General features: G+C 27.8%; 10 protein-coding genes and 1 pseudogene across 29 annotated transcripts in view; 2 read left to right on the top strand and 9 right to left on the bottom strand.

Moving 5' to 3' along the window:
- The window catches only part of LOC114127998 (monocarboxylate transporter 3-like), a 13,133-nt gene extending 6,663 nt beyond the window's left edge, over positions 1-6,470 (bottom strand). Inside the window, exons 1-4 of one of the 2 annotated variants that reach the window (XM_050198189.1) lie at positions 5,728-6,468; positions 5,506-5,685; positions 4,616-4,882; positions 754-880 (exon numbers count right to left, since the gene is read on the bottom strand). In XM_050198189.1, the coding sequence (XP_050054146.1) occupies positions 754-880; positions 4,616-4,882; positions 5,506-5,599 (488 nt within the window). In that variant the 5' untranslated portion in view covers positions 5,600-5,685; positions 5,728-6,468. Of the gene's footprint in view, positions 1-753; positions 881-4,615; positions 4,883-5,505 lie in introns of both variants that reach the window. The other variant, XM_050198190.1, reaches the window with a different exon arrangement.
- Positions 6,471-16,608: 10,138 nt separating this feature from the next.
- Positions 16,609-44,672, bottom strand: LOC114127997 (monocarboxylate transporter 12). 2 transcript variants are annotated; one of them, XM_050201321.1, is made up of 6 exons: positions 44,200-44,672; positions 38,896-38,993; positions 34,626-34,829; positions 25,735-25,861; positions 20,949-21,128; positions 16,609-20,674 (listed from the first exon to the last, which is right to left on the bottom strand). In XM_050201321.1, exons 2-6 carry the CDS (start codon positions 38,963-38,965, stop codon positions 19,204-19,206), a joined length of 2,052 nt encoding a protein of 683 aa, XP_050057278.1. In that variant the 5' UTR covers positions 38,966-38,993; positions 44,200-44,672; the 3' UTR covers positions 16,609-19,203. The 2 variants fall into 2 exon arrangements, with proteins under 2 accessions (XP_050057278.1, XP_050057279.1); XM_050201322.1 differs by lacking the exons at positions 25,735-25,861; positions 38,896-38,993; positions 44,200-44,672 and having other exon boundaries at positions 34,626-34,800.
- Positions 44,673-63,766: 19,094 nt separating this feature from the next.
- LOC114127965 (aspartate aminotransferase, cytoplasmic) lies at positions 63,767-69,479 on the top strand. 5 transcript variants are annotated; one of them, XM_050197590.1, is made up of 10 exons: positions 63,767-63,785; positions 64,089-64,177; positions 64,245-64,536; positions 64,602-64,780; positions 66,420-66,528; positions 67,334-67,551; positions 67,723-67,873; positions 67,959-68,124; positions 68,188-68,330; positions 68,394-69,479. In XM_050197590.1, exons 3-10 carry the CDS (start codon positions 64,428-64,430, stop codon positions 68,534-68,536), a joined length of 1,218 nt encoding a protein of 405 aa, XP_050053547.1. In that variant the 5' UTR covers positions 63,767-63,785; positions 64,089-64,177; positions 64,245-64,427; the 3' UTR covers positions 68,537-69,479. The 5 variants fall into 5 exon arrangements, with proteins under 5 accessions (XP_050053547.1, XP_027848150.2, XP_050053546.1 ...); XM_027992349.2 differs by lacking the exon at positions 63,767-63,785 and having other exon boundaries at positions 64,011-64,177; positions 64,245-64,305; positions 64,407-64,536; XM_050197589.1 differs by lacking the exon at positions 63,767-63,785 and having other exon boundaries at positions 64,011-64,177.
- Positions 69,480-74,408: 4,929 nt separating this feature from the next.
- LOC114127967 (uncharacterized) lies at positions 74,409-75,434 on the bottom strand (annotated as a pseudogene).
- Positions 75,435-77,314: 1,880 nt separating this feature from the next.
- On the top strand, positions 77,315-78,765 carry LOC114127946 (protein FRA10AC1 homolog). Of its 2 annotated transcripts, XM_027992324.2 has the most exons (5): positions 77,315-77,420; positions 77,817-77,923; positions 77,990-78,152; positions 78,231-78,390; positions 78,464-78,765. In XM_027992324.2, the coding sequence occupies exons 2-5, from the start codon at positions 77,826-77,828 to the stop codon at positions 78,736-78,738; spliced, it is 696 nt and encodes a 231-aa protein (XP_027848125.1). In that variant the 5' UTR covers positions 77,315-77,420; positions 77,817-77,825; the 3' UTR covers positions 78,739-78,765. The 2 variants fall into 2 exon arrangements, with proteins under 2 accessions (XP_027848125.1, XP_027848124.1); XM_027992323.2 differs by lacking the exon at positions 77,315-77,420 and having other exon boundaries at positions 77,588-77,923.
- On the bottom strand, positions 78,733-84,796 carry LOC114127944 (CUE domain-containing protein 1). Of its 10 annotated transcripts, none has more exons than XM_050197596.1 (6): positions 84,346-84,766; positions 83,583-83,932; positions 81,997-82,246; positions 79,757-79,869; positions 79,145-79,236; positions 78,733-78,986 (listed from the first exon to the last, which is right to left on the bottom strand). In XM_050197596.1, exons 2-6 carry the CDS (start codon positions 83,870-83,872, stop codon positions 78,895-78,897), a joined length of 837 nt encoding a protein of 278 aa, XP_050053553.1. In that variant the 5' UTR covers positions 83,873-83,932; positions 84,346-84,766; the 3' UTR covers positions 78,733-78,894. The 10 variants fall into 10 exon arrangements, with proteins under 10 accessions (XP_050053553.1, XP_050053551.1, XP_050053552.1 ...); XM_050197594.1 differs by having other exon boundaries at positions 78,733-79,028; positions 84,489-84,739; XM_050197595.1 differs by having other exon boundaries at positions 78,733-79,028; positions 84,517-84,739.
- Positions 84,797-86,937: 2,141 nt separating this feature from the next.
- LOC114127933 (nucleolar protein 56) lies at positions 86,938-93,710 on the bottom strand. The gene is made up of 9 exons (XM_027992305.2): positions 93,465-93,710; positions 88,859-89,063; positions 88,617-88,784; positions 88,144-88,342; positions 87,891-88,078; positions 87,578-87,830; positions 87,364-87,512; positions 87,155-87,297; positions 86,938-87,093 (listed from the first exon to the last, which is right to left on the bottom strand). Exons 1-9 carry the CDS (start codon positions 93,465-93,467, stop codon positions 86,998-87,000), a joined length of 1,404 nt encoding a protein of 467 aa, XP_027848106.1. The 5' UTR covers positions 93,468-93,710; the 3' UTR covers positions 86,938-86,997.
- Positions 90,123-92,924, bottom strand: LOC114127932 (RNA-binding protein 39). The gene has a single exon (XM_027992304.2). It carries the CDS (start codon positions 92,911-92,913, stop codon positions 91,402-91,404), a length of 1,512 nt encoding a protein of 503 aa, XP_027848105.1. The 5' UTR covers positions 92,914-92,924; the 3' UTR covers positions 90,123-91,401.
- A 1,704-nt stretch (positions 93,711-95,414) lies between the features above and the next one.
- LOC114127975 (ADP-ribosylation factor-binding protein GGA1) lies at positions 95,415-103,010 on the bottom strand. Of its 3 annotated transcripts, XM_027992365.2 has the most exons (13): positions 102,570-103,008; positions 100,389-100,619; positions 99,807-99,967; positions 99,505-99,738; positions 99,265-99,438; positions 98,980-99,202; positions 98,628-98,771; positions 97,673-97,807; positions 97,479-97,602; positions 97,216-97,391; positions 96,855-97,021; positions 96,678-96,788; positions 95,415-96,616 (listed from the first exon to the last, which is right to left on the bottom strand). In XM_027992365.2, exons 3-13 carry the CDS (start codon positions 99,921-99,923, stop codon positions 96,524-96,526), a joined length of 1,698 nt encoding a protein of 565 aa, XP_027848166.1. In that variant the 5' UTR covers positions 99,924-99,967; positions 100,389-100,619; positions 102,570-103,008; the 3' UTR covers positions 95,415-96,523. The 3 variants fall into 3 exon arrangements, with proteins under 3 accessions (XP_027848166.1, XP_027848164.1, XP_027848165.1); XM_027992363.2 differs by lacking the exon at positions 100,389-100,619 and having other exon boundaries at positions 102,570-103,010; XM_027992364.2 differs by lacking the exon at positions 100,389-100,619 and having other exon boundaries at positions 98,649-98,771; positions 102,570-103,010.
- Positions 103,011-114,397: 11,387 nt separating this feature from the next.
- LOC114127978 (peptide transporter family 1-like) lies at positions 114,398-122,951 on the bottom strand. The gene is made up of 15 exons (XM_027992368.2): positions 122,504-122,951; positions 119,778-119,850; positions 119,146-119,287; positions 118,967-119,059; positions 118,044-118,318; positions 117,725-117,807; positions 117,464-117,631; positions 117,100-117,351; positions 116,675-116,929; positions 115,698-115,804; positions 115,492-115,617; positions 115,282-115,381; positions 115,085-115,213; positions 114,745-114,849; positions 114,398-114,647 (listed from the first exon to the last, which is right to left on the bottom strand). The coding sequence occupies exons 1-15, from the start codon at positions 122,525-122,527 to the stop codon at positions 114,477-114,479; spliced, it is 2,103 nt and encodes a 700-aa protein (XP_027848169.1). The 5' UTR covers positions 122,528-122,951; the 3' UTR covers positions 114,398-114,476.
- A 7,426-nt stretch (positions 122,952-130,377) lies between these two features.
- Positions 130,378-139,711, bottom strand: LOC114127961 (peptide transporter family 1-like). Of its 2 annotated transcripts, XM_027992343.2 has the most exons (15): positions 139,464-139,708; positions 137,399-137,471; positions 137,161-137,302; positions 136,979-137,071; positions 136,208-136,482; positions 135,878-135,960; positions 135,582-135,749; positions 134,114-134,365; positions 133,803-134,051; positions 132,633-132,739; positions 132,425-132,553; positions 132,226-132,328; positions 132,011-132,139; positions 131,583-131,687; positions 130,378-131,496 (listed from the first exon to the last, which is right to left on the bottom strand). In XM_027992343.2, the coding sequence occupies exons 1-15, from the start codon at positions 139,494-139,496 to the stop codon at positions 131,344-131,346; spliced, it is 2,094 nt and encodes a 697-aa protein (XP_027848144.2). In that variant the 5' UTR covers positions 139,497-139,708; the 3' UTR covers positions 130,378-131,343. The 2 variants fall into 2 exon arrangements, 1 of the variants encoding a protein (XP_027848144.2); XR_007603187.1 differs by lacking the exon at positions 130,378-131,496 and having other exon boundaries at positions 131,668-131,687; positions 132,011-132,151; positions 139,464-139,711.
- Between the last annotated feature and the right edge of the window lie 4,468 nt (positions 139,712-144,179).

Here is a 144,179-nt window from a genome sequence, read left to right as displayed (position 1 = left end):
AATCAATGGTAATCAATGCCGTTGGCCGTTGCTAACATATTATTATTCAGTATAGGTAATAGAATATAAGTGTATAATTATGATAAGTGTACTTAAAATAATGTGAAGCTATTCTTCACATTTTCTATTTGTATTTAAAATACTCGTAATACTATATATTATCAAATTACCGATATTATCTCCTCAATCAATGTATACTGTCGAAATCATCTATAAAATAAATATGAGATATGTTATTTTATTATCAAAATAATCATAATAATCATACATTGTGATAAGTCGGTTTCAACTTGTAAGATGTTGAAATTATATTTATTATTGGAAAATTTAAGATTTTGTACTCATAGTTACATTTCAAATCACCTGTAAGAACTATCATGTGTGCTGTTAGTACCTACTATTTGCAGTGCAGTGATGCAGTTATGAAAAATATAGTATTCTGTAAAAGTTGAGATCAAATTAAAACGGAAGAGCAATATTCAAAGAATAAAAAATTGTGAATAAAAAAAAGTGTAATTAGTACATACATTAATAAACATTTAGAATTAACTATTATAAAATCAATGAAACATATTCGATTAAAACTAAGGATTATATAATGAATCAAAAACCCAATATAGTGTGCATCGACAGTGATAGACTATAGGCAATATTCTAATATGTATAATTTTGCTACATTGCCCGTCAACGTAACATATACGTGTCTTATTTGGTAAGCTAAAATTTTTTTTAAAAATGTGTACTTTTACATACCTAATGTACAGGTGCGATATGGAGTTGGCAAATGAACTGGACAACATACCGGCGGAAGCTAATAGTCCGCCCCAGAACGTTACGGCTCGGTGCGAAATCAGTTTGCACAGTAGGCAGGACAGCGAACCTGAAATCACCAAGTGAAAATGATTGATAAACTGTGCTGTAGACAAAATTGTATAAATACACTATATTCTAGTCATATTATAATATGCTCTGCTATAATACAAGTATAACAAGACGTAAAAACGAGTAAAATTGCACCGCTGCAGAAGAACGCGATCTTGAAGTGAAAGAACATTATGTTGTACGGTACAACTTGTACCACTAAAAGTCAAAATTGCGTACAGAAATTGTTCGTTTGTAATATAACTTTAGGATGTAACGGCGGTATCTTTTATTTAGAACAATAGTACTGTTGGGGATGAAGCACGGGGTAGTTGGAATAGAAGCTCTAAATACGTTATATGTAATCATATTATATTATATTATATTCTTCCGTTAGGACGGAGAATTTATGAATGGGGAATGTAACAAGACACGTTTTCTGCGATAAAACATTTTAACAAAATTTAATTTTGTTTACTTGATACGTGTATACAGAAGAATTATTTCTATAATAATAATTATTCATTATCTTGAAATACATTAAGAGGATGTTAGCAAATATTTGCTTTAGCTATCCAACCCGTAGTCCACAAGCATAAAATGTAGTTAGTAAAATTACAAAACCGATTTTGTGTTGTTAGCTAGAATACAACAAAGTGAATTGACCTATAATCAAATCCAAAGCTTAGAAAACTATTCGTATTCGTATATTGACTTTTTAACAATATTTAATTTTTTTTATGCAAACTATGAGTCAGTAAAAATATTATTATTAAATAATGCTCATGTATGATGTATTGCAGAAAAATTTAAATACCGTAATAAACCAATGTACAAACATAGATAATGTTTTAAATATTGGCTTTTAATAGATCAGTTCATTTTATAGTATTGAAATTATTAACGTTGTCAGCTTAACGACATCAGACTGGTTAATATAAGAAACACGAAAATTTGCTATGTTGTGTGTACAGGATCAGAGAGGGAGAGAGAGGGAGAGAGAGAAAGAGAGAAAGAAATATAGAGGGAGGAGAAATAGATAACAAATAGTGAGCTAACATCCTCTTAACAATGGCTAAATAACTATATTTATATTTAATTGTTATTAAGGATTTTAACATACAATAATCGAATTTCTAAAGAGCGGTTAATTAATTAATTAATATAAGAAATAAGATTGTAGGTATTTAAAGTTTAGACGAGCAAAGCAGTGACGTAGTGTACTAGTGTGCATCAACCATTTTACGGGATAACTCTACGCTACTTCATTCCGCTAAAACAATCTTCAAATATATTATCATAAGACACATTTAATTATTTATATTCGTTCCGAATTCAATTAAATGAATTTAAATCTAGTTTTTTAATAACTTCAATTGATGTAAAAAAAATATTTAAAATCGTAATTAATACTTAAGATAAGAAATGTTTACTATTTAAAAAAAAAGTCCATCAATAAAAAACAGTTTATACGTTTTACAATTTTTATTACATATCATATTTCTTTGTGTTAACTGAATTTATATGCATTTTGAATTGTAATACACGCATTCAAAGCCAAGCCATGTAAAAAATTAAATATATATTTTGAAAAGCCACGTCGTTAAAAATATATTGATAACACTAAACAAATAAATAATTTTTATACGAGTGTGTATTTTTTAAATACTAGACAAAATAAATGTTTGTAGTAGTGAATTGATAAAATATTTTAGGACACACTGTGGTATTTAATATCATTATTATCAATTATTTAGTCTATAAAATAAATTATGATTTATGACTATCGCATTATCGGAATAAACGTTATAAAACGTTTATAATATGTTACGTGTGGCCGACGTATGATGCCGTACACCACAATAATAATATATTACACGCAGAAGCCAGACATGCAGTGATTTTTTCAGATGTCGTTTTGGTAAAAAATATACGCCATAGATTTGCGTGACCAAATTCAAGAAAAAGAATCGAAGCGGATAGTTTTATGAGCTGTGGGGGTCGAAATCACGTCCAATGACATTGCTATTATATTGTCATAAAAAATCCAAACACGTGTTGATGTGTATACGGTTCGTGTACAGTGTACACAGTAGTTTGGTGTGTACACGTAGGTCTCATATTTTAGTTGGTATAACGCGTATTCTATTATATTATAATATTGTAGGCCTCGACTTCTATATAATATTTTCCGGACGGAACTTTCGATCCGTACATCGTATACCGATAGAATCTGGTTTCCGGGTCGATTGTTTTGTCGTACCCATCGTACGATCGTGACGGTACGTGCAGTTGGGCGGGGAGTGAGGAAGAGGCGACGTTTGGATTTTTTGGCACGCGTCATAAATTACAAGTGTTCGTACACACATACACACCGAGCATAATATAGGTAAGCGTTAGTACTCGGCGGCGCTAAATCATTAGACAGTACCTATAGATATATTATCATGTGACATGAAATAGAAAAAATAATTCCGTCTGTCGATGAAAATGTACGCAACACGTGACACACAACAGCAGATATAACTATACAAGGATGATTTAGTATTTATAAGTACAAATACCGCGAAAAGTATTCCGGACTCGAGTTGATCGTTTAAAGTGCAGTGGACTCCGGTATTCGGTGCATATTTATACAGGTACAGAGTGATTCATCGTGTAAACATGTTCACCCATAATTTTTCATTTAATAATGAATTTATTAAAATTCTGATTTATTTGTCATCTTTAAATATTCACAAAAACCTAGTATTCAAATACGAGTATTATTTGAGATTCTTTGTACTTACTACTTAAGGAGTGGCCTGTAATAATTTCTCAAGTAGAATAAAAATATCTCAAAAGTTTGGAAATATAGTATAATTGACATTAAAAAAAAAAAAAATCAGAACTTGAATAAATTTATTATTTAAGGCAATTATGGGGATGAGCGTGCATGGTGAATCACTCTGTATAATATACGTACACTACGCGGTTATCCGAACTATATATATTATTATATCGGCGAGAATGACACACGTGCTACACACATATACGCAATATTTGTTTTATGCGTATAGGTTAAGAGAAACAAAAAACTATAATATTATAATATTCTTTAAGTGAATAATTCTAGTTAGTTTGAACACTAACAAAAATCACGAAGTGTGGGTAGATATATTCGTTTTCCTAAAACTGAATGTTGGCGGGCGATTGTAAATTTACCTTTTTCATATTATGTAAATATTTTATTGGTACGATTATTTTACCCGTGGAGAATATGTAAATTCTACTATGGAACCTATATGGCTTTACAAACTTTTGACCTATAAAATAAACCTAAACTCCTTCGATATTAAATATTTAGTTATTTATGATTATTATCGTTTAGACTATGATAGTAATAAATACTTTGTCAAATTGACATCCTGTTATTTCTATTGTTATACAGCGTATATAAAGCGTAGTACAAAATCTTCAAATCTTCCTAACTATATATCCTAATTATAGTTTTACAATTTAGTTTTAATCAATTAAATTTTATTGTACAATATGGTATAATATTTGTAAATATAATTTTGTACAAAAATAAGGATTTAATTTTTTTATAATACCGGTGGAGTGAACATATTTTAATTTTGCATGTTAAAAAATGTACATGTTATAGATCCCACCCTAAAATCAACTGCTTGAAAATCATGAGAAATTTATACCCAGAAAGCGGCATATATTGTTATGTCTTATTATATTAATCGTTAACGTTTTTGGCACTTACCCGCTATGAAAAACGTTAGGTGGAACGTAGCCGGTATCCATCGGCAACCGACGACGGACCGGTTTTCAAACTCGAGCTTGTGGACCTCGACGAACCCGTCCAGAACATCCGGCCCGAAGGATCTCAACATGCCGGGCAACAGGAAGTTGGCGAATGCGCAACCACCCACCACGTACCAGGCCCAGCTGTCGTCGAACGTTCGGTGTTGATGTTCGTGCTCTGGGTGTTGATGATGTTGACCGCGGATGGTTGATGATGGCGACGATCCTGTGGGGCGACGGGAAACATAATGATATATTGATATAATATTATAAAAAATATCAATGCGAGTAATGGACACCGGAAATGTTGAAAAAATATTCGATTATCGAGGAAATGAAAATCAACTGCACTGTTGCAGAATAAATATACATCAAGACTAAAGTTATATATATATGTATAATCAGTGCAGAATAAATCACTGGTTAAAACGGAGTATTGTATTGGGCCCTGTCACTGAAATAGGGAGGGGGGCTACTGACTAGGGCAAGGGCATTGATGGCTGATATTATGGGTATCAAACTATCATAAATGACATAAATTTAATATACCACGTGCGGATCACTAGAACACTGTATAATGTATTATAACTATAATTGTAAATGTATAAAATTTGTTAACTATAACTGTTTGTGCAGCTTAAAATTTATCTAGCATTTTATATATTGTTAATAATTAATTATAAATTTGATTTTTTTTTTTTAAATAAAAATAAGGCATACTGCAATATAGGTAACTTTTATTCAAATTTTTTTAACAATCTTAAAATTATCTTGTACACCGGGGCTCTCAGAGTTCCAGCAATTTGTATAATAATAGGTATTTATAACAGGTATAGTTTATATACGCACTTTTGTCCCTGAGCATGTACGACGATTCGTCCGGCTCGGATTTGGAATCTCCGGCCTCCGGTTCCCTGCAGCTCACCATCGTTTCGTTGGCCATTTCCGGTGTGTAGGTGAATATTGCAAGATTGCGACGGTTATATGGATTCTCGGACGTCGTGCCGATATATAATGTATTACATGATACTATATTATATTTTATATTATCTGTTATTATTATTATATTACTCGTAAGACGATGGTGGCGACAGCGGCGGTGGCATGACGAGCCCGCGGCGGTTATTGCTACCTGAACGACCTATCGAACGCAACTGATACGCCTGGTCCGGTGGTGCGTGTACACATGTCGATCGATGCGTTTGCGATAAACAATCGCCAGTTCGGAAGCTGATTCCGATTACGAGTATTACGATGTTTGTATCATGTATATTATTATAATATATTATATAGAATTTAACATTGCGATAAAACGTCACTCGATCGTATATGTATTGTATTGTATTACTACGCACTGTACAATATTATGTAAATAAGTCGCTATTGTATTGTTATTATTAATCATCGTGATCAAATCGTTAATAGTAAATTATACACATAATGATTAATGAATACGTAGGTGCGCGAGTATTACTATTGCAGATTGCTAGAAATCTTAAATATCAAAGGTACCTATATCTTTTATCGACGAATTTTTTTTTCTTTTTTTACTCCGTTCGAGAGACGCTTTTGCGAATCCTGCAGCAATGTAAATATCAACAGATGTTATATACTGCGTACAAGCACGATGTATCGTAATTTTAATCGTCACGTATGTGCGTATATGTGTTTTGAGACAATTCTCGGTGGTTCGATAAAAAAATATGTAATACGTATAATTATTTATTATTGCCGTGTTCGTTACGCGGCGTCCGTCTTCACCGCGATAAGTGGCACGTGTGACTGGCTTGCGATCGCGCGACGCGTCGTACACTATTCGTATAATCGTAATACGGCGGAATTCGGTTTGCGAGCCGCGCGCGTAATCTCTAATGACACCCACCTAGCTATGATTGTTCATCACTTACATAACTATTGTATACAGTGATAACGCTACAGTAAAATAATATTTTATTATTGCTGTAATGTCATTTTTCATTTTTAAAACGTATTATGTAAATGGTAAATAATAATAATTAATATTTATTGCGCTCTTCGGTCCCCTCATCGTTCATCACTTCTCCTAATCTGCGGCCATACCTATATACCTACTGCAAATTACAATCAATGTCAATCATGCGATTTATCATTATCGCACACAATATATCATATTTTGTACGGATTATATTATATTATTATTGTGTGCTCATAACTACTTATATTATCTGCTGCAAAACGACGACTGATGGAGCGGGGGTTTTCGTAAAATGTATAATAGATTTCATTGTTGTTTTTTTTTCGTGCAGACGCGACAAATAAATACGTAAAAATATAAAATTCCGGATTAAGCACCGCCCACTTCACCGTAGTTTGTTGACAAAAAAAAAAAAAAAATTCTAATGTGATTCCCAATATTAATATCGCGAGGAAATTATATTTTGATTTCGAGTCTACAGACGCGAAACTGATTCCGGGTGGTTATCATGGTCGCACGCGTTCGAGTGTTATTATGACGATACACGCTGACGGTGCGCGGTGATCCGAGCCAAGGTGGACGTGTATTGGCCCCATTCGTATTTATAGGTGTAAGAATCATAAATCCATAACACTGGCAATTAACGTATATACGTATATATTATATATAAAGCAAGGGTGACTAACAAAATTGTATCTGCGTGTTGAATAAAAAAATTGTGATTCATTCTTTTCGGCTGAAATGTTATTGAGAGATTGTATTAATGTACATAATTGAAAAAAACAACACATTTTCCCTACTTCCACCGACGCCATTAAAAATAGCCAATTTTGTATATTATTTGGTAGTCGAATAAAATATATATAAATTAAAAATCATCATACCTAGCTAGGTATCCAAAAATAATTTCTTCAGACCCAGTTTACCATATCGTTTGTACGAGTGTTACTTGAAGTGTCTGTGTGGCGTGTGTCATTAACATTTTTCCTCTGATATATTTCGTAATTATTTATTTTAGGCCTTTGATGGCTGAGCACTTTATTATTGCATCCCGGTAATTTGAATATATTGTTCGTGTATATATAAATCAGGGGTTCTTAAACAACTAATAATAAAAATAAATAATCACAATAAATAAATTGTAATTTATTCGTATATCAAACATTTAATGTTATAGGTAAATGTTATAATAATTTATAGTTGAGTAAAAAAAGTCATATTGAATTCAATAAAAATTGAATAGCCAGAACTTTAGAATTAACTGATTGTAGTTCTATAAATATAATATAATACAATATATATATAATAAATAATATAATATAATATAATATAATAATATTATATATTATAATATATATAATATATGAGTCATAAATATTTGTCACTTTTTCCATTTCGTCCCAAATTCACTAGCCATAAGTTTATGTATTTAGAATTTTCGTCACAGAGATTGCATCCCAAACGAAATTGACGCCTTCTTAACAATATTCTGGTTAAATTGTCTTAATTGCCCAGTAAATAAATGTTTCGAAGTAGACATATAAATAAAAACAATTTTAAAATTTTGGCACACATTAAAATGTTTTAAAGTAGGTATACTTAAATTCAGAAGTCCTTGTAGGTAGTTTTTTATGCAACTTTTAACAACAAAATTAAAGCCTCGTAATAATAATTAATAAGAAAATAATAATTCAACCAACTCACTAATACAGTGAGATTTGTAAATATTTTTTTGTAGAATGCAAATTGCGTGACCCCGTTTATAGATGGTCGCAAATAAACGAGAAACGATTCCAACCGAAAGTTAAACATCATTAAAACAATGTTTGCTTGTGAATTGTGATCCGTCATACTCAATCTATCAAATTTTTGCTTAACTTTATTTAAACTACGAATATTTATACAGATATATTTATATTTATCTTTATAAAAAAGTCCAAAACGATGTATAAAACTAACCAAAGAGGTGACGAAATAATGTAATCATCAAGAACATAGTAAAACACAATTTTATCGTTGTTAATACCTATAGATATTAGTTGAATATTTTAAAATCTGAATGTTATTTTGTTTTTATTTTATACTTTTTTTAAATATATTATATAAAACGTATTTTGAAAAACTTAATACTAGTTAATAGTTAAAATAATACTTTTCACGTGGTTTATATTAATACTTTTATAGTAAATACTCGAATAATTGATATCGATGGATGACCGTCCGAAAATTAATTTATTATTAAATTAAAATATATTTAATTTATAATTCAATTTTACTGATTGTAAAATGGCATAATTATTTTAACAATAAAAATTCTCATTGTTTCATTATCTCTTAATTTAGATTCTCTTGTTAATAGACATAAATATGTTGATATTTGTTTTTCGCTCAAATTAGTAAATTGTTTATGATATCTTGTTCTGAATTATTACAGTCGTTTAACTTTCATATGCCTCAATATCAATTGCGTTATTGTCTCACTTTGAAATTCCATTTGATCGTATATTGTATGGTTACAATAATTCTCTTGACAGTATAGCCAGAGAATATAATGCATTGATAAAATTTGATTTATTTAACATGAGAGATTTATATCCATCCTATATTATGTAATAAAATATGAAATCATAAAAATGTACGAACTTTTAATACGACAAAGCAACAATATACCAAATTTCGATGGGGGGAAGGGTATAAACTCTAACCCCCATGGCTACCACCTTGCATCAAAACCTTATTTTTCTGTCAATTAATGTTTATTTATATAATATACAATTTGACTGTTAAGTATAATATTAATATTATAGACAATAGTATCTAGGTTATTTTTATACTCTTTTAATATTCTTAAAACTATTTATTAACTACTGTTTGTTCAATCATTATTTGTATTATTTTAATAATAATGTTAATAGTTTTGTATTAATGTTAAGATTATATTAGCACACTGTACTTGAACCCCATGGCCGTTTATTCAAATAAACAAATAAAATCACTATGTCTCCATGGGAGGGAGAATTGTCTATCGGTTGAGAACCACTGAATTAGAACATTATATAAGTGCAAAAATATTGCTCCCAAACTTTAAGTATTTACAAAAATCACGCTTACATTTACCAAAATGTGTGGTTTTGTGTACGTTTCCTTCAAAACCTGAAAATAATTATACATTTTAAGGTTGGCAAGGTTTTAAATGAACAGTAGTCAATATTAATTTTTTTAACATATAAATGTGTATTTTATACATATATGATCACATATTTTTTAGAATTCTTCTTTCATTAGTTTTAATTCAGAGATAGAAAACCATAAAGTTACTTTATAAATAAAACATATCATGTAAATATAACAAAAAAACAAAACAAAACAAACCAATAAGATACGCTAGATTATGCAAAATATAATTTTGAATTCTGTTTTTTAAATTTTGCTCCAGGGGTTATGTCGTTACGAAACATATTTATTGGTGAGCTATTTATGCAAACAATCCATAAAAATATGCAAACTAGATTTTAATAGTACAAGTTTAGTTTCGTTTATTTTAACCGCTGACATCACTTCGGAACTTTTTCATACGTTTTCAGCAAATAAAGGTATTTTTATCGTGCAAATGAATATCGGAGGTATTAAATGATGTATACCTAACTGGGCTAACTGAATAAGTAAAACGCAAACATATAGTAATCTCATATTGAGCCAAAAGCGACTTATTAGTATACATATTAGTTATTTAAAAAATAATATTATATAAATCATGAGATATAAAACGGAATAGTAAATTATAATGTCGTTGGAATAATTATTTTTTGACCACCTACCGTCACATAATAATACCTAGAATCAATAACTTATTTTTTACTTTCTTTAGCAATGGTTTTTAATCAGTGTACCAAGAACGTCCTTGAAATCTATTTAATTTATAGTTTTATAATATAAATATGTGTTTTATACTTTGTATAAATTGGTGTATTTTGAACACATTGTAGGAGATGAAGTAAGAAGATTGAAAACCACTTAATCACTGCTATAGGCATTTTGTAAAGATATATTTTTAGTTTTTGCAGTGAAGGCGATTTCAAAATAAACATAATATACAGTTAATTAATTTGATATATCATTATCATATTATATAATTATTTTAGATTTAATCACATCTTATTTTTTTAAAAAACAAAGAAGTTTTGAAAATGTCTACTAATTCAAAATGTAATAATATATAATTTGAATTTAATATAATATCTAAAAAACACTTTTCGATACTTATTTTGATTAAAAAAACTGACTTGTGTGGAAATTTATATACTCTCGAATATTATTGATCTAAGTTTCGACGACTTCGCGTGCAGTTTAAACCAAATGTAAAAGGGTTGGTAGATAGATAGTAATAACCTATTAGTGAGTAACTGCACAGCTGTTGATTTTAACTTTTACACAACTATAATTTGAAGTAACCTCGTCTATATAGTTGATGAAGTTAATAATTATATATATTGTAAAAGTGCAAGGGTTTCGAAAGGCACACCTTATTATATTGTTGTTTGTAATGATGGTTCTGATGGTACCAATACAAAAATTTTTTTTCCAGTATTAATGGAGTGTCATTGCTAAAACATGCATTTTAAATATGCAACCTATATTCATGCGTAAGTATCTATGTAATAATAAACATATATTAGGTACCTTTTATTTTAATTTAGCGCACAAATCACAAATTTCAAACTATGTGTAAGTATTCAAAATTCATAAAAAGTGTTAATAACTATCGTCAATACATAGAAGCATTTCTAGGGTGATTCTTGACAAGTCTTGCAAGGGCCAAGGGGGAAGAGAAAAACGAAACTATTTCGTATGTACAATTCTATAGTATATATGTACCTCACTTTTTTTTATGGATAGTTAATGAGAAGTAATTTTATGTGCTGTTTACCTATTTAGTATTTATAGCTTATGTATGAAATAATTTATATTCAAAATAAATATTTTATTTTTTAATGACTATGACAACTATTAGAGTCAATACGTATTTACATATTTGCACAGGACATGTGTGGCCCGGGGAATAATATAATACACAGACTAATGACAAAGTACTTTATTGGAAATAATCGAATTCGGTTATGAATTTTATTTTACGAGTCAAATCTGAATATAAAGTCGATCAATCGTAGCCCAGCGCCACAGTAGCAGTATATTTATTTGGTATACAGTATACGGATGATAATGTACGTTAAAAAAAATGAATACCTAATAATGTTATTATCTTATTAAATAAATTTTAACTCTGTAAAAATAACAATGTGTAAGCAGTCATAAAGACATATTAGTAAATATTATGAGTGCAAATTGTTATTTTACATTGTTATATACCTACTATATAGTAATACGCGTTTACGGATACTGAGAAAATAACTTCAGCATTACGCACATATTATAGATAAAATATAATATTGAAATATGTACATGGGTTACATGAGTTTGTTTTTGAAATATTAATTATATTATGCGAATCTACGAGTGAAACGTAATTTTTATAAGAAAAATAAGTAGGTACTATAATACGAGTTTATTTTCACTAGAGATTACAGGGGCGTACAGGACATAAACTGTAATGGCCTTATACATTTGTAGCACTACGCGCATATCGTAAAATATGACGCGCACCTATTGTTACAATACGAGATGAAGAAGGTACGTCATAAAAACGAAAGGGCAAAGAAGAAAATCGATAACTCGAAAAAATATAATCACTCACATATAAAACATATTTATTTATTATTTTATAAACTCATGATACATGTAGTGCGTGTTTATAAAAAGTTCGATAATTTAATCTTTAGTCATTTGATATAGACATGGCAACATAAACCATTATTATATTTTATGTAAATTATATCACTTGTACACCGCGTTCGTATATTGTATAGATTATTATCTGCTTAATTATTATTTATTATTATAATATGTACTTATACTTAAGTAGGTAGGCATTTACTAATTCCAATGATTTAAAGATCATCATTTAGTTTTATAACAGTATTAAAAACAGAACTTACCCATATTATAATATATAGATACTTAATTGTTAACGTTTATAAAATGGACGATGTGGAGGTGTGAATAAAATAATAATTACACATTCCTATCTAGTGTTTCGTAACAAAGATTGTAACTATGATTTATACTTGGTTCTAATTATATAATATTATATAGACAATCGAGATAATTTTTGAATATATTAATAATATATTGATGAAATATAAAGTGTACGATAATGTGTTTGATAACATAAGTTTATATTTTGCTATCGCCACAAGACCATCCTTAAGAGGTAAAAAAAATCTCAAAATCTTAAATATTCAAAAATATGGTCTTTGTATATTTAAACATTTTTAAAATCAGATTTTAAATAACTTAATTTTGAAGAAAAAGGGAGGATTAGAGTCTTTAGTGAATCATTTTGTATAATGAATATATATTATTAAATTTACCAAAGAAGATGTTTAATTTGTGTGGGAAAATACGTTGATTTGTTCATAATATTAGGTATATTGGTTCATACATGTAATGCAATATGTTATGTTTAATTTATATATATACAATATACATACATTATTAAGTCATTAACATTTCTATAGGTAAATTAATGTGTATATTGTTTACGTAAATGAATCGCATTTATACTGAATATGTATCGACAATATTGTAGTAGACTTAGTAGAGTTACTAAAAATTTATCTTAAAAGGTTGTTATGACAAAATTTTTTAAAATGTGTTTTAATCTATATTATAATGTTTGGTATACAGGTTTTATGTATTTTAAATTTATTCAATAATCAACCACGACATGTTCATTGGTAGTCGAAACTCGCTCATTGACGAGTTATAATTTATAGTACCCGTAACCTTTAATAATATATAGATTGATTCACCAAGCACACTCAACCCCATTTTTTTTTAGAAATAATTTATTTAAACACTGATTTTTAGAATTTTTAAGTTTGTTCATTTAAGTATTATATTTTATCAATAATTTAGATTTTTGATTTTATTTAAAGAATGTTCTGTGGCGATATAGATTTATTTTTCTTCAGGCGTATACCAACCTTTTCTTTTTGTAAATTATTAAGCAAATTAAGTTTTTTTAAATATTGGTTTACCTACATTTTAATCCAAACAAATAGTTTTTGATTTATTAAAATGTTTATACTAAGGAAAATAGTCTTTAAGAATGGTTTAAAAAAATCTAGTATTTTTACAAACTATAAAACGTTGATGGATAAATATTTTCAAACCATTACAGCTATCGTCCTCCATTATCCATAGTAAATAAAGTTTTATAAATCATAACCTATTCATTAGAGTTCCTAACTAGGTACATCAATACTTTCAAAAAAGTAATCTTTTAAATATTTATAGAAAAAAGGGTAATTTTTATAAAAAAAAAAAAGCTGGTATAGCCATAGAAACTCTATAAATACTAAATAGTATAAAATCTAGGAAAATATTTGAAAAATAGTCATTATACAGTTATACCCATTATATAATAGGTATACTCTAAAATTCCAAAAATTAAAGTTTGAATTAACTCATGGTTAAATTATAAATGAGGGCAATTATGCTTGGTAAATCATCCTATAAATAAATATTATAATACGTCAATGAGCTGCTATAAAATGGCGAGGTTGAAAATACCAAAATTACTTTAAAATGTCAAATCTACGTATTCATTTTTTTAAAAATACCTATTACTTATTAGGATTATTTTTTTTGTAACTTTATTATTATTACTAATATTTGGCGTTATTAAAAATTTCAAACTGACATGAAGACAACTATAATAGTTGCTCGGGGAATATACACGAGGAAATATCACGAAATAGCATATTTTTGAATTTTATGAAGGACATATTTAGTGATATTATATAATATAGGTATACCTAACGATATATATTTATATTATATATTGTTATAGTAATTAACTAACAGGCAAAAAATTCTAAAACAATATGTATAGCTTATCTACGAGTATGTTGTGATGTCCACGAACAAGTGTAGTAAAATAGTAAGGTTTCAAATATTTTGAAAATTTCATTGTGTATAGAAAAATAATAATATTATGAACACTGCGATGTTTCAAGTTTTTAAGATTATTACTTTTTGAATTAAAACAAAAATAAGTGTAACTATTATACTTGTGTAAGCAACCAATTTCGTACAAATTTAAACTACAGATGATCATAAAAAAATGTTTTCGGAATTACACTCAACTTTTTTGTTTTATTAATCATAAATACATCACTTACTAGTTTATTTCACGTATTTCACATATAGAAGGGACATTTCTGGCCATAAGATGATTATGGATTGTGTATGTATGTCCTATTCGGAGTTAGTTTATAATGGTTTCTTCTCTCCTGCTGAGGCCGGGGTTTCGCCAAAAGTAAACATTATTTTTTATAGTGTTTTATTTAGTTTTTTGTTTTTGAGTCCCAAAAACATTTATAATTTATAATTTATATATTTTTTGATTTAAATGACTTTAATAAATTATAAAGTATACTTACTACTTAGTGATACAGGCATACCATCTTTGTTCAGAATTGTCTTTCGTATAGAATTATATATCATTGAGTTCAAATTTAACACACCCATAAAAGTGATCCACTCAACACCTAATGTACAACAAAGCATTACCCATATACTTACCTTTTTATCTTAATGAATTATCTTACTTAGATGAAGATCCTACCAAGTTATTTTAAATTATGAATTACATAGTTTCGTGAGCTTGTTTTAATGCTGAGGTTTTTTTAACTTTTGAATGACTGCAAATTATATTTGAATATTAATAATTGATTTATGCAGATAATTTTTTCGTGACAAAACGTCAATCACTTAATTAATATTATGTGTATACCTATAATTTACAATATTATATTGTGTTGTTTAATATAAAATATAAAATAATTTAATCAATACATTAGTAATATTAATATAGTAGTAATACCTAATTTATAAAAATAACATAGCTATTATAGTGTCCATATAGGAATGACGCACTACTCTTGATACCTATTATTATTATAATTACTAGATGCCGTCCAATGGCGTGCTTAGGATTTTTCTACGGAAGGGAATGTTATCTTATAAGTTATATATTTTAAGTAATTAGTCACCATATGTTTCAGAAAATTTTGAGGCAGAAATAAATAATGGGTTTTTAAAAGCTGAACTGTATAATTGCAATTTAATATGATAATATCGAAAAAATTTTTTCTCTTATTCACTAGACCTATTCTAAAATGAAACTGTTCAATGTGTGTATTGATTCAGATTTCGACAACTCCACGTTTAGTTCAAACAAAAAGTGATAAGGTATAGAGATGGTAAATATTTGAGTAAGAATCGCACTGAATATTTGTTAATTTTAACTTTTAAGTCTTAACAACAATATTATTATTTGGAATAACCTCGTTGATCATATTTGTGAAATTAATTATATAGGTACTGTGAAAGTACATGGGTTGCAAAACGTGCACGACTGCTGATTGCCGTTAGGTATAATCGTATTTTTATAACTAATATTGGTATATAAATTTCATCGAAACATTTACTTTTTATGTATTTGGAACGCATCTATTTTAAACAGTTCGCACAAATATTCACACAGGTATTCTAGTTATTGGCTAGGTTTTAACATAACACACAAACGTGTTTGAAAAAAACGTATTTAAATTGTAAGCATTTATTTTGAATAATAAGGCTTATACATTTAAAGTTTAATTTCTCAAATAATACTTCTGTAAAACGTAGGATATTCTATTGAACATTGTGGAATGTTCTCAATGTCTATCACCAAAAGACTTTTACTTAGCGTTAAGTGGATTTCGCTTTATAGTTAAAAATCAAGTGGATTAAAATTATCGTATTATCAATAATCATATTATGATTAAAGACTTGAAATTAAATATTAATAGGTACGATTAAAAAGACTGGAGTACATTATAAATGTATTTATTTATTTATATAATATTTTAATTGAATAACATTGATTTATATATTTTCTATACAAGTATATAATAAATTAAAATAAATGACTATATACACTAAAATAATGATCTATGAATTATTATAAAGTTTATTATTATTAACACTATACACTAATATTATTACAATATTTTAATAGAAATATTCGAAACGAAAAGTACATTTCTCATATTTCATTGGCTGTAATAATATATATATCATCAATTTTACCATTATAGTATAATAGTGGTGTTGTAAATAAAACTCGTTTAACATTATTTAACGTTATATCATTTTAACTATGTACGGACGTACGGTATCTATCAGTTCCAAGGAATAAACTATACTTAGTAGAACATTTAAATATATAAATTCTTGATAAAAAAATCAAAAAACAACGTAACCACTAATTCAACAACAACATAATATTATGTTATATACTTATATAATAACCGACACGGAAGATTCGTAATAAACACCAGGTACGAACAGACAAAATAATTAGACATTATATTTTCTTTGTTTTAAATTCGTCATTTTGGTTCCAACAAAATATAGAATAATATTGACGTCGTGTATCTCAAACGGGTGAATGGAATGGCCGTCGAGACTCGTATAAATACGAGAATCATGAGCACGAGAATAGGAGAAGAGAGTTTATACGTGTAAAAAAATAATAAATACATCGAAATAAAGTATAAATTATATACTTAAAAACATATTATAACATATGAGCTAAAACAGATTTGATATTAACACGCGTCACTACAGATATAATAGGCTATCTGCACGAAACAACAATAATAATGAATAAAATGTGACGTCGGAAGTCGGAAGAATCTGTAAGAATCGAAACAAATATGGTTTGCCAATGGATAGCACCGTCGACATTTAATTGCGCGTATTGTATTCAGTATTTCATGATAATATATTATATTATCTACGTACAAACGAGGAACTATTTATAAGATAGCGATATGGTATGTACACGCTCGTGTCGATATAAGTATTGCGCAGGCAGTGACATCCTTTGAGGGGTTAGGTCTCATGTCTAAAACGGGTAGGTGTGTGATAATAAATTTAAAAATACAAAAAATATTTAACGATTTTGTTTCTTTGATGTCTTTAGTCTTTGTTTTACCTCTAGTATAAAAATTTTGTTCGGCACGTAATTGCACGCCTCTTGATTACCTATAGGTGAACATTATTTTCGTACGACGTACGGATACCTGCTTTGGCGTACGTGAATTTACGGAATTGACGGTCACCTAAATGATATATAGTGGAAAAAAATACAATGAAAAACGCGCATACTGATAGAATTTTCTATATCGTCAGTGATCATAATAAATATAGTGATGATTGATGGTCAACCAATCGGTTTAGAAATCGGTAATAAGAATATTTAATTATATATGATAAACAGTTGTTTACGAGTTAAGATTTATATCAATGGCGTTTTTTCAAGCCACCACCGACATAAGGTTATAACTCGCCTTGGATATGTAACTTTTGGAAAACTATATATAACTATACTATAACATCATTCTAGTAATCATCGATATCGTAAAGAAACGTACAACGAAATAATATATTACATTACACTGCACAAGTTAAAATCAGTTAATTCCCGTAATTTTTGGCAATCGGTTGATCTTCATCGCATCATATCTGTGAGCCATGGATTCTGGGGTTTACTTGAAATAATTTAACACGCTGGTCCAGGAAGAATAAGAAGAGAGTAAAATTAAAAATGCTTCTATACAACAGAATTATCTCTGTGACATATTAAATGATATTATAGTTAAACGAGGTACGAGTAATTAATAAAATATTGTAATATTATATTGCATGTACCTACAAGTAAATCAGTGGCATAATGTTCGATTCACATTTTTAGTGCTGTAAAATTTGTCTTGTTTTAATGGATTTTCAATATTGTACTTCTACCATCCATCGAGGGCCTATATATTTTTACCTCTGATCGATGAAAACGTTGTAAAAGAGTTGATCACTTTTTTTGAAAATATGTCCCACACAATACTGATGAACAAACATTCAAACGAAACCTGTAATTATGGTTATAATTGACATGCGTTAACAACTGTGACGATAACCATCTTATCATCGTAATATTGAAAATATAAAAGTATTTACATACTATTTTAATGCATACAACGACGTAGCACCTATATAATCTCGAATACTTTTGGTTTTCGTCGTACTTTTACGACATCCAAATTAAGCCACTGAGTATAATAATAACTATAAATTACACTAACCTCGTGTGTAATGTATATGCCTACGCGTCGGCTATTGCAAATATTATGTATACATAATTGTCGTATGTTATCATGCTTATATTATTAGAATATTAGAATCGTGTATTTGTATATTTGTTAACATTATATATAATATTAAGTGTGTATTATGGTTTGTCAGTGTGTGTGTGTGTGTGTGTGTGGTGTGTGTGTGTGTGTGTGGTGTGTGTGTGTACCTAAGTATATAAGTGTATATAAGTAATATTATATTATCGTAGAGAACGTGAGTGGCGACCTCGACACCGGTCAGTGGCGATGATGGTTCTTCTTGAGGAACGGAGTCACCAGCCACGTGGAGGCGCCGAACAGCAGTATGACGCCCATGCCGTGGAACACCGGCCGGTACGAGCCGATCGTCTCGAATATGTAACCGGCCACGGGCGGCCCGATGAGCTGCACGAGACCGTTGCAGAACAGCGATATGCCGTACGACGACGACAGCCGCTCCTCGCCCAGCATGTCGACCATTATGACGGCCGTGATGCCGACCACGACGCCGGAACCGAGCCCGAAAGCGGCGCACGCGCAACACATGGTCGGGTAGTCGTCGGCGAACGGCAGCGCGAACAGCGAGACGCCGGACAGGACGAGCCCGCCCAGGTAGTAGTACCGCTTGTCCAGCCGGATCCAGTCGGACAGCGTGCTGCCGCCCACCCGGCCGACCAGGTCGAGCACGGCCACCACGGACAGCAGATACTGCGAGCTGCTCTTGTCGTGGCCGATGCTGATGGCGTACGACGGCAGCAGGATGGCCGAGTTGGTGTACCCGATGGCCGTGGTGGCGTTCGACACGAGTATGACGATGAACAGCGGGTCGGAGAGCAGCTGCAACGCGCCGGCCACGGTCTTGCGGCGGCGGAACGACGTCCGTTCGCCGCCGCCGCCGTCCCGTTCCGTTCTCGCGGACGACACCGACGGCGACCGCTCGTGCCGCTTACCGCCGCCGCCGGACTTGTTGTTGTTCCGCTTGTTGTTGCTCCGCCGCCGCCGCCGCCGCCGTTGCTGTTGCTGCTTCTTTTTGGGCTGCGAGTCCTCGTACAGGCTGACCAATGTGCTGCCGTGGAACGGCGTGCTGACGTACCGCAGCGACGACAGCGACGACGAACCGTTCGCGCCGCCCCTGAACGCCGGCGCCTGCAGGTTGCAGTGTTGGTGCTGGTAGTGCAAGTTGTGGTGCTGCAGCTGCATGTGGTCGGTGGCCCCGCCGCTGGTGGTCCGCAACAGGCCGCAGCTGCTGAACGCCTGCAACGACTTGAGCGAATCGGTACCGCCGCCGCCGCAGTTGGCCGACTTGCTGTTGACCGCCGCGATGACCGCCACGCCGCCGCCGGCCAGCAGGTACCGGTCGTCCGTCGGCACTTTGACGCTGGACGCGTTCAGCTCGTTGACGATCACGTAACCGTTGAGGTTCTGCGCCAGCAACGACACCGTCTCCAGGTGCCGCCCGTCGTCGTCGTCGTCGTCGCCGCTACACCGGTGTAGTTCCGTCAAGCTTTTGCCCGCCGTCACCGAGTTCGCCGCCGCCGCGGCCACGGCCAGGGAAACCGACGACGCCGCCGCAGCCGCCGCGTCCGCTTCGCCCCCGCTGTCCAGCCCGTCGTCCCCGCACTCGCACTCGTCCACGTACCGCTTGACCATGTGTTGCTCGACCGGATGGTACAGCATCGCGCCCACCCACACGTTGAGCGTAAGGGCTCCGAGTATCAGCACCACATCCCTGCGCCACACACACACACGCACGCACACACACATACAGCACACATGTATTTACGGGGCGGTTTTTATATTTGGTAGGGGGCGGGGGAGGGATCGACGCGACCCGAAACTTCAAACGATTTATGTGAATAAAATATTTAAGAGTTTTCGGACCGTTTCGGTTGACCACCACTTGAGCGTATATGCATATTAATAATATATAATTATATTATAATATAATGTATAGTATACGGCACGTAGTGTTTTGAGGAGGGGAAGGAATTTTGTTTTTGTACTTGTAACCGTAGTTGTCGATCAGGTATCCCAGAAACGGCGGCAGGAACATGGAACCCAAGCAGCTGCCAGATATAGCCACTCCGTTGGCGAACCCGCGGTACTTGACGAAGTACGATGTCACGATGAATATGCCGGGAGGGAACGCCAGACCCGCACCGCAGCCGAACATCATTCCGTAACTGAAACACGCAATGGTCCGTTGCCGTTACCGAAATAGTTAACATTCGAGTATTTTTTAAAACCCGATAAAAAATATAGGCGTTTAATCAGTTTGCTTATGAAAATTGCAGAAATTTTAAGAAAAAATAACATTTTGGAAGAACAATACGTTTTACAAGTAGGTATTTAATTGCAGGTCGCTAGGTTGATAATTTTGTTCAGTCTTTTTGCTTTGCCATAAAAAGCAGTTTTCTGAAGAAATAAATAGATAGTAAATTGAAAAACTTGGAGAAAAGAACTGTTTGTGAGTGCTAATGAATAAAATGATTGGTTATTTGTTCTAGAACATAGCAATATAATATATCCGATTGAATGATTTAGTAAATGACGTTCTATGCCCCACAATCCAATATTTTGTCGTTTCGTTGGATTCAAAAAACCGAAAGAAATCCATCAAAAACGATTATGATTGATCGATATACGCCGAAAATCTTGTTTTCCGGTAGACTTATTTCATTTCACATCATACATATGCTAACATTGATATTTAATGTTTACAGATTAAGATACGAGTGATGAAATTTTTCTTCTAGAAAGTATCATATATAATATGATTTATTATTGGTTTGTTTTTCATCATCATACACAGCACGTATCTACTTCTTACCTACAATATATATATATGTATGGGTATAAAACATGATGAACTTAACAATTTTGAATCCAAATTCAAATTTAAATATACAATTAATCGTACAATTAGGATACAATGCATAATATGATTTAACCATGATCTGCGTCAGTGACATTAAGTAATAGGTATTAAATTATTTATTTATTTATAACCTGTTTATTTAAACGAGTTTTTTTCTACTCTATTCACATATATTTTTTGTACCATCTTGTACATTTTTCTTAAAAGAAAATTATGACGATACAATTATATGTTATTGATATAATATAATTTTTCTAATGAGACTATGAAAAAAAAAAAACAATACGATATTTACGAATTTAAGTGATTGTCATGATTGGATAAATTAAAAATGTATTGACTGATACATTTTGTTTGTATCTACCCTGCTCGATAGCATCTATGATAAGTCAACGACGTGAATAGAATTTCTTACATAAATAGTAATGTTATCTTCAATATTATCAATATTGTTGTTAGTGCTATATTTAACGAGCAAAAGTTAATCATTCGATAGAATCTCGTCAATAACAGATATTTGTTACATGAATTATTTTCTTTGTACAACCAAACCATCAACAAATTTTGAAAAATAAATGTATCATACGTCAATACTGACATAGTGACACAACATCAATCAGATTTAATTTCACAGAGAGCACGTGCAAATAAGTTTAATAATAATAATGACTTGTACACTAAATATTATTCGTGATCAGACTATAAACTTTACACAGTATCAGATACACCATGCTTACCTGGGCCCAACTGAGTCTATTGTATTACAAAATGTTTTATTATATTATAATAATATATTTATACTATTTGTATACACGTTACGTTACATAAAATAACCCATTATCAGGTGCAATACACAATAGAGGTTTCATAATTTATCTGGTAACCAATGATCAGTGCAATTGTAAAAAATCATATAGGTATGCAAAATAATAAATAAAAAATAAATAAATGGAATTGTAAAAATTGTGGTTAGAAAAAAATTTAAAAATATAAATATGATATGATAATATGTATATAATTATTAAATTGTATGGATTTATTATATATCAATGCTGTAATTAGTATGTATAGATATTTCAAAAATGAGACATTAAGAACTTTGAGATGATATAATTCAATATCTCAAGAAATATTATGATAATTAATAATTAGTAAGGATATTAATTATACTACTATAGAAATATTTCGATAAAATATATCTAAATAGTAACGGTTGAACACAATAATGAGAAAAAGAAATATTTTATGTATAATGGATTATAGTTATTGTGAAGTAAACTATTAATTCTATATATTAGAACACATTATATATAACATATTTTTTTTAAGGCCTGTAAGACCATCTTGCAATAGAACAAATCCTACCCCATTCTTCTCTATTATCCGCTATCTCCTTCCAATTCATGTCTTCATAATTCTCTCCTATAGCATTAAAAAAATCTTTCCTGATTCCATCCTTCTAGCATAGCCTTTGTCTACTCAATATATATTATATAATTATATATATATATGAAAATGAATAATAATATATACAATTAAAATCCATTAAAATAATATTGTATACTGTATAGTATACCAATTGGTAGAATCATGTTAAATTAAAAATTGAAAATCAAAGTTACGATTAAATCGGCTGATAAATTATTTAATACAAAGTAAATCGTATGTATTTAGAATCTATACTAATAAAAATATTCGAAATGACTCAAAAAGTCAGAAATATAAATAATATTTTTCATTATTAATATGATTATAAAAATATAAAATAGTACCTAATAATACTAAATAAGAATAGATATCAAAAATAGATACTAGTATATATTATTGAAAAAATAAAAATTGTTTTCATATTCATATTCAGTTAAAGACGTTTGAATAATATTTATTTTGTACCTAGGTTAAAATATCAACTATTTTACGTTTATGAATATTGATGATTTTTATTGGTAAAACACTGACTAAAAATGTATTTATACTACTGTACTATATTATAATTAATAACATCAATGTATGACGATTTATTAATGTAAAATCAAATGTATTATTCAAATTTTAATTTTGTAATCTATAAAATTTCTATATCATAAAAATAATTAAAATTGTCAATGATATTTTATTAATAATATTATATGTTTCTATGTAATTATTTATAAAATTGTATAATTATATTATGTATTTTTTAAACAACATAGGCATGTATATTTTTTCCTTTTTTATAATTTTAATCAAATTCAAACCTAGTTAACAAAGAAAAATATATAACGTAGGTACATTAAATCTGTTTGATTAATAACGTATGAGAACTGACATTCTATAGTTACGGGTGTAAAAAAATGAATAAGCAAAGACGAAAACTAATTTACACTAATTACAGTTCAAATATAAACGTTTAATAATAGTTTACCTACTGTTTATAAATTTCATAGCAATCATTTTTAATAAGTAAATTATAACAATTGTTTCAATTATTATTAAAGAATTTTTCACTTGTTAGTTAAAAACATATTATAGCCGCGTTTATAAGATTATATTGATATCATTTTTAGTATGTATATGTAATGAAATGTAATTTATTATAGGAAAAATAATTACTTGTTGTGGAACAGGTAAATTGATATTTTTACCTACTAACTATGACTATAGGCTATCCATTTTAATTTACTGTAGGACGTAGGTATATATGGCAAGTACGCAATTTCCTGTTAAATTGTGCTTTTGTAACAATAAATAAATCTCAAGGGCATTGAACAAAATTTCAATTTGTCAATTTAATGTTTTTCTCATGGTAAACTGTATACCTTAAGCTTTTTTGATGAATAAAAAAGATCATTAATACACTAATAGTATATAAGTATAGGTTTATTTATATATTTACATATAAATATCACAATATATACTCGTATATACTACCGTATGTTAAGAAACGTTAATAAATTTAAATAACTAATAAGTAAATAAATATATATATCAATGTTTTTTTTTTCAGTATTCGGGACATAAGCGCATTGACGAACAAATAGTAATAATGTGTATAAAATATTGATTTTATAAAACTTAACTCGTACTAAAATAAGTAAACCAAAGGCAAGATAACAGAAAAAACCATGGTTTGCCCGCTTCTGTATACAGACTGTTATACATTTATTATTTCGAAAACTATAAACATTTTATAAAAATATTTGTATTTTTAAATTATCCAAAGTTTTATAATAAAACAATATTTTTGAAAAAATCATATATTCACTATTTGTTATTGTTAAATATGTTTTAAATTATTATGTTTTTCGAACGAATGTTTATTTTTAATCTCATATTCCAGAGCAGAACATTTTTCAGATTACCTATTTTAATTTTTGAAAATTTGAACGAATATTTATAACTTATGAGTTATAAGAGTTTAAAGTTTAGGTGAACTGGTAGTAATGAACCAACATTTTGTAAGGTTTGTGTATCCCTGTGTGGTTGTCATACACCACTCTTCTTCAAAACTTTAAATATTTATAATTATAATTAATTACTTGTTTGAAATTTCATTTTTACGTATCAAAATACTCAAAAAAAAAAAACTAATTAAGAAATGTATGTTATCATCAAAAAAGTAGTGTTAAAAATAATAACTATAAAAAACATAAAAAATATTGTTTAAACGATGCTTTTTTGTGTAATTAGTTTAAAAAAATATTAAAAACCATGTTTTATAAAACGTATATTCTTCATGATAATGCGCGCTTTTACTGTTTAAATAATCACTCGGTAATCATTAATGTTATAATACTAATTATAGAAAACAATAATCATATACAAATACGATCAAAGAAAAATACTGATTGAGTATTAATACATTTCTTTGAATTAACAGAATAAAACGATATTTTAACTAATATAACTTAAATAAGTATGTGAATACTTGCCTGAAGTACAGAAATGTGATGGAGTCGGCGAAATAACAGAGCATCAATCCCAAAGAAGCTAAAGTGCCTCCAATAAGCGTTACTGTACGATATGAGTATATTGATGACAGGTAACTCGAAACAGGACCTAATATATACATATGTATATAAAAAATATTAAATGAATTATAATGTTTATAGTTTGTGTGTATGAATCGTTAAACATAGTACTATTAAATCTTTGTATTAGAATTTAGTATTAATAAATACATATGAAAAATAACTAATACACATTGGAACAGCTCATTTAAATTCTTTAGTGATTTGTATAAATAATTATATGATGTATATTATAAAAACCCTTTCTTTATAATTATTTTAATTAATGTCATAAAAATATGTTTTAATCCAACAAATAATACTAAACACAGAATTGGCTTTTTCGATAATATATTATAATAATGTATAAGTACTACAAAACATTTTAATTAAAATATGTATTTCTATATAACCAATTTGCATCTGGAAATAATTTTGTCAGTATATTAAACAATAATTCAGACTGATCCTTTTAAATGTGACCTACTGAATATTATTGTGTCTGTATAGTAATGCAAGTACTATGCTAAATTCTAAGAAGCTTTTACTTAAACGGTGAATAAAACAACCACATCTATGACAAACAACTCTACCTATAGTTATAATCTATTCACGAAATCAATCCTTACATTAATTATAAACTAAACAAACAACATGTTTGTTAACAATTTTAATTGAGTGCGAATGGATGGTGTAATATATACTTTGAAAACATGGCATATAATAGATAGTCTAACAGGTTTTATACGCAAAATGTATCCTTTTAGGTGCATTATACTAATATCTACCGTCAGTAAAAAGAAACAAAATATGGTTATTTCATCAATTTCAAAGGTATATTATTTATAAGCATAAAACTAAAAAAAAAAAATAGAACTAATAGAACTGTATTGATCGGATTTGAAGTAAACTGAAGAAATTATCATGATTAAAATGTTGGCAAAATATTTAATTACCTAACATAACATATTTTATAAAAAATAAACGTTATTAATATGTTCATAGTATACAATATTCATTAAATGATTTTAGATAATTTAATACACGTCAAAAAAAAAAAAAAACCAATTGATAAAATATTTCAAATTTTAATAAAAATAGTAATTTTAACTAATTATTCAAACTGTAAGGATTTTAAATTTTAAAATAACTTAAAAACAATTATGTGGTTTAATATTTTTAAGAATGATTAAATATAAATAAATTAAACTTGGGTATTTATTAATTAAAACAATATAATATACTATACTATAAAGAAAAAAGTATATAAATTGTATTACACGAAGCATACATAGGTATAATACAATGTATATTTTAGTAGTGAATAAAATATCTAATATTCTAATGGAATATACATATATGTTTATTATATATTTATTTTTGAGAATGTGGGTCATTTATCAATTTAAAACTTAAATAAGTAAATATATACGTATATATTTATAATTTATAAAAACATTTATTTCGTTTTCACTAATTATTATTATACTCACATTATGATTAATGTGTATAATATTATAAAACAAACTTAATTGTTAGAATTTTTAATGTTTCTGTCATACATTTTTACTTATAATTCATTATATTATGGATGTAGTCAAGTATTATTGATGCATTTTAATTTTACAGTAGGAATCGATACATTAAATAGTTAGAGTACTTAACATATAGCTGTAAATTATAATATTATAATCGTTAATCAAATAAATAAAATCATACGAAAGGCACAAACTATTACATACATCAATGTACCTAAATCATTTACTGGCATTTTTAACTTGCAATAAAACCCCGAAATTTAGTTAAAAATTAGTTAGGTCAAATTATTTTTGGTAGAACTAGGTTTTAATATTTACAAATTACAATTAGTTTTTATCCGGATATATTTATTTATACCTATTACCTAATTTTAGTTTTTATAGTCAAATAAAATAAAATATTGTTAACAGAAAATTTAAATTTTCATTATTCTGTTTGGTTGTTGAAATTTATTGATATTGTTAATAACTAAAAATTATGATATGTGTAACTATAAATAATATTATACTTTATGATGAGTTAAAATGTCAAAATACATTTTACCAGATGTATCTTTTTATTTTTTAATAGTATAGTAACTTTAATCCTTAATTTAAAAATAATATTTATCAAGTGATCAAAAATTGACAATAAAAAAATTCCGGGAATCCGGGAATCAATTTGATACTATTTTCCATTTAAATATTCAAGCTTTAATAAAATAATATAAAATTATTGATTCATTTTAGTTTTATTTTTGCATGAAATGCTTGTGATTATTGATAACTTGACTAACTGTACCTCATTATATTAAGTCGTTAACCGCTAATTTCTAACATTTTTATTTTAATATAATTCAGTCAATTACAAATTATGAATATAGTGAAATGATTATATTACGCAATTTGTATCATTAGAAACGTAGAGCTGTTTAATTGAAATGGTTTATTGTTGATTAACTACTATATGTATAATACTGTAGTTTTGAGTAATGGTGCGTCATCTGTCTATTATAAACACAATGTATATGTTGGATCAATTTGCACATTTTCGTCTATAGAAGCTAGTATATCATATATATAATATAATAATGGCGACACTCGAATTGCTTCCCAAATTTAGGTAGGTCACGACCGTTGATAACGAAACATCGCGTCTCGCTGTTTATCCTTCTATTCGTGTTAAACTACCATGTTTTAGTCCGTTTTTTTTTTCTTTTTTTTAAACATTCCACGTATTCAACAGCGTCAATCCTGTTCTTCCAACCCCAACACCAAGTCATCAAAAGGAGCGCCTCCAGCTCATATTCGGTAACAAATTTATTTATACTACAACCTAATTATCGTCACGGTTCTATCAAAAATACGGCCGGCCGTCGGGCGGCCGCACTATCGCACGGTCAGCCTTATCGGGCTTCTCCGTAATCTAGCATTAGAACGTACCGTCGTCGTTCACCATGCCAGATAATAAACAACAGTCTAAAACCGTTTCACCTTTGATTATACAAAAATCTCGTCTACAGAGTGTATCAAATAATTATGGTACTTCTCAACAAACTCCCGACCAAACCGACGGGTTCACTACGATAAAAAATAAAAATAATAAAAACGGTAAACATTCACTGCCCCACTCTCCAAACTCTCCCACTCAACAAAGTAAAACATTTGTTTCATCAAATCGTTTCTCCTTGTTTTCAAATCACTCCGAGCCCTCGGAAATACAAAACGACAACCTAATCGAGATTGATCCAGAACCCGGTACAGCCACTCCAGTCATCAAGCCACCTCCGCCTATATTCATTCGCCTAGTTAACGATTTCAATGCTTTCTGTAACTCCATCAAAACGTTAACCAAAGGAGAACATTTCTCATGCAAAAGTTCAACCAATGGCATAAAACTCTCCACTACTTCGGCAGACTCATACCGCTCAGTTATTAAATTTCTGCAAGACTCTAAAGCAGCCTTTCATACTTATCAACTGAAGCAAGATAGAGCGTATCGTGTAGTACTGAGAAACCTCCACCACACCACACCAATAGATGAAATTAAAAATGAATTACTTTCTCACGGTCATCAAACCAGAAATATCACCAATGTTCTTCAACGAAATACAAAACTTCCTCTCCCGCTCTTTTTTATTGACCTGGAACCAGCCATCAACAATAAAGACATATTTTCGATCAGTTTTTTGTACCACACCAAAATAAAAATCGAAGAACCTCGTGCAAACAAATTAACAATACAATGTCTCCGTTGTCAAGCGTTTGGACACACCAAATCCTATTGCAACCATCCCCCAAAATGCGTCCGTTGCGGAGCCAACCACCTGTCCACATCATGCCAAAAATCTCAGAATCTTCCAGCAAAATGTGCTCTCTGCTGTGGTGACCACCCTGCGAACTACCGAGGATGCCCAGTCCATAAGGAATTTCAATCTACTCTACAATCAAAAAAAAACTTTAACCCTCAATCAAATCATGTTCTCCCAACATCTGTAAACGCTACTTCAATTTCAGCCTCAAACTTCCCCAAAACTTACGCCCAAGCTACCACCGATAACGTAAACAATCCAACCAATCCTACAACTCATCCAGACATATCCCTCAAACTTTCATCTTTTCTCGAAGAACTAAAAAACCTAATCTGTCCTCTAATCTCTTTACTAACCACTGTTATCAATAAACTTATAGTTTCAAAAGATGATAAATAATCACGAAACTATTCTCCACCCGTTATCCATCCTTCTTTGGAATGCAAACGGCCTATTGCAACAAAAAAATGAATTAAAAGCATTTCTTACTGTAAACAACATAGATATACTTCTAATTAGTGAATCCCACCTCACCACACACTCAAATTTTCATATTCCCTGCTACTCAACATACCACTGCGATCACCCTGATGGTACTGCGCATGCTGGTTCTGCATTAATAATAAAAACTAACATTAGTCACTCAATACTTCCACAATTCCAAACTACATCCATTCAAGCTACAAATATAGAAATTTCAATAAACCATGTACCCACTACAATCTCGTCTGTTTACTGTCCACCGGGTCAAGCTAACAAAATAACCGACAATGATTTCACTCAGTATTTCAAATCCCTCGGTAACACATTTTTATCCGGAGGTGACTTCAATTCCAAACATAATTTATGGGGATCTAGAGTATCCAATACTAGAGGCCTTTCACTACACAGATCACTACTTTCTAACAATCTAAAATACTTATCTCCTCCTGACCCCACATATTGGCCATCACACTCCAACAGAGTTCCCGACATTCTTGATTTTTTCATTCATACTCTCCCAAATAACTTCAACTATAATATTGCCAATCTCGCAGACCTCTCGTCTGATCATACCCCTATCCTATTAACTTTAAATAATCAATTGATCTCACTGAAAAAATTCCCCACTCTCACCCCAGGTATAACCGATTGGAAAAAATTCTCCCGCATCGTTGAAAACAATATATCTCTAAACATTTCTTTAAAATCTACTGAAGAGATAGACTCTGCTGTCTCAACCTTCACCACGTTGATAAAAAACGCCACCCTTGACTCATCAACCTCCTTACCCTCCAATCGCAATAAAAATTTTCTCCCTGAACACCTCTCAAAACTGCTTGTTGAAAAACGCCGAGCCAGAAACCGATGGCACCACACCCACCTCCCCAGTGACAAAAGTCGCTACAACAATATTGCATGCTCCCTTAAAAACCTTCTACGTATTCACAACACAGAAACATACCAACGATATTTAAACTCTCTCTCGAACTCAAACAATTCTATTTGGAAAGCTACTAAAAAAATCCTAAATAAGAATAAAGTAATTCCACCAATTAGATATCCTGACAGATCCTTCGCAAAGACCAACCTAGAAAAATCAAACCTGTTTGCCACTCTTCTAGAAAATAATTTCTCTCCTCATCCCGACGTTAACAACATCGATCACACTTCCTTTATTGAAAAATCTCTAACCAATTGCCTTCCTATGTCGCTACCCACAAAACATACCTCCCCCAGCGAAATCCAATTTATTATCAGTAAATTATCAAACAAAAAATCTCCAGGCCATGACCTTATAACAAATCGAATCATTAAACATTTGCCTAAGAAAGCCATTCTTCTCTTAACCTTTATCTTCAACTCAATTCTTCGTCTCTCCCACATTCCTCATTCATGGAAGCACTCCATAATTATTCTAATTCCAAAACCAGATAAACCTCCTGACCTGCCTTCTTCATATCGTCCTATCAGCCTTTTACCCTCATTCTCAAAAATTCTAGAAAAGATTATACTAAAGCGAATAAATCCTTTATTAGCAAGCCACAATATAATCCCCCACACTCAATTCGGTTTCAAAAATAAACATTCGTCACTCCATCAAGTCCACAGAATAATCGACATAATTGCACAAACTCTCGAAAACAAACAGTACTCCACTGGCGTCTTTCTCGACGTAGCTCAGGCGTTCGACCGTGTTTGGCACGAAGGCCTACTATATAAAATACGATTTCTACCAGCCCCCCTGTTTTTAACCATAAAATCTTTCCTTCATAACCGATCCTTCGTCGTTCGCTGCGAGGACGAATTCTCACAAATCCACTACATAAAAGCTGGCGTCCCCCAGGGAAGCATTCTAGCACCCACTCTTTACAATATATTTACCTCCGACATTCCTCACTTTGTGAACACCACTCTCGCTACCTTCGCAGATGACACAGGCATAATATCGACTAATGCTGACCTAACCATAGCATCCGAAAATCTACAATCCCATCTCAATGAACTACAAAATTGGTTCAATTTGTGGAGAATCAAAATAAATCCAAATAAATCTACCCACATAACCTTTACTCTACGTCCAGACCATAGTCCCCCCATGACCCTCAATAACGTCACGATTCCCAAAGCACATGCCACCCGTTACCTCGGAGTCCATCTCGACAGTAAACTCACTTGGGCAGTTCACATAAAAACAAAAAGAAAATCACTTAACTTTAAACTCCACAAAATGAAACACCTTCTCAAATCAAATCTCCCTCTCAACACAAAACTCTTAATATATAAACAAATTCTCCGCCCTTCTAAGACATACGGTCAGGGTCGGACTGGCGTCAAAAGGCCCAGTCTGCAATCTGATTAAGGGGCCCTTAGATTATACTAAAAATTGTTAGCTCTACTTTTAACTTATTAATTTTTATATTTATAAGAGGACGCCAAACCCACATGTGTTGTCTCTGTCTTATTAACATGCCTATATCATAACAAATTTGCATTCAGCAAAACATAATTTGTAAAACGTTAGATTTAATATTAGAGTAAATTTACCTATGATCAAATTTAAAGGTAAGAATATTATCTAGAAAGTGACAAATGCTCAATAAATCTAATATCAATAAAAGCTTATGTAATTTTCATGTTTTAGTAATAGAATTAAACTGTAAAGCGAATTGTTGTATTTCATATGCTACCTAGTCTATCAATAGTTGTTAGAAGTGAAAATTCTCGTAATGCGTTTGCAGGTACTTCACTTTTTATAAAGAACTAAAATTTTTTGGACCTAAACAAATGCAATCACTAAGTAATTTTGAATTACTTATAAGTCGTTAATCTAAGCTATTTGCACAAATATCAAGTAGATAGGTGTATAATTAAAAGTTTTAATTTTAAACCTATCTGCAGTTAATGAAATATTTGGCCGTTCATCTGTTGCGAATGAATCCTAGACTCAAATTGGTAAACAATGTATTAAATTATATTATTTTTAATATCATTATATATATATTCATAATAAAAACACTTTACTTAACCTTATCGAGACCTAATATTAATTTACTTTATGAATATAAAATCAATAAGAAACCTTAAAAAATGTTTGAATACAGTTACTAAAACAAAGGCATTATATTTAATTTTAAAATATGAAAATTAAGTCTGTGGGCCCAACTAGCCAGGGGCCCAGTCCGCGATTGCGGTCCTGCGGTCCGGGCCAGTCCGACCCTGCATACGGTATACAGTTATGGGGTACCTCCAAAAAATCGAACATTCAAAAATTCCAAGCTTTCCAATCAATTTGTCTTCGTCTCCTCACAAACGCACCCTGGTACGTTACCAACCTCACACTCCACTCTGACCTTAAAATCCCATACATAAGCACCCTAGCCTCCCTCTCCTATAAATTATTTCACAATAACACAGTCAACCATCCAAATCCACTCATTTCCAATCTCTCATCCGTCACTCTCCCCGACAACCCTCCACGTCGTCTAAAGCGAAATTGGCCCAGGGACCTCCTCAACCAATAAACATATAATAAAAAAAAAAAAAAAAAAAAAAAATCATCAATTAAAAGTCTAAAATTGAAGTAGTGTTGTTTGGACACTCCCTTCTATCAAGCCGTCCAGTTTTGTATATAAATCATCAATATTACTTATTGTATAGTTAAATACAGATTGTATATATTTCTAATAATAAAAAAAAAAAAAAAAAAAAAAAAAAAAGGTAGGTAACTTTTTTTCACTTGAATTGCCTCCCATAGCATACTTAAATTATCGATAGTTTTACACGTATTATCGATTATATCGATTTTCTTATTGTTCAAAATATTAATATTTTCCACTGAAAATATGGGCTGAAATAACATCTAGTACACAAAGGTCTACTAACGCTTGTGAATTATTTTACAGTAAATATAATTCTAATTTTTCATCATCTCGCACTCATATTAACAAATTTTTGGATGTATTAAAATCAATGCTGTTACGGTAATATTAATTAATCGTCAAAAATGGAAACTAAAATTATAAGGACAGCTACAAAAAAAAAATAAAACAAATTATATTAATAATTTATTTGAAAAATCAAACACGAATGTAATTTCAAAATTGCAATACTTAAATGTATTAGTAAATAAATTCAAGCCACGAAGGCTAAGATACGATAATACAATACAACAAACTTAAATTTTTATTTTTATCATTTATTTTAAGTTGGTTATTATTTATTAATTATTATTATAGCTGTCAGTCTATTTAATAAAATATTATAATTATATACTATCATTTATTTTCTCAGTTTATCTAATATGTTTATTAGTCTATAATTATATGTAAGATTATACCTTAATGGCTTAATCGATTAATTATAGTTGTCGGAGGCGATTCCAGTAGAAAGGTCACTGCTTTTTCGACTACTTTTTTTTCGGGAGGCAATTCCAGTAATCTTTTTAAAATAAATTTACAGGAGGCAATTTGTGAGCACCTATAATAATATAAATAATATTTACCTAAAGAACAATAGAGAAAATAGCAGATGGCAGGTATCCATGAGGCTGCGATCTCTGATGCATGAAATGCTTCGGTGAACTCTACGAATAGCACTCCAAATGATTTAAGGGTGCCTGGAATTAACATATTGACCAATGTGCTTCCCAGAAGTACTAGCCAGCCCCATCCACCATCCGGAGGAACGAGTACATAGTTTTGACTTTCTAAATAAAATCACAAAAACGTATAATATAATATAGATTAACATATAATATTATTCAGTTATATTTAAGGATGTCACCAACATGCTAACGGTTAGGAATGAGGAATTTTCAACATTTAAAACGTTGTTTTAAACCTAATAATTATAATTAAAAATTCTTTCTTTTTTTATAGACATGTTTATTAGATTGATGAACGGTCAGAAAATTGCTTGTTGACAAATTATACATTATTTATTTTTCAATAGTAATTAATAATTATTGTGTATATATGCTTAATGTAAGTATAACATATAATTATACATTTATATTACATAATATTATATTGATATAAGTGTTAGTCTAATAAATTAACATATGTATAAATTAAATACGTACGTACCTACTTATATAAATAATTACTAACAATTATTATTATTTATAAAGATTATTTCTGACTAATACAAGATGAAAACTATATAATTTTAGTTTATATTATTATGTATTGTTATTATACTTATCGAAAATCAAAATACTGACAGCAGTAGGTAATCTTATGGAAAAATTCCTAAGTACAAAACTTACGTACTATATCTAAATATTACATAATACAATTTACATTTACTGTAATAATAAATATATTTACATAATATAATCGATTAGTTTTAACTTTTAAGTACCTACGTATTTAATTACTTAAGATCCAACAATATACGTTTTATAGTTAATCATTTATTTATTTAGTTCTTAAAACAAAAAAATATTTTAAATCGTTTTTATATATTTTCTTAGTTAGGTATTTAAGTATTTATTAATTGCTATTAATTTATGTTTTTTAATCGTTTAATTTAACCATAGCAAGAATTGATTTATTCTTAAGTGCTTGAACGCTATTCACTTAAGTTCTAAATAATTGAAAATGTAAACGAATAAATTTATAATACTTTATATAGTACCTATGTCAAACATCAATGTTCACTCAATGCATAATTTAAAATAATTTATATTAATGGAGTGATTTATTTAATTTAAGATACATATTATATTAAAAAACTAAGGTTTTTACAAACATTTATTATACGAAATTTAAAAAAATAACAAAACAACATCTTTTTTAGTTTTTATCTTTTGATTTTTGAATAACAACATTAAATTTAAATTCCATAAGTTAAAGCAGAATATTATCCAAAATATTTAGAACTACAAAAATTTAATTTCAGACGAGTAGTTAATTAGTAACACGTTTATTAAAACTTAGATAGACTAAGTGAAGTATATTGGTCCAACATTTTGCAGGTTACCTCGCTGTACCATTCAACTCCGCTCATTAAAATTTAAATATTTATAATTTATAAATTACTAGTCGAAAATTCGATTTTTGTACATCAAAGTACTTAAAAACATAATTGACTTTAGAATAATGAATTAAAGATATATGTTGTAATTTAAAAAGTTGAAAGGTTAAGTTATGTAAAATTTAAAAGATTTCTTTGTAAACGATATTGTCATCTTCTTCTAGATTGGGGGGAAAAAATGAACATGTTAGATTTTGATGTCACTCGAGAAAGGACAACATACAGTTGATCGTGTGAAAAACATTGACCGCCTAGGTCAATTTTAGCAACGTCAAATCTTTGTCCCTGAGCTTTATTTGTAGTCATTCCGAATGCTAATTCAATTGGAAATTGTATAGGTACGTCTAAATTTTAAAGGTAAATCTGATAGTATAATTGATATTCTTTTATAAAAGATATAGGTGCCTCTAATTTTAAAATCAATTTACGAGGTGGAACTCCAGAAGCCGTAAAAACTTAAGAAACTCTGTCGGAAAATGGACTGCATCCTCTTTTTCTAAAACTGTACAATTGAATAATAAAACCGTGATTGTGCATCAAACTTAGAAAGTATCAAATCATTTGATTTATAGACTTGCTCGTTTATTGGTGACAAAATAGCCCTGTCCTGAAACCATTGTATTGATTTTTTTTAATCAATGTTGATATAGTGAGTACTGAAATACAGACATTTTTAATATTCATTTTACTGTTGCCTATTAAAAGTAAATCTTTGGTAAAATATTTATTATCTTTACCAGTATATACCACTCTCGTATTAGTTTTTAGTTCTAATATGGTTATATGTGCCCTAAGAAGGATGTAAAAAAAATGTAAAAAATGGGCAACTATCCTAGGATCGAACTCGATACACTACTAAATCATATTAAAATGCTACTGCGCAAGTGTTTTTAGCACGCAGCGGTAATTAAAAACCTTTAAAATTATCAGTGCTTATCTACTATATTATGCATGTTATATATATATAAACCCTCATCTCGAATCACTCTATCAATTAAAAAACCCGCATAAAAATTCGTTGAGTAGTTTTAAAGATCTAAGTATTTATAGGGACAGAAAGCGGGAAGCAACTTTGTTTTATACTATGTAGTCGTAATGTTACCAATTATACCATCAGATTTACCCTTCTAATTTAGATGTACTTATACAATTTCCAATTAAATTAGCATTCGAAATGACTACAAATAAAGCTCAGTGACAAACACTTTACGTTGCTGAAATTGGCCTAAGTGTTCAATGTTCTTAAGTACGTTGCCCTTTCCCGCGTTATATCAAAATTAAACATGTACATTTTTGCCCCCAATCCAGAAGAAGGCGACAATATCGTTTACAAAGAAATTTTTTAAATCTTAGACATAGTTTATATTATATTATTTATATAGTGTTACCTTCAAATTTTAAATACTCGAACGGTAATTTTTGCGCTAAATAGATTAAATCTATTAAATGATTAAATTAACAAAAAGCATCGATTTTTCTATTATTGCCATGCAATACAATTTTTTTATTATCCAATAAATATTATTATATTAAAAATTTAAATTTAAAATATGTTTGACTTGCAAATTCTTTTCACGGGCGTGACACCGTGACTGGTAGAGCTATAAATATAATAAAGTTAATATTATGTTTATTATTTATTTTATATTGTGTTGATTTTTATTTACTAAATACAATTGTATATAAATCTAAAATTATAAGTATTGATACAATTAATGAAGTTTTTAAAACAAACAAAAGTTTATAGGTTTGCCAAATGATACCTAATTAGTTATTACTAATTATCTAATTATCTATTATTCGTCACCAGTAATGTGTATTCAAATTGAAAGTTGAACTCGTATAATTTAATGTAGTTTATTCAATAATTATTATTGGGTCATTAAATAAATAAAAGTTTTCTTTTTTGCACATTATACAGTTTTCTCTCTCGATAGAATCAATTTTACTCGCTTATTACAGAATTAACGGTTGTTTTCAGAAGTTAATACATCAAGGTAGGAATAACCTTCATTAGGGTTATGTGTCTCAACGAGTATTTTTAAACTCAATGAACTATATGACCGAAGGTCAGTCTGTAACAGTGTAGTAACTATATAGTATTTAGTACACTGACATTGGCAATGGTCATACAAATTGTTCCTCTTTCACACACACACACACACACACTTGTTTTAACAACAAGCGTCCAATATAATACCTAATATTTTGACAGAGACTGCGATCGATCGGAAAATTATAAAAATATTATTCAATGAAGCCAATAATATGCAAAAACTATTGGGCTGGTTAATAAAAATCATCGTGTTATTGGCCCTTAACCGTTGTGGTGAAACGCGGCCAATAACAGAAACATATACGATATACATACTCATGTGGATACATTATTATTTCTACACTTAAATAAGTATTCTTTGGACACGCCATTATATTTATGTGCAATATGAAATACATATTTGGATAATACAAAACGAATGTAGGGAAATTCGATCAACCATGGTTACGGAAGCGTAATGTCAATACATCATACACTTGTCTAAATAGTATGCAAAAGATATGAAAAAAACATTAAATATAGGGCATAATACATTTTTGAGGTAATTCACGCAAATTTGAGTTGCTGTAAAGCGCGCGTTCTTTGTAATATTTAGTGTACTTGAATAATTTTACCAACATTTATATGCAAACTGTTAGCCATGTGACATAATTATTTAAGAATATATTATTCAAATCACCTGTGACAGCTTCTTCTTCTCCGGCCAATGCTTCGTGGTCGTCTTCTTTGGGTTTCTTTTTTAGGCTCATTATTGCTTAGTATTCGTATAATGATACACTGAAACAAATAAACAACTTATTATTATCAATTATAGTATTAACTTTGTATTATTTAAATTTCCATTTTTCTTTTTAATTTCAAAATTTTTCATTACACAATCTGAATAAAGAAACCTCCTAGTGGACGAACTTTGACATATTTTAATTTTAATAAGAACAATGTATAGTGATATTACGTATGATGACATTTTATGATTATTATAATTTACTAAAATAATGGGCAACAAGTTTCAAAATAATAAGTACAGCTGATGTATAATGATGTACATGAACGAGTGAGAATCATTTTCTGTAGAATTCACTTACGCAAAAATCGTCATTATGCTAAAACATCTTAGTTGTTAATTTTAGAAATTTTAGTACATAATGATTTTTTTAAGTTTCATTTAAAATAAGATCACAGGAGCTTAGTAAAAAAATGTATCAACCGAATGACGTTTATTTTCTGCAACAGTGATGAATGATTGTCAGATAGGTTAAACGAACATTGTACACTGCACATAATACTCGTTTATTATGACACAATTTATTCTGGTTAAAATTTACAAAACTGTTTTAAGTAAAATAAAATATAAAATGTGTATTTGGTACCTAATTTATTTTTCGATTTAGATTTCAGAAAATTACACGTTTACCGGTTGTGTTGGACAAGTTAGTTAATAATATTTTAATAAGGCTATAATATATCTTTCCTCAATAAATAAGTTTCTATATATATATATTTGCCTCAATAAATTATCATTTGACACATATTTGGCGTTACACCAAAACATTAATTCTAAAAAGAGAAACATTTGTAATAAATATATGGGTCAATATAATCAAGTTTTATCTGAAGACTTTCTTTAAAAAAATTAATTACCTAATTAATTAGATAGTTATCAAATTGATTTTCGATTGGTTGTTGGTAATTAAAATTTGATAAATACCATATAAAATTTTTAAACATGAATATCTTTCAGCTCTAACACTGTTTCAAAATGTTGAATGTTATAACACAATAAATACATATTTTTTATTCTAATTATTAAATACCATAAACTTTTACTTACAATAATGTATTAACATATGTTCCTTGTCATTTTTACAATAGCAACTTACTATACAATAGGATAAAATTTGAAAAATCAATGTTTGAAAAAGCTATTCTTACATAATATACTAATATAGGTATACTAGTATTTACATAAATTGTTTGAAAACCTAATTCATTTGTACTCAGAAATAAAATTATCAACTATAAAAAAAATATATTATAAAAAAACCATTTCATTATGTATCACAACATAACTAAATACAACCAGAAATCCATAACTTTATACAAGATCTCGAAATTTAATATTTTCCAAAATAAACGTAAAATATTTTATCAGTTATCTCATAATGATACACAATACAGTTTATTTTTGCATATTTTCAATGTTACTTAATGAAAAATAGTACCTATTATTATAACTATAATAATAAATTTACTTACTAACAAATATTTTATTTTAATAACTTATTAGTTTTTATTTCAATCATACAGATTAATGTTTGTTATATATAACTAATATTTATATTTAGATTGATATATTTATGTCAAAGTCAATATTATTAAAGGATATATTTTGTGCTTGCACCAGAATCATAAACTAAACTCAATAAAACCTAATGAACACGCAATGTGTTGTGAGGTGGTTTTATTTCAACATTTACCATCGTATACAATGATTTATAATAGAATTGAAATATATTGTATTTTTTTTTTCATTTAAAAATAAAATCATCGTTTAAAAGTAGAAACGTAAATTAAAGTATAAACTATGAAGGGTTTAAAATGGATACCTACCGGTGTAGATATGCAAAAAAGCGGTACTAATTCAGCTAACTTAAACCTGAAGTTAAAGTTTTTTTTTAAATGTCTCAAAAATCATCAGACATCTGAAGGTGAGGCTAAGTATAATGCTATTTATTATACCGAAATAATTTAATAATTATTGTCTGAGTGGTTTGATATTGAATTACTTACTTGGTGTCCTACGGAAATGTAGGTACTGAATTTTTGATATTCTAGATAATCGAGTTTCCATACAAGCACGTTACATATTTACACTATATAATATATCTACCTAACTATATGAAAACGATACAATTATTGCTCACCTCGTTTACGGAACATCACAATGGTCGGTCATACCGATAAAACAAGCTCATTTCAATATAATACACACGTGATCAGTACACTGTTTATGTCACAGAATATATAGCTACAGCGGGAAATGTTTTTAATCAATATATAAATATATATAATGTTATATCTACAACCTCCAATGGCCTCGCGGTACAGATGTGTATATATACGTGCATTGACGTTTGTTATTTTATGCCTACTACTACTTGCGGTGATTGCGGAAAAACGCATTAGAAATATAACTGATTTGTATTCGAGATAAAATCGTAATGGATAGGTATTTTTTTTTTTAAATAAATCTCAAACGCAATGGACGGAGGAAAAAATTGTTACCATGAGACTTTTGAGTTGTTTGAACCGTATGATAATACGTTATATTGTTTTTATTTTATTTTGCACATGACGGTATATTATAACGTGTAACGAATATATACCGCACAATACACCTACAATGTAATATTGAATTTCACAGTCGTATAAGTAGGTATACGCGTGTAATGGCGTACGATATTATAAAAACATCGTTTGTTCATAGCTCATAATAATTAATAAGGAATTCGATAGAGCACAATTAACAATGAAAGAAATTATTATTAATTTTAATAAGAGTTTTTATTAATTTTGAATGAGTATTAACATCTAACTTCGTATATTTTATGTAGTTTATAGTGTGTTATGCGTTATATCAATTTACGAGTCATCGTTGTTTGTTGGTGCGCTGCTAAATATTCCAATGAATATTATACGCAAATAGGTCATTGAAATATTTTCAACATAAGTACAATAATAAACCTACTTATGCAAATATTTCATAAATGTAAAATACATGTTATCGTTATAATACGTTATATTTTACAATAAATAATATAACATATAATATCAAAAACGCATTGTCGTCGTAAAATTTCGTTTATAGAAAGGCGTTTCGTGGTCAAAATGTACTTGATATATACGAGTGCTTGAAAAAAATTTGCTAGCCGAACATTCTAGCCTAAACAAATATCGAGGAAGCTTTACAAATCCCTGTAATCGCCAATGTGCCCGTGTGTGTGTGAATTCAATTCTAAGATGCTAACCCGTGGGAATAAATAATATCGTGAGTGATTCCGTGTATAAGATACACTTTGCAAGTCCGAAATTAAATGTATATGTGTACTGCAGATTCATTTATTTTGTGCATGTCGTATAGTGTTACACATACACATATTTTAAAAACCGACGAGGAGTAATTTTAACGAATGACTTATGTTTGTATCTAAACCAATATTCGGGAATCAAACATGTGAATTTTAATGATATCACTACTAAGTCGAAAACCAACAGCTGGTGGTTATAGAATAACATTATAAGTACTATAGAGCGTATAGTATTTTAGCGGTGATGTTGTGTCTAGACGACTCGGTGAGTTTAATCTGTTCTTTTAACATTCCGTTAAACAAGAATAAATTATATAATATATTAGACGACGAAGGTGTATATTTAATGCTATATGCGTATATGCTATATAAACATTATGTGTATAAAAACATCGTGGTTATTATTCCTTTGAAAACGGACACAGCCCATTTAATTGCGCACAATAACATTTCGAATGCGATCACAGTAAAATCATTACCGTTGTACGAGTTTATGTTATATTAAATTTACATAAATTATCATAAAGACGACAAGTTTAATTATGTATAAAACACGGTTGGTTGTTTACTTTATGTGCAGGGCCGATTGAAATGAAATAATCCGTAGATTCCAATAAACACCGGAAAAGCATCTAAATTGGCTAAAAACGATACTTACCCAAGGATAAAATGACGTGCCTCTCGCGACAATAATACAAATTTTAAATTAGAGTTTGTAAATAAATTGTATTTGAATAATGCAAATAGCAGAGATAGATTTTTAATAGATATAAACTGAAGAAAGATCATATGTGAGCTGTTATTGTTTATCATTTTATCTTAAATAGAAACTTTCTTACAAGGCTTTTTATTTGTATTTTGGATTTGTACACGCAGCACCTCCTCATAACTAATCGCTACAGAGACACTGCATTATATTATATACAAATTTCAGTACTACCACTTTGATGTATTCGTATCCATCGATCCCCTTCAACCAACAAACACCGATGCCCATGTGATTGTGGCAATTACCACGATGTCGTTGGGTTCGCATAACTATTACCGATAAACATAAAATAGAGAAATACTCAAATACGTATATGAATCGATATGCGTACATTCGAACCATTGTATCATGGATGAGTATAACATTTTCCTAAGAGGGTTAGAAGCGGATAATAGTATATTCGTATGCATAACGGTTTATAAAATGTCTGTAACACAAAGTATGAACGCTAAGAAAATTGTAAGTTTATAATAACTGACGTAATTTTTTTGTTTGTACATTTGAAAAAATTGACTAACTTCAAACTATCTGGTACTGAAAATATGTAAGTCACAAAAATTCATGACTGGACGTATAACAAATATTTTTTAAAAGAAATCAACACTTGTACTTTTCGAACAGATATGTATCGTTTCGAAGGCAACCGTTCTCAAGAAGTCATAGGTACCTATGTGCAGCAATATTACGTGAACATATCTATCCATGGTCGAATTAAGAGTTAAAAATAGACTCAAGGTTATTTTCATTTTTTATGGCACCTCAATATCATGATATCTAATACGTTTTCATAATATCTGTTAGTGCAATTTTATATTTTAGATACAATATAGTTCCTCATCTAGCCATAATATATTGTTAATCCGGGTGTCTATACGTCGATCCACGGGAGAGCCGTATCGCGGACTCGGGTCCAAATCGATACGGATTGATACGCATTAAATTTTTCTTCGAATATACGTCTCACGCCGTGTCCAACACGTGAACGCAGCGAGTGCGGTGAAAAACTGCAAATCGGGGCTTGTATTCCGTCGCATCGGATAATGCACCGGCACTGCAGCCGGCGTCGCTGCACTCGCCCGCGCGATAAAATATTATAACCCACTCGAGTCGGATATTATGTACTCACGGTCTCGTGTGTCCGCGAGCGTACCGCGGTCTCGTCCGTCGTCCGTCGTTCAGCGACTCGTCGTCGCCTCGGCCATGATGTCTGTCGTCGGACTTGACGGTCGTCTGGTCGGCGGCGTCCCGTCGGCGGAGGTGCGTCGTCGGCGGGACGTTGAACAATGATGCGATAACGCGGTCCGTCGCGACAGCAGCTGCCGCGGTCGTAGTCGTGGTGGTGGTCACAGTCGTCGTCGTCGTCGTCGTCACCGCCGTCGCCGTCGCCGTCAGGTGCCGGTGCAAGTGCAATCGTCGTGGTCGTCGTGCCGCCGGTAACCCGCGATCGGGATCGCATCGCACGCGCCGCCCGCGTTATTCAAACAACACGCGGCCGTAGACTACACCGGACGCGCGCGGACACCGGACCGCGCGACCTGTCTCACGGCGCACCGCTGTGGACGTGGACTCGGGACGTTGTGGGGCCGCCGCCGCCGCTTCCTGCCGGCGTGCGCTCGCTGGTGCGCGTGCGAGTGTCCGCGTGCTAGACGACGACCGAGCGCGCCCTCCTCGCCGGGGCCGCGGCGGAGAGGGCACCGGCCGCCGATCGATATTAGACGGTATACGCGCCGCCCCGTGCTTGTATATTATTGGGCCATCGTGACGAATACAATAGTATAATAATATTATAGTCGCGTATACAAGCCGATATTGTGTCATGCAGCGTATGCCTAATAATATGTAGGTACTTACATATACTCGATTGGTGGTTATTATTTTAATTATATTATTTTATAATATATACAACGGTAATATCGACGTGTACCTACTTAGGTACTTGCTCTAGTGTGCAGGGCATCTCGAACTGGTCCACAGATGATCGGTTCGGTGGGTGAAAATCGATCTAAACCGCGACCTCTCTCCCGCACAAACGAACGATGGAGTATGAACTATAGCCGACGTTCCTAGAGAAAATAATATTGTAATATGACGATATTATAATATAGAAACATGGCATAATATAAAATACAAGCGTACTCATCGCTCATCCCTTCTTTTTTCATTAATATAATGCAGTTATTCAAAATCTGATTTTTTTAAATTTTTATTATGAATATCTTAATCATCGGTTCCAAACTTTTTTTGGATTGTACTACTTAAGAAGTAAAAAATGATGACCCTTATTCTACAGAAAAAATATTTTCAACAAATTTCCAACAATTTTCAAAATAATTATCCACTAAATAATTTAAAGTAAAAAGAAGGATTCTATTTTGAAAAATAGAAGTTAATATCACTACAGAACTCAAAAAATATTTAAAAAGTAGATTTTTTTTTTTTTTTAATATTAAAAAACAAACAAGTCCGAGACAGCAATGCCCATTGAACTGACTTTATTATATCCAGTTATACACAGTTTTTTACATACAATATATATTAAGTACATTCTACTATGTTAGACATGGTTAAATATTATTAATTAATTTTGTGCTATGAATAAATCTGTTCTCTACGTAAAAATATTATTTCTAAATCATAATAGGCGTGATTATCTTTCTTTTTATTTAAATATTATTTCTTGAAATGCCTCAGTTACGCGTTATTCTCGAACATCGAACGATGTTATTTTAATCGACAAGTCGACGAAACGCATTTTGCACACACGCATAAGGCATAAACCAAATTGAATAATAAAGATACCTAATATGATTACTAACAAAGATAAGTACTAATAAAATAAAATCTGTATTTATCGTGTATAATATAACAAATATGATATATAATAATATACAAGTAGGTATATTATAAGTTATTAAAATAACATATTGTGTACCTAAACGAGTTATTGTGCGTGCCACATACGCACATATTCGCAATGCGCAAATGTATTAGTTGCGATAATAATGTAATACGTATATATTATGCTTAATAATTTTAATGACAAATTATTTAGTTAACGAGCACAATTATTATTAGTGTTTGTGTGTGCTAATGTTATATAAACCGGCCATAACAACAACTTACTACGAAATGATAAAATGATAATATTATTATTATACCTATATGTTTATGCACACACTACACATACGAATACACAAAGCACGACACATATATATGTAATATACTAATATGTATGCAAAATACCCATAATAATATAGAGTGGACTAGAGTTTAGAATAGATACCTCAAATTATAACTGTATAAGCAATTAATTATTTTACACGTTTAAATTGTCAAAACCTCCAAGTACACTAGCATACTAAATATATACATATCTATATTAGTGTGTAATAGTCTAAATATACTGATCATTTTGGTATTCTGTTGTCGGACAACCATACGATCTTACATTGGATAAACGTGTGATATAATATACATTATTACATATGTTATACGATATATCGTTATGTATAACCTAGCTGTATACAAACTATCGTATAATATGATTTATGATAATGATTGTACGAATACACGTAGGTTTATAAACGAAGAAATAGTTGACAGACGACAGTAGAATAAATGTATATTTTGTCATTAAAAAAAATCCAAAAAATGAAAGTAATAAAAAGTTGTAAAAGTATTTTATTTTTTTTTTTAATTGTTTTTTTCCAGTTATATCAAAATGTATAAAAATAATATTTTCATAAAAGTTACACTTTTAAAGAATAAATAACAGTAGATACTAGAACATTGTAAAATAGTACATACATATTTTCCGTGTTGGAGTACAAAAACTACATTATATATGTGTAGTTTTGATGAATATCATTCACGAGGATGAAGGAAATAAAAGATTATGTTAGTTATGTAATTCTGGGGAAAAAAATCCCTATAGGAGGTGTGTTTGACTATGAATAAATCATGAGTAATAGTAGTAATAAATATTTTTTCTTTTATACTTAAACCTTTCTATCATTAGTGTTTATTTTAAAACATTTTTTAGGTGGAAAATTTTTTTACAAAATTTTATTTAATCATTATTAATTATTAAGATATAATATTACTTTAAGTCTCCTCAGCAAAGTGATCTCTAGGAGAGTTTTAATATCCCCCCCACTTCAAAAAAAGAGGTGCATTTTTCAGTTATAACTACTATAATAAAGATAATTTAAATCTAGATATTTATGCAAAATGGATATGAATAAAATATAAATGCTATGGGAATTTTATTTTAATATATATAAGTATAATTTAAAAGTTCTATCAGTAAAATCATATGAACTATATATTTTAATTGCCATGACTGACATTTCATAGATTAAAGTGACTGAACATTTTATTATTTGTAGAATCATTGATGGTAAACAATAGTATAATAGTATTTATAATCAATAATTAAATTATATGTGACCTATAAAACCTATAAACGTAAGTTCTTAATTCCTACATACATGTAATATTTATAATACATTTACAAAAACTTCAGATGCTTTTAACCTTTAAGAGTTTACTACAGTTTATTATAGGTATCTAATAATAAGACGAGCATGAGCCATGATGTTTCTTATTTTAATACTTCCTAAGAAATTGTAATGTATCATGTATGTATGTGTACTTTGGTGGCACTGGGGACATACAATCAAATAGGTTTATGATGTTTTTTACAGTTCAGTAGTGTATTGAATTATGTTAATACTGTCTTTTTGATGTATAAGTTTGTTTCAATAAATACCTAATTACTAGTAGTTGTATTAATTATGATGAGTTTAAGTGTTTTCACGACAAGAACAACACTAAAACTTCGACGTCAGGAGGTATGACAATCCGTCATAGGCGGATTGCATTGCCGGATATCGATTTACATCATGTGATGACTGATAGCTAGACACTCAATTACCATTTTTTCGGAGCCTTCCACAACCCCCGGAGGTTAAGTTAACTAAAGTTGTGATTACTAGACTTTTTACGATATTTTCTTTACAGTACCGTCTCCGACCCAGGGTATCCACTCAAACCGAATTTTATTTGGAGCGAGTAACAAAAGGCTAGAAATGGAACATTTCATATATTAACTGTTCCATGATAAATATTAACATTTCCCAACCTAGGTTATTATTCTGGTTTATACAATTCATTAAAAACGCCTGACTAATTACACACAACGCGTTTTAACTAGACGGTAACAGCGGTTACATGTTTCGTTTATTATTTACCTACCTATATTTAATATTGAAATAAAAAATTGTGCGCCAAATTCGGTTTGTTATCTTAAATGCAGGATTTAGCCGTTAGTAGTGATTGTAATTAATGCAACAATTTGCTCGTTGATCCCATTTTACAGTCATTTACAAATAATACAATAAAAGAAAATTATATTATATTATAAAAATATAAATATAAATATTTCATTAGGCACCAACTAGGTATTATTATTATTAATATTATTTTTTTTTTTTATATATAATATTATATAGAAATATACAGTTTGGAACAAATCTAGTATAGCACCCCCTCGAAATTTTAGTTTTTTTTTTTCAAAACCTATGTATTTTAATGTTATAAAAATGATGGGGCAAAAAAAAATTGCGCAAATCATTATTTTGGAAGTTAAAAATTAAATTTTTAAGTTAAATTTCAAGGTAAAAAAAGAGCCAACAGTTAAATAACAAAATTATCAAGTATAGTGGCTCCCTTCGTCTACCGGTTCCGGTCGCCAAACCCCCGGGACTAAAATAGCTAACCTGGAGGGGAGAGCATACCTGCCCTTCGGGCAGCTGGTAACTTAACCTAACCGTCCTACCTAACCTACTCCTACCTCCGCTTGCCATTAAAGTATATATGTAGTAGTTATTCTGTGCATACGTAAAAACGTAAAATCACAAACTTTGAAACGATATAGTGAATCATGCTAAGAACCAAATTGTTAATTGTACCTATTTAATTAAATTAAATTTAATGTTTAATTACTAAAAATAAAAAATAAATAATATGTTTACAAATTGTTGTACACTATTGTTTATAAAAAATAAAACTTTAAATAAATTCCCAGTAGAATATGTATAATTTTTATTAAATCACTGGTTTGACAAATATGTGTAAGTACGAGTGCTAAGACACGTATAATTATGTATTAAATTATTATTTAACCTGTATTTTATAATATTATATCGCCACTATGCGTGCGCAAAACATCGAAAATCGTGTTTTTCGCATGCGCAGAACACAGAAAATCGTAAACTTAACGTGGCTATAACTTTAAAACTAACGATTTCCGAAAAAAAATTTTTGCGCCATCATTTTTATAACGTCAAAATTCATAGGTTTCCAAAGAAAAATATCGAAATTTCGAGGGGGTGCTAAACTAGATTTATACCTATAGTTTTGTTATAAGTACCTACTTACTACTCGTAGTTTATTTTTATGCAGATACACCATGGAAGGTTATAATTATATATTCAATGGACGTCATTATATGTATAAGTGCAATACTGCCAAAACTAATGATATACCTATTGTTCATTTGTATAGTTACATGTAAATGTTTCTTGGTTTTCAATAACCATTATGCAATATACTGCAACAAGTCACTGGGTTTAAGTTTAATGTTAAATTAAAACGATTGTAAGTATCTAAATCAAAATATTAAAATTGTAAAGCTTCAAGCAGAAATCATTAACATTTACATTATATCGAATATCATTAACTTATTTGAAACAAATAAACGTAGTTGTAGTAAGTAAAAATAGCATGAATATTTTCAGTAGATCAAAGACTTACTAACAGTAGGTTTAATAATATAATACTATTAAATATGTACTTATCTATGGATTACACACTGAAATTTGTTAAACGCCTATAGGAAAATCAAAAATCAAATTATTTTTTCTCATTATTTTTATTTTTAATTGACTATTTAAATTTTAAGTCATGGTAAAATACTTGATATTTTCATGCAAATTGGCCAAAAATAAATTGTTTTACCATTTTAACGTTTAACCAGTATAGTTTTTATCAATTAAACCCTGTAAAGTACTCGTGTAAGTCCATAACTAACAAATTGACAAAGTATTTTTTATAATCAATAATAATTATAAAATCTTAGTTATAAGCTTATAATATATAAAATATAGGACATAAATTAATGCTGTAATAGAGTAAGTAGGTATAAATACATACGTAATTAGTTTTTTATTTACAAATAATAAATTTACAATAATATAAACATAATAAATGATTTTTTTTTTTATTCTCAACTTTACATATTGCAATAATTATATTATAAAATAACCATGGGTCGGGATCCACATCTCATTGATATTATGCGATTTATAGTCATTTTGAAAATGCACCAATATCTAATCTAGACTATTGTATGTTTTTTTTTTTATCTTAACCATTGCGAATATTTGGTTTCGCATTACATACAATGTACTCGTAGCATATATATATTTACAAAATTTTAGTGTATTTAACTTTAAGCCATCAAATATCATTCTAAACTAAAATATTTGTTTAAAAATTATTTTGTATACAAATTTTTAAATGTTCTAATCAATTAATATAAACGTACCTACGACCAAACTTTTTATACTCAATATAATTATTAATCCAATAAGGATATACAAAGTACCTATTATTTTAGATAACTCAAAAAATAAATAATTTAAACATTCCTAAGTTGTTTTAAAAATTGAAAATGTATATTTGTATGTAACATATTCCCTTATACTTACAAATAAATATTATATTAAAATAATAAATATATGATATAAATATAAAAATTTCTTGAATATTTTATTTATAAATATCTAAATATCTAGATACCAAAATTAAATTTTTAGTGAAAATAAAACATTTTCATTCTATGATTTACTGATAATATATTCATGAGTATCAACCATGTTAATTCATATTTATAGACAAATGTAATGAAGATAATTAATTACAATCAAGTAAATTATTAATAAATTATTGACATAGTTTCAATAACGGTGTAGTCTATACAATAATTGTTTCATAGGAAAACTATAGCTAATGGTAATAACACCAATAATGAATAATAATTTCTGTGACACGCTGTTTCTAAATACATGAGATGACATTTAACATCGAGTAATTAATCAAATTATTGATTTTATTGCTAAGATTATAGATGTTATTGTAAAAGCGATGAAAATTGAATATCGACATAACCTAGATCAATGTGTTCTAAACTCTAGAACTGTTGTAAATATAAACTTAAATTTTGACAAGATATCAGTTATTTACAGAGACCTTTGAAAATTGGGGTTAATTGAAATGTTTTGATTGTTAAGACATATCCAAATCAATAATTTAAAGAAACAATTCATTCTTTAAGTGTCTATACTATAGTTATTCATGTGTTAATTGTTTATTTATTTGTTCGTTTCATACCATATTTAGTTGATTGGGAGCACAATCTAATTTTTATAATATAACATAATAAATAATTGTAATGGTGAATAGAAAAATAATAATAAAGGTATTCAAGTATAATAAATAATAATTACATGAAGTCATAAAATAATATTTTGAAGTAATTGAGAATATTTAAATAATTAAGTAAACGTTATAGGTACCTAGTTGGAAAAAAACATTATTGAGCTGGTATTTGGTATAGTAGTGAATCATTCTTTATATAGACCACGATGAGGTGGCTGTAACTTGTAACCCTGGGAAATTCGACTGTTTGAGAGATGGTATAGGATGTTAAAACGAATAAAACACGAGTGCTTTCTAGTGGGTTGGATAGGCTGGTATCATAAGGCATGTTTAGTCGTGTGATGTAAACATTTTAATCAACGATTAAACTGCAAAGACTAAATGTATAATATATATATATGTGTATTTTAGGGGCATGATAGAATTAATTTCTTAGTTAAAATCCATTAATAAAATGCATTGTAATATGATTTATACTGTTGTTAATGAAATAAAATGACTTTCAATGCGTTATCTAAATAATATATGAATGTTTCATGATAAAAAAAGCGGTCAAGTGTTGTAAAGTAGGTCACTATTATTTATGTGTCAGTCTAGGATATATTTTCTAGTGAGTAATGAAAAAGAAGGTTTATATTTTAATGACTGAATACGAAATATCCCTAAATTTAAGTTCTTTTATAATTATTGGTATCCAAACTTATGAAAAATCTTGTATTTTGTCAATATTTGAACTTCAAACGATAATAAAAAAAATTGTACCTATGTATTCTTATAATTTTTGAATCACTATAAGACTAACTCATGAGGAACTTTGTATTAAATTTACAAGTATTTTGACTCAGTCAAAAAATGTTATCGTTATTTATGTAAAAAAAAAAAACTAAACAAAAACGAATATTTCAATGCCTAATATAAATAGCCTTAAAATAAGCAAAATATTTTAGACTTATACTTTTTGAATAATAAAAAATATTAAAAATTGTTTGAGGTCTTGAGGATAATCGTTATCGTTACGTGATTTCGTAAAAATTTAAAATTCTAACGTTAATAACATTTTTCCAATAATGAGCATCTATATCTATAATATCTATAATATTAAAAGGAAAAACTTAATGTTGAATTTTAACCTTAGATATAAATACAAAAAAATTTATAAATTTTAAACTACAAAATTACTTGTAAATTTTAACATTTTTGACATAATATTTCTTAAAAATTTAAACTTTAAACGCTTATAAACATTTTAAAATATTAAATTTTCAAGTTTTTTGGGCACTCAACATTTTTTATCGAAACTAAAAAAAATACTTAAAAAATTGAAAATTTCAGTTGTCTATAAATAACTTAAAAAAGCTAAAATATTTTGAAAATTTAACTGTATAGACAACACAACACAAGTATAAACATTTAATGAAAATTTCAAGTATTGACAGTGATTCGTTTTTAAGTTACAAACATAAAATCAATTACAGCTAGTTATGCTGTACACAAACACAAAAAAAAACCATCATTGTAAAATCAATACATTCATCTTCGTTCAGAATCTAAAACAAGAAATTTAAATATAACTTGTATAAAAAAATAAATAACATACAGTTTTTCGCTATAGGTATAAATACTTAAACATTGCGAAACAGTTCCCACGGCGTCGTCGGTTCCAAACTTGAAAAATAAAGGTACTTAAATGAAATTTTATTTCATTATTTTAATACAAAAAAAAAAACAATTATTTAATTTTTTTAGGAAAGAAAAATTAACTCAAATTTCACACACACGCACGTATATAAATATTGTCTAGGTACTTATAACAATTTATTTAAATAAAATTATACATATCAGTAGTTGATGCAGCGCATCGGTTGTTCGATGAATAACTCATAATGCTGATTTATTAATATCATGTAAATTTATTATTTAATTACATAAAACACGAATATCATTATAACAACAATTTTAATATAGGGAAGAATTTATTCCGGACCGCGGGACTGGCTTAAATAAGTGAGTCACCGCGGGCGGTATCAGGCCTTTAGAGGCGCGAAAGAAAAACAATATGACGTGGAGATTTATCCGTTTACAATATTATGGAGCGAGTCCGCGCCACTCTACTACAAACTCGTAGAAGTATTGTCGTAAGAATGAGACGGCTCGAGCGACTACCTAAGCAGGCGTGCTGGGTGGGACCATCGCAATAGTCCTGGAAAAGGGCTTTTTTATGGGCAGTCGCAATGGTAGATCGACTGTTAAGCGATTACTGTCGCGACCACGTTAACTTCTGCGTGACCGTTGGCAACAAGATGTGATCACCGCGTGCCGCTGGTAATCGTCCGATCTGCCGTTGATGTCGTTGATGGTCTCGTGGTGCGTCAGTTGGAGGTTCGGATGGTATCCCCTTGAGACGGCGCTGCTGTCGGTGTCGTCGGGTCCTATGACGATCACTCTGCCGGGTTCGGTCGTCGTTTGGTCCGGGTATGGCTTCTCAAACCGGAGTCGTCGCCGTATACGTCGAACTGTTTGATCTTGTTTTCAATATTGTTCGGTTTCTTCAATTTCTTCCGTTTTACTTAGTACTGGCTGAAGTTGAAGGTTGATAGAAGAATGAGTGGCCGCTTGTTAAAATGCGCTCGTACATATACTACTTACCGTACCGAAGCGTAAACACCGTACCGAACTTCAAGCTGTGTGATCGGTTTTGCTGTCTGCGCGGTGTTTAACATCATTCGGCCGGTATTTGAGTTATGACTGTCGGATTAGTATCTATGTAAACGGGATGATCATATCTATTCATAGATACATTTTTTTAAATTGTAGTGTTGTCGGGTGTTCGGCAATCGGCCTTTGAAGCGTTCCGGCCCGGCATTGTCAACTATTGTAATGTGTGTTGCCTATGATATACATTCTTGCTTTGATTATGTTATATGGTGGCCCTGAAAAGGGCCGTTTTGGTAGTTATATGCACTCCGTTACGTAGTATTCAGTTATATTTATTACCTTTAAAAGATAGGTATATAAAAAAAAATAATTTTTATACTATACTGAAAGGTAGACGTAATGAATTATTGTACTAAAAATAAATTTTCCGAACATAAAATTGTGATCTACACTTTTTTAATTCAATGATAAAATAAGTAATATACCGACTACATAAAGAATATATATGAATAAAATGATAATAAAACGCAGGTTAATCGTAAATTTAATCGGAGAAAAATAACAATTTATAAAATATTATGTAATCATCGTTAAACAACCCAATCACTTTTGTTGAGTGGTCTAAAATAAAACAAATGCCTAAAAAGCCTACGTAAAATATATGATAATAAATAATAATTCCTTGTACATTTTTTTAGAGGACTTGACTGAGTTAAACTTTAAAATCATTGTAAGCGTGCCCTCTGGCAGTGAAGGCATTCATCGGTAACCGAAACATCACCCCGAGGGACACTCAGGATTTGTTGTGTGACCCCACCGATGCGCGATGTCCCGAAGAATGACCGATCTAGACTATAGGCTGCCTTCAAACGTACCACTCAGTCCTAGGTTTAGGACATTATTAAGCTGCAAATAACAGGACAAGAGGATAGCTGAAGCTGAAAGAATAGTCAATCTATGGATAGTCTTTCCCTAACAATATATATAACCGATATAGAAATAAAATAAATAACTAATAAGTATTGAATTGTATATTAGTGAACTTCAATAAGTAATAAGACCTAGGGGCTAGGGTACTTGGACCTTAGAAATGAAATCTGAATTATATGTATAGGAATGTGGTTTAAATATTTCAGATAGATATTGTAGAAATATCTCAACTTTGTCCTTATCTTTTTTATCAATAGAAGTATCAATTTTAATAAATGATGGTAAACCACCAATGAGTCTTGCAGAATCTTTTATTTGATGATTACAATGGATTCTCATTTTTTGTGATAATAAATACTGAAATTATGTTTTAACAAAAAGGAAAAATAAGGATTATTTATTTTTTATTTTTGCTTTTTGTTTATCACATTAATTTTATGATGAACAAAATATATTATATATATTATATACTTCTATTGATAAAAATAATGATGCTAAATTGCCTATTTAATGCGCCGTCTCCACCAATTATACTGCCTGATTTCCAACTATGAACATTAAAAATAATAGTAAAATTTTGTTTTCTCAGTCAGACATTTTAAAAATTTAATACAAAGTTACTCATAACTACACGCAAATAGCTACATTTCTTCTTTTCGTTGCTTTTCACAATTTTGAAATGAAAATTTGCTTTCAATTATTTTGTAGTTTAAATCCGTTTAATTTTTATACATAAGCTTGAAATGTAATAAAATACATATTATTTGTTCTTATTAAAATTTAGTGTAACTAAACATTTTTATCATTAAAAAGCAATTATTTATAATATTAACGTTCAATTTTTGAGGAAATTTAAACAAAAAATAACGATTTTTTACTCTGTATTATTATTTATCAGATACCGAATTTAATATAAACACATCCAACCAGTAATCTACTCAATAATGAAGTACCTAGGTACTAATCTATATTACACAAACAATTTACTTCCTTGATTTTTTCGTATTTTCCAATCTGGAAATATGGCCGTAACTCGTAGAGTTTAGGTACTATTTTAAAGTATGAAAACAAATAAACTTAATTTACACCTGGATTGAAACAAAAATCTGAATATTAAAAAATGTTAAGTCGTGCACGGCAGCGCTATCCAGTGGTGAAAGCAAGTAACAATCTTGCACTAACAGTAAAAAAACAGTTTATAATAGCATTTTGCAATAAAAGAAAAATTGTTTATTCATTTTCTTTACGGATTGAGATATATCTTAATTCTCAATTATAATTATATCTTAGTTCATAATTTTTGAATAAACAAATCACATTATTACTGACCACCTAATTAATTTTTATTTTTCATTCAATATTACACTCATTGATAAATTAATTCATTCGACTTAGGTAGTATAAAAAAAGACAATTCAAATGGAAAATATCTAAGTATTCATATTTAATAGGTAATTAACATTGAAACTAAAAGCTAGGTTTAATTAATCATCATTTAATATATTCTGTTTTTGGTTGCATCCGAGTTGGGTCCCAAATTTAAAATTAGTATAGTAGTTGAGTCTCAAATTATTTTAATTAAGGGGAAGCATCATATTTTACTCATACCTACATTAAATTTTTGTTTTTTAATTCACGATAAGGCATAGACACAGAACAATGATAGGATTAGGGTAACTTTATGAGTCTAGTTGTCTAGACAAATTTAACTTTTATGAATAAAATATTTAAAATTATTTTAATTTAAAACAGCAGGGTGACGTCATTCTGGCCAGTTTATTTTGTATTGCCTATTTTATACGTGTAAAAGTTAGTTATTTATGAATTGTCTGATCTCGATTTGTTCCTAAATTAAGTATAGATATATCTATTTCTTAACACACTTATAAGACAACAAGTTATACAATTCAGCTATTATTTTAATTTATTAATATTTAATAATATGATACACTTATAATTTATATAATATTTTAATAAATTTATAGTGTTGAACAGTTCAACATATAAGATTATTAATTAATTACTTATTATTCCATATTCTATATGTCTATATAGATCAGCTTATTAAACTTAAATAAGTATGTATATTATTTATCCAGGATCCATAATTTTTTTTATCTAGTATTGTTGTGTATTAAAAGAAAAATTAACTTTACAAAATGTATTAGCTCCATTAAGATACATTGTATTATCATACTCATTATTTAAGTGAAATTAAATTAAATATACTTAAATCGTATTCTAAATTATAAAAAAGAACATTTTGAATAAATAACCATTTCTGTTTTTTAAATGAACATGAAACACACAAAGACGGTATATTTACAAAAAAATTACATAAAAATATTGTATTTACTAATAGTAATAAAAACTCTAGTAGAATAATTAACACATGGTTAATGGTTATAGTTAATAACAAGGTATTTGATAAATCTCAATAAATGATTTTGATCAAAACTTGGTATATAACGTGTCTGACCAATACTACGAATATTCATAGACAAAATATAATGTGTACTTAATACTTATACAATATACATACTGTAAATCTGGTTTAGCTAGGATTAATAAGAGAATTTGCAGTATATTATACATTGAGAAATTGTTTAACGAATAAAACAAATAGTACCTCCATTATACATAGGTACGGCTGGGCTTATAGCTTTACTCTCAAGGATATGCCACATACAATGTACATATTGTGTTGTCCACTAGCATTTGACAATATATTAGTCGATATGTTATTTTATTATGCATTTTAAAAACAAATCTAGTGAAATTATGGTGTTTTTCCAAAATAAAAGTAAACGCAGAATTATACAGTTATATAGAATATGAAATACCTATCCTCAACTTTTGAAAATTTGGCACTTACTGCTTGTTTCAAAAAGAAGGCAATATAGGTATTGCATACCTATATATTATTGTAATAAGTATATTTTATTTTATTATCCTAGGATATCTAAAATTGGAGAAAAATATAAGGAATTATATTGATATTTTCTTATAATAGCAACCTATTACCTGTATAATAATTTTAGCACAACACTATAAATGCATGATTTTGATACAATATAGGTATTTATTTTTTAATTAAACTTAAACGTAATGTATTTAATTTAAAGCAAAAAGTTATTTTAAAATTGTGAAATATTTTAACAAAAAAAAAAAAAGAATTTTTTGCTTCTTCTTCTTCTTCTTTTGGCATATCTACTGCTTAAGAGTTTTTGCTACCATTATTACACTTCACCACCGGTCTCAATCTTCCACTATCTTTCTTAGATGATTGTGATGTATACGTTAATTACAACTTCTAAAAATACAGTTCATGGTAGTATGGTTATCTACAAGGCGTGAGACTTTCTCTGTGATGCAAGTCTATTAATTGAAAACGATTTTACTCAAACACAATTAATATTAAGCCATTTATCATTTGAGTAATAATAATAATGTTTGATATTTATTAATAACTCCTCCAATACTATAAACGTAAATTTCTATTGAAAAACAAATTAAAATTAAAACCACTTATAAATCATTAATAAACAATAATAATAATATAAAACAAAAATTAGAATTAAAAACTTTTTAAATTATCGTCTGGTTCTTTTTATTATCAAATTTTCTTAAATCATCTTCCGGCTCAGAATCTTGTCTCATAACAGATTGAGTAGGACTCGTTTTGTTATAACCGAATTGAGTTATTTCATAACATTCGGTATACAACGCTGACATACTATCAACTATTTTTTTAGTTTCATTTTCAAAGTCATTTATTTTAATAATTTTTGATGATTTTTTTTTAGATCCTTTCTTTTTGCTCTTCTTTTCTTTTGAAAAAACAATATTAAATTGTTCTATATTTTCTTGAATATCATCGAGTTCTTTATTAAAGGTCGTATTATCAATACTCTTTTCATACAATTTTTTTTTAAGTTTTAAAATTTCATAAAATAAACCTGACAAATATTCAGGACAAAATGCCTTATCGACTTTAAGTTCAGATTGATCAAATTGTATTTTATTTTTGTTTTTATAATTATTGTACTCATTAGATATTGTTCTTAAATTATATAAATAAACTGCAATATGAAATATGTAATATATTTCATGAAATATATATAGATAGTGAGACTTGAAAAATAAATTGCTTAAATTACTATAAACTGTATTAATACTTACTGTTTCATTATTCCATTTAAGGAATATTTCAGTTGAATAATTTTTTACAGTTTCATTTTTTTCAATGAAATTATCATGGAAATATTTAAAGCTAAAACATCGATAATCTTCTGTTTCAATAAAATAACTAAAGTTGGATAAAAAGGAATTATTTTTTAAAAAATCAATTTTTTCAGAATCATTTTCCTCGTATTTCATTAAGTGTATATTATTGAAAAATAAAAAATTAAATTTTGGTTGAGAGCAGTATTCGAGTCCCCATTTATTTAGTTTGGCATTAATAATGTAAATTATTCTTTTTAAAAATGCCATTTCTAAAATTTGTGTTGTCGATGGCAGATTATCTATAATAATAACTATATCCTTTGCTACTTCAATAAGTTTTAAATTATTTCTGTTTGTTTTCAAATACATAACGAGTTTATATCTGATAAAATCTATAATATTTCTTGCTATCAATAAAGTGGATTCATTCAAATTATTTAAATCAATGTTTTGATACTTGCTTTTATTAACAAATATATCACTTCTAATACTGTAATAGTATATTATTTCTTTTATAAAATAACATTCAACAAGGTATTTATCTTTATCTATCGATTTAGGCTTAAAAATAGAATGACTTGGTAAATATTGTTTATTAATTGGATTTTCTAAATATTTTAAATATTCACCGAAGCATTCCAAATGGTTTTGATTCGTAAATATTTTATTAAAAAAATGTGTCATATAGTCTTTAAACACAGATTCTTCGTTTTGTAATGTTGTTATACTAAAATCTTCATCTTTACTACTCATATTTTGTACATCCGAAGGTTCAATATTATAATATTTCACTAATGAAATATTTGGTTTTATATTAGAATAAAATGTATACAAATCATTTATTAACTTTACACGCGCATTTTCATCAAAAAAATTATCAAAGTTTCTTTCAAGAAGTGCAAAACCTTCATATAGATCAATAGGAATATCCCTCCCTTTCTTCTTAGACTCTCTAAAAGCGACCATCATTAAGCTAAAATTAGCAATTATATTGTTTGTCAAATACCGCTTCTGAATTCCTTCTATTATTCTGCTGAAATAAAGTTTTATGATTGTGGCTAAAATAGACTTCATATACCAATATATTTCATTTATGTCATATGTTAATAGAATTTGTTTGAAAAAATCTTTCATTTTCACATTGTTTTCATTAAAAATATTTACTGTCGAATTACTGATATCATGTACAAGATCTGAAACCATTAATTCATCTTCCAAGAAGAAATCTTGTAAGAATATTTGTTGAATAGAACAATCATCTGCCTTTTGATAATTAAATATTTTAGATAAATTTGAACTCCAATGAATATCGTGTTTTATTACCGTATAGCCATACAATTGTGAGGTATTTATTTTTGTAGTATTTTCAATAGGCCTATTATCACAATTCATCGACAAAAAAATTTGAATTGCGCTCATTTCTTCAAGTATTTCAGAGATGAACATCATATCATTCATATCTGTATGATAAAATTCCGAGTCATCCGATTTCATTAATACCATTTTTATTTTTAAATTTAATGATACAAATATTCTTAAAATATCATTATCATCATAATATAGTAAATCCGGAGTTAAAACTTTATTTAAATCGCTTTTGTATATTGTAATGAATTTTTTTGTGATCTTTTTAATATTTTGTAATAACTTAATACTTACATCACTGTTTTTATTTGTTAATTGATTTTTGTAATCAGAATTTAAAAACGTATGTGAGTAAAATAATGGAACATCCAAAATTAATCTATGTAAATCACTCATAGCCCGTTCAGCAAAACTACAGCTTAATACTAAATAAAATGCATTTACTTTATTATGTTTGATTTCTATTTTTTCATTATTATCAGGATTGATTAATATGTTATATCTTAAGTTTAACTTACTAAATTTAATTTCATTTTTATTACTTATTTCAACTTCTTCAACTATTGATTGAATATCATCACATTTTATTTGAGCTAACCACAGAATAATAAATACATATCTTTCCAGAAGCAACATTTTGTCTTATAGATCGCACATAAATTAAAACTAAATTTTCCTTATTAAAAGTTGTTATATTGTTTTTAGGTACATTTCTTACAATTTGCCAGAGTGCTCAGAGTTGTAAGCACCACATGTTATTATGTTTATTTGAAGAACTGGTTAAATAAAAAATATCCAAAGCAATACACAAAAAACATCGATGCAATATGAATTTATATGATATATATCTTTAAAAAATATGTTTTCGGTTTTCTTTTTACTTAGTAGTTAAACATTTAAAAACAAAATAAGCACAACGTTTTTCATAGTATCTACTATATAAACTAAGACTTCTACTTATTCTTATAGTAATTGTGTATTATTGATATTACATCAATATATAAAACAAAAAAACGTGAAATAAATGTACTTAAAATTTTTATAAAATAAGTTTTAGATATATAATAATTAAATTCTAAAAAATAGTTTAAATATTGCATTTCAAAACAATTTTTTTAGATTTATTGATTTTAAATTAAATTTTCGAGGTAACCACATTCTGGTTACGGTAACATAAATAAATATTTCAATCTCAATTCTTTAAAGTATTGCAAAAAAGATTCTTATATTATTATTTTTTTGAATTCTTAAAATTTATGATTCTTATTTATAAAATCTTATAAATTTTAAATTAAAATTGATAATACTAGAGAATTTTGTTTATTTTGTTTAACCTATTCTTTTCTAGGGCACATGCTTAAAAATAGAAAACGACATAGATAAATAGGAGGGGAAAATTAGAAAATCTCCTACCCTCTCAATCTCAAAACTTCTTACTTGAGTAGTAAAACATTTAACTGGAAGAAACAATAAATATAATTTTAATTGATTCAAAATTCAAATCAAACACAATAAAATAAGCTATAAATTATAATAATCATAGTCGTCATCGACCAGTTCGACCAAATAAACATTACTTTGCTATAAATAAACCAAAATAAAATTATAATGGAATTCAGTTTTGACAAAATTGTTAGAATTCAATAGCTCAATTGATCATAATTCATAATATAACAAAATATTACATTATAGTTATTAATTCATAGTACATACTAAATATTCTAAGCAAAAACAAAAAATAATAATGCCAATGGGGATGGGATCTGACCCCTACGTTCCCCTCTTGTATACGCCACTGATGGCTTTGTAACTTTTTTTCTCATGTGTTTTATATTTTATTAAATTTCATTAGCATTCGGTGGACGAACAGAAAAAAACTATATTTAGGTATATTGTTAAACAGGAAAATATAAAATAAGAATTTGCAACGTAAATATTAAAAATAGTTAGGTATTTATAAAATTTTAATCATAATAAATAATTCTTCTTATCCAGCTATCCAGGAAATTTTAAACACTTGGTATTTTGGCGTCACACATTTCACACATCACCATAAGCTAATAAACTTGGTGACCTAAGACCTTCAATTATAATTTATAATGTATTATTCTATATTATATTTTAACTATTAAGTATTAACTAATAACTTATAATCATATGCCGATGTAAACCCGTTACATATGACAAAAACTGCCGAAAAAGTTATTTAATATTTTTTCCATACTCATTTCAACTGAATAGGTACCACTAGAGAGCCTGGATAATAATAATATTATCGAATAATAATTATAATAATTGCCTTCTTATGTACCACATATCTACATACGTACGTAAGTATGCGTTGATAACATAGGTACATAAGTGCATTATCATATTATACCTACGTTGTCTAAATAATATTATAATATTGGAATAAGTTTAGATGTTCATATAAGAAACACGATTTCTAGTTTGTAATTGTAATGTTTGTACTCGAGTTTGTATATTTGTATATTTTACGTATACATATATGTGTTATTATACGCATTATTTTACATTACGCATCACAATATTAACTACCAACCATTTAGAGTTCATATTTACTATTTAGACACAGATAATACTTAAACGGTTGATAAATAAACCTATTTAATGATGACGCATTGACGCGTAACTTTGGACGAGATAACTAAATCCACTAGAGCCCACGTCTTAAATTATTTTCAATTATTAACTATAACATAAGTATTACCATTGATTATATTATAATATTATTATAGTATTTATAATCTACAGTATTAACTAGGTATTATAATATATTATACATTATTTACCGTCCAACCTATATTATAATGCATACATTAGTTTTGCTACCTATGCGTATTAATGTATTATTTGATAATCATAATACCTTAAATTATATTATGAGTAAGTAGTACGTTACTCTAGTCTCAGATATGCATAAACATCATTTTTTTAAATCTTTTTTTTTAAGTTATTTACAATATTATAATATATTGGCTATATGTATTACGTATAGGGCTCAACGAGTAGGTAAGTATTATGTAAGCTATACAGTTTAATTAGAACCGTAAAAAAATGAAAGTGTTTCACATTAAAAACGTCTTAACACGAATAATTTAATATAATATAACTAATAATTTTATGTTATGCATTGAGGAGAACTCTGTAATAAGACGTATAATATGATTAATATCTAAGGTCTATGCTCACAATCATAGATCACAGCTGTTATCACCCTATTACCCGTAGAGGTCATTCTCACTGTTAACATTTTACATCGTTCTCCCACGATAATCGGCATTATGTTGATAATAATATATATTATTTGAACAGTAGTGACAAGTACTCAAGTTTATAAATTGACACTACAGGCTATCGGCGAACGGTATTTTAAGTTATTCGTTTATCGTCCAACTATCCAAGTTTGTTATTACCTACATATTAAATATTAATTAAAAATCAATAATTATTATACTATTATATTTGTAGGCAGTGGAGTGTGTAAAAGTGTAATTTCGTTGTTCTACAGTTCTACACTCATCTGCTGACTGTGAGCATAATATTTTGCTTATTACTCATAAATTATAAGTTACTTTCGTTAATTTGTTTCATTACAATCATTTCCATTGGTTTTCATAAATCGTATAATAGAAGTATATCGCTGATCCCACTATGAGTATTTTCAGCGTTGTCGAAGAAGCACCGCCTATCGAAGTGTTCCATCTGGTGAAAGTGTTTAATGAAGATGACAATCCATCAAAAGTAAATTTGACCATTGGGGGTATGTACATTTTGATTATTGTCTGCTACCAATTTATATTGGTAATTTTTTTTTTAATTTTACAGCATACAGGACAGATGAAGGCAAACCATATTATATTCCTGTTGTGAAAAAGGCTGAAAGTGTGGTACTTGAGAGTACTTTCAATCACGAGTATTTACCCATATTGGGCTTAGAATCTTTTACTAAAGCTGCATCACAACTACTATTAGGCAATATCGCTAAACGACAAGAAGAAGGAACTGTAATAATTTATATTTATACTATTTTGTTACAGAAAACATCAATATATTAGATAATAGTTAGATAATCTCAAGTTCAAGTCACAATCCTTTTATGAACCAATAAAAATATCATAATCTTTATAAAATTAATAACAATAAAAATACAAATTGTAATTATTAAATGATTTAAAAATGATGCAGATATACTATAGAAAATTATGATTTAAAACAACAAAAGTTGAACGTACCTTTTTACATTTCCATTTAAAAACTGGTGCATAAATTAAATTGATTTTACTTTAGTGCTTTAGATACATTTTAAAATGTTCTTGTGTGTATAAAATATAAAAATATTTGTTAACGTTTCAAGTCCTCACAAACAATATTATCGAATTACTTCAAAATATCTAAAATTGTTTTACTTTATTAAAATTTTTAATTTTGTCAAATTTGAAAACAAAAAATTGTCCAACTGTTTATATAAATTGAATTTTTAAAATATTATAATAAAATGTAAGCACTACCACTTAAATATGATGCATTTAGTTTCAAGAAATAAATGTTAAATTTTTAATTATGAAGAAAAATTTTTTATAATTCTCATGATATATTGAAATCTTTTAATTAAAAATGTTCCTAACTTAGTATACTGAATGAAATGGATATAAATTAGGCTTCAATTATGATAATTTTGTCATTCAACAGTTGGTATTTCTTTTAATTTTATAATATATTCATTAAAAATAACAATAATTAATGTAAATTTAAAATTTAAATTTGTTAATGAAATACAATACCTCTAATACCAGTTAATATTTACTTTTTACCATAACTAATAACGCTAATTATTAATAATTAAATAGTTAAAAAACCATAATTATGTTAAAAGAAATATTTTTATGGTTGTTAAGATGTCATAATATCTATAAATTACAAGCTTACATTTACACAACAATACCTAAAAATTAAGTTTATCCTAGTGCATTAAATATTGTATTGTCATTCTATTATTGTAAATCCATAATATTATGTTGCATACTGTTCCTCATTTATCTTGTTACTTATTATATTCTTTAAAATTTACAAACCAATTTTATTATATATTGATTCATATCATTGTTATTAATGCTTTTTCCACATATGTATACTGTACAACTTAATATTATTAATATAATACATAATCTATAAAATTTATAACATCTTACTTTCACACAGCCTATGGTATTTTCAATTGTATTGTCGATACAGAATATTAAAAATTGGTTAAACGAAAAAACTATCAATCAATCAGTAAATAATAGAGCGTATGATTTACAATTCCAAGACCATCTAGATTCAATTAATTTTAATTTAAAACATTTTGAAACAAATACATTTGTTATAAACCCATTAATTGCAATAAATTTGTTAATGGATAGCTATTTCCTAATTTACAAATAATCTACAAATGTATATTATATAGTATAAGCACTATAATCATTTTTTATTTTAGTTATATATGTACATTTTAACATATATTTTATTAAGTCTAAATTCTGTAAATAATCTATCTCAGTATATAGATGACATTATAAAATGTATTATGTTAATGAAGGCATTCATTTTGATCTAATAAAAATGAAAATTATTCAAATTAATAAATAATATTTGTTATTTTAGATCTTTGGCGTTCAATCAATCAGTGGTTCTGGAGCACTTAGAGTGGGTGCAGAATTCTTAGTTAAACATTTGAAATGTACCACATTCTATTATTCAATACCAACTTGGGGTAATTATATGCAAACACTATTATTATTCTTGTATTGTTAAGTAAAATATGAAATATGAAATTCAGGTTTTACATGAAATGCATTAATTTAATGTTTTAATCATTAAATATTTAGTGAAAACGCTCAAACAAATTAATATTAAATCATTGAAAAATAAATTTTTAGTCATGCTACCTATTTTAATTACTGTATTAAGGAATATGAATTTATAATTGTTGTTATTCAAAATAATATTATGAACTATAATATATTATCTTAATATAAAGTTTAAAAAAATCTTAGAAAGTGGTTCAGACTTATAGCTAATTTATACTCAGCTCAATATTTGATAGATCTATTTCAAATTATTCCAACACATAAAAACATTAAAAACTAATTTTGAGACAAGTCATTTATGAGTTATAAATATTTAAACAGATGAGCCGATGAGCAGAGTAGAATAGATAAACATAGTGTGGGGTATCCCCATGCCACTCCACTCTGTTCGTTTAAACTTTAAATATTTATAGCTCAAAAACTAATTTAATTTTAATTTTTATGTACTGAAATACTCATAATAGGATTCTACTTTAAAATATAAAAGGAAGAGGGTTTTTTTTTTGTAATAAAAACCAGAAGTTAATTTCTCCACAAAACAAAACATTACTAGTACAAAAAAATCTTAAAAATTTAAAAATGTGGTCTTTAAGTGTAGATTTGTTATTAAATAAAAAAAATGGAGTTGAGCATGCTTAGTGAATCTTCTGTAAATATAAACCTCTACAATTTTTTAAAACAGTGTCATTAATTTACAATTTTGTATAGAAAATCATCATTTGATTTTCAAGACTAGTGGATTTCAAACTGCCAAAACTTATCGCTATTGGAATGAAGAAACAAGATCTCTTGATTTTGATGGATTTTGTGAAGATTTATCTAATGCACCAAAAAATTCGGTTATTATATTACATGGATGTGCTCATAATCCAACTGGCTTAGACCCAACTGAAGATCAATGGAAGAAAATTGCAGAAATTATAAAAGTTAATATTAATATTATTTTAGGTAGTTAGAAAAAATTAACATGAAAATAAACTTAGATAAAAAATTAAAATAATACCTATAAAAGAAAAAAATCCATAAAAATATTTTACATAAAAAATCTTATGTATTAGAAATTGAGAAAACAAAATTTTAATGTCTGTCTTTTTTAGGAACATAATTTAATACCGTTCTTTGATAATGCTTACCAAGGATTTGCATCTGGAGATTTGGAAAAAGATGCTTGGTCTGTGCGGTACTTCTTAAATCAAGGGTTTGAGTTTTTATGTTCACAATCATTTGCCAAAAACTATGGACTTTATAGTAAGCATATAATAATAATACATTATTTTCAACTTTTGAAGCAAAATTATTTACCCTGTATTTTATTTGATAATGCATTTTAAAGATGAACGTGCAGGGAATCTTACGTTTGTTTTGAATTCTGTGGAAAATGTTAAGGCTGTAAAATCTCAGGTAACAATGATTGTTAGAGGGATGTATTCAAATCCACCAAACCATGGTGCACGTACTGTCAGTACTATATTAAATAATGATGAATTTAAAAACGAATGGTGAGTTTTTAATTATTTTGTTTTAAATATTTAAGATTGTATTCATATATATTTTATATTTAGGATAAATACTTTAAAACTAATGACCGATAGGATTAAAGCTATGAGAAAAGCTTTACGAAAAAATTTAGAAAAGCTTGGAACAATCGGGACATGGAATCATATAACTGATCAAACTGGGATGTTTTCCTATACAGGATTATCCGGTAAATTTTTAAGTAAACACTTATTAAAATATTTTGATGCTTAACTCATTTTGAATATTATAGCAAGTCATGTAGAATACTTACGAAACAAATATCATATTTACATGTTGCGGTCGGGACGTATTAACATTTGTGGATTGAATACAAATAATATAAATTATGTAGCTGAAGCAATTACCGATACTTTATTAAATGTATCTAAGTAAAAATCATATAATAACTACACCATAACAAACAAATTATTTTTATGTTTAATTATATAGACTAGAAACATTTTTAATTTAATTTAATTAACCTAATTGATATTTACACAGTTATGCTAATAGTTATACATTGTTTCATTATTAATTATTATTATTTTAACCATCAATTTGTTAATAATATTCTACTATCAAATAACTTAATCTATTTCATTGATTATAAATTACTTCATAATAATATGTACATTTTTTAGAGATGCAAATTTTACCATACATTTTTTGATGGCAAATATTGTTTAGTACTTTAATAACAAAACAAGAAAATTAATTCAATTAATTCAAAAATCTCATAACTTTATAACAAAAAATAAATTTTTAAATTTGATAGATTAAACAAAAAATACTTTAAAATTATACTGTATATCTAATTTGCATTTTTGATGAACCTTGTGATAATAATTTGAACAATATTATGTTGAACATTCTTAAGTTCCATTTAATTCCTAAAGAAATATTCCTTATTTCTATACATAATGTTTGACGTTTATGACAATAAATAGACTACTTTTTTAACTTAAATTGTTAAAGTATTAAATACAAGCATTTAAATTTATTAGATTGTTAGTTTAGTTTTAATGGATGATTAAATATTACATTAAGAATTTTCTAGTCTTAGTCTAGCATTTAATTTAGTATCAATGTTTTTGTATTGGTATTAAATAACATTGACAAATATAATATGTACCAAAAATATAATGTATAGATTTTTTTTTTTTTTTAAATAGAGATAATTGTTTGTAACATTAAGTATTTAACAATTGTTGGGTGGGTGGAAATAATGTGCTGTGTAATAATTCCTAAATTATTATTTAATTAAAATCTGAAACAAAATACTAAAACTAATTATTTTAATGTATGAAAATAATATTAAATGAAGTTAAAATAAGAATTATCTTATTAAAATAATTATATAGTCGAATCTTAATAACTCAACTTATTTTTGTCTCTAGGGAATTCCTATACACTCAATGCAATATTTGTCACTCGAAAAATACACAAGTATAATTAATTTTTACCTCCCTTGAAATTTGAGTTATTAAGATTTAAGACTTGACTATATTTATAATAAAATAATAAAACAATGGGATTACTTTTCAAGATTATAAATATATTGATAATCATTGACAGGGACAGCACCATGGTATGCAAGAGTAGCAACTGCCCCTCTCCAGGGTAAGTTCTTAGCTTCTTGCCTTTTTCACATCCCCCCTCCTCAAACGTATTTTAATTAGTGTGTGACTGGTTACTAAACTAAGTTAATTCCCTAAATAAAATTATAATTTAAACATTTTAAACATTTTTTGAGTACAAATATTCTAACAACAGTACAACACTGAACACTGTGATTTCGACCACTAGGACTATGCGCTAATTTCACATAAAGGCATATTAATAAACGATTATACGGTTATCTTTTCACAATTAAAAAAAACCGGGTAAGTGGGTATCGCTCTGCTGTACATTAGATGCCGTGTTAGAAAGCCGGATCACTATTAAGTATTAGATATATATTATAGGAGTGTTAAATTTGAATCCAATGATAGGTATCATAATTGTATACGAAAAACGATTCTGAACGAAGATGATTTGTCAGCCTAGAATATAATTTCCAGTGGTTCGTGAAAAAAGTGGATTATGTTTTCATGGCATGAGTGTACCAAAATTTAAGTTCTTTTATAATTATTGTAAGCTAAACTTATGAAAAATCTTGTATTAAATTTTCAACTCTTAGCTACCTATACAAACATTTTTATGAATTATACCTACAAAGTACGTAATTTGCAAATATTCATATGAATTTTCGTCAAAATTGAACTTCAAATGCTAATAAAAAAAAATTATGCCTATGTATTCTTGTAATTTTTTAATCACTATAAGAATAACATATGAGGAACTTTGTATAAAATTTTTAAGTATTTTGATTGGGCCAAAAAAATTTTATCGACACTTCAAAAAAAAATTTTCAGAAAAATTGAAAATTTCAGTTGTCTATAAATAGCTCAAAAAAACTCAAAATATTTAACAAATTAAATCATGTAAGGAAAATGCCAATCTAAATAATAAAAATATATGGTAAGCTAAACTTATGGAAAAATACAGAAGAACAATACATAAAATTTATGGTTTTCATATTTGAATATTGTTAATTATGATGTACTCGTATATTGACATATTGTATAATATAATAAATACCTATACATATATTAATTTAATTTATTTGATGTAATTTATATTAGAGTGTGTACTCTTTTAAATTGTACAAAATAAAAAAAAAACGAACGACGGTGACCAGACTAACGAGAGTCGTGAACATCGGCCCGCAAACATACACCGTAGATATAATATATAGGGAGAGAGAGGGATGACATTTCACGCGACTTGGAAGCCTTTGACGATGCAGACGATTCGGTGGGAAGTCAACCGCGTTCGAACATTCTCCACTCACAAATCACCTCAATTAAAAAATTAGTAAAGATATTTTAATCATTAACAAAAAAATAATTTTTTAAGTAAATCGCTTCAAGTAGGTAGATAGTATGTTTTTTCAAAACCAGTGATTCTCAGATCACACGTTTTTGTACTGTTTAAAATAATTTACTATTTTTGGAAAAATAAACAGCATAATTTAGTATTATACATAGGTATAATAAGTAGGTATTTTAAATTACATTAGTTATAATTCATTTAAATATGAATAAAGTCTTAATCATAACAAAAACCATTTGGATGTTAGGACTTAAGGTGAAAAGTACTATATACATAATATTTATGTATGTATAATATATATAAAATATTAACACATATAATACATAGTTATAAGCTATAGAAACATATTATAATATATTATACCATTTCTACTTTTTTAAGGAATTAACACAGCGGTTCTCAACCAGTGGTACGTGGCAAGCTTATAGGTGGTACGTGAAGAAAATCTCCCTTTATAAAAAATATATACGTATACATTATTAATAACCAATAATTTATTAATAATCGAATAATATTCGATATTTCATTTTCACAAATGAAATATCGACTTTCAGTGAGTTCCAGCCCAATATTATAATTTAAAATATAAAAATTAAAAAATACAGCCCAAGGAGGGGACGATCGCTCCATTGCCCCCCTCGTATCCACCACTGCTAATGGGTTAAGTTAGGTTAGACTGCAGGGGCGGAGTGGCTCCAAAATTCTTACCGGGCAAACTGATATTGTCAGGCCACTTTTTAATATAGCCCTATGGCATACGTAAATTAACATAATTTTTTTTTTTTTTTTTTGGGAATGCGTTTATATAATTGTTTATGTCTAATCAATGTACACAAAATACTGATCAATGATCACTCATCAATATTAAATAATATGTCTTTTTATATTGTTTTCAGTTTCTCTGTAAACTATTATAAATTATTATAGGTCCAGAGGTCCTTATATACTAAATAATATATTAATTTATATTAACTTAAACTAAAATATTATTGTCACAATAAAACATTGATAAGTGATAATACAATGAATAGTTGGAAATGTTGGAATATATTTATATTTAGACGCATGCGGGGACTTAATGTTGATATGGATGTGTGGGTGTATGTTAGTGTGTGTTTTGAGTTTTTGACGTTTTGTGAAGGAAAATTATTTTACAAACCTATCTGTGCTGATTACCTACTTATTAATATCATACTCCCGCATAGTTTTTTCTAAATTCAAAAAACAATAATCGTTCGGTACTATTATTTTATCATTGATTTCATAACGCACTTCCGTATAGTTAAATTGTGACAGTCGCATCGTGTATGGTGTATTATTCTTTATTACGTTGAATTTATTTTAGTAGGGATATTAAAATTTATTTTTTTGCCATGTTTCTATTATTTTTTTAATATGGACAAATGTCTTAAAAAAAAAGATAGGTGGTGCGGCCAAAAACAGACATGCGAAAAAAATTAAGTTACTGAAAATCGTTGAAAAATCACAAACAATTTCTACTTTCTAGTTCTAGCATGTTTAAAAAACAGACAAAACTTGAACCAGTAAGCAAGCAATAAAAATTATTATAATAGTTTATGAGTTTTAATTTGTAATTATTAAATATATTATGCTACTTATGTTTCCAAATGATGTTGTTACATGTTAATTAGTTAATAGGTTATACTATAAGTAGTGACCTATTCTATGTCCGAGGTCCACTCAATACCTACCGTACAGCAGAGCGTTACTCACTTGACCGCCTTTTATTTTTTTTACATATTTTTCATGGTTTAGTAGTGTATATGATGGAAATAAAGTTTACGACCTAACTTAAATTTTTGAGAAATTATTATGTTGTGTGCGACATTCCTGTCAAAGTATCGCAATACTTCAGGTCTCTAAGCATTACTTTCAAACTTTCAATAGTAAGACAGTTGAATTTGGTACAAAAAAAGTAAAAAGTAAAAATTCAGAATTTCGTGCAAACATATTTTTTAAATCGATGAAAATTAATATTTTGCAAACTAACTTATAAAAAACGTTAACATGAAAAAAACTTTAAAATAAATAAATATTAAGACAAAAAATGTGTTATTACTTATTCTCAACCTAGAGCATAAAAAATGTTTATAATTATATTCCAAACAAAAGATAATTAAAAGATAAATATTGTAATAGCCCCCAAAATTTTGTCAGGTCTCATGTGAAAATATATGATATATATAGTTAGGTTAATTTAGCCCCCCCGGAAATTTCTATAGATTTCCGCCTATGCTCGTTAAAATATTCACTGACAGTTCTAAATTTGTATTAGTAGACCTTAAAAAATGGAGATGTCTTGCAAAAGATAGAGAAAGAACAACATACCAAAGTCTTTTCTGCAGACCCCCAAGAGCCAAATGCCAGTTTAGTTGTACCTATCTAAGAGTAGGTACACTTACTGTATACTATTATATGATCCATACAATTATAATAATATAATGAACATAATTGAACATACTCATATTTACAAATAGCATAATTGTACAAATAATTAGATTTGAATTCTTTGCAGGCTGCAGTATTCCTTTAATTCCTGTACATTGTCTAATGTATACAGTATACATTATACATGTCTTAAGTGTTTTGGTACCTACATAAAACCAAAAAACAAACATAAAACTGATCAGTAAATTTATGGTTACACTGGTAACAGGTTTTTACGATACAACACTCAACATGTTTAAGATATTATGAATATATAATACAAAAAAATATTTATTATTGTTTTGTGTAATAATTGTTCAAAATTAGTACCTACCTACCTGTACCTAATACACAGTGAGTTCTGTTTATTGTGATCGCACTGGTTTAAAATCAACCATTTATTGAAATCAAAAATAAAAATTCTAAACCAAATCATATATAATATCATTTTAAGTTGGGGCATAAATGTTACCGATTATCATATATTTTTAAATGTTGGCATGTAACATAGAAACATCACAATTATTAAACAATTCAATAATAATGTATACCCACTTTAATATTTAATCTGAAACTGTTCAGTAAATGCTATAATAACCATAAACCAATTAATAGGTAGTCGAATACAGGTGGTAATTCTCGTATGCACAACACAATATTGTTTGGATGAATATTACTCATTGAAACTACGTTGGAACCTACTACCTACCTACAGGCATAAAATATTACACACGAAACCGGAAACGTCTTACGATTACAATTTTAACTATAATATTTGGTTTATTATAGCTGATATTATTAATTATTATATTAACAAGTACAACTTACCTACATATTATTAGTTATTATTTATTTAATATAGGTATTAAGATCACTAAATCAAAACATAAAGTGCAAAAATTAATATGAATGTAAAGTTTATTGCAACAAAATTGTGCATTCGAATTTCTATATACTTATATTGAAAAATAATTGTATTTATGACGTTTTTTACCTTGTCGTTTATTGGAATCACCGAACCAAGTCCCACGAAAAAAAGTCCGGTTTATTTATTTATAAGTTAATATTATAATGGGTTACATTATAATATTTTACACAATATTATACTTATGCATGTATGATTAACAATAATAGGTATACATAACAATAACAATAGTATTAAATAGAATATATTACTATTATGTAATAATACTTTTTTGATTTTTGAGTTAAGAATCCATCTCTTACTATAATTAAAATTAAAATTAATATTATAACCTTGGCCGTATCCTAATGTTATTTCCCACTTGAGTTAAAAACACTTTAACACTTAATTCGGAGTTATTAATACGCTCACATAATGTTTTAAGCCTGATGTTTTTTTGATTTTTTTTATTGTTTATCCTGTACTGCTTAATGCTATTTTTGCCCTATCAGCTCCAATCTCTAGCTTGATTTTTTTAATTAGCACCCATATTGTTGGATGACTATGACCTACCAAATGTGTGAAGCGATTGTTCCATGATTCACATATTATATTGTTGGTTCTATGTTCACTATTTAATGTGGTTTCAAAGATATTCTACGTTTTTGGTAGAAATAAGGGATTAATTTTTCTTAATTTTATATTCATACCACCAACTCTCTTATATGAACCATTTACATATATAGTGTCAAAGTAAATTAACAATTCATTCGCTTCAGAAATGCTTGTTTGTTTTAAAAAAATCATTCCCTCGTGCACCCGTTCAACTGTTCAAGGGGAAAGAATTGCCAGACTATTAATCATCGAACAAAAATTACTAAATTTGTCATCATTCATATAAGCTGTTTGTAAACCTAAATCCTGGATTTTACGAAATGTACTCTGGCAAAGATGGTAAAAGCACCCTCCTATTTCTAATTCCGAACCAAAAATATTACTAGCTGCTGTAATTACTGCTTTTTCGAAATCGATATGTAAAAACCTGGGGTCAGGGAATAAATTTTGCTCTTCACATTTGTGAATAATTATTTTAAACATTTTTTGATAAATTGAAGTTGTCTTGTGTTCTAACAAACAATATACAGTAGTAATAAAAAAATCATTTTTTGGGACTCGTAAAACGTATAGTTGCTGAAAATACTTAGGACTGAGGTTAAAATTTCCGTCGCAATACCAAGTACTTGCTTCTGTTAATATTTGAAGTCCTTCATCCACAGCGAAAATTATAACTCGTTCGTGGTTTAAGTCCATGTTGTCGTGTATTAAAAATGTCTTCCTTCATACAATGACCAATCGTCTAAAATACAAATTAAATAATATTATTAACATGTCACATGATATATATATATATTTTATATTTTTGTTTACTATTTCCGTATGATAAAATGCTTGTAATAAATAACAATGTTAACATTTATACATTTATGTACTAATGTGGAACATTGTATTGCATCTTAAAGACACTTTTGCCAAAAAAATCAACATTTATAAAAAAAACGAATATTTCAAATTACTATATAAATAGTTTACAAATAAGCGAATAATTAGTATTTAGTATTTACCTTCAATTTTCAAATCTTCTAAGGAAGTAGGTTTAAGAGGATTTAAATTGCTACGTTGTTTTTGAATAACACGTTTAACAGCACTTTCGTGAGGTATATTCATTAAAATGTTATCAGGAAGATCACTAACTGCCTTAGCAAAAATCTGACTTGGTCTATCATATAATTTGGTAAGATTTTTTATGTTGCATTTGAACTTTTCTACTTCCAATGTATTCTTATCGCTGACATGATTGTGTTCTTTTATTAATATTGGATTAGAAAAGTTTTTTGATTTACATAACACTGCATCACACTTGCATTTAATCTTCTTGCTATCTTTTTGTTTGTGTTGTATCGTGTACGAAAATCCCTCGTACACTATTTTATTTATGTTATCACCTTTTGTTTTTAATTTAAATATTTCACTCATTTTTATAAGATTTGAATTAAAAAACATTAATAAAAACGTTGAATTTCGCAACATGTACGGACGAACGGTTAAAGCGTATACCTACGTTATAACATTGTAATTTATTTATAATTATTTGGTACCTAATTAATAAAAAAGATAATAAAAATATAACTACATGGTTTTCGATTTATTAAGTATCTTTAAGCCGGGCTTTTTTTCGCGGGACTTTTGTGACATCAGACTTTTTTTCGTGAAACTTTTATAACCGGACTTTTAAGTAGAATCCCCGTTTATTGCCGTGTCGTTTTTTACCGATTACCATCTAGTGAAACGATAAGAATTCTGAAAACAGAAAAACACCATTTTTTTATTGTAAGTTTTCAATCATATTATCATTATGGTATTATTATAAAGTATTAAGTATTGACTTACATAGGTATTACATTTACATAATTGATTGTAATAAACTAGACAATAGTGATAGCTGATAACTACATAAATGGATAAATAAATCAATGTAATATTGTTTTTTATTATAATAAAATAATTAAAAAATCTTTCACTAGATTCACGTAATAACCTAACATGGTAATAGGCAATGGTCAACTAAATATTACCAATAACCTATTAATTTTTTGAATAAAATTACCTTAGTATATTCACAGAATAAATAACATTAAATTATTCTGTGGTATAATTTCTTCTTATATTTTTTCAGTCGTTCTCTAACTGTATGGTTGAAGTCTTATTTTTAATAAATATATAAAATAATAGTAATAACAGTAATGTTTTAATTTTAAACCTAAACATATTTGGCGCTGATCGTTATCACGAATGTTCATGCAGCAACGTGATAACAATATACGCATGCGTAATTGTGATATTATATTGAATGTTCGCTTATTGTAAATTAGTGGGTATATTGTCTTAAAAGTTCAAGTGCTTCAATGATTCAAATTGCAGTAGTTAAAAAGCGTATGTTTTTTATGATTTAAGCAAAAATACTCTCAAGTTATATAACAGATTTTGAATTGTTATATTTTATCATCTATAGTATAGTAATTATTATTATTTTTATAGTTATAGTGTTCTTACTGTTATTAGTTCTATAACTATCATATTGAATATACGGAAATAATTTAATGTTATAATTTTTATTAAATTATTATTATAAACTTAATTACTTTGTAATTTATATATCAATGCAACATTACTACTTATTGCAATTTAAACTAATATAGATACTATATTTTCTAGTTCGTATAAATGAGATTTATTTGATTTAATTTTATCAAACTAAAATCTGTTAACTGATTATATGAACGTTTTGACACTTAAATTGCATATTTATAAATATAATCTTAATAATAGTACGTCAATATGGATAGAAAAAAATTATTTGCTTTACAACCGTATGAATTGCACAAGGAATTATTGGACAAGTATCTAGAATACTGTAAATTCATTGATTTAAAAAAGTATGTTGATTTTTGAGTTAAAAATTTAGTGTTTAGTTAGTATTTATCTTTAATAATTTGTCTTAGGCGGGAAAAACGTGATATTGATGTTATACAGGAGAACCATAAGTTTGTTTGGGATGAAGACGATGAAGCTTTCACTTGGGAGCAGAAATTAGCTAAGAAGTATTATGATAAGTTATTCAAAGAATATTGCATATGTGACTTGAGTTTATATAAAAAATCTCAGGTTAGTCATCCCCATCAGACGCCTATTATGATATTATAAATAAGTTGTTTTTGTGTATCTAATATTATTATGATGTAGGTAGCTATGCGTTGGCAAACTGAAGGTGAATTAATCAATGGTAAGGGTCAGTTCATTTGTGGCAATAAAATTTGTGATGCAACAGCACATCTGCGGACATGGGAAGTAAATTTTAGTTACATGGAACACTTCAAAAAGAAAAACACTCTAGTTAAACTCAGTATGTCTTACTTATAAGTTATAATTATATGCAATTTATGTTATTGTTTTTATTTAACTTAAAATTTATTCAGGGTTATGTATGGATTGCTCCAATAAATTAAATTATAAACACAAAAAGAAAGAAATTAAGCGCCAAGTTTCCAAATCAAAAAAAAGTAAATCGAAACATTTCAACAAAGAGCGAGAAAAATCTGATAATCAGCCAACTACTAGTATCCAAAGTGAGGTACCAGTAACTGCTAAGCTAGCAATTGAAGATAATGTTTGGAGTGAGCAACTACAAATAGAAGATGAAAAACCAAGAGAAGATGATTTTGAAGATTATTTAGAACAATTGCTATTTTAAATAAATTATTATTTATTGTTTTACTAATTTCTAACCTATATTATTTAACACTTTCTATTAAAATTAAATTATTCTAAATGATAATAACAATAACAGAATTGAATACAAAAAGATCAAGTTATTTTCTAAACAATAACAATAAGTCAAATATTTGTTTCAGTGTTCTTCTTCATGTAGAAACAAATTGTCTTTTGTGTGAGTGTTTCCTTGATTCAGTATATTGCGTGCTGTGCTCTTCTTCTTTTTTCCTGTGAATACTCGTGCAATTTGAATAAATTTCTTTCTGGAAGCTATAGAATATTTTTGTTGGTATAATTTCATTAGGCTTTATCTTTATAAGTTATATAACTTATAATAACTAAAATATTATTCTGGTACTCTAAATTTATCATTAATATTTTTATACCTTTTCCCATATTTTTCAGCCTTTCTTTAAATGCAGCGTCGTCGTCACCCGGTGTATGATTTGGGATGAAGAACCTTTGTTCTTCCATTGGGCTGTCTATTGAAACATAAACATAGTATCATGACCAAGTCAAATCCACTAAAATTCGCATAACAATAAAAATGTCATAAACTTTGTTGGTTCAAATCTGTATTTTAAATTAATTTATCGAGATATTACATGTTTATAGCAATAGACAGGCTCAACATAACTATATCAGTGGTATAGCCAGGATTTTTTTCCGAATGGGACTGATAATTTGTTACATATGGGAATCCCTCATACAATTTAGTACCTAAGATTCAATGGTGGATGATAATAGGTGTTGGTATGCAATTTTAGAATTTTGCCATAACTTTTATAAATGAACATAAGATACTACGTTCACAAAACTGAGAACACTAAAAGCATATTAAAATTTTCCTTAAATGCCAACCTCCTTTGCTATGCCACCAAACAATTCCATAATAAATATATTTACAATAGAACAATATTACAATTTTGAAAACTTTGGTACCTAAGTAGCGTCGGTAATTATAGTCACTATGGTGTATAATGTGTAGACTACTTTACATGCCTTTATCCAAAGTGCAGAGAAATTGTTCGTTTTTACGAAGTTGCACTAGGAATTCTTCGTTTTGCAACAGAATCGCTATTTGCTCGTCGTTGAGTTCGCTCTCCGAAACCTGTAATTAAGATCATGAATCAATGTCAATTCTATATTTATTCGGACGAAGGAAGACATAGGGGATTGATCATCGCTTTTTTGCGTTTAAGAAAATATATGTTCATAGCTAGATGTCCTCAATATATAGTTGATGAATAAACGACTTGATGATAAACGTATAGGCGTAGACGCGGTAGGGATATGGGGGATGGATCTCCCCATGAGTAATAGTGTAATACCTAACCCTAACCTCCCCATGAGACCTTTTTTTCGTATACTTTATACGTCATTATAGGTACCGATAATAGAAAAAAATAATAGGTTATTGTACAATCATAATAACAGTAGGTAATGCCCTAAGTCTTAAGTTATACTAGCATTACAAGTCAAAGAATTCATACTGGTAAGAATAAACTAAATTAAGAAGTTACACTAGCTACTGGAAAATCAAATTAATGTCAGGTGATGTCGATAAGTAATTATAACGTAGGTATAAGTAATAATAGGTACATTTAATTTAATTGTGGCGATCAGAACTCAGAAGACAAAAATGGTTTATATTGCTTATTATAAATATGTATATAAAAATATATTGAGCTATCAAAAGTAATGACTATAACAGTTCTAATATCTAACAATTTATTTTTTGAAAGTAGGAAAAAAAGTAATTTGGAGGGAGGGATTAACCCCTAACCTACAACCTACCTCTCTGAGCTAACCACTGTCGATGGGTAAGTTAAAAATAAATAAATTGAAAATTTGATTTTGTATTTTATCAATCGTTAATGACTATGGTCTATGACTACTTGTAGTGTAGAAGTGTACTAGTATATAATAATCGAATAAAGTACTTAACTACCTACTGGCTACTAGGTGGATAGGTAATAAAATAATAATATTTAAATGTCACTCACATTTCTTTGTAATAGCAATGAGTGTATAAAACTGTATTATATTAAGTACATATTTTATACATTTATACGTTCATATTTAAATCATACCAATTAATGGTACCTACCTATAATAATTTATAATCTACCTACTAATGAATAATAATATTATATTTTGTTATTTATTTAAAATTAGTGGTGTACTGAGGACCCGCAGATCCTACATTGCCGGGGGGGGGGGGTTACGGTAATTTGAGACCTTTGGTTATACGGTTATATTTGGTATAACAATATTTTAGGGGCCCATCTTTTATATTTTATGCGGGGTCCATATTGTTTTGTTACGCCACTGTTTAAAATATTGTAATTCTTGGATAAGTACACGACCGATTAGGCAACTTATATAGTTACCTATTTATATTTTATTGTATTTAAAATATATTACAATACACAGGTAATAAAGTTATCATTTTCCGAGCTCCTGCCACTCGAGTCATTACAGTAACGGATTAGACAAAAATCTATGACTGGGGGTGGGGATATTATTTTAAATGAACATAAATATTTATCTTATATTCTAGTACAATAATTTTTCATCACTTGCACTTATTGATAAATTATTATTTAGAGACGGTGTAAAGTGTTAATTCATAATATAAATATATATAATATATGTATATTGTATTCAATAAACAAAAAATCACCATAATATTTAATTTCTCTTATTTTGACATGTATATGTCTTATGGCTGGGGGGTCATTCTGTTAATTTGTGCGACATCGAGAATGTTACCAGTCGAAACGGTGATTGTTTATAGCAACCGGTTGCTATGTAAAAATGTATAAAAAAAAATAACAAAAAAAAATATATTACCTATTTAATATTTGACAATTTAATTTACCTACAGTTAAATCTTCTTTTACTTGAATCTATACCTAATCGACATCGACTTTCAAATGTCAACTATATTCAATAGAAACAAGACATGTACATGTACCGATATATCTGCATGTAGTGTAGATATAATATAGATTTTTTATATCTATTTTATGTATTAAAAATGTCCAGAATCTATATTCAATCAGTATAAATTTAATTATTTTTACTGAAAATTTAAAAATGTATTTAATTACTATTGTGCAGTTTGAGTTCTAGACTCTGGAGAAGCCCTAGATCATTTCCTTTCCCTAGACCCATACCCGTGTCGGCTAGTTGTCTAGACCAATATAGATAATATATAATATAATATATATACCCCTTCCCAACAAGACAAAATCCTAAGTACACAGCGGGTGTCAGACATCAGTGTAACTGACTTACGGCCCATACAGGAGCTGGTGGTAAAGAAATATACGTTTACTTGTGATGTACAACTGCCGGTGGTCGTGATCCTGAGGAAGTCGGTGGGCAAGGGCCCGAGCATCGGTGGATTCCATCGGCTTAATGAAGAGCCACCGATATTTCGAGCAGTTTTCTTGCCGAGGTTGTGCAGTACGTCGGGCAACCTGAAAACCGGAGACAAACATTGACACACGGAGAAAGAGAGAACAATTTGGGCCAGCCCATCAATCATTGAACCAGACGCTGATTTACGGCTGTATATACATATCGTACATGAACACTCGAGGACCATTAAGTACCTATACAGGTCCGAATTATGGTCATAATTTAAGGGAGGCTAATTTTATTGAGGCCTTTCACCTAAAACAATTTCCTTTTTTTCTTCTGATTTATTACTGTGGCCCCTTTCAACTTGCGGCCCGGGGCTGTAGCCCCCCTCACCTCCCCCCCCCCTTGATACAGCCCTGAGTACCTACTATTCTATATATTATATACAAAAATAATAAACTTTTCAATAGGCACGCATTAATACTTATTAATTGTACCTATTATTAGTAGTAATCTTATCAGAGTAACTATAGGGGAGTATTATATACATGTACTAAGTGAAACTTATCCCCACCCCCTTCCCCCATATCACGCGTTTTCACTTTTTAGCTCCTTTAGATTAAAATTAAAATTATTACAAAAAAATACTGTTTTTGGTTACATAATATTATATTCCTGTATAGTTATTAGTTATTATCAATTTTCCTACATAGTATATATTAACAGGTATGAGGTAGGTACCTAGGTACTGAGGAATTATTGTACAAGAAAAATCAAAAGATACATCAGTAAGTAATCAGGTTGACTTTGATCCAAAACATACTCCGCGATCTGACTATAATTAATTTATATTTATTAACATAGAAGATAATTTATTATCCTATGCGATTATCGATAAGGATATTTTATTTTAGTCCTTATAGTTCCTGCAGGCTTTAACTATTAAATCTTATTAGTTATACTCGTATATACCTACCTATATGAGTAAATGTTCATTTTCTGTACTTAAACAAGTTGAACACATGTAAAAGTTAGTATTTAGTCATATTTAACATAAAATAAACTGCAGGTATTTTTGTCATTATCGCAGGCATTCAATTTTTGATGTTACTAAAAATTACCATTTCAAACAATCTGTTTGAAGATAGGTATTTACTATTGTTGAATTTTTTAAACAAAAAAAAAAATTGAATGCAATTATTTTTGAAAAAACGATCAAGATTTACGAATTTAATATGTATTTACCTACCGTATTATGTATCAACTACCTAGATTTACGTACCTACTTCAAATGCATTTTTGTTATTTTTTTGAATCATTAAAAATTTTTTAAATTAAAAACGTTTTTAAAATCAATAGAGTAACAGATTTTCTATTCCTTTAAATCAGACCTACGTAGGACCGATCTAGGCGGCGATTGCATCGATATAACGAATTATAATATCTCCTCACATCGGGTCGAAAAATGCTGGTTGCGTGGGCAGAGCTCCGACATCGTTGTCGCCCGACTCGTTGAGCAGGTCGGTCCCCCGACACTCGCAGCTCATGGTCAACAGTTGGTCGACAGTCCGATCCACGCTGCCCTTGTTGCACCGCAACACGGCCTCGATCACTTCGTCTTCGAGTGTCGGGAACATCGTCTTGAAGTCGGCCATTGCTTCGTTGAAGTCCAAATTGACGGTGGGTGGCCGGTGAGCTGCGGCCTCGGAAGACTCGGATGCCACATCCACTGTCTCCATCATGCTGAGCTCGGCGAGGTACCCAAAGTCCGTTAAATCTAAATTTTGTCCTCCACTAGTCCACTATATACAATAACGATATATGTTATTGAGCGAAGACCATTAATTTGAGTTATATACTGCGCGTTTAGGCGAGTGTTCATTTCGACAAAAATACTGTTTGATCGAATAAGTATGAAAAGGTATGATGGTAAATAAATTTATATATTGTGTTAGTAATGTACGTCGTCAATTGGAAGAATAAAATCACTTATTTACTTACAATATATAGGTAGCTACCTAATTGATTATAATTATTAATAATCAACATGAACTTAAAAAAGGCATCATTGTTATAATAATATACCTACCCATATAGTAGGTATAATATAAAGTCGAACATTTAAAAAATCAAAAATAATTTCATTCGCTTAAAAGATAAAAAATATATGACAGCCCCCCCCCCAAATGACTATAGGTATTAATTTTTTGATTACCTGTACAATTATTACACTCGCCCAACCAGCTCTCCGTATTATTAACCATTATTTTATGTGTACCAACATATATGGTATATATATATAAATACCGCAGAGCTAAACGATGTTATTATAATAACATTAATTTATTTCGAGTTGACCTGATAAGTGGTAAGTCCGGGTAGGTACCTAGGAGCCCTGCTGGTGTATGATGACGGAAAACCAAACCGAATATCGGTTTAACTGCGATAAACTCGACGTCGAGAGCACAGCAAAATGGTCTTTTGAGTCGATAGAGGTTGAAAGAGGCGATACGGATAATATTATTTGCGATGTTATTGCAGTTTACGTATACGCGCACCTACAATATACGGAGAATATTTACTATATTGGTCACGGAAAAATCAATAATTCCCAGTGCTGACGCGACGGTAGACAAAACATTTTACCGGCCGGTTCCTGCCGTGGGTGTAATACTATGTATAAAGTTCATGTAAGAACCTACATATAAGATTCATAGCATACATATTATATTATATTTTGATAGGCATTACAAGGATCATTTTTGAGGGAGGGGGGAGATAGTTAGGTTATAACTCTCATATTTTTTTCTTTATATAATAATTATAGTACCTACTTAGTATAGTAGTTATTATGTTACCCTTTAAAATAATGTCATGTCTTCTTGCTACAATTTCATTTAACGTGACATGTCAATTCGCTAAGTCAGACGTTCTTTCATTCGTATATTAGGTACCATATAAAAAAAATATTTTTATTTTGGAGATAATAAAGTGTATTGTCTATTCATAATATTTATTTAATTTAAACATCAAATCTCATTCATTACCTATGCGTCTTGTTTGAAAAACTGTGTTCATTGAATGCTTCTAATAATATTGTTATAATGGTTTCAAGTTTCGATAATTCTATAAACAGCCAAAAAGTAGTTGCAAGATAGTACTAATTATATTTATCTCACTATACTCGCCTCGTGTTAAGAGCACGACGGCTGTCGGGCTGCCGATTTAGCGTCTGTTACGCGTAGTCAACTTTTGTTTGATTTCCCAAACACCCGCGTCCACCGCATACTATAACGAGCGTCGAGGCGGAGGAAGTTGTTTTTATACAAAAATTAGTTTACCAACACAGTCAAATTTTGATCTTGGTTTAATTCATCAAAACCGCTTAATCAGAATCATAGAACACTGCAATATAGAAGCGGCACTTGATAATCTGAATGATTTACTATTCCACAACTGTAATAGGACAATAAGTATCCTTATAGGGTAGGAATCCTACCCTATAAGGATATGAAGTATTGACAGTGACGTAACTTCAAAATTTGAGCCTGGAAGTTATTTATTAATTAGTTTTAATAAAATTATTTCATACATTTTCGGAAATTATTAAAGGAAAACATTATATTACGTATACTTGGGCCCTTGTGCACCCGTATCTTCTTAGTTATATGTACCACTACTGAGTATTAGACTAAAAGAGTTATAACTCAATCCGTAATTTAATAGAATATTGGCAAAGTGTATCTTTCTTTGTTAGGTAAATGCCAAATGGAAACAATCCATTGACAGGCAGACAGCTAATAGTAAATTGTAAAAACTGTTTTCACTATCACATTTACTGACCAATAATTCTATTTTATATTTTAATACATAAATAATAAATATTAAACCATAAAAAAATAATAGGTAATTATTCATTAGAGTATAATACTATGAATTTAACCTTCTTCTTAATAATTCCTACAAATCAATATTGTTCTGTGGTATTAGGTTAGGTTACTGTGTAATGATAGTCACCCGATTTGGGTCTGAAGACTCAAGTGTGGTAGACCTGGTTAGAATATAATATTATAAAATCAAAAAAGATCATAAGGTTTATATTGATGACAGTAAATTGAGTTTTCACAAGACTGAAGCAGTTTAAATAATTTATCATATTTCAGTTTAATGTTATTTTAAAAGGGTGTCGTATATAATTATATACCAGTATTACACCAAAATTAATTTCGAAAACTATGTTATTAACGAAGACGTTTCATTCATATGATTGCATATAAAATTGGTACGACAGATTAACCAGTTGAGGATGTTACTATTAAGTGCCTAATATCAACTTTAGCATCTAAATGCTTAGGTTTATGCATAATTTATTCATGGACTGTAAATAAAAAAACAAAACAAACAGCTTAGAACTATTGAAATACATTTATAAGCCAATTCATAAAGTTCACCAGTCACCACATACAATTAATTTTGGTAAGAATAATTTTTTAAGTACAGCCAACTAATGAACTTAACCAGTATGTTAATACTTTCAATCTTTCAACGATAATGCTACCAAATTAACAATGTGTATAAAATACTAATTCAACATTGTATATTTTTATTTATATTCCAATAATCTATAACTTTTAGTTTTTATCTCAGTCTGTTTAATATTGAAGATGTGTAAGCTACTATTTAAAACTAATATTTTGATGTAATATAATATACATAATAATGAAATATGGCATTTTATAAATAATTAATGTATAGGGAAATATAAAAAGGTATCAGTGGTAGAGGATAATTGAAAATTGGAACTACAATTAGTCAAATTAATTTTTATTCAAGTGTAAAAAAACTGTTGTTAAAAAATACAAAACAATTATTCTCCGTTTTCTTTTTCTTCAACCTTATTCTTTTTAGATTTTTTTTCTTTCTTGCTCTTCTTCCGTTTGACACTTGTATTCAGACTTTCGTTCTAAAAATAACAACAAAAATGAATAATTCATAAGTTTTTAAGTTTATAATACAGAAAATACCTGTTGTTGCAAGACAAGTGATTCTTGGAGCGCATCATGCATAACATCAACGTTCTTGGGAGGCTTTTCACCAGTCTCAAAATATTTAAGTCTATCCTCACATTGTTGTTTCATTTTCTGACCAAATATATTACATGGATTATCTACAACATAAACCATATTAATAAACAAATTTAAAAATCAAATTGAGATAAGAATCTTAATAATACCAGAAAAGGCATCAATTCGGCTAGCAATGCTCAATTTATTTGAAAGAAAACGAGAAGCACGTCCTTTAAATTGCCTGCCAGCTCGGCCAATGAATGTTGAATGATATATGAGACCATATTTAGGAGTGCTTGTTTTGGTTTTCATTGCTCTTAAAGAAAAAATAAACAAAATGAATTAACAAGGTTAACAAGGCTACAAGGTTTAATTAGTTACCTGAAAAGTGCTTTTTCTGCACCCAAAATTTGAACTGTAGATGCAGGACATTTAGCTAAATTTGTCAGTGAACCAGCTTTGGAAATAAGTCTAGCTCCTACTTGTTCACCAATTAGAGCAGCCATGTTAGGCGCAACAGACCCCATTTTATTTTTTAAATATTCCGATAAACTTCTTCTGTATTCAGACAATGAAACGACACGGTTGGTGAACATTAATACATTTGTTAGATCAACCGGAGAAATATCCATGCCTGATGATAAAAGGAATATTTTAACCATAGAATATCAATTATATCTAATTTAATTATTACCCATTGATGATTTGGCAGCACTCAAGATAGCTGCTGCTTTTCCTGCATCCATTATGATTTCCTCAAGACCCTCCATTTTTTCTTCAGTAAGTTGCTTACGATCACCAATATACTTCACTACTTTAGCGTATAAATAGTTCTCGGGAACAATCTTGTAAAGTTCTGGGAAATGGTAGGAGTACCATTCTCTTTAACATAAAAAAATCAAGTTATAAAATTATGCCAACAATTATTCCGAGGTATATATTATTACCTGATACGCATAGAGTAAGTGTTTAAGTCTTTGTCTAACTGATCAAGCAATGAAACACTATGTATGATCATATTATCCACTTTATTGACATTGAACTTTACTTTAGCTCTGGAATAGCTATGACCTAAACCCAATTGAGCAATACCTTCCAATTTTGGAGCAAACCCCTTCATGAGAGATGGGAAATGGTATCTAATACCTACATAATATCAATAACATAAACTAATAATTAGTAACATTTAAATAAAAATAAATAATTAAGCAACTACACTTAATGAATTTATAAATTAAGTAATTAATATTACTTACCTGAAACATAAAAACATATTTTATGATTTAATGAATTTATTATTTTATAGAACTTTAAGAATTATTGGTCATTTAAAATTTGTAAGAAAATTATTAAATTAAAATTTCAAGCAAGAATGCATGATACAAATAATTATATCAAAACAAAATTAAACAAAACAGACCTCTCAATATCTCGAGCACAAATCCAGTGTGTTGTATCTTGAGCCCGAGCTTTTCATTAATGCTCGCACCCAATTTTCCATCAGCAACTCCCAAAGTGACTTTTGACATTTTACCCACTTTAGGTACATTGGTTTCTAAAAATATTTGCAGACTCTCGGGCAATACACCTATGAATGTGATAATAAACAACTTGATGAAACCAGGACACGGCAGACGGACGTCAGATTTTATTGTTTTGTACCTTCAGAGATGCTGTTGATGGATTCCAATGCGTCAACTGACGTTTTGAAAGGAGCAAATGCCAATAGCTCAATGATTTTGGTGAAACGCTGCAAGTCACGAACAGATTTTTCAACTTCTGATAATTCTGAACCTATTTCTTCAAATTCTTTAACTTTAAACAGTGTGAAGCCGGTGGCATGTTCGTAAAGGACTGTTAGTTTTGCCTGCGGAAATGAAGATATTTAGAATGTAAAATTCTACTAAATCTAGTATTTAAGCTTAAGCCAAACAATTAGGCGCTCAAAATACATCCATAAAACTGAATTAATTTTAAACAGCTAATTTCTGTCAAGTTCAATTATAATTCTTGACAATATTTTTGGCATGGAAATTTATAAAATATACAATTCAGGTAATATATAACTAATCTATTTTAGGTAAATATAATAAATTAGTTAAAACAAATAAGTATGCAGATAATTCAATTAAAATTTTATTTCAATTTTTTTTAAGTAATAGAAATATCAACGACCATCAGATATTTTATTCATTACATTTTTTATATTTTATTAAACAAATACATTCTTCAAAAAAAATACTTAAAATGTAAAAACATAAATTAATATCTATTAATTTTAATATGTTAGAACACTACACATTACTGTAATCCAGAATTTCAATATTGATATTAGTAACATTCATATTATTTATTTCATAAACAGAAAAATAAACTTATACTTAGTTATTTTTAAATATATAAATTCAATAAGATAGAATACAGGTTCTTTAATATCATATCTAAAGGATAAGGTACTATTAATAAAATATTTAGTAATATATTATATTATATTTACTATTCAAAAATAATTTTATATAAGAAAATATTTTAGGTTGTTTTGATTAACTGTACAAGTATAATTTCCCATTCACAGTGTTTGAAATAAATAATAAGAGTATTAAAATCTAAATACTAAAATAAGTGATTGATCTATAACTTATAAGCTTGGTTATGAATATCTCCAAGCATATAATAATATAATATAGGTACCTACTATACATTTTAATTAAAAATTCAATTTATACAAGATAAAACACATAATAATTCAGATTTAAATGAATATTAGATTCTGAACAAAGTGATGAATGTATTTTTAAATTAATTCTGCCTGTGCATCAGATAGATTATAATATGTACACAGGATTTATATAATTTCAAAAATAGAATTAAAAATTATACACATTTATACCAAGATAGAACGGTTTTTAAATTAAATTACATCGTGTAATAAAATAGTGAGGAAAAAATGAGAGCTTTATTGTTATACATTATACAAATATTTTATTGAAAAATTACAAAAAAAAAAATATATATAAATGTTTGATTAAAATTAGACACAAAAAGTAGCTGATAAAAAAAAAAAAATATGTAATTGATTATTAATATACATTTTTGTTTATAAAAAAAGAGAATCATGTAACTAATACAACTAGTAGGTGTTGTGGATAACTTACTTAATGGTAACCATTGCGAATTAATTTAGCAAATAGTAATTATTATATTACTTAAATACATCCAAAAGTTAAATAGATATTTAATTATTGTTTTACTAATACTACATATGTATAGATATAAGCCAGCTAGTATTATGTTAAACTATCAAGTATACGATAAGATAAGTTAATTTATTTACATATGTTAAACGATTAATCAATTTTTATTTTTTAACTAGAAAGAGCAAAGTGTACAATTCAAAATATTGCCAACTAAAATACCTACAGAATAATTTTTGATACCTAATATAATCGATAAATAATAATTTTGTTTTAATTTAATGTCACGTTCATATTATTCACTTGAATAAATATAAAATAATATATGATATAAAATATATATGGCTGTACAATTATTAAAAACCAGTCATATTTTATTTCATGGGGGCAAGGAGCTTTCTTTCAAATAGTTCATTTAAAATATAAAAAAATATAAATACAATGTGTATTTTATTTTAATCAAGTTATTAGATGTTATTGCATCGGAAAAAAGGTTAACAGTATACCAGGACGAATAGAAAACAATTAATCTTTAAGTTGTACAATAATACATTACAAACAAATAAATGACTATTAGATATTTATTATTACACCATTTTTTTTAAATATAATAATGCCAACAAAAGAAAGGAATTAAATTCTAATTAAGACCAACAGATGAAAAAAATAATAAAAATTCAAATAGTAGCCTAACTAAATATTTGTATTTCAAAAAATTACTCCAAACATATAATTATGTCCTAAAATTATTCACAATCAGTTCACATGGAAAAATGATTTATGTAAAAGTTAAATAGAAGATGTTAACTTCTACAACTTAATTCGATCACAATTTTTATAATATAACCATATTAAACATATTAATTAATTACCTAACAAAAAAGGTTAACTAAAATATGATTAGGTAGGTATAGTTTTTACTCTATAAAGAATAAATGTAAACATTTTATAGCAATATTTGTCAATCAAAAGTTTAAAAAAATAAAATTAATAAATTGTATACATATAACTCTAATTTTTACTTCTGGATGATACCAACAATTTTGTAAGTGAAGAAGCTTCAGGAAACAAATTGTGATAGTTTGTTACAGGCACATATGCTGCAGTGATTACACGTCCACCAAACCATCGCCCATGTAAAGCTGCTACAGATGCAAGTGCAGTTTCAATTGTTGTACATTTGACATACACATTGCCCTGTGGAGATGCTTTATCCACATACACATGCAAAACACCACCATGTTTGTTACATTCCTCGATAACATCATCTCTAATTTCTGTTTCCCAAGTAGTATTACTATCTACATCTTCTTTGTTTGGATCAAACATGTTGGCTAATAAAAAGCATTGAGTTGCAATTGGAGGAGTCACTTGAACAGCTGGTGTAGCTGGAGCTGCTGGTGTTACTCCAGTGGCAACTTGCAGCGCATTGGCTGCAGCCTGTGGAATTGGGAATCCAGTACCTTCTGCTAATTTGTACATCAGTTGCAGTCTCCCTGTAGCTCCCAAATCATAACCGGCTCTGTCCAATTCATCAACTTCAAAAGCAGTTTTATCATACATAGAATGATTTTCAGTTACATGACCCACCTTCATAGGTCGACCAGCTATTTCAAATCCATTTAAGTGTTCAAGGGCTTTTTTAGCATCTTCTGCATTGCGATAAGTTAAAAATCCATAACCTTTGGATCGGCCTGTTTCAGTGTCCATCATTAATTGTATGTTATCAACATGTCCAAAAGGCTCAAATATTCCTCTTAACATTTCTTCAGTGATGTTATAGTGTAATGAACCAACATATAATTTCATTGGGCCATAGTGTGTACGTTGTACCATATTTGGCATTGAATTAGCCATACGGTTTTTTTCTGCCTGAGTGGGCTGTACAACAATAGGAACACCTAAAAGCTTTTGGCCGTTCAGACCCATAGCAAGTGGAACTGATTCGGGATCTTTAAATTCTATGTAAGCAATACCCTTAAACCGACGAGTTTTATTACAAGTGATCATTCTAACATCTCTGACTTTGCCAACAGATGAAAAAAATTCTTCTAAATCTCTAGCTCGAATTGTTTTTGAAAGTTGCATACAAAACACTGTCCTAGCATCTCTTTCTTCAGGAGTTAACATACTAGCTGGCGGCACTTTGGATGCTAAAGGAGATTGTTTTCTACCATATCGAGGAGGAGGTAATGGTGGTCCATATTTGGGTAGTTTGACCGGAGATCGTGAACGACTCCGTTTGTCTTTAGATGTGCGTCGACGCGAATGTCGGTCTCTGGAACGACTACGATGTCTATCCTTCGAATGACTTTTTCGTCGATGTTTGCGATCTTTGGACCGACTGTGTTTGCGAGATTTGTCGTGCGACCGAGATCTAGTACGATGGCGACTTTTATGAGACTTGTCTTTGTCTTTACGTGATTTTTCCTCAGTGCCGTTACTTTCTTTTGGTTGGGCCTCCGGCTCTTTTTTGTTATAGGGCGCTTCAAGCAACGCTTCAATGTCAAAATCGTCCGCCATTATCAATTTGACTGGAGATGGAAGGAAACGGCAAGACAATATTGCGTAACAAAACAAATAATATTAGTTCGGCACAGGCCACGGACTTAACTACGTATGTAAGTATATATATTATATTGTGCATGGTGTAACGGACGTTTAATCGTCCATATACGCGAAACGACAAGTGGTGACGGGACCGGTGATTATGCAACAGTCGTAGCGGAGATAAAATAACGTGGTCCGCAAAGATTTGACCGTCAACCTAGCAACGCGCGCGCACAAACATGTACGCTCACATACACACACACACACTAATAAAATTAATTTTAGCCTTTACGCGTTTTCCGACACGGAGTAAAATCTAGAAAACGCGAACCTAAGAGTTTAAGAAAAGTGCGTAAAGCACGCGTCGGGCGACAATTCAATCTCGGCCAATAGACAAGAAAACGTTGTTTCACGGATCAACGATGAGGTGCATAATCACCGAATGATCGTGTGCGTAAGTCACGGGGCGAAAACGAAAAATATTGTACTAAAATAATAATTTTGTTCAGTGTGGTTCAACTCACCATTGTCGTAGTCGTGTAGAGTGCGGCGAAAACAGTAGTAGAATTTCGGGCGGACTTCCGTCCGTTGGCTGCTCGACTGTGATTGACACTACACGTGTTGTTGAGACATCTTCAAAACAGTTTTTAACTAAGTGTAGGCGAGTAAAAAACAACAAAACACCGCGTCAAAAAGAGACGGGTAACGCGCTGAAACAACGTGTTCAGGACGCCTAGTGAGTGATGAAGTTATGAATTTGGTTGAGGATGGCGGAACGGATATGCCAGGGACACCGTCTTGCGACCGGTTGATGTTGGTAACGGTATTGTGGGAATGACGCCGCGTCGCGCCACAATACTTATACTTTGGTTACGGTTACTATAGCCTGTTCATATTATGAGATATGTGAGATGGGGAGAGCACATTTGCGCGGTAACTTTGAATTTTCGGTTGAAATAAAATAATTGCGTTTATATTTGTGTAGTCGTGGAGAATTAGAAAAATATATAAAATAATTTATAGAAAGTAATTTATTATCTTTTAATAAAACGTAAACATCACATAAATTCATAAGATACGGTAAAAAATTGAGACGTCGTAATAAAAAGTTTAGTTTTTGATCTCTTCATTGATGAAAATATTTTCAAGTGACCGTGTTATAAAAATGATAAAATGTTTCCAATCATATTTATTGTTTAAGTTGGTTTCTTTTTTTATTATCATAGTTTTTGTACTCCATATAATTCTTTTGAGTTTTTTCTACAAAATAAAAATAAAAATAGTTATTTGAGCTGTTGGGTAGTAAAACATGAGCTTGTAAAATTTGATAAATATAATACTTTTTCAATTTTCATCTTTTTATTAATATTATCAGGATTTATTTTTTTTTACATATAACTTAATACAGATCATATTAGTCAATCGCCGCAACCAATTCTCCTCTCCTCTGTCTCTTTCTATAGCTAGTTCTTCACAATTCATTATAAATTCCTACTTCGGCTACTTCCCAGCATCTTATGGACTCTATTTATCTTTGTCTTGGATGACCTAGTCTATCCTTTAACTTTTCATTATAGTTTTTATGTCCGAACCTCTAACATACTCATTACTTTGTTATTTTTTTGATTTCTTTTAAGCTAAGAATTTGTCATAACACCTTTCTCTCAAATTTTTCTAGATTTTGTTCTTCTGTTTTTTTTTTTTTGTTTATCAGGTTTCACACGCATACAGCGATATCAGGTGTCCCTATCATTAATTTGTATAAAGTTAATTTAGATCTGATTGATATTTGTTTAAATTTCAGAATTGTCTTTAATTCAAAGAGGCATTTATTAGCTAAGTTTATCATGTAGGTACTTAGTCTTTTCTTCATTTATAATTAAACCCATTTGTTTGCTTTCGTCGATGAAAGCTTCTGTCATACTCTGAAGTTCCCTTATTTCTGTTTCTGATAGAAATACTATATTATCAACGTATTCTATTAGTTTGATTGTCGTAGATCCTTGTAGATTAATTCCTATCCTGATGTTTAGTCCCTTACTAACCATTTCCTCTTATGCAATATTAAATAGCATTGGTGAGAGTGCATATGCTTGTTACAAACTTGTATTGGCTATAAATTCCTTAGACAGTTAAATCATATATTATATATAAGCCATTAAATTTTACCATAAATTTGGAATGTTGTCGAGATTGTTTGAATTTAATAATGAATTAAAATCAATGAAACTAAATATGTATATTTTATAGATATACATACTTAGTCAAATTGTTTATTCGTGACAGAAGTCTATATTATAATGTAAAAATTAATTAAATACCAGTACACCTGCAGTTGAATTTAATGTTTAGAAATCAATACAGTTAACAAAAATTGTTTAAAAGTAAGTGCCACAAAGAGCATTATATGCATTTAAATTTTAATTACAATGCAGACATATTGTATGATTATTATATTATAAAAAGCATGTGTGTAATTTTACAGTAAAATCATTATTGGTTTTTATTTTTATCATTGATTAATTTTCTATGTACAGTTACTTGTTTACAGACATGTACAAATATATACTGTTATAAGACAATATTAACTGAGGATAAATGTATAATTAACTTGGAAACTTATTTTTTATTTAATACATGGCAACATTAATTACTTATAAGTTAACTATGAACCCTTCATACTTATTTTGCAATTTTTTCTTTATTTCATGTATAACAGTAGCATAGTTATGGGGGGGGATATGGGGATAGATCCCCCCCAGAGCCTTTTTTTTTTAATGTTTAATGCATTGACTTATTGAGCTCCTCACTTTATGTTTAGCCAATCAATTATATATCCTCCTCCCAGAACAAAATCATAACTATGCCACTGATATATAAATGTATAATAAATATTATTATTTATAAATTACAATATTTATATTTTTATTGGATATGATGTTATTGTAGCTGAATAATTAAGTAGTTTATAATATGAGACATGCAATTTTAATGATTATAATGAAAATAATATTTATACTACAGCCTACAGGTAAAAATAAATAAAACCGCTGTAACATTATAATTGATTTTATATGTATTTTTAATAACTTAAAAAAGATAGCCTCAGTCCAAATATTTTACACTGAAAAAATCAAAAATATTAAAATAATTTGTAACAATTAACATCAATTTAAAAAAATAATGTTTAATGTAATAGATCATAAAAATGTGTTTTAAAATTTTACTTATTCTATCATAATATTGCATATCCACTGACTAGATTTAAATGGTAATATTAAATATTAAATAGCAAATGGAATATCCATTATCATTTTAACATAAATACTGAACAATTTTATCATTTAACACTCTTTTAATGACTAGTTTACAAATTATGAATACAACATAACATATTCCTTTAATAATATTAATTTCAAAGTTTTAAATAATAATAATTTAGAGTCTAATAACTGATTAATATTAAAGTCACTTAATAATATAAGTAAAATAAACTGTTTGATTATAATATAAATTAAACTGTATTGAAATTAAATGAAAATATGTATTCAATAATTTTTTTGAGATCATAATATTCATAAACTTAGTTTATGCACAGCTGTTCAGTTTCGCCAAATTCAGTAAACATTTCACCATCCATTGTATAACTTATGACATATTTTAAAGGTATACTTTCCTATAAAGTAATTCAATTAATATTAATATCTAAAAAAATTATCGTTTATACAAAAACAAACTTTATTTAGAGTTGCAACTAGTATGATTTGCACAATGGTTTCTTGTGGTAAAAATGCATTATAAATAGGAAGATTGGTTCTTGATTGTGGTAATATACGTAACTTACAGTCCTAAAAAATAAAAAATATATATTTTTATTAATTAATAATAAGTTGACAACAGATTTAATATTTTACTTTTGGAACAACTGGTTGGAATGAGAAATTAAATAATGGCAGTTTACATTTACTTCTGGTAGTAACAACAAAAACTGTAACATCTTCTCTTGGTTTGTTTGCTGCTAAATGTAGTTCTGTACTAATATCATTCTTATCAAATAAGCTCACAATACTGAAATCAGGACCTTAAAAAAGTCAAAATAAACTTTAATAATTAGAATAAGATTGATAAAAGTACTTAAAAATAGTAGTATACGTCTTTATAGATCTATAATAAAACAAAATTATAAAATATGAATTTTAAAAACTATAATGATTTGATATTCATATAATATTTAATTTTAAAATTTAAAAACAAAAATACAACTTTTGTACATACATGGAATAATGTCTTCAAGTTTAATATTAATATCACCAAGAGGCTTTATCTGAAGACTATGATTATTTGGTTGTTCAAATATTATTGAATCTTGTGTGCCAAACAATGGATCATGTGATAGACCATTTTTTTTTATAATATCTGAATTAAATTCTTTTTCGGTCAAATTAAAAGGTCTGAAAAATAATATACATTTATAATTTATGAAAATATAAATTAAAAATTAAAGAATGAGTAAAAATAATAATAATAAGTAAACTTACTTTTCAAAATTTTTAGTTTCATTTGGTTTATTTAAAATATCTTTTCCGAGAATATTTAGTTCTTCAAATAAGTCTAAATATACATTTTCTTTAATTTCTACACGTTTTTGAGAATTTACGACTTCTAAAAAATGAGTGTTACAACTGTATTTTAACTATAGTTAAACATAAATTAACTATCCGTTTTCCCTTACCAGGCAGTGAAGGAATAAATTCTTTTATAGGATGTGATATTTGCAAAAAATCATCTAGTTCTTTAACGTTTGCTGATCCATTATTTGGAAAACTATTTCTTTCACAATTAGATTCATTTAAAAAGTCTTTTCTCCCTACAATCATTAATAGAAACAAAAATTCCACATTAATACAGGGTGATTTTTTTATCGTTGAACACTCATTATTTCAAAAAGTATTCATGTTTTTGAAAATATTTTTTTACATAGTTTCTAATTGTTAAAAAAACAACGTTTTTATAAAAAAATTATATTTTTAAATATTTTTTATCCTTATAATTTTTTTTACGTTTTTGACAACATAGATTTTTAATTTCATATTCCAAAGCAGAATAATTTTTTGAGTAATTCGATATATAAAAATCAAATTTAGGGTGAGTAGTTTATGAGTTATACGTATTTAAAGTTTAGCTGCGGGGAGTGGAGTGGTACGGGGTTACCCCGCAAAATGTTTGTCCACTACTCCGCTTGTCTAAACTTTGAATAAGAATAACTCATAAACTACTCATCCTAAATTCGATTTTTATGTACCAAAATACTCAAAAAATTATTCTGCTTTGGAATATGAAATTAAAAATCTATGTTGTCATTCAAAAAAGTAAAAAACTTAAAAAAAAATATAAGGATAAAAAATATTAAAAAATATAATTTTTTTAACAATTTGAAACTATGTAAAAAAATATTTTCAAAAACATGAATACTTTTGGAAATAATGAGTGTTTTACGCTTAATCAATCATCCTGTATAATTTTACTTTCCATTATTGGCTTTAAACCAACTAGTTAAGCACTTTAAATGAAACTATTTTCATATATAAAACCAAATTATTTGAATAACAATAAAGCAGATAGTGTGAATGAATGATAAAATCAAGAAAATATTAATCTTTTGTTTGTAATGTGTACTTATATTTTACCAGGTGAAACAGATGACATACTAAAGTCTAACAAGTTTTCCTCATCTTGTTGATCAATTGATTTTTTATGATCAAGATTTTCTAGAACTTCATTGTATGTTTTTAATGTTTCATTTATTTCATAATTAAGTTTAATTATTTTTCCTGTAAAAAATAACAATTTTTGTATAGAATATTATAGCACAATAAAAGCTAATAGTTGAATATTTTTCAAGTTTTTTTTTTCTTTCTTTAAATTTTAGTATACAAACAATCATTAATACTTTTATAGTTTTATAGTTACATTATTGATATTGTATTCTTATCAAATATTAACCAAATAAAATCATAAAATCACAACTAACATACTTACTAACAGTATCCTCATTTTCTGGAATTTCTAGAGATAACATTGTTTGAACTTTTGGTTCCAATTGTTTAACAGTATCATACAACTCTTTAATAAGTTCTAAATCATTTGATGAACCAGAACCACCACCATATGATTTGAGCATTTCTGATAATAATTTAACATTATTTGAAGTTATCTCAATATCAGCCAACATATTACTAATTCGTTCTGCTTTCTGCTCTTCCTATATTATAACATTAATATATTATATCAAAATTTTTCAATGTTGTAGATTTTCAAACATACTTCTTCAACCATAGATTTAATTAATTCATTTGCAGCTTTGAGATCTTCTGATTTTTTACTTTTCAATAACTTTTGCAGCAATAATGATTTTTCACCATTTAAAATTGACACTTTATTGGAATCCATTTTAGAAGCAGAAGCTGTTTTTGATGGCATATTTTCAAATAAAAAATCCTATAGTAAATATGACTAGGTATTAAAAATTTGTTAAATATTTAATAGTTAAATATAAAATTTTACCTTTACAACACCTTGTTTTTTTAACATATCTAAGGCATCTTGTATCTTAATTTCTTTGGGGAATTGTGTTGACCATAAGCCAAGAAGTTCAATTATTTTGTTTTTTATTAAATCTGGAGTGTGAATTCCATTGCAGTTGGGAGAAACTAAACGTATAAGTTCATTAAGAAAACAAAATTTACCAACTTCAGCTTGAAAACTAGCACTACCGGTCTGCATACATATATCTAGTAACTAAAATAAATTGTATTATAAAATAATTATTATTTTAGATTTTATTTTATTGAAAATGTCTAATATACATGAAGGGCTTGCAAAGCTTCCCATTCTTGCATTGAATGAATTTTGGCTAAAATACATTTTGCAGCTAAAGGTGCACATTCCGGATCCCTTTGCACAAATCCACTGAAAGCAATCATTGCAGCACTGTCAATTTTTTCGTTAGTATTTTTAGTTGCTCTTTCTAAAATAAATATAGATAAATTATTAATTAATTGGATTAATTTAATGTTAATTGCTATGTTTATTAATATGTTTTGTAACATTATTTTTAAAATTTAAAATGGTATTATCTGATCCTATCATATTAGATTAGTTTTTTTTTCCATTGTTCACAATTGCTGGTAAAATGTTACTCTTAAGTAATAACTAGTCCAGGTAGTGGTATGAATTGTTTACATATTAATTGATGATTGGTATTAACTGTTATTTCTTCCAAGTATCAGTCTGAATTAAGATTATAAGTTTATACTACTTTTTTAAAGTTTCTTTTAGTAAAAATTAGTATTACTAACAATTGTCAAAATAGAGAAAAGTATATTTATATATAACTTCAAATCACATTTCTTTAAACATGTAATATTCATTATTTTCTTCTTTCTTACTTAGGTTATTTTTTTCAAATGCATCAAACTGTTTGAGCTAATATTTTTGTTTTTATTTATTTCTAGAAATTGTATGCAAACATAAATTAGGCTTCTTGGTAAGAATACAAATAATACAATTCAAATTTTTCTAGTATTTCTACATCTGTTTTCTTCCATTTTGAGTCGTTTATTTCTTTCGCTAGGGTTAAATACTATTTTTCTTAAACAGCAGTTTTATACAATTGTAAACTAAAAAAAATAAAACAAAGTCATAACATAATATATTTAAATAAAAAAGAGAAAATTATATAAATATTAAAGTAATTATAAATGTAAATATTAAAACATGTTATTAAGAATTAATAGAAGTGTTCAAGGATTGGTACATTTTAACCACTATAATAAATTGTTAAATTATTAATTTTGCTGAAAAGTATATGTTACTTTTATCACACAATTATTATAGTAAAATGTAAATTAAATAAAAAATACTTTGAAAGATCATACGCAACTTCTTATAATTTTATCTAATTAAAAAGTTTAATATAATGAAATACTTTAGTAACTATTTGTAGGTATTTAATAATATTTGTAATCAGCATGTTATAAGAAATATAGTCCTTAGACACTTCTAAAACAAGTCACTTAATATTATTTGCATCAGCCAAACAATGCTCAGACACCAATTGGTTATATTAGCTTATGTGTTACAAAATTAATACTTTCATGCAAGAATTATGTGCTATTTTATAGAATGTTAAAATTATTAAAATAAAATTAGTATACTTATATATAAATACAATTCAACAATATGCGAAGGTAATAGATATATCATACATGGATAGTTCTTTAACTTAAATTAGTCGATAAGTATAAAAGTTTAATAGTAAATACTTGTCCAACAGATTAATATTTTACAATTTTAGTATTTTAGTCTTAAAATGATTTAATCACTTATTTTGATGCTTTTGAAATATTATTCTATTAATCATGTTGTACAACAAATGTTAAGTAAAAGTACATTTTTAAATTTTAGATGATTATAAATATGACTACTTAATTCACATAAAAAGAAACACTTATTAAAAAACAACATGAATGTTTCAATCATAGGCGCCCATAGGTAAAATTTTAAAATATAAGATAATAAAAAATTAATGTTATTTTCATAAATAAATATAAATATGCCATATTTATTGAACTACAAGTTCATAATATTTTTGAGCAGGAGGAGGAAGTGTATTATCTTGCCCCTCTCCCAATGGGCGCCCAGGGTTTCAATTACTATTTTATATTATGAAATACAAAACAAATTTTGTCAGATAAACATTGACAATGTTATTTAAAATTATTAACTTCCAGTATACTGAGTATAATATTTAATTTTTAAATATATTTTAGTTAAAAATAAGGTAAGGTATACACAAATAAAGAAAAACTATACAAATCTCATAAGATTAAGTATTTAAGTGTCTAGTGGTTAATCTAAACAATTCAAACAACTAATAGAAAAAAATAGTTAATGTTCTTTTAAAATTAAATAATATTATTAAAAAATGAAACAATAAAGAAAAAACACAACTTTTTCATTTATTAACAGGTTGAGTGTCAATATCACAAATTAAAATTTGATAATAACGCCATGAAGAGTTTATGAATCCTACAATTTTATTTGTAAATAAAGCCACATAGTGCCTCCAAAATCATCATATTACATAATATTGTATTATCAAGTAAAAATAAAATAGTCTTAGATTAGTATAATAGATCAAAAATTGTTCCATTTTTTGTAGAAATGTTAAAAAAAATATCAACAGTAAGCCTATTGATGAATAAAGGAATCATAATGACAATTCACATGCATGGTTGATGAGCCAATAAACTCTACATGGCACACGTTACACATAATAACAGTTGTTGTAAGAAACGTTAGAAAACTCATTTTAAAATCAAAATATAAACATAGGTATTAGACATAATATTGATACAGCAATATGTTATTAAATCACCACTCGTGGTCAGTGTATTAATCTCCAAAGTGATATTACATAACTTAAGACTAATTTACATAGTATTATTAAATCACATAGTACAAAAGTCTTATCTGTAAACAACTCACGAGTGTATTTATTCACAGTATCTAATCGACTTGTACGACAAACCGATAATAATATTATGTTGTATGCAATTTTAACTCACCAATTAGAGCTTCTAAGCTCGTGGACACTATAATTGGATCGATGTCCATCATTGAGTGGCAATCATTCACGAAGTGCACTACGTCTTGGTCGGAGCTGGTGTACACAGGAATATAATATGGTGATAAATAATTACAGGTATACTCGTAATTATTATTACAGTGAGTTGTTATGTACCCGCTCGATTAACTACTTTGCACAGTGTTATTAATAACAACGTATTTTGTTCGACATAACGTCATAACCGACAGCGACATATTATGCTAGAGAAGAATAAAGATGTGTTCTGTTATTCTGACTTAGAGTGGTCAGAAGACGACCATAGATAAGTAAAGACGACGTTTGGTCTTGGGACGTTGTACAATCATGTACGCGAAGGCCGAAGAATATTAAAAAAAAATCGCGTAGGTGTGCGTGGCCGAATAGCTGATACCAGCGGCGCCGTTATCTTCACCTATCATCTATATATCTATATAATATTATATTATCATAAAAAGGGTATACATCAGTGATACATTTTCGTGCGCATCACTGAAATACGTATGATATCTAAATCTAAATAGACATTTGGCAATGTCGTCTTCACACATAAACCTTACACTTGGAGAACAGAGTGTAAGCTGAAGGTCTGTGTCTCGGTAAACGGACAATTTTCTCCCATATTTTTATCTCGACTGTTTATGGTGTATTAGAAGTTAGAACACTTCCCCCAAAAAATGTTTTGATGCGGACATTTTTCCCTCATTTTTTAAGAATAATTTTTTATTCTCCTAAATATAATAAACTTTAAATAATTATAAAAATAATAAAAAATTGTTTAATAATAAAATGTATAAACATGTTATATAAATATATAATAGGCAACTATTATATTATTATATCTTTATAAAATATGGCAAAATAAATATTAAAATTAAATATAACCATTATTTTATCGTCTCAAGCAGTTGAATTTATCAATAATATACATCTATAATTTATTACATTAATGAAAAAAAAAAAAAAATTATATTTTATTTAAAAAAATGGGGGGAGGGGAAATGTTCTCATTGAAAATATTTTGGGGCGAAAATCTTGGAAAATGACCACGGTGAATCAGATCGATAGCTCCGAAGCTCGAGCCATAATATTTTGTAGCTTATTATAGTATGAATCAAAAAATAATAAATAGTTTAGGTATAGTTTATACGCGCGCTACTGGTTACAAATTGAATAGGTACGTCCATGTAAACTTTATTACCAAACGACTAAACATAATATAGATAGGTACAATGCCATCGTTACTTATTGCATAATGCATATTATAAGTGTTGTGCCTGTAATCTGTAAACTACTATTCTCGACTGATTTGTCGTAGACTAGTATTGGTGTAAACCTAAATATAGTAATATAAAATAGGTAGGTAATTTAATTGTTTCAACTTACGGTGAATAGTTAAAAATAGAAACAAATAGTTAGTATTTAAACAAATAGTTTTTTGTTATTTATCTATATACTTGGTGATCATTAATTTTAAGTGGTGACCATCCGTATTTCGTTGTAAGTTGAAATTACAAGGTAGATAAGGTATAGTAATCTATATATTTAATAGGTATACAATTTCGCCCCTTCGCGTTGTCTTGTTAACCAGTTAACTGTTTTGTTATTGCGAGTTTTTGTTTGTGAATAATTGTATTACACTTAGTGTTGCGCAATTCTGAATTTCAGTTGGTTCTTATAGTACGAGTCCAACAGCAAACCCATTCTCAAATATTTCTGACCGCGCTGCAGGATTTTCGGTGACTAGTCAATGATTAAAAGAGTTCCTTGCTGATGTTGCGGGCGTTGGTCCGTGAAAAAAATCCTTTATAGATTTGAAAAGGTTCAAGGTAACTGAAATTACTTTATGGTAATTATCGTAGATAAATAATATTATACATACGAGATATTGTTACATCTGGCAAACGAATAAGCTGTTTTGACCTATAATACTTATCGGGTTTTCAATAATATTTCTTTTATTGATTTGATAATGAACATACGATTTGGTAGATTACTGTAGTGTTTTTGGATTACGTAGACTAATAGTATTTATTTTTTGGATCATTCGATCGTACGAGCCATGACCGCATATATTCCTATACATATATTTTGTAAGAAAACTTACTGCATTTTACCCATTAGTCATTACCGTGGTAGGTTTGATTTAAGTAGGCAAGTAACTTATTAATGATTACGGTATTACTATTTACAATAATAAGTATGTCTTATTAGTTATTATGAAATGTTTATAACGAATCCCGGACGAAAAGTCCGGGGACAAAAAGTCCGGAATGAAAAAAGTTGGACTAAAAATCCGGGTTCATTTTTTGATTGCCGGACAAAAAGTCCGAGTACATTTTTACTGTCGGACAAAAAGTCCGAAAATATAAAATTGTCTATAATGTCTATATAATATGTATTATATAAATGTAATATTATATTATATAGTCAGTTCATATATAATTAATATTTATTTTAAAAATGTAATTGTTGTACCTACTTTTATTATATTATTGTATTTTTTTTTATATTTTATTACTTCTTATTATTTCTTATACCTAAAATATAACGGAAATCCACTGTACACTGAAAGAAATTCATATATGAAAACAAAAAAAAATAGTTTCGTAGGTAGGTAGATACGAATATGGCTATATCTATCTTATGTTTATCGCGGCAGTATGTCTACAGTTTATCTACCATAAGATTTAAGATTATATCTACATACTACAATAAGTAATAACGATAATCAATGTTATTACCACGATCTCATCGATATAATCGATTTCATGAGGAACGTAGCGGGCTTGAATTATAAATTGAATTTGTCACTTAGTCAGTGTATCCTGAGAAGCTAAATTAGCATTACATGATATGGAACCCCCAAGAAAAAAAAACATGGATCAGAAAAAAATGTAAAATTACAATATTTATGTACGATGTTTGTTAATAACGAGTTAACAATACCAGAATTCTTAAATAGAATTGGTCATTGCTTAAGAAAACGAAATGTAGAATAAATTATTATTGTTATTATAAAAAATAATTTTAATATTTTTGTTATTTTGTATTTTCGGACTTTTTGTCTGACAGTAAAAATGTACTCGGACTTTTTGTCCAACTTTTTTCATACTGGACTTTTTGTCCCCGGACTTTTTGACCGTTTACCGTTTATAACATAAAATGTCATTTAAATGTTATTTGGTTTTGATTATGATTTTAATTAGCACTTATCATCATTAATAGAATTAGTTATGCTTACACAAAATATATCATTGTACTATGATGATTCTACATAATACATATATTATATCGTAATTATTTAATTTTATGTTTATAATTAATTTATTTATTATGTTTATCACACTTATTACCTAATAATAGTAGTCTGCCGCTCGTTTATCTCTACTCTTTTATAAGGAATTTCAAAATTATAATTTAATTATTTTAATGTTAAATCTTACTATTCTAGTTAATTGTATTTAAATGATTTTATAATCCTGGTAACTAGTTAGGTATCAAAAAATGCAATAAAATGTGGCATCTTAAGTATTGAATAAGTTTAACAAGTACCTATGTATATTTCAATAAGATGTACCATGTACCTACCATACATCCAATAAGTCAATGCACACCAAAGCATAATCGTAATTATTCAAGTGTTGTTAATGAAAATGATTTCTCGTTGTTTTAACTGTTTTTGGGACTACCTATATCTTGTAGAACGATGATCAATGATCGATCATACACAATTTAAAAAGTCGATCTCCTTTTGATAGAAAATGTAATGTATAATGTATTATTACACATTTAGTATTCACTTCTCTGAAAAATCTTGGCGGTGGTTGTTGAAAATAGGTAGTTGAATAGTTTATAATTTCTATGTATTTTTGTGATTCCTTTATCAGGGAAAAATATATTTTTAGTAGGTTGTTATCATAATAATCCGTCAAGTATAGGTAAACTCGCACTGCTGTATAGTAAATTAGTAAAGGTGTTGAGTTTACCTTGTCGTTCAGTATGACATAATATAATATCAAATATGAATAATGTATGTGATGAATATAAATTAAACGATATAAATCATTATTGTAAACGAATACAAACTATTCTGAGCCAAAACTGCATGTCTAATTTTTTAGTTACCAAGCAATTAATTTAATAATAATATTCAAATTTAAATAAATGTTTGTACCTAAATATTTTTTGCTTTTTCAGAATATTTAAAAAAATACTTATTAGGGAATTTCAATCCTGACATTTGACCTCCTAAATTTACCAATTATATTTAATTTGTTATCAAAAATCTCTCTCAAAGATGATAACTGGAGTATTTTTATTTTTTACAAGAAAAAGTGTCTTCAAACACAATAAAAAAAATATATATACCTATATATTGTAAAATCAATACAAACGTTTGGCCATCCCTGTTATATAATATACCTAATATATTTTTCTCATTGTCATTAGGTTGTTCGAGGTAACCTCTAACCTGCTATAGACGCATCTAAAATTAGTGATATATAAGTATAATACCTACTTGTTAGTCATCATTCAATTGTACTTATAAATAATGGTTGGGAAATTAGGTGTTATTTTAATGTATTTTAAAGTTTAAAAGGACTGTTTATGTAATATGTTCCATTACTGTTTATTCATCGTCTGTTTGTGTAGTATTTTGTGTTCTACCTTTGTCCATATTGAAGTAGGTACCTAAAGATATAATTAATTTTAAATATTTCAGTAAATCGTTGATGCATGTCCTTCTTGTTTTGTTACAATTAATTGGATTTTTTTTCATTTGTATCTAAGTGTTTAACTAACCATTTTAAATGGCAGCGGCTATCCTATTACAATATTTGTTACTAACTTTGTTACTATTAACTAATATATTTCTGAAATATGGTTTTTTATTCGGTATTTGTTTTATTTGCTAATTTATTTCGAGTGAGATAGAAGACAAATAAAATCATGTTGTTTTCTATACTTGATTCCCCCCCCCCTGTTCAGAAATTATATCTACGCCACTGGACCATAATATTATATTACTATTAAGTCTCTTATTATTTAATTCCTTAGGTAATTGTAAGGTTTTCATAATTCATATTTCCTTAGCTATAATATATTAAAACTGAACACTGTATTAAGTGGTTTATTCTAAGTTTTTTGATTTTCTAGTTTTATATTTTTACTAGCTGCATAGGTAATCCTATTTTATTTGGGGAAAAAAATGAACTAACGTAAAATACGGAGCATGTCGGTATATTTCTGTTTTGATGTACGGTATATATTGGTGTACCTCATTTTGTTAATTTATTCGATCGTGATGGTAATCTGCTTATTGAGGATTGGATTTTTTTTTTTTTTTTAATAATTTAAATTGAGATATAGAGAGTTTTTTTACTAATTATGTATTAAATACATTAAGTATATTCACTGATAATACGCGTAAACAAAAGTACAAAACCATCAAGTATACGATATTCGATAAAAACAATAATTTATAGTTTATAGTTTTAAATGTTCGTCACGATCTATATAGTCTTTATTTCGACAAAAATAATTCATTGTATTGATTTTAGTTTATTTTAGAAAGAAACCTATATTAAATATTATGTGGCAAAATGTCAATGATTTTAGTACAGAAAAAATGATTGATAATTCAAAAAACACAAAAGTATTTAAATTTAAAATACAATTAGGTATAGAAGAAACAATATTTTAAAATACTTTGTTTAAAACGCATTTTAAATACTACTATAAAATTTTTAAATATTTTACAAGCTTGAATATTAGAAAATAAGCCAGATAGTTGTAGGTTACTTGGTAATATTATACATGACCTGGTGGTAGGTACATTATACATTATACTACCTATCTAATAAATAAATAAAATGTTATCACTTTTACGAATACGTAAAATAATAATTGTATTTAAATAAACAATAATTATAAAACAAAAAGAGAACTATTATTATAATACACAATGTATTTACAAGAATAGTCATTATTGAATTAATAAATAATTACCTACCTAGAAATGTAAGAACACAAATCACAGTTCATAGTCTTACTGTTTGTTATTTATAATACTCTAGATGGCTTTGTCCCTACCAACTTTTGTTATTTAAGTGTTGTTGTTTTCAATAACTCACACTGTTTAAAATATTTCTTCATCAGTCGGTCAGCTACATAATAACAATCAACTACAAGAACGCGCTAATAATTGTGGTAAGAACACTTTTAAATGTTAAACTGTTATAAAGGAAAATATATATTTATATTTTATTTTAATTATATGATATACCTTATAGAAGTAGTTAAGGATACATTGAGATTTCAGACTGGAAAAAATAATTTATTTTAAGTGGCTAAAAACTACTATTATACTATTTAATAATTTAAAATTTAAAAAATGCATTGCTTATTTTTTTTTTAATAATTAAGATGAAATACCACCCCTAAATGTAAAATAAATTAAAAATATTAACGTGTTACCTAATTGATATCAATGTTTTATTGGGTACGATAATAATAATATTATATAATAACATTAAAAACAATAACAGTAGTCTACAGGTAGACAGGTAGTAAATACTTATTATTTAGATTCTGTTATTATACAAGTATCAAAAATTTATTACTAATATTAACTATTACTATTATATTGATTTACATTTTACAAGGATCGCTTTATACATAAGAAAACAAATACGAAAACTCTGTGAAAAAAAACTGTCTAAAACTAGCCATTGCTATAGCTTAAAACATAGTGCAGACATGCTGGTCGCGCTTCCGTTAACTCGTTATAGTATGTGATCATTAGAAGAAGTGCAGTGTACACCTAATAATAAACTCATGTAAGTCAAATTTGTGAAATTTTGATAAATAAAGATTAGGCATAATATTATCATATGGAATTTAATAGCAGTTTTGACTTTCATCTTCCTAAAAGTTTTTGATTTGATTACTAAAATGTCGAAATAATAAATGAAAAACTTATAATTTATATGATAATATTTACTATTTTTAATAGACAAATTAAAATAATTAAATATTGTATGCCAAGAGATTAAATAAATTCTATACAAATGATTGATTAACTATAAAAATTTACGATTATTATAAATAATCGGGAATACGAGAAGTTGAGTATGTACCTATTGTTTTTATGATATTTCTATTGATATGTCATATGAGTATTAAAAAATAATATCGCGAAGGTGGACATGTTATTTTATATTATTAGTGAATAAAAAGAGTGATCGGTTTTATAATGAATACGATCCTATTTATAAATATTTCAATCTAGGGAAGTAAAATAGTTGGTACAAAATATTTTATGCATAATATCACGCGCACGTAGGAAACATACTCGCTATGCTCTTAGTTTTTAGAATTCTTAGTAGGTTAGTTAAAAAAATAAATCTCGAAAACTGAGGAAAAAAGATGAAAAATAGATGCTATTTACCATATTCAACTATACGTACATCAATTTTTGTTCATAACTCATATACCTTATACCCACTGCATATATAGTTAAGAATGATAATTGTTGCATTTAAATTTGAAACAATAGTATACTTATACATATTTGAATATCATGCATCAAGGTGAATAAATGTAGAGTCAAGTATTTCTTAATATTTTGAGAAACTTTATATTTTTAACTTATCGTTTTTGCAATTTTTATACAAGCACATTTTTTAATCATTATTATTTCATCATCTAGCATTGAATTTGTTCGTATTAAAGACATAACATTATATGCTATAAAAGCTAACATTAAAGAATATACGAGGTACTTATATAATACATTAATACTAAAATACTTAGAAGATATAACCATAAATTATTCAAATATATTTTCCTATAAACTTTATCTTATTATGTTTTTATATTATATTTGTATTAAAGTTTAAATTACCTATTAAATTTGTTTTGTCTTAGAAATGGTAAGGTCTTGTTTGTATTATAACTGATAATGCATAGTCAATATGTATAGGTACATGTTACATCATACGTGGCTTCTATTTACACCACTGGTTTCTTTCACTTAAATAGTGAACTTTTTGTGTATACTTACCATAATAATTAATAGTTAGAAAAAATAGAAATAGAATTAGATTTGCTACCAACAGTCAATCGAGAAATTTCAATGACTGTCGAAGCCTCCAATTTGTTTTCAGTTGGTTTAATGATCATTGATTACACAATCAGTAACATTACCCTATCAGGTTATGTGGAATAACCACATATAACTATATACCTACTAATGGTTTTGTACTGTGTGTCTGTGCATATTAACTTATTAATATAAAATATAAAATAAAAACTATAATCATTAATTAATCATAAATGAGATGCATAAATTATGAAATTTAAATTTAAAAACTTGGTGTAATCGCTAACGATAATGTGTTGGATATTTCTTCGTAATAAAGTGTTTAACACTCTTTATAAATACACGAGTCTATGAACTCAAACTTGTCGTTTTTAAACAGCTATTAGTTTAGAGATATTAATAATGTGTTATTGGTATAATCATTAATATTTGTATAATGATTTCGTTGTTGGTTACCTACCTATTATAATTATCTACAATTTATTTACAGATCGAAAAGTAATGGAGGAGCTAAAGAAGGCATTGAAACTTCAAGCAAAGCTATACAACGCAGATACGGCCTTCGTCAGCATATCGACTTTAGACATGGGAAGAAAGTATCAAGTCACTGATTTATCTAAAGTCCAGTCAGCATACGGTTTGCGTATATTAGTTAGTCTTCAAGGAGATAGGAGGATATTGAAAACATACTTACCTAAATCTATTAAATTAAGTGATTCTTATATTGATAATTTCATTAATCGGGACAGAAGGTCGGTTCTTTATTTAATTTACAAGGGTGTAAAATCAAATGGAGCATATAAAATTGATTTTGAATGATTCATCAAGTTTATTAAGATTATTTTGAATTTTGTTAATTTTTTTTTAAAAAAATTAAAATGTTATAACATATTTTTTCAATGTCTAAAATATATAATACTGAAAAACATAATGTTGATGTAAGATTAATGTATTAATGTTTGTGATTTGATTATATTATTTATACTCTTTCTGAGTTAACTAATTGTATAATAAATTACAAGATCTTTGAATACGAAATTAAATTTTGTTTTATTAAAAAAAAATATTTTTCTACGATAGTAGTGATATTATATGATAATATCGTTATATGCTTCCTGATTTTAATAATAGCGTATCATCAGAATATTTATTGCATGTGATTATAGTAAACAACAAATCATTTTCAACTTGGAATAATATTATGAAAAATAATTATTAGAATTTAGAAATCAGTGAAGACGATAAGAGGATCATATTTGTGTATTGATGGAATAATATGGGCTAAATGTTTTCATTTTAATTAATAGTTAAAACTTATTATAATTATGAGTCCCAGATTTTTAAACATCAAAATATATTATAGCAATGGACATAATATGTCATTCAATTTATGTAAATAAAAAATAAAAATATATAACATTATGCATATCATATTTATGCAAACAAATGCCTGGAAAATGGCATACAAAATGTGGAGTTATTAAGATAACGTAAATTATTTAATTTAAGCAATTTAATATGTATATATTGATAATAAGTTAAAAGTAAATTTAATAATTATATTTTTAAATATCCATAAAATTGCAAATGTATGAGGCCGTTCGTATGATTATAAAACGTTAGTTTTTTTTTTTTAATATTTACAAAATATGAAACTTTTATTCAGTTATCTTGATAAATGTATTTTGTATTTAATATTACACAAACAATAGTCTCGACTCTCATCAGGAAACTTGTAAATGATAAGATAATGACAACATTAACGATCGTTTCTACTGTAAAAATAATTACATTTTAATAGTTTTATTTTCCTGAAAAAATATGTAAACACAATATTCATAATATTTACTCAATACAATTTAATATTTTGTAGGATAATAATAAATTGTATTCTGTAGTTATCAATAGTTTGAGAAACTATTAAAACCATGAAATGTATACACAATGGAAAAAAAATCACGTTTTAAAATACTTATCTTCAACAAATGTATGTACCTATATTGCCTATACGTTACGCCGGGACATTAGATTATTACGAATAAAAAGTCATCTTATTTTTCGTCATAATTATTAATTAACTACAGATGTGTTAATATTTTATTGGTATTCCTACTCCAATAAACCTTACTGAAATGAACTCATAATACATATTATTATTCAACACATATAAACCCGAAGTATTGTCAAATATTGGTATCATCAAAATCTAAATTTAACTTTTTTATAAATAAATTACAAAATAATTATATTAAACTTTACCCATAAATTATATACATTTTATTAGTAATATAAAATAAATATTGTTGGAACACTTAAGCTACAATTGAAAATTTTAAGATGTAAACTGAGGTAATGAAAAATATATATGTAAGAACTGCTACCTCATATTATCCTACTGAGTATAATAATATTACAGTTATAGAGAATAGTTATAATTTCAAAGTGTAGTTAGCGCGTAATAATATGGTAAGAATTGATTTAATTAAGATGATGGATGGCGACAGTAGATCAGTATCGACTATTTGAGCCAGTAGAATATCAATTGATGTAAATTGGTACGAATACTTTTAACTATACGACTTAACAGCATTTACAGCACAGTTTTAACTCATAAAATATCAAATTAATGTGAAGTGTTGGACAAGATACTGAATAATGTACGATCGATACTTTGAAAATGGAAGTAATGCGTGAAGTTGATAATGAAAAGTCAAGAGTTCCTTACTGATACAAGAATTTTTAAGGTACTAGAAGACTAATATAGAGAATGGATTAGTCCATTGCAGAGTTCTGATTAGGTAGTTGTTTTAGTGAGTTTTAGTGGGTAGCAACATATTAACCTCAATGTGTGGTTTCTATCTCATTTCTATCTATTATAATATTCATTAAACATTTCGGGTCGGTTCGGATGTAATCCGTATTAATTGAATATATTTAATTTTTGGTTTATGTTTGTGTTGGTTCTTTAAACTATCAAAATGTATTAGCTATATTTTTTCAATAATTTTTATCTATAAATTAAAATTAAAATAAAAATAAAATAAAATTAAAATAAATAATAATTCAATGATTTAACGATTTATTTAATGAAGTAGTCAATATTATATATAGACAGTACAAATTATGATGGCATAAATAATTAACATACGTTGTTATACCTACTGCATGTAATTTATTCATTAAATTGTTAATTAAATGTTAATCCTATCTCATAAACTATTATAGTAATATTTTTACTATTTAATACTGTGAAGGTTAGGGTTTAAAGGAATTAAAGTAATTTTATAAAGCATAAAAATGCACGCATAAACTTATAACAATAAATTATGGTGATTGTGTCTCGATTTTTTTGATTTTTTTGAAGATAAAAACAAATTCACGACTTCATAATATTTTATTTTATTATTGTCTCGATCAAATGAGTTTATTTATTACATTTATAATTTTATACAGCTATTCGGAGTACTACATGGTAAAACTATTACTATAATAGTTTATGAGACAGGATTAACATTTAATTAACAATTTAATTAATAAATCACATTCAGTATAACAACGTACGCTAATAATTTATGTTATAATAATCTGTACTGTCAGTATAATATTGAATATCTCGTCAAATTAATTGGAAATAAATAATATATTTACAAAAGGTAACGATTACAAAAATAAATAGACACAAAGTTGTTAACGAAGGAATTTAATTAGATTAAATCAAACCTTGTATACGATTAGACAACATATGTGTAGATAATTTAATGATTATTTCACACCGAGTTGAAGTTCATTTTGATTTGTTGTTAAATCTTCTTCGCTGTCTTTGTTTTCGGTTAGCCGTTGTCTAAATGATTTGTATTTGTAATTACAACTCAAATAAGTTAATAACAACGCATTTGCTAGCATAAGACCGGAGAAAAATAGATATTCGTGTACCTGAAATACGATAATGTAAAATGTATACGATGAGTCTATTAATAATTGTCGACAAAAAAATCTTTATTGATAGATTGTTGATAAAAAGTATTCTCACTTGTTTGTGAAAGGACAATGCTGAAATAATGACGACTACTAGATTTCCGATAGATTGAGTCATTGCGTAACACGCCGATATGAATGATTTTATTCTGAGCGGAGCCTGCGTAAATAGAAATGAATTTAGTGACACCGATAATTTATTGTGCGAGTTAAGCCGATAATTTTGTTATAATCGCTTTAACGGATATATTTTAGACCAAGGGCGTGCATTATTATTATAGGTCATAAAAATGGATTTTAAAGGTATCGTCGACATATTTATGGTATTTTATAATGCACTTGCGTCCACCCAATTAACGTATTGACGGTAGAATAGCATGCACATGTTTACTTACTTCAGTAAACGAAAATTCAATCGTCGTGGCAACGAAAATCACATCCGCGAGAATCATAAATAAGTATTGCGGTGTCTGCCATAAAATGTGCAAATAGTTGCCCTCGTCTGTAGCGTACAATTTCGATTCCTATAAATGTCTTGACTATGATAAAACAATTAAGATATTAATTTACCCCCATCTTTATTCTGTATTACCGGGCCGTAGCTATCGTTGTTACGTATGACGAGTGTATATATGGTCGCTGGCATAAGAGTTATATTCGAAATAACTTTTTCTCCGTGTACAAAACTATAGCTAAAAAAATAAGAATCAAGTTATTGGTTTTGTGAAATGTATTATACGTCCTAAATTCTAAACCGTCACAATATTTCATCATATGCATGTGAATAATAGTTGATGCTTACTTTCCAGAAGACATCTGTATAAAATTTTCGTTCGAAAATGAAGAAATGTTGTACGATAAATGGTTTTTCCTGGTGGTCACGAGAGCAAGAGATTCGTCCTTCATGAAATTATCGTCGGTTATGATTCTAAAAATAATAGAGTGTATCGGGAGTTGAAATATTTTAAGACGGACTATATCATTATATGATTAAACATTAAACCCCACCTTAAACTTGGATGACCATTCTTAGGCTTTATGAAATCATCGTAATGATTAATACGACGTAATTTGATTTCTTTATTCGCAGTGGACGTTAAGAAATATGAGATTGACTATAATAATGAAAATAAACACATTTATACAGAGTGAAAATATATGTCGTTATCATATATATATACATGTTAGTGTAATTATAGTAATCACGCAAATAAACAACATAATATCCTAGTTTGAAAACTTAGTTGTTTAATGTACTGAAAAACCAATAAAACCAATTTTGATTTTTAACTGCTGCTTTAATAAGTATGATTATAAACTTTGAAGCGTAATTTATTTAACAAAATCCAGTTTAAATGAAAATAATTAAAAAAATGTAGATTAAATTTTTATTTAAAGTACTCAAAATTAGAATTTTTATATATTTAAAAAAATCTACGATAGGATAGGTTATACCAAAATGTATTTTAGGGAAGTTTATAGTTTTAGATTAAGATTAGAAATTCAAGCAAAACTAGTACTTAAATTATTCGATATATTATCGTACTGTATCGCTGGTAAAAGACAGATCGTAGGTATTCATATATGAATACGATAATATACTGTAAAAATAATTATTCATTGATTTTTGAATTTAAAATTATTTCTAATAATTAATGTTATAAAAATAAATAGAACTTTGTTTATATTCATTTAAGAAATATAGAAATTGGTTTCAAATACAATTATTACTACCTATTACTCATTGGTTTGAACTATGCATTAATAATAAAACTAAAATATTAGACAGAATTAATGATACGCATTAAACGAGATATTAGGAATTAAAAAAAAAAACTATAAATAATCGCACCGGAAAAATTGACATAAAAAAAGTCTTGATAGTTTAAGTTTTATTCAAGACCATTATGCGTAGACAACTAGTTAAATAATTGTAAATAAAATAAGAGCAAAAACATAATACATAATAATAATATTATTCTTACCTCTCCTCTGGATACAGTTACGTTAGTGTTCAGATCGTCATAGTTTAAGTACGAATTACACGGTTCGTCCAATTTCATTTGTATGTTCACGATGTCTTCGTCGGAATCCAGTTTATACTTGAATTTAATTGAGCCCAATGGATCGATATCGTTGGTGTCCACCCACGGTGATGAGTTTAACATACGAGCGTTACAATTGAAGCCATTGTATACTACAAACTGTCCTTCGGTAGTTGGTATAACAGTACTTTCTCCCTTGTACGAGAATTGATAAATTAAAGTTATAGTTTTATTATTATAATATTTGTCTGGGTATATATTATCTATTATACTGTTATACTATATAATACGTAAAAAGTGCAATGGTGTAAAACTCCCGTAGAAGTGTTATAATTTTGTAGACCGATGATGGTTATTATACTCACGAATATTTTATACTGGATAACAGCGGCCATCAGAAAGGCGAGTACTGCCATGAAATTGCTGAATATGAGCTTTTGCAGTGGCCGCCGGATGCCGAACTTTGCCAGGAACGGAAACAGGATGCGATCGAATGACAAGGTCAACAAGAATGCCAACACGGGATGAATAGTTTGCATCTGGTCGGGTTTGATTTCCCAACCGATGTCTTTTACTTTACCGTCCATCAACGTCGCTTGCAACGTCCACCGCGAACCCTGTCAATTACGAAAAACATGCATCTGTATCGTAATCCGCCACCGAACTCATAATATATTCATGTATACAAATTATAGTGGTCGCGAGCGCGAGCATGATTTGAAGGCTCACCTGTTGTTCGTAAAGCGCCCAAAATACCGGATAGGCGATGAATATGTATAACACTTCCAGCGCCGCATTCGTGTCGGATATTTCTATTTTCGAGTACTTGTTGCCAGTGACATCTAACGAGCGGTCCTTGTTAGAAGTCAACGAAACTATTTTTTTGCGAGCAGCGTACTTTGCAATTATATAAACAATGCATGTCAAAGAGGGCATATTAAGTTACCGAAATGTCGACAACGCGTATTATATACAATAATATATACTTACAAATATGCACCCGAAGGTTTTGAAGATAATGTGATTCTCCGGTTTCCTCTTCACGTACAAGTTTCTTCCGAGTATAAAAATAACTAAATAGTTTAGAAATTATAAATGGTGTTTAAAAAAAACCTATATATATTGCAAAATGATCATTCATATTTTTAATTAGTTATAATATACATAATACTATTTACCGTCTACTTTATTGATGCCTACCTATTTAAAAATTGTAAAATATCTATAAAAATACAATTTTAACACAACGAATGTGTTCCACGGGGCGGAGGTACCTAATAGCTAGTTTCAACTATTCTCTTGTAATTACCTATCGCCGTTATCATGAGGAGTGATAGTACGCCGAATGCTAGTGGAAAACACGTATCTCTGCCGAAGCACTGCGCGCTTTTTCGTAGCTCAGGTGCTAAAAATGTAGATATCGATGCTCCAATGTAAATGGAATTTATAAATCTTCTGAAAAATTGGTCAAGTTGATGTTGTTGCTCCGGCAATTGAAACTGATCGCCGCCGAATGTGTAAGCGCATGGTTTTATACCACCTGTTCCCATCGCAATAAATATTAAACCGATGATGGCAATCAATCTAATATAAAACAGTTACAGTATAATGGTCATTGAATTTTGAATGTTTTTCGGAAAGAAAATTTATGTTGTATTAACAACGTGTCTACATTTAAACTCGCCATCACTGCAATAATCGTACCTACCACTAATAAAAAATCGTTTACAAAAATTCTGTTTTTAACCAAAAATTAATTTGAATACTCGTATATAACAAATAATTATAAGTACATATTATTATTATACATGATATTCTATTTTTTTTTGTTTACTAACATTGCTTATCCTTCTACTTAATTATTGTGAATAACTCTCCCTTTATGAAAAATATAAATTATAATATATATGGTTTTCACGAAAAAAATATAAAATATTTAAAACTACCATTTATCTGTCTGTTTTTTATTCGAAAGTAGGATATACGCGTTATGAAGTTAATTTTTATACGATGTTTAATACATTCTCTGTCGCTTCTTTAACCAATCGTGTGATATGTAAAATAATAAATCAATTTAATTAACTTATATGCGAATTATAGTAAATAATATACCTATGTAATTTATTAGATCAACAAAAAATTATACTAATCATAACCATAGATTAATATTGAAGAAGCAGTATAAGTAACTAATCTATTATAAAATTAAAGTAGCATATACCGTTTGTTTACCTTTGATTATCAAGAGTGAAATTGTTGGCCATCGAAGCTCCAGTGAGGATGATATTTCCCAGTGCGTAAACCATTGACAATCGTATTATAGTTCTGAAATAATAAAAATAAAAAAAATTCAATAGCCATAGACATACAAACGTAATGTATTAAAGTATAGACATCGTTTTGCAACTTACTTATATTTTCCCCAGTAAGAGTCGGCCAATATAGCACCAAACATTGGCATAAAATATGATAAAAATACAAAACCATGATAGATCATTGTCGAATCATCGTCGGAATAATTTAATATCGTTGTCAGGTATAACACTAGAATAGCTGAAAATAAAAATACAAAAATATATCGACTGTTTTAAATTTTTGTCAACGATAATAAGTATAATGCATGTCGATAAAGTAATAATGTATTTTGTATGAAAAGTGGAGAAAATGATGTGTTAATCAATTTAAATCAAACGATTATTTTTAGCTAATTATATACTAAACTTTTACATTGAAAACTAGTTTATATATATGTATACATTAAAGTATAATATAAATAAATACATTTTTATGTAAACATGAAAAGTTATAAAAGTCCAATTTTTTAGTAAATTGTTTGCTTTGATATTTTTTCCTTGCAATTTTTTAGATGTTTCGATAGTTTAGTTCTATAATTTTCTCCGACAAAATCATTTCAAAATAGTGCTTATATGAAAGCTAATTGATTACGGTAAAATTTATTTTGCTTTATCTACCACACCATCTGTACAGTGTACATAATATGTAACTTTTTTAACTATATTAATTATCAAATTTATTTTCTTACTTCTAAGTCCATAGTAGTTGAATCTTTCACAAAGCTCATCACATACGATAAACCAAACAGATTTTGGAGATTTCTATGACATGAAATAACATAATTATTAGATTTAATATACAATATCAATATCACAGTCATTAAATGTTCACATATCACATTTAACAAAATATAAACATAGATTATTTTATAACTTAAGTATATGTATAATACGTCTGTCTAAGCGTTATCTAGTGTGATTATTTTAATTTAAATTTAATTTGACATTCTTTTAAAATAATAATAATAATAAAAAAAAAAAACACAGAATTCCATCAGTGAAATTAAGTATTGTCATTATAATATCGTAAAGAAAAACTCGATATATATTTTTGACAAGTATCTTTACAAAATAAAATTTAATTCACATAACATTATAAATATTATTATTTTATTTAAACGTATCAAAAGGATATTAATATGAAATCATGATGTTTTCTTCGACACGGCTTTGTAGATATCGCTATAATAATATTTATACTCGCATCTTTTTCTATAAAGGATTTTTAATTTTTTAAATGATTTTATCGATTCCATTACAGGATGTAGGTATAAGAAAATAATCAAACCTGATTCTCAATTGTTATTGTTTCATTAAAAGGGATACATAGTTAAATATGACATATATGGATTTTGAGAAAAAAATGTATATCAAATTAAAATACATAATTGATTTATTATAAAATTGGTTTTACGGGATAGATGGCGCCTCTCGGACCGTTGTCTAAGATGTTTAAAAAAATAATAACACATTAATAATTATTAATATACCATATCATAATATTAAAATCTATACGTTATACTTAATAATATATAAATATATATATTTTTAATTATCTTTGGGATGAAAAAAATTAATATTATCCACTAAGTATATGGAAAACGGTGAGTTGCAGTTATATTTTTGTGGGTCGTTGTAGTAATATATTCATGAATTAATGTTTTTCAGGAAACTTAACGTATAGCTCTCTAAATTTTTTACATATGATTAAAAAAATAATGTATCAACGAAGTTGCTACGGCAACGTAATTTTATTATGCATCAGTTGTTAAGAGAAGCTTAAGTATTATAACGCAAAACTGGTCAGAAAAAAAAAGTTTCACCCAGTCCAAAAACATTTTTGTTAAATGTGCCACTTAATCTGTACGGACATGGATTGTAACTGAACTCAACAACTTCGTCTTATAGCTTATTCGCACATTATAAATATTATAAATTGCATATTAAAATACCCATAATATAACTACATAACCTATAATATTATGGTTATACATATTGTTATTAGTTTCATTAGTTCATTTGATATTTTTTATACATAATGATTCGTATTACAGAATATAATGTGCACACGAATGTATCATTGACAAAATTTAACAATTTTCTAGTAGGTATAAATGAGGATATTATAATATGTGAATGTAAAATTTATGAACGTATAGGTACACCATAAATGTCAATTAAATTAATACCTACAATTAATACAATAAAACTCTCCTGTATCACTTAAAACAATCTTTGAAATGTTCATAAAGATGGTTTAATAGTTTTTAAGCCTATAAACCACAACCACACACACCTTTAGTTTTTTATAGAAATATAGATATCATTAAATAAGTACACAAAGTATTGATTATTTAATTTTTATTTAAATTATAATTTTATAAAATCAAACAATTATTTCATTATAATATGTAACATATTGATATGTAAAAACTAAGAATAAAACAGTAACAGTGCTCCTATTAAAATACAGCTATATTCATTTGTATGATTTGTATGCATGATATGCTTATCCATGAATGCACATATACCTATATGCAGCATATTCGTTTTTGCATATCAATGTTTGAAACGTTTATTACTGTTTCCCTCGTATGTACAGTATATAGCCATATATTATGTATTTAGTAAATTTGTGTTTTGAAAAAAAAAAAACGTAGACTTTTACACTACTGATAGCTTAGAAAATATTAAAATTTTAAACGCTTAATTATAAGGTACAGTTAACAAAATACGATAACAAAATTTATGTCTTATACCTGATTTGAATATTTATTTCGTGTCGAGCCTAATTACTCTGAACGGTGTATAATTAATTCCGTATACGTTCCTAGTAGGTTATCAAAAACGGTTATTTATGTTTAGAAAAACGCAAATCTCAATATTCCACATTCACATACAGAAAGGGAAATACATTTATGCTAAACATCCTTTCAACGTTTAAAGGCGGGTTTCCACTACTTACGTGTACGTGTACGTGCATAGAAAATTCTTTTCTGTGATTGGTTGGTATACATGGTAATACCATGAATATCTGGTATACCAGAAAGTTTATACATTCTAACCAATCACAGAAAATTATTTTAATGCACGTACACGTAAACGCAAATGTAGTGGAAACCCGCCTTAAAGGTAAAAATTAAATTTAAATGGTTATGAAACTATATGTTAACTACACGTTACGTTTGCTATAGATATTATGATATTAAAAAATAAACATTAAGCACACACGTAGATACACCATTAACGTCTATCAATATATTATTATTATTTAATATAGGTACTATATACAATATTATACTATACAGTATATTATACATATAATCATCGTATATATATGTATATATAATATATAGACTTAAAAATTACACAAGCCATAAAAAAATATATATAACATGAAATGCGTTGTACTTGCCAATTTCTTTACAGGCGGCTCCATCCCGTTACGGCTTATATTATTACCTACTGCAGTAATTACTAATGAAATTTAATTAGGCAAGAGTTAAAATAAATAATCGTATTAAATTACAGTATTATTATAATAGACGGCATCGATGTTACAACTCGGCTGATTAAATCGAACACATTTATTTATGTTTTATAACAGTCGTTATAATTATTATTATCGTTGTTTGCTTTAACGCGATGATCCTGGATTAATTTTTTTTTTATCACATCTTTGAGAAAAATCGCGTGATACCACGGTATCGCATTATATAAACACACGATTATTATTATTATTATTCCAAGACCACGATTCAAAAGAGCATTTATACACGTGGAAACCGGTAGAAGGCAGCTGCTGGTATAATATAATATACTACTTGAATACAACTACTGCAGTACAATACCTATAGCCAAAATCCCATTTACATAGTCGTTCACGTGAATGGATAATAAAGTACGTAATAAACCGGCATCATAATAATGATGATGATGATAATATTAATAATATCTTTAAACGTGAATTCAGCAGCGATCCGTTCTCGCACGTTTTAGTACCACCTACCGTCTCCCACTACTACTCGTACCGGACCGACGACATTCTTCGCTGTATTACCAGTGTATTATAATAATATTTTGTGATGGCAGTACATTTGGAATTACTATGTAGAGGTACCGATTCTTTTGTGATAGGTATATATAACCGGTAAGCATAATAATGTATAGCAAAATTGTTCTATTATTTTGCAACGCCGTCGAGACCGTTATAAAACATAATCGATAGTGTTGTTTATTAATAACATCCGCAGGTATAGGTAATATAATCATGGCACTTTGTTGTTCATGTTACATTTATTTTTTTTTGTTAAGTTTAAACGCAGTGACGTACGAGACGTCACAAAATTTTCGCTCAACCCCAACGTAATATTCGTTTAAGTATTACGTTACATTACCGAGAAAAGTTACAGTCAAGATTTAACTCCAAAACAGATTTTATAATAATTTGAATAACCGAAATTTAAATTGAAAAAAAAACGACGACTTTAGTTGTACTTGGTTTTCCTGTCTAATATTATTATTTTTTTGGTTATTTAATATTTTCAATAATATAATATTATAGTAATATTTTTATTTTGTTTGGATTTTTTCATATCGAATAAAATCTAAGCACAAAACAAAACATAACGGATGGACTTGTTGTTTCATATTGTATTCTCAACTGATTCATTTTTAAGGAGATCAACAGTTGTCCGAAAAATGATAAGGATAATAAAATAAGCATAAAAATCTATTGCCAACATAACATTTTCAAATGGTATTAAGGGTCAGCGTTACCACTCGCTCGCTCGGACATTCAAAACTAAAATATCCCTCGATTTGCTATGCAACATCGCCTTAGGTAGGTCACAGGGTTAAAAACACTGCCCATAATTTTGCTAACAGCGGTTGGTAATAATTGTCGATTATCACTTCTCGGGTCCTTATAATTTTTCGACTGTTGATCTCTCAAATAGGAAGGGATTATTAAAATATAAATAGAATATAATATAGTTGTAGTTAAACTGTTAAACCCATATAATTATACAAATCATGTGATATACTGATTTGTCATTTAGTCCAACTATAATATTACAATAATTATTGTATTAATTATGTCATATAAATCCGCGCGTGTTAAAATAAAGATGTTCTGTATATAGGTAATTAGAATAATAAAGCTTATTTATATCATATAATTAATAACTACAAATGTGCAAGACTAACGTTATATTTTTATATTTTTACTTATATTCACTCAAAACATTTTGTTTTCAAAACCTACTTTTATTATTAAAAATAGAAATTATAATCAAGTAACTAGAGACTAGACATTAATAATTATCAATTATCATACACTGATGATACTTACAATGTGACCTATATGGCTGTATTTATTTAAATTGTATATGAATTATCAGGGTCATTTTAATTTGTTGTATTTACATTCTACATCCTACCTACAATACATAAGCGAAATCGTAACATACAAATCGTATTTTTTTAATTGTTTGTAGTAATTTGTAATAACTGTGATACATTTAATAAATAAATTAGGAATTCCATGTGTTATAATATTATAATTTATAATAATTAGTCGATTTCCAATTATTTCATTAATATTATCATTTATCATTGAGTGTTGGTTTCCCTAGTAGAAGTAGAAGTTCTATACGTAGGTACTCTGTGTATATATTAAAAGTCATAAGTACGGTAATATAATATAAAAGTAGGAAATAATCTAATATGATTTATGAATTTAAATATTAAATTTCGTGAAACATAAAGTATGTTTTAATAATTTTAGCTTGTATTATAGTAAAATAAATCTATTTTTTTTTTTTTTTTTACTAATAGGTATCCACGTGTATTTTTTTGTTATGCTGTATCTAGTTGTATACCTATAGTATAATATTTTATTTAACATTTAAAATTTAATTAATTACAAATTATTTAAGAGGAAAAATATTGGTAGACATGGATCATTTTATATTTTTGTACCACATATTTTGAAAAACACGGGTAATAATTATAAACCGACTGTCAGAAACTGCATTTAGAACGTTGTTAAACTTATCGCGTATTATAGATAAATTATACATTTAAAAATAAAAGCTACAAGCTAGTTAAAAATTGAATTTTACGTTTAGTAGTTGATATCTATAAATTATTATAAATTTAATAGACTGATTGATTAATTATAAGTATTATTAATTAATACATACTACATAATACAAAGGGCATAATCGATTTTCTTAAAACTTATTTCACGCCTACAATATTATGAATTATGACGTTAAGAAATTAAACTCAAAGGTTTCTAAATAAGGTAAAGAATTAAACCTTGAATCACTTATCTAAAAATAATGTTGCTCATTCATTAAAATAGCTAATTGTGAAACGTTTGTTGATAAGACGTATACTGTTATAATGTTGTGAATTTGTATCATTTTTACTGGTGTCTATACAATTCCATTTTTATTATGTTACTAAATTATGCTAATTATTTATGCTTTTTCGTCTATTTAGGCATACAATTATATAATATCAACAATAAATAATAATGAGTAATTTTAATCATAAATTCTTAGGTATGAAACTATCGCCGATTATAACACGACATTGAACTTGTGATGTTGTACGCAGTTTTACACAGTTCAGTAACACTCAAGTATACATAATGAGACATGAGTATGTCCTTATTAGTTATTTATTTTTCATATTGCATATTTTAAATTAATTAATAAATAACTTAATGTCGATTAAATAAAAAGGTGAAAAACCGTACATCACGCTTGTGGAGACTGAATATAAACACCACCACTTGAATTTGCCGTCTACGCTGCTCTATGTATAATTCGGATATGGTAATAAATCTTTGACGACATAATTTTTTTATTACTCGAGTAATTTAACTTTTGTTATCTTAGCTACTTATACAACATTCTTATAATTTTTAACTACAAAATTATTTGCAAATATACATGATTTTCACGATTTTTGTCAATATTTGAATTTCAAAAGTTAATAAAAAAAAAAAAATATTGTACCTATCTATATTCTTATAATTTTTTAATCATTTTAAGACTAACTCATGAAGAACTATACGTAATAAATTTAAAGTATTTTGACTTAAAAAAAATTAATCGACATTTATAAAAAAAAAAAAAAAAAATATTTTGAATAACTATAAATATAAATAGTCTTAAAATAAGCGAAACATATTCTCTTTGCCATCGAAAACCTCACCTGAAGTTTTAGTATGAAGCATTATTTCGTCAAGTTATGGTGTTTAAACACACATTATTGTAAAATCAATACATTCATCCACTCCGTTCAGAATCTAAAAAAAACCTACAAATTAAAAAATATTTTTAATTTAAAGTTAATTAGTCATTTTTAAATCAACTGATAAAATAAGTTATATTTATACACAATTAAACTAGTATTTAAGTTAATTAGATAATAAAAGTGCAAACATGTTTTCAAAATGTGAGAAAGATGCTCTTCTAATCTAGCTCTTTATAGTAGCAGTGAATCCACTCTTTAGTAGCAGTGAATCCAAATAGCACGAGAAGAGACTAGAGAGGTGGAATTAACCCTCAAAGAGCTTATTTAGTTGAGACGTCTCATTACATCGACGGCGTCTAAACATATGTACAAGACGTGGTCCGGAGTTTTTTATGCATTTAAATACAATTTGTTTGTTATTGTGGCGACTGACGAATGCACGAGATATTTGTTGAATGTAAAAATATGACTATTATTATCCTTGGTAAAAACAATTCAATAACTTAGTAACTTTTAGTTTAACTTTAAAGTATTCAGAAAATTATTATTTTCCTTTGTAGCTTATTTTTGTGTAAACTGACGATGAAAATCAAAGTCTAGGTTAAGTCGATAGTTTACCAAACTGAGTAGGAATAACATTAAAACTATCATCGATAGTTAAAAATAATAAATACCGTAAGTGAAGAGGCGAAAGAGTGATATCACATTATGTGACGACAATTTAAGATAATTGAAATTTTAAAAGTAAGAAATGAAATTATGGTGTACACAGACAAAAAAAAAAAACACCCATCATTGAAAAATCAATACATTCCTCATTCCGTTCAGAATCTAAAATGTATTTTAGCGAAGCAATGAATGTATTGATTTTACATTGATATATGTGAAATACATATTGTGTATGAATACACGATGTATAGTCGATAAAATTCTTCAATTTTTATTGTTCACGGGGTTTTTTATCTTGTTAGTACTTTACAAAAATCAAATTGCCAATGTTTTTCTAAATAATCAGGAAAAACAAACAACAAATTTGGCCATGAATTCTTACTTAAAACTAGTTCAATTTTATTTTTTTGTTGTAATTTTAACATAAAAAAAAAAAAAAATTAAACAAATGAGGAGTACCAATCAATAAGCTAACCCTGAGTGTGTTGAAATTTGAATTCTATGACATATCATTGTATATGAAAAATAGTTCTGAGCGAAAACGACCTGTCAGCCTACATCATCAAGTATTATATTATGTTTTTTTAATATAGTTATTAAAGTAATTTATTTTACATTTAATATTAAAATAGATGATAGTATATTTTTTTTTCAAAAATATTAGATTTATAATATTTATATCATATTATATCAACTTATATAACTCAAAATTTAATAATATATCTTTTGAAATACCGTCAACGATAAAAATAGGTTTATACCTAATAAAAATAAATGATGTTATAAAATAAATCAAAAATGTCATTGTGTATATTAAAATTCATAATAATATAATAAACCTAGTACTCATGAAAATTAATTTAATTTAAAGCAAAATAATTAACATCGTTAAAATTATAAAAATTAATTACAATTTATTAAAATTTGAACTTCTTCAAAAAAATGTGTTTGTATATATATATATATATATATATATATAAATAAAAAAATACATCATTGTAAAATCAATACATTCCTCACTGCGTTCAGAATCTAAAATAACTATATAAAAAAAATGACATCATGAAATATACTTATTGATATAGGTAGGCTGATATAGACTGTCTCCAATCAGAATCGTTTTTCGTATACAGTAATTTACGAGAGAATTTAAATTTAACAAATCCATTACAGTGACCCACTCATCGATACCGAATATACAGCAGAGCAGTACTTATTTGTCCCCCCTTTTTTTTAATTTATTATTATGTCTACTAATTATTATTTCTACCCAAAATTTATTTACATATTTGTTTTCAAAAGGCGCAGCCTGCTAATATTTATAAGCAAACAAATAAATATTATACAATATAATATGTTTTATTGAAAAAAAAATTTTATTAGAATTATTCATTGGTAGGTACTATTGTTAATAAAAGTATAAGTATTATTGATCGTAAGAGTATATTCTTAAATTTTCCAATACGTTCTCGTGTTAACATATAAATATACAATTTATTAAAGAATATATTAATATATTTTTGTTTCCATATGTATTGAATAAAAAATACACCAAATTTGTACTTATATAATAATAATTAGAGAAAATAAACATTAAACACAAATAAAGTAACAAAAAATTAAAAATAAAAATTATGAATTAAAAAGATAATTGTATTACAACAATTTTTACCAATTATTTAAATAAAAATATTTACAGATTCACTTATACGGTGAGTTATACCTACTAAACTGGAATCAAATCACTATTTCGAAAATAATGAAAATTTACTCGTAATTTAATTTAATCTTGTATATTTATTGTTTTTTTAACATACTATACATATATATATATATATTGGATTTCTCATTGTAGACTAAAAAATAAAAAAAAGATAATATAGGTATTTAAGTTATGTCTATTTGTTGAAGTATTATATTGTTTTATAAACCAATGGAATCAAAATATACAAATGTGCGGCAGAATCGTTTGCTGGCGCAATCAACATAATATATAAATGTTCAGTGGAATCGATAGCCAGTAAAAATTATATTAAAATCGATAAACCCCTAGAGAAACACTGAAACCCCATCATAAATTTTCCTAAAAATTAACCCATTGGTGCTTTACATTGGCTCTGTTACAATCCATTGCTTATATTTATTAAAAAAAATAATAAAATTATTTTTACTCTAGAATAATTTTTTTTTATTACAAATGAAAGTGTTCAAAACTTGTTTAAGTTTCCCCCCCAAAAAAATTAAAGTCAAATGTATTATAATATTTTACCAAGTTTTTAAAAAGGTACCACATAATAAACTTTTAATGTTGACTGAATAGGTCCTGTTATTAGAGTTGTCCGCAATGAAATGGATTAAACTTGGCAACAAAATATAAATTTACTTTATAGAATATTAAAAAAAGTAAAAATTTCAAAGTACTTTACGAAGATATGTCTGTTGTAGTCTTGCGGTGGTATCGTTGATATATTGGTGTTGAGTATGTTTCTGCACGTGCATAATTTTACTATAAAATGTGTTATTTTTGTAATGATTATTATCCGTGAAAGGAAGTGCCGCATAAACTAAACCAATAAGTCCTTCGACTCGATGGGCAACAATAATAACAGTACAAAACTATAAACTTACTATATACTTACCTAGGTAAAGTGCAGGTACCAATCCACTTTGAAACTATACGCGATACGAACATATCAACTTGCATATAGTTTCACGATTAGTATAGTAGGTACCACAGCATTATTATTATAATTATCTGCCTACGTTTATCTACACTTCTGTATGGATTAAATCTATATATAATATTATACCTACACACAATAATATACGTGTGGGAGGAAAGTAGTTTCCTTAAACAGTTACACTGAATTCTAATTCAAGTTAGTTATATAGAACATAGCGACCGATTAACAACAAACAATTAGATTACATTAGTATATAATACTAAATAAAGTTTTAGTAAAAGTATTACGGTCACTACGACAGTATAGTGTATATTATCTATATGACTATATACCACGGCCGTTCAATTAAAATAGGGTGACACGAGTGACACATTTTATTTTATTTAAAATCAATAACTATCTAAACAGTAAACGTATTACTAAAAATATTATCTTTAAAATGGCATGAATTTTCTCATTTTACGTTGATTGTATAATTAAATAAAAATTCATTATTTACAAAGATTCAGTTTTGGTATGTATAGAAATATACCAAAAAGTATTATGTGTATTATGTCTTTATCATATGATATGATGAATAACAAAAGTTGGAGTCATAAATGTTTTTATTTTTTATATTATCCTACACATAGGCTGTTGTTGAAAATCATTTAAAAAAATCAAATTATAGAAGATAATGATAGTTTAAAAAGTATAATTTTTGGAATACCTATGTATTTTACAATCAAAAAATAGATATATAAATAAGTTATAAATTATAGGTACTTTTATGTAATTTATAATGTTTTATTAGAGCATAATTTATTGTATTAAAAATGTAAAACTAACCTATTAAGTGTTGTGAAGATATATATTATAGTGTATTGTGTAAAGTTTTTACCATACATTTTTGTTAATTCTATAGTAATTAGTAAATTAAAAATCTTTAAAATAAAGCTGGATTCATGTCAGGATTTCGTGTCACATTTTACTTAATATTAATGTGAGTAAATATTGAATTTATATTGATAGGTAACATTTTTCAAAATAGTTGAGAATTATACTAATTTTCATAATATAAACGCTGATTATCATATTTTATTCGTAGGAAATACTTTTAAGAAAAAAATATTTAGATTCTAAATTAAGGTTTGCATACCTACTAATTATATTGAAATGATAACATTTATTATTTACTCATAAAAAAAAAATACATATTTTAAAAAAGTTCACGAAAAAATATTTTATGGTTATACGAGTGTAATAAATCAAAACTTACGTTGGTTATTACTTTTTATCTACATTTTTAAATATTATAACAGGATTTTTTTGTACAAAATCTAACCAGTATTTTATGTTTTAATATTTGAAACTGTTTATTTTATTTGAATTATAATTATATAGTTATAACTTAATGATTTAAAACAAAATAGCAAAGAAAAAAAATATTAGTATTTTTTTGTTACTATACGTTGATCAATGATAAGTGATAACTAATGCAGTATGACATTTAATATTAAATAATTTATTCAATTTGTTGTATAGAAAGTTTCAATGCGCGAAATTAATATTATTGTGAGTCTGAAAGCGGTGCGGTTATATATAGAATATAAATCTTAGAGTTAAATCTTATTTTTGTGTATAACCGTAATCAGTCGAAAACAGTAATTTCTTCCTTTTTGTTTTCGTTATTAGTTGCTGCGTCATCCATGATGATATTTTTACTCCGATAAACCACACTAAAATAGGCTAATAACAATGTGTCAGCAAGCATGAGACCAGAGTATAGTAGATATTCGTGTGCCTAAATCATTAACAAAAAAAAAAAAATAAAAACGATTGTAAAGTTGATAACAAATGTATACATTTCTTAAACAATACAGTAGACACCTGATTTTTAATTGATATGGTTGATATGATTATGACCACCAAATTTCCCAATGCCGTTGTCAATAAACTAATAGCAGATATAAAAGACTTAATGTTTATCGGCGCCTATATAGAATTAAAAATAACATTATTATACAGTATAAGTACAAAAATCCATATTCATATTTTTGTTATGTAGTTTAAAATATTGACATGGTTCTAATTATTCAAACAAGCCAATGTCTATCTAGACAGTAGACGATATTATATAATAAATTCTTTTGAAAGTTATCGAATTTGATAAATTAAAAACGTTACGAAAAAAAATATTATTTATGAATAATAATAATAAAAAAAACGTAGGTATGTGATAAGATAAATAAACTCGAAAATTCTCATAAAATTATATATCAAAAATAAATTGCATCATTAAATAAAACAAACCATACCTCTGTGAATGAAAATTCTAAGGTTGTAACCACGAATATGACGTCAGCTGTAATCATACACAAATATTGTGGTAGTTGCCATAGAATATGAATATGGTTCCCTTCATGCTCGGCAAATAATCGTACATCCTATATAAATGCCTTTTCACATAAAATTTGCTTGTAGTTCACAAGGTATTAATTACAATATTCAGGTAGACAATATAAAATTTTACCATTTTATCGCCATTTCGTTGTATAGTAAGTGTATAAAACGTCGCTGGTATTATGTCCATAGGTGGAATGGACAACGGTTTTCCGTTGTGTACTAAATTATATCTGTAGTAAATACCATAATTTATTATACGTCATGTTGAGATAAAATTATTTTTAATTCGTTACTGTTATTATGATATAAAAATATTGGATACTTACTTTCCTACCTTAGCGGCATTAAAATTCATCCCTCGAAACAAAGATATAGGGTACGAGGTAAACGAGTTTTGATCTACACTGGTCAATGTGATATTATCATCAAAATTAAATGTGTAGTCGATCAAAATTCTAAATTAAATTGTTTCCATATTTTAATTTAGATAGTTTGGTATAGTAAAACTGGCGATATTTATTGATATACTACTACCTTAAGTTAGGGTTTCCAAATTTATCTTTGACTAAATTTTCAGGAATTCCAACTTGGTTTAATGCGATTGTGTTAATATTTGAATGAGCCAAGTAATAAGAATTTTCCTGGGATTAATTAAAAAAAATATATTATGATCAAATAAGTTTTTATGGTTATTTACAAATTTAAAAAAAAAAAACATAAAACACATTCTCATAATAATAATATAGAATTAATAATATTGTACATTATATTTTTCCAAGTTGATGTTTTTATCGTAAACAAAGCATTTCATTGTTAGTTATTATTGTAATTATTTTAATGACTATAATTATTTATCATGTTGTGGTGTTGTGCTTTTATTCTATTTTATACAATAATATGGTTGTAAAATATTTAAATATATTAAAGTATCATATTCAATATGCTAAAATAAACAAGTGTAATAAATAGTTAATAGAACACGTATAAAAAAATGGAAATTATTATTTGTTATTATTTATTTATTGAGTGTCTATTTTGATTGAATAATAAATCTATTGAGTTTTTTTTTCGTTTAATTAATTGATACTTTTTATTTAACCTTAAGTTAGTGTTAAGACTGAACAATATATTTATCGAGTTTTACACCTTTTTTTTTTGTATATTATATTGGTGAATTTGTTTTTCATAGTTATTTTAATTAATTAATTTACACACTATTAACTATTACCTACAATATTTAAAAGCTATTTTAAAATATTATGACGTGTACTTTAAACTTTAAAATAAAAGAATTTAACTTTAAAATATCTTAAATTTGTTCATTTATTTTTTATTTTTATTATTAAAAAGAATAAATAAAAAATGCATTGAAACAATCTAATTTAAATGAATTGTTTTTATAATCTATCTTCAGCTATATACACAAATTAAAAAAAAATTAATCTTTTTTAAGTGTCATCGATGTGTATGTATATACAACATAATTGAGGTCACAGTTTTTAATGTTGAAATGTGAAGTAAAATTATCTATGCTCTTATGAGGTTTATTTTTGTATCGGGTACCTATATTTTTATTAATAAAAAATATTACCCGATAAGGCTAATCGAGTCTATTCATTATTTTATTATTCATAAATAAATATTATGTTTAGTATTTAGGTTTTGTTAGTGAGAATGTATAATTTATAAAATCAAAATATTTACCTTTCCTTCGATTACCGTGACGGTAGCATCGAACTCATATTTATCTGGTACAAATGGACACTCAGGTTCAAATTCAAATGTGATGAATAGGTCGTTTCGAGATACGACTGCATGAGTAATATTGATCATTTCGAGTGAATTTATATGATCTTGTAAATCTAACGTCCTCGACCTTATGTACACTTTGCAATCAAATCCGTTGTAAATGTTTAGACGCCCTTGTCCAGGTGGTATCTCGGTAGTATTTCCCTTTAAAATCCAGACAAGAGGTAAGTTAAAAAAATAAATAAATGCCTTAGTTAACGTCTTACAAAAATTTTAAACTGAAGTAGGGCTGCAAATATAAATGCTACTACGGCCATCACACCACCAAACGTAAGCTTTTGTAGCGGTTTCCGAATGCCAACCATAGCCAGCAATGGATAAAAGGCGACGTCGAAGAGAACGAGAAACGTTAGTCCGAACAACGGCACTAGTGTCTGCATTTGATCAGGTTTGATTGTCCAGTCTAAGAAGTCCACGCGACCATTCATCAGCGTAGCTTGTAACGTCCATCGTGAACCCTGCAATAGGAAGGGTGTGGCTTAATGGAATAATATAAAAATCCACGCTGGAATGACTTGCATACCTGATATCGTCTTAGCTACGCTATTTATCATTTAAATATTTAAGTATAGGCAGATGGCCCAATAATGTTAAACACAGTTATACTATATAATGTATTTACAAATTTAACTTAAATTAAAATTAAAAATTTAATATTATAATTTAATAAAAAAGTATAAGAATAATATTAAAAGTAGCAGATAAATAAATCTACGGAGGTAACCAACGTCATATTATATAGGCAAATTAGTGATACGGTTATTGGTACATATTGGTATATACCTTATGTGAAAAAAAAATTTTAAATCTTATGACAATACTTTTTATACCGAATAATGGCTTGTTCGCTGATGCAAAGAACGAACACCCACCATTGACGAAACAAATATTTACATTGACTATAAGTCAATAAGTTGTTAGTCAGAAGCAGAGCTAGTCCTAGGATTTTGCTTACCTACCTAGACAAATATAATTTACACTTCTATAAATAATCAGGCTTTTATACTGCCAAAAAAGTTTGAGAAATAATTATGTTAAACATTTTAAATAATAAGTACATATAAACATAATACGGGTGGTTCAAAATTTGGGAATAAACGTGAGTGAGTCAGTGAATGTTTTAAAATATATCAACAATAAAAAATTAATTTATCTTAATCGTTAGTACACTATGATTATCATATAAAATTATATTATAATTATGATATCAATTTTCAATATTATTCGAAAAGTACAAGTGCTGTGGTCGACCGCCATGATAAATGATAAAAGTGTTATTATAATTTTATTTTTATTCAGCATTATTTTATTTTTGTATTTTGGTATATATTAAATAATTAAATAATTAAATGTATTTGGTTCATTTGAAGTTTGCTGCTCGTAAACTTATGACGCTTTAGGCAGCTATCTATTTTGGTATGATATTGGGCATTACAACTTAAAATTATAATGAAATAATTATTAACTATTTATTTGTATTAATTTCGTATTTCTATTCACTTGGAAATGGAAACCATGGTAACTGCAGTAGATATCAAAGTCTATGATAGATTACTACTGCAGTTGACATCAACTAAATTATTAACAACTTTAGCTTAAAACTATTCTTTGATTACGAAGCCATAGTTCATTAATGTTTACGTTATTACAAAATTAATATACATATATAATTACCTGTTGTTCGTATAGCGACCAAAATACCGGAAATGCCACAAACACTCTGATTACTTCTAGGGCTGTCTTCGTATCCGATATTTCTGTTTCGGTGTATACTCCCTTTGCATTTTCTAACCAGTGGTTTTGGCACGGGACTCTTGACGTTATTTTCGTGCGCAGCGCGTACTTGAAAATAAAAATGAAAATCAAGAACCAACATAAGCATCGAGTATCACTATTCATCAACTATTCTAGTGATTTCCGCTCGTTTTTATACGAACGTTTAATATTACGAAAATATAAAATTAACTCACGAAAATGCAACCGAATGTTCTGGCGATAACGTTTTGTTCCGGTTTTTTCTTCACATACATGTTTTTTCCAGATAAGAAAATCGCTGTAATATGTAAAACATATATTTAATATATAGTGTTTGAGGGTCGTGAAAGGATACATAAATCGAGAGGATTATGAGCGCTGTAACAATTATCGTAGGTTGGTTAGGAGGGATAATTGAGTAAGTCGGTAAAGAGATATCCCTGTTTTATTATTTATGAATATTTAAATAATTACGAGCAAGGGTGACGTCGTCGTGCAGTCTTTTGCTCTATTGATTAATATATGATAGTAAAATAATATTATACCTATAGCAGTCAACATTAGTACGGCCGGCACACCAAAAGCCAACGGAAAACACGTGTCTTTACCAAAACAATGTACGCTCTGTCTCAATTCGGGTGTCAGAAACGTCGACATCAACGCTCCAACGTTTATTGCAATTGTAAACTTGGTAGCGTAGTGCAGTAATTGTTTTTCTTGTTGAGGTAACCGGAATTGATCGCCACCAAACGTAAAAACGCACGGTTTTATGCCACCTGTTCCCGTGGATATGAAAAATAGCCCAAGTAAAGCGAAGATTCTAAAAAAAAAAAATCAATAAGTATTTTAAAACATTCGATACAATGTATTGTTTGTTCAGAGTGTTCAGACACGAGGTTACTGTGTAATCTTTTTGCAGTATTGCAGTATAACACTTTTTGAGAGAAGGATATATTATATTACATGTTTTAGGAAAAACGGTACTGCTTAATGCTTATGAGATCAACTCGAAAGTTAATTACTAATCGAAAGGTGCCTCGAGTCGTTCTGATTTTATCACAAACGATCAACGATAGATATGCCACGTGCGTGCGTACGCTGAGCAATCTTCAAACTTATTTTTTGTTTTGTTTCACATAATTATGGTATTTTCACTTGATTAGTTTAGGTTAGGGCTAGTGTATAATTTCATAATTTTGTTTTTGTTATTCTCCTAAGGTTCCAATTTACTGGAACGACCAATGAATAAATACAATTTACGTAACACAAGAATATATAATGCTTAATTAACTCTAGTAAAATCGTCTTTTATTAACCTTTGAATATCGATGCTAAACATATCTGCCATCGACGAACCGGTGAGCACTATATTCCCCAGTGCATATACCGCTGACAAACACGTAATTGTTCTAAATAAAAATACCATGTAAAAAAAATTATAAGACAATAATATTAATGGCGATTTAATTTAAAATCATATAAGCTATATACAGCATACTTGAATTTTCCCCAATAAGAGTCAGCTAGGATCGCACCAGGCAATGGCATAAAGTACGCAAGAAATACAAAACTATGATATATTATTGTTGAATCTTCACCGTTAAACTTCAATACTGTTGTCAGGTACAAAACCAAAACGGCTGTAAATACATTTTTATTATAATAGAAAATCGGTCATAAACTGTAAACTTATATAACTGGAGATAAATCATCAACACGTCACTTAAATGACTCACTTCTCATTCCGTAATAGGTAAATCGTTCACATAACTCGTTGAGTACGATAAACCATATAGACTTGGGGTATTTCTGAAAAGAAAAATAATGGTTTATTTAAAAAAAAAATTAAATGAAACTGGTGTTTATTATAAAAGAAGCTTTTTGCATATTCATTTTTTTATAGTTGAGTGATGGATAAGACTTATTTTTATCCTATAGCAAATTAGGTAAAATAGGTAAACTAAGTAATTATCGATTGTGAACATTTTTAAAGTGTATTCCATATTTCCATTATTCTTATTTATTTCAAAAGATAAATAAATATGTTATATATATTTTATTTATATTTGGTTTAGATATTTCACTTTATTTGGGAAAGCATTATTATTTTACTATGCTTTCTATTGTTGACATTCCAAGCACTTAAATATTTTAAATATTATGAATTAATTAAATAAAATTGTCATAGTATCAATAAGGCAATGTACATAATCAATTTATGCATTTTTGTTCAGAAAACTTTAAAGAATTTTAATTAATTACTACACAACAAATTTACCAATTAAATAAGTTGAGATGTAGGTATTCTCTGTGTTCTTTAAAAATTATAACGAATAATATGTAACTAGTTAAATAAATAATTAAAAGTAGGTATGAGTAATTTTTAATTTGTATATTAATTAATTGTTTGATTTTAGTCTCCTATAACGTTTCACTCTTATCTCTCATTATTAACTCGTTAAAAATTAAAATTATTCTTGTGAATTTTGAATGGATTAAAAATAAGTTTTATGCATACAAATACAATATATATTATATTGCACAGATTATAAAATAATACGATTTCATTTCTGCAAGATTCAACAATAAATGTACATTATCCTACTTTGCGTGATAAAATTAAGAACAAGACGTATAAAATGTTTTTATGTTCAGTTTCATAACAAAACTAATTAGCAACTTTGTTACCAAATTAGTTTCTTCTTGTGCTCATTTAAGAAACGTGTATACGTATAGCTAGATGTTTATGCGACGTGTATTGTTCATGTATACAATATGTGTAAAGTATAGAATTATCACTTATTTTAAAAGCAAAATTTCTATCATGAGGAAACTGAAGGATATTAACGTAATAATATGTATAGTGTGTAGATATGATACGATGATAGTATCTCGAGAAAGAGAAAATCACCGGTGGATTATCAAGACAAATAAAAAAGTTTATAGAAAACAGTTGGCGTTCATTTTAAATATCACAAATAATGTGTGATAGGAAAAATTATTACAACATTTTAATTTTTCAGTTTTTATTAGAAAATTCAAAAATCTTCACATTTTTAGTACAATAAGTCGAAATGATATCTAACAGTATTTAGTAACTGTGCTTTACCGAGAATCTGCGCTTGATAGAAGCGATCATTTAGCAACGGCACTTCATCGATACATTGTAAATTAAATTTAAGAATAAAATTACAAAACTAATAAATATAAATTTTCTAGTATTTCATACAATAAATTTGTGAAATATATACTGTTATAATGTCTATGTTATGTGGTTGAAAATAATACGAATTATATTATCTTTGCACTATAGCTAAACAATATTTTTATAATATGGGAATATGGTAACTGTAGGTATTTGTGTGCACACTAGTCTTAAATTTATTTGTTCAAATGTTTTGAGTTTTAATACAAAATTTGTGTTGAAACAGCGGACAACGTAGTTCTTGAAAAATAACTATAGAATAGCATAGACATTATGATATTTCGCATTGTACTTACACTTAATGTAAAATATAGTTTATACATTTTCAAAGGATACCTCCTAAATAAAAACTAATGATAAATATGTTAAGTTAGCATCAAAATGTTGGTTATAAATAAATAGAAAATAAAGGTAGGTAAGATATAGAACTATTTATAGATATAAAAAAATTGAACGAAATAAACATATTATGCAATATTATTTAGTAAGTAGTAAATTGATCGACACAAAAACAGTTTTTATAATAGATCTATAACAATAACAAAATATTTAATGCGGTTTTCATGAACATGTTTAAGAACTAAAATAAAACTCACCAATTTTTCGTTTTGATCAGATATCAAATCCATGTTGGACTGAAAAACAAAATATTATTTGTTTTTAGGTAACTATCAAAATTATAACCACTGGACCGAAAAGTTGAGGTGTTTTAGACTGAATGAATGTGTGAAAAAACAGTAGGTCTGCGTCCTCGAAAAATATGTAATTTTTAACAATCACATATTCACATAAATGGATTGTAGTGTATAACAATCAAAGCGTTTGTTTTACAGTCGTTTCGAGTGGAAAAGTTTTATGACAAATTATCAAGTCAAAATATTCATCACACTCAACAATCATGCATTTATTTATTGTGGTCTCATTATAAACCTAATATTAGGTTTCATATATTTTATAATTCGAATCAAGTGTTTATGATTTTTAGTATTTAGTATACAATAAATATATGTGTTGTATCCAATTATAGTTAATTTATTAAGCCGTGATATTTGAAATTATCTGCTATTTAACACTTTGTATACGCATGATAATGTATTATTACGATTAAAAAAAACATCACAAATGTTTTTTTTTTTTTACTTTCTTGGCACATAAATTGTAGATTTGATTCATTAATTTACTAACCACTTAAAGTTTAACTTAATAAACTACAATAAAGATTAAAATATAAATATATAAACATAATATATATACAATACACAAAAACAGTGTTCGATACAGTTGAATGAAGGTCATACAATTTATCCAAAGGATGTATTATACAATATATTTTGTAATAATTATTTATTTATTATTCAAAGTACGTAGTTTTGGGAAATCAAAACTATAAAAATTTTATAAATTTAATAACAGTATATTTTACAGAGAAAAATGAATATACTCCAACGATCTAGTAGGTAATCCTCTTGCCTCATATTTCAGTATAATATCATATAATTTGTCACAACGACAAAGGTAACTTAGCTTGTACATAATGTACATGTCCATTCAAGTGTAAAGTATCAAACATGGAATTTTTAGGATCATTTAACATTTTTTTGTCTACAATAGTCCAAGTCACGATAATATATTGAATAGCGAACCGAATGAATACATGGACTGATATATTAGATACGAGGATTGCATTGTTAAGCTATACATTGAGCTACGTAATAAAATACCTATTTTATTACCTATACATTACATTGCTATATATATCTAGTTGTAAAAAATAAATATCATAGTAAATTTTATTTTATTTTTATTGTAAATTTGTAAACGAAACATGATTTTGAGCGAAGACGGTCTATGGAGCGTATATTTCATGAAATTATTTTTTATTGATATTGCTTTTAACGTAATTAATTTTACTAATAGTATTAAATGTAGTATGTTGATTTAATTTTTGTCGAAAACATTGCATTTATTATATTATAGATACTGTAAATTTAATAGTTTATATCTTAAAGGTATACAGTATACCTACTATACCTGCTATATTATTATTATTATACATTTTATTAATATTACTTTACTGTAAAATAGCGTGAAATAGGTCCATGGTCTAAATATAATAGCTTAAAATTAATTTTCATATTTTGAAAATGAATAGTAAATGTATAGTATAGTAAAATTTAAAATATACATAAAAGCAGGTGTTAATAGTACTAAAGATTAATTTGTTTGAATTATAACAAAATTACTAACGTCGTTATTCTTTTATTTCAATATATATTTTTGTCAAAATGGTTATCAAAAATGTTCAAAAAAAAAAAAAAAAATTGTAGTAATATTTTTTTTGTAATATTTTGGTTTTAATATGAACTACTTATTAGCAAGCTTGTATTGAATTTTCAAATCTTAACTTAAAAATTTGAACTTTAATAATTAACTACAAAATGATTTCAAGTTTTCGAGAATTTAACGAATATTTTGTTCAAAAAAAATTTAATTTTAAAATTTAAACACCTATTGGAGATATTTAATTTCAATATTTTAACCTAACCTAATTTCAGTGGAGTGATGAATGATACAACTATTAAACAATAGCGTATTTATTTATGTAAAGTACAGTTTAACTTAAATCATATGTTTCGCATCATACAATATTAGTCCTTAAAATTAGTTTTACAAAAATATAAAATATATTATGTAATTTTGGATTTATGGAATATATTATTCATGAATTATTTTAACGAAAAGATTATCGATTGATTACTAAAATAATTAAAACACAATATTTATAATACCATAAAAAACTATCGACTGTTATCCACCTCGACGTCGATCTGCATCGTGATTCTATACAAAAACCCGCAACTAGGGAAATAATAATTTACACCGTCTGCAATATACGTCATATTTAATAAAATCCTGTCCGTAGAATATATTCGTTTGTGCAGAAAATCGCTATGGAAATATTACTTTCCAGCCCATGCGTTAACTTGTTAATAAGCTTAAGTTAAGTTAAAAAGTAATTTTTTTTTAATTTTTAACTAAACTAGTAAGTTAATTTCCTAATTAACTCAAATATTAGTTTAATTGTATATAAATACAACTGCTTTTATCAGTCGATTTAAAAATAATTAATTAATGTAAAATTAAAAATATTTTTTAATTTGTAGATTATTTTTAGATTCTGAACGGAGTGATGAATGTATTGATTTTACAATGATTAAAATAAGTCATAAAAAGAAAATGAGTCATTGTGAGTAATTATAAATTATATACTAGTGTAATACTGTAATGAATCAAAAATGCATTGTTATCTATTGAAGATTAATTGTACATATTAAATATAAATATTTGTAGTTAGTTATAAATTCAGCAGCAATGTGTAGAACATGCAAGACATATAATCGATAGTAGTTGTTCATAGATGTTTAGGTAGATTTTATTTGGATTGAGCATTTTTACATTATTGCATTTGAATGATTTTCATCTTGTAATGAAAATGTTATGTGAACAGATTTGATTTTGTTAACTTTGAAGTTGAAAACGCAATTTCGTTTATCAGTCGGTTAGATTATTCAAATGTGTTTATAGGTGATTATTGGTTCTTTATTCTAAAACGAATGTACTGAACTGACATCAGTGTAGTTTACGAAGAAGGTTTTATTAAAGTTGGTAAATCAATATTATTATTATTAGAAGATAAAATTCAATAGAATAATTTAGAATATAAAATACAGAAAAAGGAATTCAAAAGAATATCAGCTTGTACTATGGAACTACGTGGTAGAGATCTAATTCAATACAAACTGTATAAGTGTATTAAATTAAATAGGATTTAATTGTAAAATAATACAAAGGAAACACGATCGATTTGTGTAAAATTCTAATTTTTCCTTAATTTTTTGTTTATTTTTCTCAGTTATAAGTATAAGTAGGTACTGGACATTTTTAAATTAGGTTTAAAACCACTCACATTTTTTAAAACTGAAGAATTGAATTCAAAATGTATTGTCTACTCATAGACATGCACAAAAAAAACACATTTATCGCTCCAATCAGAATCTAAAAATGATTAGGCACATTGATATGTATATTTATAATTAGAAATTTATCAGAAATATACATGATATAGCCAAAAATTTATTGAAATAATGAAATAAAAATATACCTTGATAAATGAAAATTCTGCAGTGGTCACAGTGAGTATTACATCAGTTGAGATTATACGCAAATATTGTGGTAGTTGACACAGTATGAGAATATAGTTAAGTCATTTTGAATTCTCACAAATTCTTTTGAAATGTAATTGTAAAGCATAAAGCATTAATTAAATAACTTAGTACTTGCTATATTATAAGTTAAGTCAAGTATTGTATCTTTTTACGATTTTATCACCATTTCGTTAAAAAGTAAGTGAATTAAATGACAAATGTGGCTGATATTATAGTCTATAGTTGACGAAGCCAATATTTTGCTCTAGAACACATTATATCTATATTATAGATTTTTTTTTGTATAAGTTGAAATTAAACTATTTATAAATCATTAGTGTAACGGCAAAAAATGATTTAACACTTACTTCCCTAATCTTAACTTTAATCTTCTTTTGTGTCGATTTTATTGATTTTTATCAACAGGTATATTTCGTGGTTCGATTCTCGCTGACGAAAATAAAATTGTTTGCAGTTTTATTCTTAAGATTGTATTGAACTGATAGTTTTTAAATAAGCACGTATTACTTTTGGTTTTCATATTTTTTTTTTAACTAGACTGTCACTAATGCTAACTACGTTTAATCTGATTGTGTTATAGTGTTTAAACGGAACAAGAAATAAGTTAATATCCTAAAACTAATTTGAAAAAAATATTAAATGTATTTTTATAAATTTTACTATTTTATTTACGTTAAAATAATTGTAACATGTAGCCCCTTCATTACAATATATATCTTTACTGTATACTATACATAATATTATATATAAACATATATCATAGACACATAAGTTATTGTATGATGTACAAGTGGTGTTCTCTACTATCAAGTTACATCAGTATTGTGTAGTGTTTAACTTTTGATGTTTACGTTTTGACGATGCTGAATGAGATAAAATTAGAATTTATGATAGTATTAATAATTCCAGATTATTTATACTTTACTCATTATCGACTATGGTACAGATTTATCGGAGTATCAATTAAAAAAAAAAAAAAATAATAAATTATACATAAATATATATTTTACAAGAACACGAAATTTAAGAAGTATAAAATAGTTTAAAGTCAAATTTAAAATAATTAAAATAACAATACAATATTAT

The sequence above is a fragment of the Aphis gossypii genome, chromosome 1, assembly GCF_020184175.1.
Source record: "Aphis gossypii isolate Hap1 chromosome 1, ASM2018417v2, whole genome shotgun sequence".
In the NCBI taxonomy this organism is placed as follows: domain Eukaryota; kingdom Metazoa; phylum Arthropoda; class Insecta; order Hemiptera; family Aphididae; genus Aphis; species Aphis gossypii.
This window is presented reverse-complemented; position numbering and strand designations above follow the sequence as displayed.

Excerpts from the sequence above, each read along its gene's own strand:
- LOC114127997 (XM_050201321.1), bottom strand. The coding sequence starts at position 38,965 with ATGAGCCTAAAAAAGAAACCCAAAGAAGACGACCACGAAGCATTGGCC. Across the intron at positions 34,830-38,895 it reads AGAAGAAGAAGCTGTCACAG|AAAGTCAAAACTATGTACTC; the intron begins GTGATTTGAATA and ends GATTTTATTTAG. Across the intron at positions 20,675-20,948 it reads ATCGACAACTACGGTTACAA|GGATGTGGTGCTGATACTCG; the intron begins GTACAAAAACAA and ends TGTGTGGCGCAG.
- LOC114127965 (XM_050197590.1), top strand. The coding sequence starts at position 64,428 with ATGAGTATTTTCAGCGTTGTCGAAGAAGCACCGCCTATCGAAGTGTTC. Across the intron at positions 67,552-67,722 it reads AAATTGCAGAAATTATAAAA|GAACATAATTTAATACCGTT; the intron begins GTTAATATTAAT and ends TGTCTTTTTTAG. Across the intron at positions 68,331-68,393 it reads TTCCTATACAGGATTATCCG|CAAGTCATGTAGAATACTTA; the intron begins GTAAATTTTTAA and ends TGAATATTATAG.
- LOC114127946 (XM_027992324.2), top strand. The coding sequence starts at position 77,826 with ATGGATAGAAAAAAATTATTTGCTTTACAACCGTATGAATTGCACAAG. Across the intron at positions 77,924-77,989 it reads AAATTCATTGATTTAAAAAA|GCGGGAAAAACGTGATATTG; the intron begins GTATGTTGATTT and ends AATTTGTCTTAG. Across the intron at positions 78,391-78,463 it reads AAACACTCTAGTTAAACTCA|GGTTATGTATGGATTGCTCC; the intron begins GTATGTCTTACT and ends AAATTTATTCAG.
- LOC114127944 (XM_050197594.1), bottom strand. The coding sequence starts at position 83,872 with ATGATGGAGACAGTGGATGTGGCATCCGAGTCTTCCGAGGCCGCAGCT. Across the intron at positions 82,247-83,582 it reads CCAGCATTTTTCGACCCGAT|GTTGCCCGACGTACTGCACA; the intron begins GTGAGGAGATAT and ends TCCGGTTTTCAG. Across the intron at positions 79,029-79,144 it reads GCTGAAAAATATGGGAAAAG|CTTCCAGAAAGAAATTTATT; the intron begins GTATAAAAATAT and ends AATATTCTATAG.
- LOC114127932 (XM_027992304.2), bottom strand. The coding sequence starts at position 92,913 with ATGGCGGACGATTTTGACATTGAAGCGTTGCTTGAAGCGCCCTATAAC.
- LOC114127933 (XM_027992305.2), bottom strand. Across the intron at positions 88,079-88,143 it reads ACTTACTCTATGCGTATCAG|AGAATGGTACTCCTACCATT; the intron begins GTAATAATATAT and ends TTTATGTTAAAG. Across the intron at positions 87,513-87,577 it reads GCAGAAAAAGCACTTTTCAG|AGCAATGAAAACCAAAACAA; the intron begins GTAACTAATTAA and ends TTTTTCTTTAAG.
- LOC114127975 (XM_027992363.2), bottom strand. The coding sequence starts at position 102,621 with ATGATGGACATCGATCCAATTATAGTGTCCACGAGCTTAGAAGCTCTA. Across the intron at positions 97,603-97,672 it reads ATTTATTCCTTCACTGCCTG|AAGTCGTAAATTCTCAAAAA; the intron begins GTAAGGGAAAAC and ends CTCATTTTTTAG. Across the intron at positions 97,392-97,478 it reads GAAACTAAAAATTTTGAAAA|ACCTTTTAATTTGACCGAAA; the intron begins GTAAGTTTACTT and ends ATTATTTTTCAG.
- LOC114127978 (XM_027992368.2), bottom strand. The coding sequence starts at position 122,527 with ATGGAGCCGCCTGTAAAGAAATTG. Across the intron at positions 119,288-119,777 it reads CAACTACTATGGACTTAGAA|CTATTCTAGTGTTATACCTG; the intron begins GTAAGAAAATAA and ends TTTTATTTTCAG. Across the intron at positions 117,808-118,043 it reads CCTCATGATAACGGCGATAG|TTATTTTTATACTCGGAAGA; the intron begins GTAATTACAAGA and ends TAAACTATTTAG.
- LOC114127961 (XM_027992343.2), bottom strand. The coding sequence starts at position 139,496 with ATGGATTTGATATCTGATCAAAACGAAAAATTG. Across the intron at positions 135,750-135,877 it reads GAACATTCGGTTGCATTTTC|TACGCGCTGCGCACGAAAAT; the intron begins GTGAGTTAATTT and ends TTTATTTTCAAG. Across the intron at positions 132,140-132,225 it reads AACGAAATGGCGATAAAATG|GATGTACGATTATTTGCCGA; the intron begins GTAAAATTTTAT and ends GCATTTATATAG.